At 38.1% G+C, this 130,661-nt stretch overlaps 1 protein-coding gene and 1 pseudogene across 3 annotated transcripts; both read left to right on the top strand.

The window, feature by feature from the left end:
* The first annotated feature begins 4,208 nt into the window (after positions 1 to 4,208).
* Positions 4,209 to 8,355, top strand: LOC124509613 (dual specificity protein phosphatase 5-like; annotated as a pseudogene).
* Positions 8,356 to 38,323: 29,968 nt separating this feature from the next.
* On the top strand, positions 38,324 to 116,088 carry MAP3K1 (mitogen-activated protein kinase kinase kinase 1). 3 transcript variants are annotated; one of them, XM_047086758.1, is made up of 20 exons: positions 38,324 to 38,874; positions 84,407 to 84,557; positions 87,182 to 87,382; positions 91,257 to 91,457; positions 91,822 to 91,938; positions 92,254 to 92,402; positions 96,178 to 96,299; positions 96,905 to 96,986; positions 97,101 to 97,284; positions 99,603 to 99,881; positions 102,850 to 102,971; positions 104,557 to 104,648; positions 104,905 to 105,094; positions 105,401 to 106,685; positions 107,048 to 107,200; positions 107,945 to 108,107; positions 110,234 to 110,365; positions 111,204 to 111,346; positions 112,074 to 112,205; positions 113,438 to 116,088. In XM_047086758.1, the coding sequence occupies exons 2-20, from the start codon at positions 84,414 to 84,416 to the stop codon at positions 113,585 to 113,587; spliced, it is 4,041 nt and encodes a 1,346-aa protein (XP_046942714.1). In that variant the 5' UTR covers positions 38,324 to 38,874; positions 84,407 to 84,413; the 3' UTR covers positions 113,588 to 116,088. The 3 variants fall into 3 exon arrangements, with proteins under 3 accessions (XP_046942714.1, XP_046942696.1, XP_046942705.1); XM_047086740.1 differs by lacking the exon at positions 38,324 to 38,874 and adding an exon at positions 39,195 to 39,712; XM_047086749.1 differs by lacking the exon at positions 38,324 to 38,874 and adding an exon at positions 55,441 to 55,466.
* Positions 116,089 to 130,661: the final 14,573 nt, after the last annotated feature.

Here is a 130,661-nt window from a genome sequence, read left to right on the forward strand (position 1 = left end):
GGTAATTAGACTTGAATCCAGTGTATTTAATTACAAACTTCTGAGCTTAACCACAAGGATAATCTTCCCAACAATTCCACAAAGTAGGCATTACCTCAAGTGTTACCCAAGGTTAACACCTAAGAGTCTTTCCATGCTGGAATTTACAAAATCTTTTCTGGAATAGTCACTCCCTCAAACCCTACGTGTTATTTCCATGATCAGAAGCTGATTTCATGTTTGCACATTAAAATTACCAGGACAGTCTTTTAAATACAGCAAACCTCCCTACAGAGATTCTAATGTACTGCATCTGAGCAGCTTCAAGCCCACCTCAGTCCAATTCAACCAGCATGAGAAGCATTGCACTAAATGGTGCTGGGAGCACCCACTGCTTCTGAAAGGACTCTCAAGTGGTTTCTCCATCCTCTCAGTTCCCCAGAATTTCTACTCCATCCAGCAGCACCTACAGCTCTTTTCCTAGGTTTGCTCTTCTCCCTCTCTCATTCATTCTCTGCTCTGCCACGAAAGACCTTAAGTCACTCCTGGATGATCCACCTCCCCCGCCCTCACCCTTTCAAAGTTTCCTAGAAAGCTTTGGTGAAAGCATGATCTATTCCTTCCTTTCAGTGAGTTTGGGAAACCACTCTTTCTGTGGTTTCAACAAAAAAGGGAGGAGGGGGATAAACAACAACAACAACAAACAAAAAACAAAAACAACAAGTAAAAGGATGCTCACAAACTACCATTCATTGTTCCTGGGAACCAATTCTTTGATTTTTAAGAATTAAGAAATGAGGGGCACCTTGGTGGCTCAGTTGGTTAAGCGACTGACTTCAGCTTAGGTCATGATCTCATAGTCTGTGGGTCTGAGCCCCACATCAGGCTCCACACACTAGCGGTGTGGAGCCTGCTTGGGATTCTCTCTCTTTCCCTCTCTTGCTGCCCATCCCCAACTCACATTTCCTCTCTCTCAAAAATAAATTAAAAAAAAAAAAAAGAATAAAGTAAGGAAGACTTGTCAGACCCCTCCTGCCCCAAAACTGCCTGAGAGGAATTTTGCTGAGTGTGTTCTTCTGAATACAGGGTCATCTGTATCTTGGGGACCAAATGACCACAAGAAGTTGCAGCTTCTGTTTTCTAAAAGTTACATTACATAGTCTGTGGAAGACTTTTATTACATGGATCTTACTGTTCAAAGAGTGCTCAGTTCTTAAAAATCTCAGACCTTCTAACTGCTAAAAGGAAAACCACACTGATTTTGTTCACCAGCAAAAACATATTAACATATGGCCCCAAACAGACATATCTAGGGTTTTTGCTTAAAATGATATACCACTGTTCTTTCTACTGACTACTCCCTTATTCTTGTTGTATACTCACATATGGAATACAATTCTGAAAATACTTCTTTTAAACTATTTAAATCTTTATCTTTCCATGTTAGTTGTTTATCTCCACTGCAAATAGTTCACAGACATGAGTCAATGTAAAACTTGCACTAGTTTTCACTGATAAATCCACAGAAAAGGACTTTTGAGATGAAATGACTGTTCTCTCTCCCCATATTTGAGTTGAACAATTATGTGGCCACAAGAAAAAGCTTTAAGTAGCTCAACCTTCACCTCTGTTTCTGGTGAGAATCAAGAATGAGACTAATGATCTTGTCTGAACTACCTGAAACCAATTCCAACGTCTACTTTTGCAGTTTTACACCCGAAAAGAATCTGAGACTTTAAGCAGAATGTAAGAACTGAAACCATGATATTGCTGTACAGTCTCCTCTTGAAAGGACTTTGGCTTGATTCATGAGCACCTCATTATTAATTTACCTTTTGCTGCAGAGATGGAAAGAAAAATGCACAAGAACCAAATCTAAAAAAAGAGGCCTTACTGAATGAAATGGACATGGTTTACCCTGCTGTTTCTCAAAAGGAATCCCAGAAGAGTACAGAATTAAGAACAAATTGTTTCAGCAACACAAGGCTGCTTCTTATCCAAAGTGGTCTTCAAAAAAAATCAATAAATATACACATAAAAATGAGTTAAACAGTTCACAAAGTTACTAAATTAAACAAAAGCATCTAAACTGGGATAAGTAGTCATTTAGGGATAACTTACTGACTGAGAATTCTGAAATCCTAATTTATAAGTTATATAAATTATTAACTATAAAAAGTCATCAAAATGATGATTAGAATTATTATCACCTTCTGGAAAAGATATAATAAAATGAGTGAGATGTACTCAGTTTTACAGATGAGGTGGAATAAAGTGAAATCAGAATCAGACAATAAAAAGGTAGACAAGGTCTGTTTCAGTATTTTAATACACTTGTTTAAAACTTCTCCATGGGTACAGATATATCTGCATGTGTGTAAGATACATATGCACAACTTTTTCCTGGACTGATTGATAATCATGAACAATTATGCTTAGTTTTAATTTCACGTTCAGTTTAAAGCTGTCCAATAGAGTTTCTAACCATATACTAGTGACAGTTTCTTTTTAAAAATTTTTTTAATGTTTATTTTTGAGAGAGAGAGAGACAGAGAGAGAGAGTGTGAGCAGGGGAGAGGCAGAGAGAGAGGGAGACACAGAATCCAAAGCAGGCTCCAGGCTCTGAGCTGTCAGCACACAGCCCGACATGGGGTCCGAACCCACAGACTGTGAGATCATGGCCTGAGCCCAAGTCAGACTCTCAACCTACTGAGCGACCCAGGCACCCGACGACAGTTTATTTTTAATAAAACAAGTGTCACCTGGGCAGTGAGGATATAGCCCATTCTAATTTTTTTTCTGTTTTCTTATATTAAAAACTGAATATATGCTATTCTAAAAATAAATATCATTACCTGTTCTATTTTTAAAAATTGGGGGGCTCCTGGGCGGCTCAGTCAGTTAAGCATCTGACTTCAGCTCAGGTCATGATCTCGCAGTTCATGGGTTTGAGCCCCACATCAGGCTCTGTGCTGACAGTTCAGAGCCTGGAGCCTGCTTTGGATTCTGTGTCTCCCTTGCTCACTGCCCCTCCCCTGCTCATCCTCTCTCTCTTTCTCTCTCTCTCAACAATAAACATTTAAAAAATTTTTTTTTTAATTGGAGAAGGAGACAAAGTCATCACATTAAAGTTAGAGCTGGTTTTAAAAAGCATTATGCAAGATATTCTCTAGGAATTCAAACAGATTTTTTCCTGTTCACATATTTATTTCACCACTCATTCATGACCAGATTTTAGTTTTGTATTATATTCTATTAAAAAAAATCTGAAAAAAGCACCCCAAGACCCACCAGAATACACAGTTTTTATCTTATTTTCTTTTGTTTCCAATGCTAACAAGTTATTATATGGTCTTATTTTAAGTAGAGCCATGAAAGTGTCAAGGGTTTGGGGGGGGGATCTACATTTTCATGAACTGTACTCAGATTTTGAGTATAGTATGCTGTTCCTCACAACTGTGGGTACTTTTGTACTTCCTTATTCCTCACAAAGTATAATTGTTTCATGTTTTCCATTGTCCAGTCCCCAAGAACCTTGACTGAAGAACCAGCATTCTGTGCTGGGTTTGAATTCATCATTAGCACCCAGGGTAACCTCAGTCCACAGAATGTAAGAAGACAAGTGAGGCAATGTTTGTGGAGTCCAGCGGCTGAACCCGCTCCACAACAGAAGAAATGCCCCAATTGTCCTTCCTAAGCAAAAATTGCCATGATTCTCCATAAATAAGCAGTTGTCCGTTGACTGTTATAAATAGACTTTAATATACAACCAGCTGTCTCAGAAAGTTTATAACTGTTGACCAAAGACACAGTTGGGAAGAGAAATGGGATGTTTCCACATAGCAGGAGAATAGCCTGTCTGCAGTGAGTGAGGTTGCACACAGATTCCCCATTTAAAACATGTTAGCATGCCTGAATTCAAACTAAAATTAGGGGATAGCACAATGGGCTTCATGTGGGAGTCTTTTCAATAGAGACTGTATTCTTTTCTGATGGGCACCCTTGAATTCAGGATTGTGAAATAAGTAGCAGTTACCAGCAGACATCCTACAAAGTGCTGGTCAGAGAAGATATTTTAGAAGATACAGAGCAAGATGCACCAGTTTGGCTATGATAAGAACTAACCTCTGTCCCTGTCTCTTACCCATTTCCTGTACTGTTTTCTTTATCGTTTTCAAAATAATTCTCCTTCCTTGCCTTCTTTCTCAACCTCCCCAGATAACGACTCTATGAGCAAGTGTTTTGAACAGTTTATTTTAACCAGATCCAATCCCTGGGGCAAGATGCAGTCTCAAAAATCTGATGGGGTATGACAGAGAACAAGGCCCAGAGCAGCCAGCCAGGGCACATGCCTCTCTGTACTGCAGAAGGATCCCACCCACGGCTGCTGTGAGTTCTAACCAGCCAGCCAGAGATAATTGGATGTGGCTGAGACTAAAGGTAGATGTGCTACTGTTGCAAAGCTCAGTAAAACAACTCAGGGAAGGACAAACATGCCTCAGAGAAATATGGAAATAGAAGGGTGAGGACAAAAGACAGACAAAGGAAACCAGAATCTAGAAGGAAAGACATATCAGAATGTTTCTCCCTCTACTAAAATAAATAGGGATGAAAAAGAATAGGATATTTTAATACAAAATAGTATACTGTGTACTTTTTTAAATGTACATCTTCCCAAATATCTCTGAAATATGCTCTGAGGATGATTTTCCTTTCCAAATGGGTTCCTAGTTTGATCCCCACCCTCTAAAAAATTTTAAGAGGATTATAATTTTCTAAAATCACTTAGATTAAAAAAAATAATAATAAAGACTACCATGATTGCTTTTGAACTATCCAGAGCTAGCAGATAATCCTATGATCCCAACTCACCCTGAAATTTACATGAGTGAGAAAGTTTATGTTTAGTTTAAATTGGAGATTTTTTTTTCCTTCTGGTTGAGACACATGTAATTTAACACCGAGTCTTATTTAAGAATTACAAGTTCTATTTTAAAGACTGAAACACTTTAAACTGAGTAGGCAAGAAAATGTACCCTTAGAGATGTACACCCAGAAGATTTGAGATATTTGAGATCTCCTACTACAAACTTGTAAATGATTACTTTTTCCTTGGAAACTGCTGTTCCTCAATATCCTTTCATAAAGCAGCACCTCCCTCAGAGTGTTGTAATAGAGCTAAGTGAGTGGGAGTTGCCTTACACATGGCACTCAGTAGTTTACTCTAGCACAAATTAAAGCACTTCATAACTTGACGTTGCTTTCTTTTTCTTCCACGGTAACTTTGCACTGTAGTATACAGACACAAGTGCATGTCAGTATACAGCTTGATGAATTTTCATGAACTGAACATACCAATAGGACCACCACCCAAATTAAGAACATTCCGCACACCTAAAGGAGGTCCCTTCATGCTCCACTGTGGTCACTATTGACCAACCTGCCAGCTCACAGTAACTACTATCCTAACAGTATCAGTTTTGCTTTTTTAAGATATATATTTTTATTTTTGCTAAATAGACAAAGTAAATTTACCATCTTAACCATTTTTAAGTGTACAGTTCTGTGGCACAGAAGTATGTTCACATTATTGTGCTAATACTACCAGCTTCCATCTCCAGAACTCTTCATCATCCCAAACTGAAACTCGAATTCCAATTAAACAGTCTCTCCCCACTCCCTTCCTTGCCCAGGCCCTATCAATGACAATTATATTTTCCATGTCTATGAATCTGACTATTCTAGGTACCTCATATAAGTGGAATAATATATTATTTATGCCAGTTTTGCCTAGGAGATACATATCCAACATAAGGGACTACAACCTTGGTACTATGGTTAAAGAATGTTATTAATGATAATTAAAAATCTTAGTAAATGATGCTGACATGTTTTCCATACCTCATCAGTTTCATTCAACAAATAAAATTAAAATAGCTAATATAAATAATATTAAATAATTACATAGCTAATAATAGAAGTTAAGCAGTCATTAGTCAGAAAGCTCCTTAAATGATGAGAAACTTAACCTTTCTGTGAGACCAAAGGTCCACCCCTCAACCAGTGGTCATTCTCTAGCAATGTCCTCCAAACCTGGGGATTCCCAGGCTCTTACCTGACACTGACCAGTAGCTAAGGCCTTAGTGTCCTATACCCAAGCTAGCCGGTGACAGAATATTCCAAAGAGGCTGGGAATGCTAAGGGTGACGAACTGACATCCCAACGTCCAGGTCAGCTTTGGAGCAGCCCTAAGGCAGATGATACAAAGAAGGTCAACAACAGGGGAATAGGTTGTATCCCAACCAGAGACCTGTTCAACAATACAAGTTTGCCCAAGGGCAAACATACGCCCATTCCAGCTCCCCCTTCCTCACCTAAGTGACCTCGAAGGTGGCACTAATCCTGGCCAACACACAATCTAGGGCACAGCAGTATTCAGACATTCAGACAGAACAAGGCCCAGCTCCCCTCCGTGAGGAGGATGATGAGAATAGCGGTAGAGGGGCCGCCATCATGTGAGACAAGCATCACTCCCATAAACCCATCCTTCTGACTGCTTTGAGAAACAGAAACCAAATTTCACCCTCCCTCCAACGCTCTCTTGTCACTGTCAGAACTAATGCCAATCCCTCACTGGAGTCCTGAGACTTGAGTGGCTGCGGGGCCAGCAGGAGCCTTCAGAGTATTTCCAAAGTAGCCACACTTTTCTATCAGGGATGTATTCACGTGTTACACACACATCTCGAGTTTATCATCCTGGACCATCAAGGAGAAAAGTCTGAGTTAAGGGATGACAGGCCTGGAGGAGCCAGGAGCAGGTAGAAGCAGCCCTTGAAGGAACACAGAACAGGAGGGCGGACACTGATAGCCACAGCCCATACTTAGGGGCATCAGTAGACTTAGGTGCTTGTTTCCACGATTTCCCACCCCCATCCTCACGAAATGCTACCAGAAAGCTTCTGGAACATTCCTTCCCTGACAGGAACCAGAGCACCAGCTACTTACTTGTGCACCTGAGAGGAAAGCCATGTCACCTGACAGAAAAGATCTCATTCACGTGTGAAGGCAGACTCCAGCTGGGATCATCCAACGGCTCTACCCAGCAAAAATGCATAACCAAAAACCCAGAGCCAGTCGCTCACGGTCAACCTCCATTGCGTGGTGCTGCTTCAGACACGGTCAGCGCAGACGCGACACTGCGTGCTGCCTGAGAAGGCGGCTTACGCATGCGCGGCTGCTGCAGCGCCCAACCTTGTGCTAGACCAGGACCTGCTTGAGGAGAGCGACGATGTGGGCGTGCTGCACTCCTCACTTGTCACGTGGCTTCCCGTCGGCCCGCCGGTGTACCTCCTCCTTTGGGAGGCTTTCTTTCTTTTTTTTTTTTTAATTTTTTATTTATTTTTGAGAGACGGAGCATGAATGGGAGAGGGGTAGAGAAAGAGAGGAAGACACTGAATCCAAAACATGCCCCAGGCTTTAAGCTGTCAGCCCACAGGCCGACATGGGGCTGGAACTCAAGAACTGTGAGATCGTGACCTGAGCCAAAGTCGGACGCTTAACCGACTGAGCCACCCAGGTGCCCCAGGATGGGAGGCTTTCTAATGGGAATATCCTGAGTGTTGCATAGGTGTAAAATTCATTTCACTACAGATGTTTGAAACCAAAAAAGCCCTCAAGAGCCAGTGTGGGAAATCAGTGCCAGCTTATGACCAGGACCAGAGCATCCCAGTTGAAATCCTTCAGCTGCTCCACCTTGGAAGTGCCTCCAAGTGGGAGTTCTTGGCCAATCTGCACATCACAGCTCTGCTAAATGCCTCACAGTGGACCTTGGAGTCCTGCATGACCCACCTGCAGTACAAATGGATCCCGTGTAAGACAGCCACGTGGCTGACCTTAGCTCTCACTTCAAGAAGCAAATGGGCTTCAATGACTATGTCAGGGAAAGGGGAGGCAAGGTCCTGGTCTACTGTGAGGCTGGGATCTGTCATTCACCCACCATCTGCATGGTTTACCTCATGAAAAGCAAGCAATTCTGCATGAAGGATGCCTTCAATTACATCAGGCAGAGGAGGAGTGTGGTGGTCACCCCCAGCTTTGGCTTCATGGGCTAGCAGCTCTTGCAATAGGAGTCTGAGATCCTGCCTTCCACACACCCAGACTCCCTCCTTCCAATGAGAGGCAACCAGCTCTTCATTCATAGCCCATTTGCAGACACTGAGACCTGATACGTAGGGTTCCTACCGCACATTTCCTACCTCACTGCTGGCTCCAGTGCCCACCCATTCAACAGTCTCAGACCTCAGTAGAAGCCCCACGGCCATATCTACAGCCTACAAATATGGCTGGGAGAATCAGCCCAACCCCAAAAAACTGTGATTTTAATTTTTTTTATTTTTTTAATCTTTATTTTTGAGAGAGAGAGAGAGACAGAGACACAGTGTGAGCAGGGAAGGGGCACAGGGAGAGGGAGACACAGAATCCAAAGTATGCTCCAGGCTCAGAGCTGTCAGCACAGAGTCCAACGTGGGGCTTGAACTCACGGACTGTGAGATCATGACCTGAGCTGAAGTCGGATGCCCAACCGACTGAGCCACCCAGGCGCCCCTGTGATTTTATTTTTTAAACTCAGATATTTCATACCTGTGCAAGACTAAAAACCTCACTCTTTCCCACTGTAGGTGATAGTAAATGGCCACCGGGATTGCAAATGAACTTCAGACCAACCTTAGGGATAGGTTTTTGGAACTAAAGGAAGTTCAAGCCGTTAAGAAAATAGCATCTGACTACTGTACTTCCAGATCTGGTGACCTCTCAGGACTGCACAGTCTGTACACCTCCTAATTCGCCTTTTCCTTTCAAGCTTAAGGCAATAGATAACCTATAGCAAAATGGAAGAAAGTAGGTGCTAGATCAAGAGAAAAAGCAGTTAAGAAGCCAATTCATTTTGAAGGAAGCACAATTTCCACCTTATTTTAACATTGGCAATCTCAGAATCTCTCTCCGTTCCTTCAGGACATAAGCTTATCATCATCCAGTCAGAAAAATAACCCAACAGGGTTTGTAAGGACATAGTCTATATGCTGATTTGAAACCTCAATTTTTTTTTTTTTTTTGAGATTCTGTCATGAGTCCAATGGAGGCAATTAGTTGAAGTAGTGAGACATCAACCTTTCTGAGTGTCCTGTCCCCTGTGGATTCTTCCCTGACTTTTGACTTTGCATGATTCTTATTCATACTTCAATTTTTCTTATTGCATCTCTCCACAAACTGTCTCTTATGTCATTTGAAAAGAGTTCTGCAGAACTTAGACCAAATCAGGCCTTTGAGGGGGTGGCAGGAGATGGGAGGAGAAAAAGAATACCTACTGTTTAGGTCAGGTGGCATTGAAACAGCCATTTGCCCCAGCTAGTTGTCCTTGTATGTGCTTGTCTCGTCTTTTACAACATGTGTTTTCTTCCCTGCCCCGGAGGTTGTCTTCAAGCTGTTGACTTCTGGAATTTTATAGATTTATTCAAGAGAAAAAAACAGTAGTTCCCTAAAATCCATATGAATATGAAGAAGAGCAATAGGTTACTGGTTATTGTTGTTGTTATTGTTTATAGTGTAAAATCAAAAAAAGTAAAAAGAAAAAAAAAGAGAGCCAAAAGCACAAGAACAAACCAAGGGCCACTGCTTCCTATGGCCACCACTCCACATGAGGCTTGCGCTATGAAGCTGGGCTGCCTTCCTCACAGCCTTCAACTATCTTTCTGCACGGGTGTGGGCACCTGGGTAGCTCTGTCTGTTAAGCATCTGACTTTGGCTCAGGTCATGATCTCGAGGTCTGTGAGTTGGAGCCCCGCATCGGGCTCTGCGCTGACAGCTCAGAGCCTGGAACCTGCTTCGAATTCTCTCTCTCTCTCTCTCTCTCTCTCTCTCTCTCTCTCTCTCAAAAATAAATATTAAAAAAGAAGACAGTACAGTCCTTTTTATGCATCGCAACACTTTTATGAATATCATAAGAAAAGTCTGTCAATTAAACATTCATGGTAAGTCATACTTCATTAACAAATTAACCAGCAGTTCATAAAATTTGTTTTTCTTAAAAGACCAAATCACACTGGCACACCTATACAATCAAAAGAAGAGAAACTTGACGTTTGTTTACTCTCATCAAAAAAAAAAAAATTCAGACTATATATGCAAAATTATATAAATAAATATAACACAAGTAACGATAATAAGCACATTCCATCTTTAGAATGCTTCACCAACGTTAGCTAATGAACTCACACAACAAGCTTGTGAGGTAGGTGTTATTATCCTTGTTTTGCAGATGGAGAAACTGAGGAAGGAGGAGGTAATGACTGGCCCAAGGCAAGCATGAGTCAGCATCAAATGCAGAGTAGACTCTATGTTGAGACAATTGCTTTGGATTTTTGTCTCTTAAAAACCAAGAAAACAGAACAAAACCAAAGGAGAAAATAATTCAGTTTAGAAAAATGAGTTTTAGTAAAGGGAATGGGTTTTTTTAAACTAAGAACAGAATTTCCAAACCTAATAATTTGTATGTCCCAAAGTTTCCCGCTAATTACCACCATCTCCTCTGTTTTATCTTTCTAGTGAGAAGTTGATGATAACTCTCTCTTTTGACCAGAGAAACTTTACCTTTTAATGAACAGGCTCTTATGGAACCGTAGTTAAATATGCAGTGAGCTTATGGAATTTCTATCAAATATAGTTTTTCTTTTTGTTTACATAAATTAATCTTCAAATTATCAGTGAAAGAAAAAGGGGTTAATCCAGTGTAATCCCTACACCTTCTCTAAATGCCTTCAAAAGTTATATCAAGTGTGAATATAGTAAGTGAAATCCTTCATGAATTTGTAAATTGCTTTAAATAAAGACCTTCAATAATAATTTTGTAGGAGAGGCTTGTTTTTGTAATTTATAGCTAAGCAGCTGTTGTTTTGGTGGCATCTTCAGTTTCTTTTACACACAAAAAAAATCTGAAAATGAGTCATGTGGACAGGAAGACCAGATTGCTTTACATGGTAAATGTTTTGGTATGCTTGCCTCTTAGAATTTTTAAAGTCTCAGGAAAGTAAATACCAGAAAAGATCATTCATTAACCATCACACAGGAGAAAATGTTAACCAATGATATGTTCAACTTATACTCCAATCGATTTTTATGTTTCATATAGATTGACATGCAGTAGCTGAGTGTGTGCGATAAGCAAATAGACTAGCAAATACAAGAGAGCTTCTCTGAGGCCCTGCAAAGCCTAGCACATGCCTCATCAAGGGTGTAAGAATTGACTTTTCAAGTGTTTTACTCTGGTATGCCTGTCCTTACCATTCACTTTTGTCCCCTTGGATGTGGCAAGAATCAGAAGCTGATGAAAAGCACATAGTTACTGGGGTGCCAGGGTGGTTCAGTCAATTAAGCATCCAACTAAGGCTCAGGTCATGATCTCAGTTCGTGAGTGGGAGTCCCACATTGGGCTCTGTGCTGACAGCTCAGAGCCTGGAGCCTGCTTTGGATTCTGTGTCTCCATCTCTCTGCCCCTCCCCCCCACACACTGTTTCTCTCCCTCAAAAATAAATAAACATTAAGAAACTTAAAGTTTAAAAAAAAAAGAAAAAATACATAGTTACTAATATACTCAGTATATTCTTGACACTTGAGATGATGTATGTAAAGGTGCTTGGTAAATTACAAATTATAAGTCCCTTCTGTATACAAAAGTGTCATATATTTCGGTAATGTGATCATATCTAAGCTTTTGAATGAATATCAGTTAAAAGAAATTAACATTTACCCCAATATCTGTATATATATTTTATTCATTAATAAACTATATATGTGTACTTCTCTACTAATACAGTATACATATTATAAGACACACAAAAATAGAAATTGAAAATAGTTAAGAAAGATAAATAGAAAATAATTTCTAGTATTTTCTTCCTCCTACCAATAGATTACCTTTAGAGACTATTGCTGTAATGGAATGTAAATCTATTTTCAAAATAAGGAGTGACAATTATAATTAATTTTTAGAATATACGTAAATACTGCTAAATATTACTAATTCTAGTGCTTTACATTTATTAACTTGTTTTATCTTGGTATCAGCCTTATGCAAGAAGCAATAATTATTATCTGCACTTCACAAATGATGAAATCAAGTCACACACTAGTTACCTAACTTGTCTGTGGCCACACAATTACAAAGGAGAAGGGATGGGACTTAAATCCAGGCAACTTAGAGTTAGACTTTAGCTAATCTGAAACTCTGAATGCCTGGCACATTATTATTATACTATACCAGTAAGAAATAGGGGCTTCTATGCATTAGTTTCCATAACACCTTCATAATGGCATGTATCTTACCATATTATAACTGTTGTTTTGAATATTTGTCTCTCCCACAAGAATGAAAACTCCTTGAGCTCGAGGACTGAGTACTTTTATATTTGAATCACAGTGCCTGGTATCTGGAAAGCATCTGTTGAATAAATGGCTAGATGAAGGAGAAAACAGATTTTAAAAATGGGCATATGGATGGATTGACCCAGACTGTCTTCTTCTTTTTTTAATGTTTTTATTTATTTTTGATACAGAGAGAGACAGAGCATGAGCAGGGAAGGGGCAGACAGAGAGGAAGACACAGAATCTGAAGCAGGCTCCAGGTTCTGAGCTATGAGCACAAAGCCCAACACAGGGCTCGAACTCATGGACCATGAGATCATGACCTGAGCTGAAGTCAGATGCCCAACACCCTGAGCCACCCAAGCGCCCCTACCCAGACTTTCTTCTTAATGGGATATTGTTCCATTGCTAAGCAAACACATAGAAAAATAACTTGATGTTATCCGAGCTCTTTCAGGTAGGAATACTGTCCTACCCATGGGCCTTCCAATCTTTTGATCCTAGAGAAACCAAAAAGGTGAAAGTAGAAAGATAGGAATATTGTTTATAGAAATAATGTCTCTTGGGAACCTTATTCATATTTTATCTCATAAAAAAAGAAAAAAAAAAAAAACAGAGGTACCTGGTTGGCTCAGTCAGTTAAGACTCTTGATTTAGGCTCAGGTCATGATCTCACAGTTCGTGGGTTTGAGCCCCATGTCAGGCTCTCTACTGCCAGTGTGGAGCCTGCTTGGGATTCTATTTCTCTCTCTCTCTCTCTCTCTCTCTCTCTCTCTCTCTCTCTCTTGCTCTCTGCCCCTTCCCCACATATGTATACTTTCTCTCCTCCCTCTCTCTCACTCAAATAAGTAAATAAACATTTAAAAAATTTAAAACAAAACAAAAAGAGAATCTGCTCTCATGCTCTGGAGTCAACAGGAAATCTATTTCATTACAACCTTAGCCAGGATACCTACAGGAAAAAAAAAAAAAAAAGATGGATGAATGAATGAATGGTGGACTTGCCTTCCATGAAGTGGAATCCAGATATCCAGGTCTCATTCCAGTCTTAATCAAGCATATGTGGTTACACTTCCATTAGCAATATGGTTCATTACAACACAATTTACCCAGACTGCAAGACTGATATCCCCAAAACATGACATTTCATGTTTCCTTTTCTTCATTTTGAGTGACAGAAACCAGCACCAGGATGTTATCCAAATCTTGAAATATTCCTTCCTGTATTTGAAGCTGGAAAAACTGCAAGGCACTCTGACCCAAACACACACTGTAATAAATGTGTGCTATTTTCACCCCAGTTACTACTGTATGTAGCTTAAAATACAAAAGCCTCTAATAAAACAATGACTGTTTAACAAATGTAATGATGTACTTAATGTAATGTAATGGGCCTCATCTAAATACTATATAATTGTGTCTGTTTTTCATTGCTTTATATTCTTTCAAATAAAAGATGATTTTATAGAAGTTGAATTCTGGACTTTCTTTGCTATAATTACATATGTAATAATATTAACTATATATAATTACATTATATATAATTTTTTTATTTGAGCTGATTAGTGTTGTTCTTTGGTGCTTCTTTTAGCAATCAAATGCAATTACCACTGTTCTGTAATACTGCCTCTCAAAGTTGTTATTTCACTCTGAGAGTTGTGACTGTCTTGTCTTTATTTTTCCTCTTCAGGACAATGTCCACAACAGTGTTGCTAAATCTTTGCTGAATCGGATCACTATTAAACTACTTAGCAAAGGTAACATCTGTCAAAGATATGATTCGTTTTAATGAGTAGAAAGCAAGTAGAGTCCTACTTAAGTGTGGTTTGCTGGACCAGGAGAGCAGCCTCAACATCACCTAATAGCATTGTAAAAAATACCTTCACCAGGGTATCCTGAGTGGCTCAGTCAGTTGAGCATCTGACTTCAGCTCATGTCATGATTTCATGGTCCATGAGTTCAATCCTTATGACAGCTCAGAGCCTGGACTCTGCTTTGGATTCTGTGTCTCCCTCTCTCTCCGCCCCTCCCTCACATGCACTCTGTCTCTCAAAAATAAATAAACATTAAAAAAAAAAAGCCTTCACTAATCTAAAGCAACATTCCCTGACCCATTTCACCTATAGTAAAGGTGATATTTTGATCACCATTTATATCTGCAATAGAGCAATTTGGGAGGGAAAAAGAATTATTTAATTATCTCCTAAAACCCAAGCACTTCAAAATAATTGTGAGTGCTTACTATGTGCTGCACACTATTCTAAGTTACACTTTGTGAATTAACACTCTCAACCCCCCCCCAAAAAAACCTCTGAGGTAAGTATTATTAATCTTCATTTTGCATATGAGGAGAGTCAGTCAAACTAAGTAAATGAAAGGATACATCATCTCATGGATATAAAGACCCAATAAAATAGGTCAATCCTCCCCCAAAATTAATCTATAAATTCAGTGCAAACTCCAATCAAAATCCCCATTGAAAAATCATCGAACTCGTAGCAGATCCTAAAACACATATAGAAGAGGAAAAGCAAGAATAAAAACAAGAATATCTAAAATTTGGGGGGCACCTGGGTGGCTCAGTCGGTTGGGCATCCAACTTCAGCTCAGGTCATGATCTCGTGGTTTGTGAGTTGGAGCCCCGCATCCAGCTCTGTGCTGACAGCTCAGAGCCTGGAGCCTGCTTTGGATTCTGTGTCTCCCTCTCTCTCTGTCTCTCTGCCCCTACCCCACTCGCACTCTGTCTCTCTCTCTCTCAAAAATAAATAAGCATTAAAAAAAAAAAAGAATATCTAAGATTTTGAAGAAGCAAAAAGAGCAAGATGATCCTCTGTGATAATATAAACCACTACGGCAGATAAATACATTAATGGAGCAGATCAACAAGTCGTGTCTATGAGAACTTTATGTAGACAGAGAAAGATTACAAATCTGTGGAGGAAATAGTGTAGTATTCTAATTAGCTCTCCATATGGAACAGTAAATTAGGCCTCAATAAATTAGGAACAATAAATTAGGCCTCACCTCACAAAACCACATATTTAAATCTATGCTGATTAGAGGCATAAGTATGAAAAATAAGACTTTTAAAACTTCAAAAAAATTAAAATTAGGTGTTTAGGCAACAAGGATATCACACACCAAAATTAAATGACAAATCACACACTAAGAGAAGATACATACAATGTATTTAAAATCCAATATCCCTAGAGTAAATTTCTTAGAATCATACAAATCAACTTAAAAAGGGCTATCCAGTTTTTTCAAATGGGCAACGGATAGGAATAGAATTCACACAAGAATGATCAATAAATATGTAAAAAAAAAAAATTATCTTTCTCCATCAGCAAACAGAAAAATATTTTATATACAAAAGATTAGCAGAACATTAAAAGTCTAATAATGTAAATAAGGAGCATGAGGGGACGCAAGCACCCTCAATGCACTCTATAAAATTTGCTACTAAATTTTAGTAAATATCTAGTGAAATTGAAAATGAACATATTATACAAACTAGCAATTCTACTTCTAAGAATTGATCTGGAGTCCCTCTTTCAAGACTTCACTGGAAGTCTATATGAGGATATTTCAGCTAGCATCCTTTATCTCAAGAAAATATTCACTGAAAGATCAATAGGTTAAAAAATTGAAGTATATTTATACAGCAGAATGCTATAGAGTCTTAAAACCTATGAATATTTCCACATGCATCAACATATTTAAATCTCAAAAATAAACCAAATCTCAAAACATTTCAAGACACATGTACGGAAATTTTTACAAACCATGAAACAATATTATATTTTGTTTATGGATACAAACACATGTATTAAGAGCATAAAAAAATAGACCAACTGCAGGATGGTGATTACCTTTGGGGTTCAGGGAAGGGAATAAGAAAAGCAGGCCTTTATCTTTATCTGTTAGGGTTTTTTAACACTTATTTATTTTGAGACAGACAGAGTGTGTGTGCATGCTCGCAAGCGGGGGAGGGACAGAGAGAGAGAGGGAGAGAGAGAGAGAATCCCAAGCAGGCTCCTGTGCTGTCAGTGCAGAGCCCAACTGGCATTCGAACTCACAAACTGTGAGATAATGACCTGAACCAAAATCAAGAGATGCTTAACTGACTGAGCCACCCAGGTGCCCCTATTTGTTAGGTTTTATTACTTCAAAAAGAAATTTTTGAAGCAAAAGTAACAAAATATTAGCATATATTACACAGTATCTAACTCTACTATTGCCACCAATTTTGCAGTCTTATATGGTTTAATAATTTGAGAAATGAAATACTACAAGCTTCATTTATTTGTATTCCTAAAATTTTGTTCCAAATAGTAATCATCAACTAAATTTACAAGCATGTATGAGAAAAGTATTCTTCTCTAAAAAATAATGACAAAAAAGTAGCAAACTTTATTTTTCTCAATTGTCACTATGATATCAGGTATCTATAAAATTGTGAAGAAAAATATTTAAATGTGTAAATAAAATGTTTTTATTTTGTATAAATTTATTTATTATGTATAAATGTATTTATTATGTATAAATAAAATGTTTTTATTGAAGTGGGATGAATGGCAAAGAGAACTTTCTGTGTCCAGAATAAACATGAAGACTATAAGGAAGAAAAGAGGACTGTAATTTATCCTCATGAACCCATCTAGATAGAATGCACTGCTTAAATGAAGCTAGAAATGATTGTTCAGTGCTTCGGGGGTTTTTTTAGAGGACCTGAGTGACTTACTTGGGTATATGAAGCATGATAGCAAACTTGGAGGCACATTTAGACTTCATTCCAATAGATATTTCTTTGCTAGGTAAAGTTGCCATATGCCCAGCTGCTAAAACATTATCTCAATTTCACCTGCAAAAATTAGATTATCTGATTTACATATGAGGTGTTAGAGAATTTTTATTTGACTTTGTACATACAGTGTGTGACTTCTTACAGCCAGTGCCCTTTGGAGATTCTAAACATTGAAAAGATTATGGAGTCCTCCCATCCCACTCCACTGGTAATTCAAAATTTCATTATGGCACAAAACTTCCATGCATGCCAAAATTACAAATTCTTTTCTGGTGAGCACAGCATAATGTATAAACTTGTCAAATCACTGTGTTGTATACCTGAAACTAATGTAACAGTGTGTGTCAACTATACTTCAATAAAAATTTTTTTAAAGATAAAAAATAAATTAAAAAAATTAAGAATTCTTTTCTACATTTTTGAATGTGAAGTTCTGGACAAAAATGTCGAAATTAGCTTGGTTATTTTTAGAAGAGAAGGTGCCCTTGCATTGCTGGTGCCCTGAACACGTCATAATCTGTTGGTTAGTCCTGTACTGTCTCAGTTACCAATAAACTAAAGGGTTCTTTATGGCAACCCATTATTCCAAACCTCCTAAGTAACTAGGAAAACTACTATAGGTTTTAAGTTTTCTCACTGGTTTCAGGACTCAGATTCTAGTCTGACACAGCAAAAGCTCACATAATTGAATGAGTAGTACCATGCGACTGAAGCCTAAGATAGAAATTTCTATTTCTCATTCTCTCCCACAAAACTAGACTGTAAGACATCGGTGGAATTTGGACTTACAACCTTCTGGATATGCTACATGAACACTTTTTGAAGAGACCATGCTCTTCAGCTTCTGGACAGCTTTTGTTGTGTTTGCTACAGTGCAATTACTAAAACAAGATGGCTGAAATGCCTTTCCAGCCAGTGCTACAGATCTCTGGAAATAAAGGTCATTCAGGAATATGCACACCCAAGTTTCAAAAATAAGGTTAATTGTAAGAAGTGGGCATGGCTTTAACCCAATTAATTTTAAGCCCATGCAATCTTGCCAAAGGGCTTTACATTTTTATAAACTTATTTAGCAAACTCAATGAGGTCAGGAACTCTATGATTTTCTATACAATTCCCAATTAGGTGATGGAGGAAGTGTTCATTTGTTACATTGCAAATCATAGTAAGTCACTTGTTTTCCAGTTATCTAAAGACATAAAAAAGTATATATGTTAAAATTCACAAAAATTCTAAACAGGGGTGCTTGGGTGGCTCAGTTGGTTAAGCATCTGACTTTTGGTTTCAGCTCAGGTCATGATCTCAAGGTTTGTGAATTTGAGCCCCACATCAGGCTCTGTGCTGATGACAGTGTGGAGGCTGCTTGGGATTCTCTCTCTGTCCCTTTCTCTCTGCCCCTCCCCTTTCTTGCTCTCTCTCTCTCTCTCAAAATGAATAAATAAACTTAAAAAAATCTAAATAGTCAATATACTGATTTTTAAAAAGAAATTCACCAAAGGAATCATACACAATAGTATAGTAGGAAATACCACTTGGGACCTTTTTTGTCTTTTTCTTTTCTTTTCTTTTCTTTTTTTTAAGACTATGGTTTGGTAAATCCAAGAACACTATCAATCTGTCAATTAATCAGTGTTATTGAGTACCTATTACATGAAAAGAATCATGATATTGTTGTATGAACTATAAAAGAGCATGACGTGTAAGTTTTGCCTTTAAGAGATTTATAATTTGGTCAGGAAGAAAAGATTTAAGTACATTGAAACATAAATTACAATATATGAAAATAACATGAAAGCAGACAGAGGCAGTTTATGGCCAGTGGTCCAATCAGTGGTATAAACTCCAAATAAAAGTAATGCTTTAGTAAATGGAAGAAATCATTATACAACAAAATTTTGTATGTGAACATGTTGTTATTTAGCCAAGAAACACTGAAGGACAGGCAAGTCACAGATCAGTTAGGCAAGAGGGTTGGTTCCCTTGCTCCAATGTTGAAACAAACCATCAGGTCAAAACTATTTGCAGATAAAGGGGAGGGCTAGTGAGTCAATCTCAGGAAGACCAAAAACATCTACCACTTGAAATATTGGAAATACAGTGCCATTAAACTCAATTCTTAAAATTCTCTTTTCTCTTTTTTAAACACAGTTGTAGAGGGCTGAGTTCATCACACACCTTGGTTCATGCCCAATATCGTGCACCAGGCAATGTCCCTTGCTCATTTTGTTTTAGTTTATTTATTTATTCCCTCTTGTCTCCATGTTTCACTCCCTTTTCCCTTTTCCCTTTTCCCTCATAGAAAATATTTGACATATTTGACCTGTTTAACATGTATGGTCACATTTGCTGGTGTTCTTACAAAATGGATATTATTCTTTTGTCTGCATGTATTTGTTACAGCTTTATCAAGATATAATTCACATACCATAGAATTCACCCATTTAAAGTGTACAGCTATATGGTTTTTAGTATCCTCATAGAGTTGTGCAACCATCACTACAATCAATTTTACACCAGTTTTATCGTACTCAAAAGAAACTCTGCACCCATTAAAGAAGTAATCCTCATCCCCTTCTGCCCAGCCCCTGGCATCCAGTCATCAGCTTTCTTTCTCTACAGATTTGCCTCTTCTAGACATTTCATATAAGTGGAATCATAAAAATGTGTAGACATTTCATATAAGTGGAATTAAAATGTGTGGCCATTTGTGTCTGGCTTCTCTCACTAAGCATAATGTTTTCCAGGTTTATCCATGTTGTAACACAAATCAGTACTCCATTCCTTTTTATGGCTGGCTAATATTTCATTGTATGGTCATATTTTGTTTTAGCCATTCATCAGTTGATGAACATTTGGGCTCTTACAAATAATACTGCTATGATCACCCATGTACAAGTCTTTCTGTAGACTATGTTTTTGGTTCTTTCAGATATACAACTGGGAGTGGAATTGCAGGGTCATATGGTAACTCCATGTGTAACATACTGAGGAGTTGCCACACTTTCAGGGTGGCTGCTCCATTTTACATTTGCACAGCAATGTCTCCACAATCTCACCAACACTTGCCATTTTCTGTCATTTTTATTATAACCATCAGTAGGTAATAAGTGGTATTTCATTGTGCTTTTTTTAAAAAAAAAAAAGATTTTATTTTTAAGTAATCTCTACACCCAGCATGGGGCACACACTCACAACCCCGAGGTCAAGAATCGCATGCCCTAATGTCTGAGCCAGACAAACATCTCCTCACTGTGCTTTTGATTTGTCTTTTCCTCATAGTTACTGTTAGGCATCTTTTCATGTGCTCAGTAACCACTTGTATATCTTCCTTGGAGAAATGTTTATTCCAATCCTTAGCCTCTTTCCAAATTGGGTTGTCTTTTTATTATTGTGCTGTAAAAATTCTTTACATATTCTAGATACAAGTTCCTTGTCGGGGCTGTCCCTTCAATTTCTTGATAGTATCCTGTGAAACAAAAAGGTTATTCATTTTTATAAAGTCTAATTTGTCTGTTTCTTCTTTTGCTGCTTGTGCTTTCGGTGTGATATCTAAGAAAACAATTATGAAATACAAGATCACAAAGATTTACTCCTACGGTATCTTCCAAAAGTTTTATAATTCTACCTTTTACACTTGGCCTTTGATCCATTTTTGCGTAATTTTTGTATCTGCTGTGAGCTTTGGATCCAACTTCATTCTTTCACATGTGGCTGTCTGGATTATCTCCACTGACCTATATGTCTGTTCCATATACCAGTACCATAATATCTTGATTATTGTTGCTTTATGGTTAGTTTTGAAACCAGAAGGCAGGAGTCTTTCAATTTTGTTCTTTTTCAAGATTGTTTTGGTGCATATATTTTTAAATTTATAGCATGTTTCATTTTTATCCACATATCCTTTTTATAGCTGATTTTGAAACAAAGTCCTAATGATAATTCCATGTAAAACTGCTTTTTCCTCTTTATGGAGGTGCTCTGCCCTTCCCTTCTCTGGGTTGATTAAAAGTCAAGGCTCCTCTGGCTCAAACTGACTGAGGCAGTTTCCAAACAAAGCCCTTCTGTGAGGTTGGCAATTCTTCCTTCTTCCTCAAAGTTCCTCAGACCAGGTCTCATCTCTTTGTATTGTTGTTGTTGTTTTTAACTCTTGAGACTTTTTGAACAACTGCTCTATCTCTGATGATTCCAGTTGAGCTGCTCAAATTGAAACCGAGTGAATGTCTTAATAATAGGCTTTGGGGGGTATATTTTTTAAAGCACGTGTATATAAAGCATTCACATAGAGATAAGCATAAGTCATAATAGTACAGGAGTGTACATTTATTTTTAATTTATGCAAATGACATTGTGATAGATGTAGAAATATAGAGATATATCTTATTTTTTTCACATAAGTTTCTATACACAACCTTCATAATTGACAAAATGTAAACAAAATGGTTTCACTCCCTCACCAGAATAGAGTATAAATTTTAATTTAAAAGTTTTTTTAATGTTTTATTTATTTTTGAGAGAGAGAGAGAGAGAATGAGTGGGAGAAGGGCAGAGAGAGAAAGAGATAGGGGATCCAAAGCAGGCTTGGTGCTTGAACTCACAAACTGTGAGATCATGACTTGAACGAAAGTCGGAAGATCAACCAACTGTGCCACCCACATGCCCCATAAATTTTAATTTAAAAACAAACAAACAGGGGCACCTGGGTGGCTAAGTCAGTTAAGCATCAGACTCTTGATTTCAGTTCAGGTTATGATCACATGATTCCTGGGATCCAGCCCTGTGTAGGCAGAACCTGCTTGGGATTCTCTCTCTCCTCTCTCTCTGTCCCCCTCCCTGCTCACATTCTCTCTCTCTCTCTCAACATAAATAAACACTTAAAAAAAAAAATACCCTCCCTTACCAGGCATTAAGCCAGCTCTGTTGGCTTTTTTTTTTTTTTTAACTTTTATTTACCTCTGAGAGAGAGAGACAAATCATGAGCAGGGGAGGGGCATAGAAAGAGGCAGACACAGAATCTGAAGCAGTCTCCAAGCTCCAGCACAAAGCCTGAAGCAGGGCTTGAACTCACAGACCATGAGACCATGACCTGAGCTGAAGTTGGATGCTTAACCAACTGAGCCCCACAAATGTGCTGAAATTTATCAGAAAATTCATCGCAGCTATGTCACCATATGAGCCACCCACATGGCCAGGGGCATAAGGGACAGAGGTATCTAAATTGTGAGATGTGTAATAACCAACATTGATAATTTGACAAGTCTAGCAAATCTCTAGCTGCAGGCCTATAGCAAAGCTTTAAGGACACTAGAATGTGGGAAAAGTCCCCAGTAAAGCAATGAAGTAATGGGTCAGTGAATAAATCACTTGTGGAATCGATTTTTGGTGAACTAGCTTGTGGCAAATTCACTCATTATCAATGAATTGACTTTTGCTGCATGGGCCTGATGCAACACGTAGAACTGGAATGTATAAATGTAGGTTAGGTCCTACAGTCTCCACCACAATGATCTTGAATCCTACTTTACTGCAACCTGTGGTAAGGAATACACTTTGCAGCAAGACTACATGCACACACATGCATACACACAACACACACAAAAGATTCACATTGCCTTCACTCCAGGCAATGCACTCTGATATTTTCTATCCTATTTATTTTATTTTTTTTTAAATAATAGTTACAACCCAATAACGTGATTTCTTAATCATTCAATTGGTTTTGACCTGCAGTTTAGAAAACCTTGTAACAGAAAACCTGTTGTAATTTTGAATCTATAGTACAAGGTTAATAGTCCCATAGCACCAAACTAACATGTTTAATACTGTTTTGGAGAAAATAATGGATATGGTTCCAACTGAGTGTTCCAGGATACAATTCCCCACTGCAAAGGAACATTCTATCTACTCTAAATCCTATCGTGGGACCATAGGGAGACCTTGAAGCTCCACATTGCTGTTGTGGCTGCTCTGGCCTGATGGGTCACCGAGGAGCTAATTAAAAGGCTGAGGGGAGAGAAATGCCTTGGTCACCAGATGCCTCACTAATGGAGCCCTTTCTTTTCCTCTACCAAACCTGTTTCACTTTGCACTACCAAAACTGGCTGTCCATAGGAATTGCTCTTTCCCTTGCTCTGCTAAAACAAACACCATCTCAACCTTTTCACTTCTTCTGTCCTGCAATCAAGTCAGCAACCATATGAGGTTTCCTAAAGGGTAGAGTGCTGGCAATGAGAATGCACTTATTGGGTAGAAAAGCCTCATGCCTTTTCTTTCTCCCTTGGGCTGGGTAAGAAAAAACAGAATTGCACATAGATTCTTGTGGTGAGTTTTCAAGTGCAGCAGCGTTGATTTACCATCATTTTAAGAAAAAACAGACTTGGGTTGCTCTGATGGGGCCTTCATGTCATCTGCCTGAAACCAATATTTTATGATACTATTTCTAATTCGGTGACATATGAATATTAGAGGGGAAAATGATAAAAACATACGCCATGTGCTATTGTATAATGTCTCATCATTTAGCCATGAATTTAAACAAATTACATGCTGATTATACTTCAAGTGTAAAATGCTGAGGGCCTCTTCTGCCCTTTTGAGTTCAATTAAATTTTTAATTACTTGGTAAAGGGAAGCACTTCAGGAAAGAGAGGTGACATTTCACCCAAAAGCTTTTGTAAAATTAAGAGTTGAAGAACAATGATATTTTTATCTGCTATTGTTCACTGATGACCAGCCAGTCTATTTGTTTGTCTGTTTTTGTATTTAACCATCTCCATATGTCCATCCCCAATGGAGTTGTATCAGCCATACTGGATGCTGATAGGAAAGATTAGAATCAAAGATGAAGAATAAATAAAACCTCACCTATTTTCAGGTTTTTCAAATTTCTGGGACTCATCCTTTGTCGCTGGAGCTTTCCATATTGAAGTCAACCCAAAACTTAATTTAGGGAGAATGTTTGATTAGCATTCCTTCAGTTATGAGGCCTTTACAAAGCACAGTGTTTTCTTGGCATCTTTGTTAGATTTATTTTCTTCCTTATCCGTGTGAGCATCTTTAGAAGAAGATGATGAAAGAACTGAACTTTGAAATGGACTTACTGAGAAGGTAAATGTGAAGCACTCAATTTGAAAAACTGAGAAAATACAAAACTGAGAGTGTTATATGAGTATTTGAGGATTCTGAAAGCCTAGGGTGTGTGTTGGATAATTCTACCGAAATGCCTAAGAATCTGTTTTGGAATTCCAGGCCTACATTGGAGAGGCTGATAACTCAGTGAGTTAGAACATAATGCTAATGAGCTGAGATGACAATCATGGTCCTTGTTTGAGTTACTGGGAGTCATTAAAAGAAATTTTGTTACTTTTACCCCCCACTAAACTTCTAACCCCAGTGACCTGCTGGAAAATTTTCTGCTACTGCTCAAAATAGGACTGGTTGAGGACCATGAGTGATTATACTATTGTTACTCAGAAAACCTTCAAGTGCCTGGTACCTGATAGGCACTTGATAAACATTTGTTGACTGATTAGAGATGTCTGATTGTTACACAAAGAATACATTTATTCTTCCTGGAAGCAGTGATGTATAATGGGAAGAAGACCAAACTTAGAGTTAGCAGCCTATCCTGCCAATTTTCCAGCTAAGTGATTTGCAGCAGGATTAAAAAAACAAACAAAAAAAACAAAAACAAAAAAACTCCCTATGGCTCCATTTCCAAGTCTGTAGAACGGGGAAACTTTGTCTCCAAAACGACCTGTGGAAGAATTACGTGGGTAACAGTATGCAAGAACACCTGACAGACTGGGGCCCTTATCAAATGTTGGATGAATCAAATCTTAAATTTTCTGTTGTTGTGAATGAGCTTGTCTTCAATTTTAGTCTTTCCACCAATAATTTTAATCTATTTATTTTGTTCTCTGGATTATGTAGTATTCTTCCTCCCTTAAAAATAATCAACTTATTTTTGGCAAAGTACAGATGGAAGCAAAAATAATAGGAATATTAAATATTACAATGCCAATAGAAGGGATTAAGACCAACTTTGAGGTATTAGTAAGACCACAGAGTGCCACCAGGCTCCTGAGTGTATGTGGGTAAAGGAGGCAGGGCATCCAATAGTAACTTCCCTGGGTAAGTACAACTGCAGCATTTCAGAGAGAACTCAGTCGATTATGATTTTATGCCATCCTCTGGTCAATGATGGCCTCTTGGCAGTTACCTAAGCTGATGTTTTTGTTGTTGATTAGACTAATATGAAGAGTTATGACAGCTGCTGGGGTACTTTGCTTCAAATAAAATGAAAATAGAATCCAAGGAAAGAGAAAAAGATACAACTGAAGGAGCCAAAAATCACCTGAGTTAGAAGAGGCCATTTCGAACATATGCTCAGCTTCTAAGGAGGCTGACAACTCCAGTATGAGACAGGCCAGGCTGTTCGGGAGCTGCCCCTTGTCCTCTGCCAGACGTGATGATCAGTAACTGTCACATGAATAGGCAGAGCTGGGCCTGGCCCTGAAACTGCAGTGAGGAGCACTGGCCCAGCCAACAAGGCTGCAAAGCAGTTGGAGAATAGAAAAATGCTAATGTTCTGGGTTTCCTCAACCCTCAATACACAATCTAAGTTCCAACGTATGGTCAACTGTTTTAGAAAGGTAAAGAATTGCTTTTAGGAAAATCTGGCCATTTGAAAATCAGCTTAGGAAAGTTCTTATAGTTCAGAAGCTTTTTAAAGTTTATTTATTTATTTTGAGAGAGAGAGAGAGCTGGGGAGGAGCAGGGAGAGAGAGAGGGAGGGACAGAGAGGATCCCAAGAGGATCCACGCTGTCAGCACAGAGTCCAACATACCGGGAGATCATGACCTGAGGGGAAATCAAGAGTTGGATGCTTAACTGACTGAGCCACCCAGGCACCCCTATTTCAAAAGCTTTTGATCTCAATGATATTTCTGTATAATTTTCATCACTGATCATTTTAATATTTGAAATTTTTTTTAAAAACCTAGCTCTTTGGATTTCTTCAATTCACGTTGCAATATCCTATTTCTAAAGAAGGACATGAACCTTAAAACGTAATTTTGAGACCCTCTGCAATATGAAAAGTGGTTTAAAATAAGATGAAAAAGGGGCACCTGGGTGTCTCAGTCAGTTAAGAATCCAATTCTTGATTTCGGCTCAGGTCATGATCTCACGGTTCATGAGTTCGAGGCCTGAGTCAAGCTCTGTGCTGACAGTGAGGAGCCTGCTTGGGATTCTTACTCTCTTGGGGCACCTGGGTGGCTCAGACAAGGATCTGACTTCGGATCAGGTCATGATCTCACGGCTTGTGAGTTTGAACCGCAGGTAGGGCTCTATACTGACAGCTCAGAGCCTGGAGCCTTCTTTGGATTCTGTGTGTCCCTCTCTATCTCTGCCCCTCCCCCACTCACACTCTCTATCTCTCTGTCTCTCTGTCTCTCTGTCTCTCTGTCTCAAAAGTGAATAAACCTTAAAAATTTTTTTAAAAAAAGATTCTCACTCTCTTTCTTTCTCTGCCCCTCCCTCGCTCTCTCTCTCAAAAATAAACATCTAAAAATTAATAAATAAAACAAAATGAAATGAAATGAAAAGTTTGTTTCCATGGTCTGACCCTGCCTAGTCCAGTGTTTTCTTATCTTAAGTTGGCATTCCAATGTTTTCATATATACTGGTAAGCTATAACAACAATGCCCACCCACTTTACACTGATAAAGAAGATAGTTCTGTGATTTTTGCCACCCTTTGGAGTACTTCTCAAAGAAAAGCCATTGTTAGTTTACCTTTGCCTCTCTCAGACTGGGATATGACCCGACTTGCTTTATAGTCTACAAGTTGAGGAGAGTAAATGCTTCTGCTTAGCTTCCTCATCTTGCCATGTTTTCCTACAGCTTGGCCCAGCAGATTCTCTGCCAAAAATCATCTGAAGCAACAGATGTATACTGCAATTGCCAATAAATATGTGTGAAGGGGAGGGCGCTCTAGAGAGATGGGCTGTGTTTTAGAGTTGTTGATACAATGACACTTACTTTCTCATCTTAGAAATTATTTTTCTTTGTAATTTAATTAAAGCTGGAAGTCAGTGATAGGTGTCCTCTTAAGAAATGCAGAGAGGTACTAAACTTAAGTCCAAAAGTGAAGATTGTTTCCCCCATCATGTGAGTTGTATTTCTTTTTTCCTTTTTTTTAAGCTAGCAAAAAACACTTTATTTAGTTACTTACTGTGCTGAAAAATATGCTGTGTCCACAGCATACACTGAATATATTGCGAGGATTACTCTTCAGTGTTGTAATTTCAGACTGGAGTGCAAAGGCTTCATAACCAACCAACTCAGTTTTAGCACTAAAGTTTGGGGAAAATAAGTCAATAAATTTTATGTTTCCAAAAGAAAACCTGGCATTCTAGCATTTAATTTCACCCTGACTATTCCTCTACCTAAAATTTAAACTTCATAATGTATATAAATTAGTGCCCTTGTTATAGAAACACCTTTATTTTCAAAAGTTAGGAAAGTTATAGGAGTCTAATGAAAACTTAGCCAAAGCAAAATCACTGGTAATAAGGCATACTTTTTTGGGAAAGATTTATTCCTTCATATTTGTATGTATTATTTAAATTTATTATTGAAGAAAGATCCATGTCTGTTATAAGGTGTATAAACAACATAGAAGTAAAAAGTGAAAATTCCTTCACCCAACTCCCAAGAGTTAGTATTAACTATCTTACATGTATTTGAAATATATAAAAATTTGTCACATTAGCATTATATATAACATATATAAAATAAGTATAGACTTTACAAAAATGTAATTGTATTGTAATCTGCTGCTTGCTTTTCCACTTTACTACACTTCAGACATCTTTCTTTGTCAGTACAAGAAATAAGTAGAACAAGCTATTTCACTCTTCCCTGTGACTAAATATTCATTTAAGTAGCATAATTTTTAACAATCTAACCACTACTAATGGGATCAAGTTTACTGTTACTCTTTCATGACTATCAACACTGCTCTGTAGAATAGAAATCAAAGCAAGGGCACCTGGTTGGCTCAGTTGGTTAAGCACCTGACTCTTGATTTTGACTCAGGTCATGATCTCACAGTGCATGAGTTCGAGCCCCACAACAGGCTCTGTGCACTGGCAGTGTGGAGCCTGCTTGGGATTCTCTCTCTCTCTCTCTCTCTCTCTCTCTCTCTCTCTCTCTCTCTCTCCCTTTCTCTCTCTCTGCCCCTCCCCTGCTCACTAGCTCTCTCTCAAAACAAATAAATAAACATAAAAAAAAAAGAAATCAAAGCATAGTTTTGTTTAAATTTTTAAAAGCAATTTCACATTGCCCTCTTTGGTTCTGTATTCGATACCTCTTGTGTCCACCTGCATCTTGCACATCTTTTATTTCCATTATTGCTGCAGCTTTGTGCTGCTGTCTGCAGCACGACAGCATCTCACTCCAGCCTGACCTCATTATCTCTCACTTCTCAGGGTCTATCAGGCTGTCTGACTGATGCCTGGGGACACTAATCAGCTTTCACCAGTGCGTACACCTTGAAATACGAAAGGCTAACACTTCTTGGTGTGACTCTTATCCAATGAGGACAGGAGCTGGTGGGTAAATGCTCCCCTCCCCTCTCCCATTCTTTAGGTGGGCAATTATGAGTCACAATTCACACAACCCTTCAGAAGGTCCCTGAGAGATCCAGCCCTTGACTGCCTACAAGGGTGGTGACTGACTGGAAAAAGCTCCCCGTGGATGGGCTTTACCGTTCCCTTTTCATTCCCCCACTCCTATTCCATGGTCTCAGGCTCTGCTTTTGGGGGGATCTCAGTTAAGACAGGTACAGATTAAACCTGACCAAAGGTGACTGTTTCTTCTCATCCTCAGCCACATCAGGCATTGTCCACCTTTTTAAATGTTGTCAGTCTTATAGGAAATAAATAAATCTCACTGTTTTAATTTGCAAGTCTGAATAATAGTAAGTTACATATTTAAAAAAAAACAAACTTTAAAACATCAGCAAGTAAACCATGATCAAGAGTCTGTCATTTCTTCCAACATTAAAACCCTAAGGAAAAATACTTTGTTGCCTTTTTCCCCCAGATGAAGGTAGTACTTTCTGATTTTCACACAGTAACTGACACGACAAAGATAATAACAAGGATACAACATGACCAGAAGTCTTTTCTTACTGTCTTACAGACCTTGACATATTAAGATAGGACTAGCAAATGATGGCTACATAATTTGAACTGGGTCCTTTGTCCACATGTGTCACACTCTGATAAAATGCTATTTGCGGGGCGCCTGGGTGGCGCAGTCGGTTAAGCGTCCGACTTCAGCCAGGTCACGATCTCGCGGTCCGTGAGTTCGAGCCCCGCGTCGGGCTCTGGGCTGATGGCTCAGAGCCTGGAGCCTGTTTCCGATTCTGTGTCTCCCTCTCTCTCTGCCCCTCGCCCGTTCATGCTCTGTCTCTCTCTGTCCCAAAAATAAATAAACGTTGAAAAAAAAATTTTTTTTAAATGCTATTTGCTAATAATTCCTATGGTGTAAACACACCTATCCATCCATAAAATGTTAGAGCTGAAATAGACATTAAATTCCATCTTGTTCAGTGTCCTTACTTTGAAAATGGGGACACTAAAACCCAGGGAAAGGAAGTGACTGAATGACTCACCCAATATGACACAGATGGAGAGAGCAATAATCTGGGACTCCTGACGCTGGGTTCGGTGTTTTTCTTAATAAATTATGTTCTCCTTTCAGAAACTAATAATTTGGCTTCTCCAAAATGTCCTCAGCCCTTGTGTCTGGTAAGAGCCCATTTACTCTTGAAATATAATAAGGTAAATAATGCTATTCATAATTTCACCATAGAGACATTACAAAGGACTACAGGTTTCCCCTCTAAAAGTAGAGCTTTCCTATGAAAACTTTGTAAGCCAAAATATGCCATTTAGCAAAGAAGCACTTAAAATTAATTTATATGGGTGGGAATGCAAGCTGGTGCAGCGTCTCTGGAAAACAGTATGGAGTTTCCTCAAAAAAACTAAAAATAGGGGCGCCTGGGTGGCTCAGTCGGTTGAGCGCCAACTTCGGCTCAGGTCACGATCTCGCGGTCCGTGAGTTCGAGCCCCGCATCGGGCCCCTGTACTGACAGCTCAGAGCCTGGAGCCTGTTTCAGATTCTGTGTCTCCCTCTCTCTGACCCTCCCCCGTTCATGCTCTGTCTCTCTCTGTCTCAAAAATAACTAAATGTTAAAAAAATAATTAAAACAAACAAACAAAAACTAAAAATAGAACTACCCTACGACCCAGCAATTGCACTACTAGGCATTTATCCAAGGGATACAGGTGTGCTGTTTTGAAGGGACACATGCACCCCAATGTTTATAGCAGCACTATCAACAATAGCCAAAGTATGGAAAAAGCCCAAATGTCCATTAATGGATGAATGGATAAAGAAGATGTGGTATGTGTATGTATATATATATATATATATATATATATCACACACACACACACACACACACACACACACAAACGGAGTATTACTTGGCAATCCAAAAGAATGAAATCTTACCATTTGCAACTATGTGGATGGACCTGGAGGGTATTATGCTAAATGAAATTAGTCAGTCAGAGAAAGGCAAATATCATATGACTTCACTCATAAGAGAACTTTAAGAGACAAAACAGATGAACATGAGGGAAGGGAAACAAAAATAATATAAAAACAGGGAAGGAGACAAAACAGAAGAGACTCATAAATATGGAGAACAAACTGATGGTTACTGGAGGGGTTGTGGGAGTAGGGATGGGCTAAATGGGTAAGGGGCATTAAGGAATCTACTCCTGAAATCATTGTTGCACTATATGTTAAGTAATTTGGATGTAAATTACTAAAAAATTTTTAAATAAAAAAATTATTAAAAAATACAGGAAACAACAATGTTGGCAAGAATATGAAGAAAATGAAAAAAATTTATTTATATAGAAAAGTTTTTGAGCATTCCCAGACCCCCTGCAAAACAAAACAAAACAAAACAAAACAAAAGTCTCAGCCTTTTCTGATACCATAGGACATATCTTGCTAATGGATGCCAAAATAAATCGAGATAAAGCACAGATGCTCACAGACAGAGTTCAAAGCTATGGCAGCTTGATGCTGAGTGTGGTTCCTGAGTTCATATTTCTTTTGGTTAGCAAAAACAGGAACCAATGCAGGTCTTTCATAAAAGCAAAGAGGAAAACTTTCAAAAAGCTGGGGATACCAATGTTTTTAAAGAGAAATATCTAGGGAGGTTATAGCTTTTTAATGGTGACCTCATGAAAGAGCTTTCTAATGGCTCCACAATTACAACTGCAAATCCTAGAATATTCAGATCCTGGCATACATCACTATTCAAAGGTGACATACAATATGAGGTCAAGACAAGAATCTAAAATTAAAACCAAAATAAGACAAAACTGACAGTTGCTAGTGAAAAATCAGTATCAATGAATAAAGGCATTAGAGACTTTAAATTTATTAGAAGGCTACAGCTACTAGCAGTGTGAAGAGAGCCTGGAGATCTACATCTCACAAGACTACATTCCTGAATTAATTTTGTCTCTTTGGTTATGTTACAGATTTACCTTAAGTTTTCATATGTATAGTTTGCATTTTTTATGATAAAAATTTATTTAAAATAATGAAAGTTTTAAAAAGTCCACAGAGGTGATTTATGTATTTAGGACAATTGAGTTTTAAATGCATACTTTTAATTCCTATTATGGCTAATTAACCCTTAAAATCTGCTGAGTTGGGTTTACCCATATATTATTTCAGTACAGGGAACTGCTAATATTTGTGGAGCACCTGCTAAGCTCTATGCACTTTACATAATTTCAACTTTATTTATCGCTAGTCCCTGTCCTAGTTTGAGTTGCCCTAAAACCAGACCTTTAGACAGGATTCTAACGCAAATAGTTGTTTGAGAGGGGAAGGCAGGGGAGTAGAGACCTGGGACAGGAAAGGCAGCTAATAAAGTTTGTATTTCCAAGCTAGCTACCACTATGGGTAACTGGAGATCAGTCCTGCTGGGGAAAAAATCTGGAAATTATTGCCAACCACACTCCTGAATGATCCCACCCTAAGGGTAAGACATTCTGGTATGTTGGTCAGTGTTTAACAAACAGCTCTGGTAGACGATGGGAGAGTTCTTTTTTTTTTTTTTTTAAGTTTAAGAAAGAGAGCATGGTGGGGGTGGGGGGCAGGGAGAGAGGGAGAGTGAGAATTTCAAGCTGTCAGTACAGAACCCATGTGGGATCACGACCTGAGCCAAGATCAAGAGTCAGACGCCCAACCTACTGGACCACCCATGCCCCCCAAGTTCTGATTTGTAGCATTTGGGATGTGCACTATAGGTTCTTACAAATGTGTGCAAAGCATCTGTAGTACACCACTGTAACCCTTGTCATTGGTTAAAGACTGCTCTGAATCAGGGAGCAGGGTCCACTTCCAGCAGGCTATATAGTCAGCAAAGTGAGCGTTAGAGGCCAGAGAGATGTACTTGGTGGCATGGAAATGTGGTAACGGTAGGAAGAGAAGGGGAGGCTCCAACAGAAAATCCCCATGTTAATGATGACTAAAGTATGTACAACTTGTCAAAGGTCATGTCACTAATAATGGAAGAACTGAGATTCCAACACCAACTTAGCTGATACCGAAGCCCTCTTGTATCTGTGTATTGCCGCTTCTCCTAAAGCAAGTGGTATCTACAATGCATTAGTGAACAAAGAAAATTATATTGTATTATTTATGGTAGATTAAATTACCATAGCAACTAAATCTAAATAAGTAATGGCATAAAACGATAAATTGTTATCCCTGGGAATGAATTCAGGTTTTCTAGACGGGCTGTCCTCTACCTAGTCACTTAAAGACCCTTTTTATTCTGTGACTGTGACATCCCATGGGGGTATTGTAGTTATCAGTACCCAGCCAGGGCCATTTCTTTAAAGCCATGGTTCCCATTCTATTGGAGAAACAACTCACATGGCCATATGTAACTGCAGGGATGGCTGGGAAAGAGTCCCTCACTGGGCAGCTGTTTCCCAGCTACAGCTATACAGGGTGATGCGAGGAACAGTTATTTGTCGCTGGAGCTCAGGCCTCAGGATAGAGTAAATGGTGAGACCAAAATAATTAATGGTGGAAAGTATGAAGGAGGAGATAGATTGAGAGTTCCAGGAGGGTAGAAAGCATGTCTACTTTGATCCTATGATATTCTTGGGCCTTGCATGGTATCTAACACATAGGAGTTAATGCACTTAGGGGTGCCTAAGTAGCTCAGTCAGTTAAGCGTTGATCTTGGTTTCACCTCAGGTCATGATCTTGCAGTTTAGTGAACTGAGCCACGCCGTGGGCTCTGCACTGACAGTGTGGAGCCTGCTTGGGATTCTCTCTCTCCTTGTTTCTCTGCCCTCCCCCACTCACGATGTCTCTGTGTCTCTCAAAAATAAATAAAACACTAAAACTACAAATCTTTTTTTTTAAAAAGGAGTTAATGCATTTAACATTTGTTGAATGAATGAAAGAAGGAATTTGGATTCTATGCTCTATGTAATGTGGAACCATTAAAGAGTTTGAGGAGAAGGGACAGAATCAGAACTGTAGTTTATTAAGATAACTGACAATAACACCTGAAATTTATTTGAAAGGTTAACTACTGGAAGTAGAAAATAATTTACTTAGTTATATGTTACTAATTTCCATCTGTTGTGACTTTTTCTTTACAGAACATATAAATGTGGATTTATTTTATTTTTTTATTTTTTAAAATTTACATCCAAATTAGTTAGCATATAGTGAAACAATGATTTCGGGAGTAGATTCCTTAATGTCCCTTACCCATTTAGCCCATCCCCCTCCCACAACCCCTCCAGTAACCCTCAGTTTGTTCTCCATATTTATGAGTCTCTTCTGTTTTCTCCCCCTCCCTGTTTTTATATCATTTTTGTTTCCCTTCCCTTATGTTCCTCTGTTTTGTCTCTTAAAGTCCTCATATGAGTGAAGTCATATGATATTTGTCTTTCTCTGACCAACTAATATCACTTAGCATAATTTTTTTTATTATACACCAATCTGGCCTCACCAGGGATTTAATAATCCATAAAACTCATAAGTGTTAGGTACAATGGCACTGGGACTGTTCAGTGCAATGCACTAGCCGCTAGCTACACGGGCTTTTTGAGCACTTGAATTATAGCTAGTCCAAAATGATGTTTAAGATGCTCTGAAGTATAAAATACACATCAGATTTGAAAAATCTAGTACAAAAACAAATGGTAAAAGTTATCATTAGTAATATTCTATGTATTGGTTAAATATTGAAAGAGTAACACCTTATATATATTATGTAAAATAACACATTATTGTAATTAATTTCACTTGTTTCTTTTAATTTTTTTTTAATGTGGCTACTAGAAAATTTTAAATTACATATATGACTTGGCATTTGTGGCTTGCGTTATATTTTATTAGACCGCACTGCTCTAGTAGATATCAATTTTGTATACCTATTTAGCAGTTTTCGTCCCAAAATAAGGCAAATCAATTGCAAAGTGAAGGTGCAAATGTTGCAAAAGATGCAGAAGTTAACTAACCCATCGGAAGTGGCAGTGAACTTCTTAGCTCACATGTAAAGCCTTACCAGTGTAGGATTCAGCAGAGTTGAACCAGCAGACCACAAAGGAAGAGAAAAGGAACAGGGACAACAATTCAAAGAAAGCAACTGAATATTACAGGAGGACCTTGAGAAAATGTATGAAGTCTTCAAATATTTTTTGCAAAACTAATAGTCATAAATAAACCACAAAGGTCAAATGAAAAAAGAATATCTCATCATACATCAAAAACAATAACCAATAAAGCTCATTCAAAGAATTCAAAGAATCAGTGGTGTTGCAAATGTAGTATAATTTTCCTAACTGTGAGATAGATTAGTTTCATAAGTTGTAGTTTTATTTTTAAATAGGAAAACCCAAATTATCTGTTTTTCATTATTTACTACAAAATTTAGGGTCTGATTTTAAGTACATGCAAATTTATGTAAAATATTTAGATGGCTGGTTAATAAAAAGGAATCATAAAAATGTATATGTTTATCTTTATAAGATACATATATCTTAATATCTTACTGTTTAAAGTTTATTTATTTATTTTGAGAGAGAGAGAGCTGGGGAGAGGCAGAGAGAGAGGGAGAAAGAGAATCCCAAGCAGGCTCCACCCTGCCGGCAGAGAGCTCAATGCCGAACTTGAACTCACAAACCCTAAGATCATGACCTGAAGAGTCAAATGCTTAACTAAGCCACCCAGGCACCCCTTAAATATCTTATTTTAGCTTAAACATAAATAACAGTATTTTGTTTTGTATGATTTGGGATTTCTTAACCAGTACGTGGCTGTGGGGCCCTGGTTTGTTGAGTATGGGTTCACTATTTAGAGTTCCATGTATCTATGTCACTTATCTCACTGCCTACAATTTTCACTTTTACTTTTTTAAAGCCAAGTGAGAACTGATAGATACCTGCTTTTCCAATCTTTTACCGTTAACACATCCACTACTAATTTCATAAAGACTTTTTTCAGGGTCTTACCTTCTTGCATTTTCCAAAGCATTTAACTTAGTTTTCATTGGAACAACGTTCCTTTTGCATTTGCATACCCATGTTTTATTAACAATCAATTTGACAGTATTTAAATTTCATAAGGACACTTATAACAGTATAATCAGGTTTGGGAACAAGTATGACAGATTTTCTTCGGGCCCACAACTCACCTGGAAGGAGAAGCATACAGGTACCATGAGCATTCGTTGTGCTCTGGCATCCCTTTGAAAATGTCCTTTTAGGGGGCCAGTTATCCCATAAATGACAAGATTTCCTCACTTGGAACATCTGGAAACAACTGGGAAGTATGGTATCTGGAAAGAACATGGAGAAACCAAATTCTAGCCCAGCTCTCCTGAAAGTACTCTGTACTAAATATATAAATATATATAAACCTCATAGAACACAAGCTTTTCGTTCTATGCTGCACATTATATTCTTGCTCTTTATGTCTACATAAAAATAGATCTTACAAAAAAAGTATGGAAACACACACACAGATCTGAAAATTCTCTCAGAGTCAGCCTGAAAAATAACTAATAAAAATATTTGCAGATGGGAATTTTTTATTTAATTTTGTAAATAAGAAAAATAACAAACAATATCTCCAGAGAAGAGGAAAACTCCCTGCATATGCATAGTAGATGCTAGGTGCTCAATAAATATGTGATGAATGACATGCAGGCTGAAATATTTCTGCCAGTGCATACTAAATCAGCTCATTCTGATGTCAGTGATATTTATGCACAATCAAGAAACACACCAATATTAAGCTAGATTCTCCAAATGAATGTGTGTAGCAACCAAAGTGTGATAAAGGTTACCAAAGTTGTCATGGGATGAGTGAAATCACTGCAATACTTCTATCTGGGAAAGCATAGAACTAAAGGACTTGGAAATAGTACCTGAAGTTTTCAATGTACAAGCAACCTTCGAAGAGACACAAGACTCCTTTATGTCATTAAAGTAATCAGATTAAGGCACTTCAACATCAGGATCCAACAGTACCAAAACCAGAGCTAGAGTCCTACCATGTTTAAGATTGAGAAACTACAGTAGCAATCCCATGGGTTAAATTGTCCTTAAAGGAGACTTTGTATTAACATATTGCAGACAAAGAACATCCTTTGCAGTCAAGCATGTCCTTTGCTTATTTCTCTCTCCTCCCCTCTCTAAAAAAAAAAAAAAAAAAAAAAAATCCATTTGTCAGTGCATAATGACAACCCAAATATTTACATAAAAGATCAAGGGCAAAATTCCTCAAAGCACCAAAAACTAGGCAAAAGACCAGTACTTGGGTTTCTCGGTGGTGGTGTGTGGTGAATGGACGAGGTCAGAGAAGTGGGGCTAGTTGACAGTGTTGCATTTGCTACAAATAAAGAGTTTTACCGGAATCCTCTTCTACTTTGCTACTATGGCCTAACTTTAAAATTGGAACGATTTTGAAAGGCTAATTACAGGTAACTCTGTGTGTGTGTGTGTGTGTGTGTGTGTGTACACAATTTTAAGGTTTTTCTGTCTAAATAGGAAAGAGGATAGTTTATCCTTTCAATTTGGGATTTGGTGGGTGTGGCAATCTGGGAAGATCTGGGAAACAACTGGTGTTTAGTTTGGATGATACACCTGGCTACCATTAAAAGAGCATATAATTATAGCCTAAATGTAGACTTTAAATTTTAACAGATTTATCTAAACTTTCAAAATTTGTACCGTTGAATGTAACTATCTAAAACCATCCTATGGCAGATGTTGCAGTAGTATTCAAAACTGGGCTAATTTACACTGCCATTTTAAAAATCCCTCCAATATCACCACACTCCTAAGTTAACGTTTATACTCGGGAATGGGGCTTTCATTTTTTCTAGTTTGGAGAAGTCAAATGAATTGTTTTGTAGACAGTTCAGACTTCTAATTCTATGAAGACTGACAAGACAGCGCTCTACTTTGTGTTAGTGAGGAACCCTCTCCCTCCCATCCCCCCACGCTATGTTTTAATTAACGTTTCACAAAAGAAATATAGAGGTGCAGGTCCCGGGTTGTGGGACGTTTCCCCTCACAAACATGCTCGAGGAAAAGAAGGGAGGGGAGAAATAAACGTCACACAGAAGATCTACTCGCCAGAAGAAAGGTCGAAAATCATTAACATGTAAATGGTACTTTTTCCATTCCAAGTCACCTTATCGCCGAGACTGCCCCAGGGACTGGAAGGGTTCGGAACGCCAAGTTAGGCAACTTGGGGACTGCAGGGGTCGGGGCGGAGGGAACCCAGACCGTGGCCAGACCCTCCTTGGAAGGACGTGCTGCTAGAGGCATCGGATTTAGAGGCGAGGCGGGGCGGGGCGGGGCGGGGCAGGGCCGGGGGGGGGGGGGCGGGGGGGAGAAGGAGGGACTGGCCGAGGATGATATTATCGAGCACTTTCCTGCACAGCCTAGCTTCCTTCCCCAAACTCGCTCTATGTGGTCCCGTAAACCGCTGCCCTTCCCCAAAACAGCGGAAGAAAAAATAAAGATGTATAAGGGGACACCCGCCCTCCGTGTCTCTCTCTAGGTGAGAGGGGTATCCCAAATCGGTGATGTCAGGTCGTGAACAAGATATTCCAGGAAACGCTGAAGTTTTATTTGTAGTTCGTGTTGCGGGGGGTGGGGGAGGAGGACAAAGGAAGAGAAAAACGTTAAAAAAAAAAAAAAAACTTATTCTTTTTGGTCCGCGGCTGCACGTCTGCTGAAAATTGAGTTTCTTTCGCTTTCCATCAAGCCGAGAACCCTGGCCGCCACCTGCGCGTCCCGCGCGGGGTGGGGGAGGGGGTTGGTCCTCGCCCGGGTTCCCCGACGACCACTGCAAAGGGCAGCGAGAATGACAAACCGCAAACTGTCTCGCCGGCATTCCCTTCAACGCACCACACACCTAAGTTCGAATTGAAACTCCCGTTGGCCGACCTCCCACCGAGCCAGGCCGAGATTGCGACGGAGAGGAAGCTGCGCGCTGCCGCCACGGAGGCTCCTCCTCTCGCCGGTACAGCCTGGGACTACCTGGCGGCTCGGGCAGGGGCGGGGGTTGGGTGCAGCACGCAAAGCTCAGGGCACCGTCGAGACTGCAACGTTCCAGCCCACTTCGCAGGCCAGCGCGGGACGCCGGGCGCACAGCCTATTCCTTCCACCTGCTCCATGCCGTACCCTCCCCCTTCCCTGGCCGTGCCCGGTGAGCCTGCCAGACCGTCCAGGCCAAGCACCCGGCGGGCCGTGCTCACGCAGTTGGCGCAGGCGGCCCTACGCTAGCGGCGCAGCGCCCGCCGGTCCGCCCGCCCCCTGCACTCTCCCCGCCCCCTCCCTCCCTCGCAGGGGCCGAGCGAATGTAGCCCGCGAGAGAAAATGGCGGCGGCGGCGGGGAATCGCGCCTCGTCGTCGGGATTCCCGGGCGCCCGGGCGGCGAGCCCCGAAGCGGGTGGCGGTGGAGGTGCTCTCAAGGCTAGCAGCGCGCCCGCAGCAGCCGCGGGGCTACTTCGGGAGGCGGGCAGCGGGGGCCGCGAGCGGGCTGACTGGCGGCGGCGGCAGCTGCGCAAAGTGCGGAGTGTGGAGCTGGACCAGCTGCCGGAGCCGCCGCTCTTCCTCGCCGCCTCTCCGCCGTCCTCCTCCACTTCCCCGTCGCCGGAGCCCTCGGACACAGCGGCGGGCGGGAGCGGTTTCCAGCCTGTGGCCGTGCCGCAACCCCACGGAGCCGCGAGCCGTGGCGGCGCCCACCCTCCGGAGCCCGCGGCCGCACCGGACAGCGGCGCTCCGAGCCCCGCGGGGGCCGAGTCCGGGGAGAAGCGGACGACCGCCGCCGAGCCGCCTCCTGCAGCGGCCCCAGCCGGGTGAGCTGCGCGGCCGGGGATGCGGCGGGGACTTGGGGGGCGGGCGAGGGCAATGAATGAACCCCGGACACCGCGCACTGCGTCCCGGCGCTCAGCGCAGCTAAGCTGCGCGCCGCTCGCCGGGATCTGAGCCTTCGGGCACCCCCTTTGACCCCTCCGGCGTCGGGCGGCGCCCCGGACCTGGCCTGCGGGACGAAACGGGGGCCCGGGGCGGGGACGTGCCGGAGAGTTTGTTATTGTTTGTAGACATGTGACAAGCGTGCGAGCCGCGCTGCAGGGACCCGTTGAGATAAGGTGTGGGGCCCCGGGCTGGCTTTGTGGGGCTCCGGAATCGGGACTCTTGGAGGACCCCCGGCGTGGGACCCTGGCGTTGCCCTCGGGGCTGGGCTGGGGGGCGGGCAGGAGCCTGTTGGCGGCGCCCCCAGACGAGAGTCCCGGGATCTCTGGGGTGAGGCCAGAGCCTGCAAACAAGCGGTGGTCAAAAAAAGGGGCGGGGTGGGTGGGAAGCCCAGCCCGAGGCCGGGTGGGGGGCCCGGGACGGAGGAGAACGCGGTGAGGTCCTCCCGGCCTTGACAGGCAGAGACCCTTAGCAGGTACCCGGGGCCCGGCCCGGACGGAGGCAGAACGACCACAGGGGCTCCTGGTGGAAGGCGCTGTAACGCCTGTCAAAGCGTTGTGGGCGGGCAGACTGCACACTCGGGGACTTGTAATATTTTTGGAGTTGGTTTTTCTCATTGCGTCCCTCAAGGGGCTCCACATGTTCTTGGGAATGCGGACAGCGCCACTGAGACTTGAGTGACTTCTGTTTGGAGTTTGAAATTGGCCTTTGAAGTTTGCATTTGGCGGAGTGGTGTAAGAGCCAGGACCGGATGTGTCAGCCATTCAGTTTCAAAGCAGTGGTGATTGCTCCCCGCAGCCTCTCTGGCGTGGCTGGGGACCGCGGCTCGGGTGCGGTGCTTCCTGCTCGGTGCAGCTGCGCGGGCCGCCCGCCTGACTGAGGGATTCCAGGGGTCACAGTGCGGTGGGCTTCGGCTCACATAGTCCTGTAGTGCCAATGCATTACGGTATGTGTAAGGTAACAGACTAGACGTTCTTGGCCTGACCCTTTCTTTGGCTACTGGAAATCTTTATGTTAAAGGAAATTATTTTAAGTGTGACAGCCGTAATCCATGTTTTTAGAAAATCTGACTAGTGTTTGCACAGCACAGTCTTGATGAGTATTTTGAGTTGCTGGAAATGTTTTTGTGATAGTTACCCATTGCCCTGTAGTTTCCTGACCTTTATTCTGAGTATGTTAAAGACTGTTTTAGATTTTTTTCCTTGTGAGACGAATCTGACAGTAGGAATCCTTGGTTTCGGTTATCTAAAGTTCTTTGGCACTTTTTTGAGCTTGATTATTTATTTAAAGCCACAGTTCATTTATTACCAGGAAGTCGCGCCCCCCCCCCCCCAAATTACCCTAAAAATTATGGTCAACACTGTGCCATGGGAATCTTGAAAGGAGATGGCTGTGATAGTTTTCTGCGTGCACTTGTAAATATAACTTAGTTTTACGAGAATTAAGTTCCTCTACACTTTCCTGCTTCCGTGCAGATTGGAGTAAAAACTCAGTAGGATAATTCTTTGAAGGCAGTTGATACTACAAATGAGCTCCAGATAAAAATATTAAACCTTAAATTTGAGAAGTTAATTTTATCTGTTCTGACGAAAGCAACTTTTGAATACAGTAAATAATTTAGTACCAGCATTCTAGTCATTAAAGAGCTATGAATATAGAAGAGCAACCACTGTAAAAAATAATGTGTAGAAGTTGTTTAGTGTTGTCTCCACACAAAATAAGAGGACTAAGATGGAGGCAGGTAGAATTCAGAAACGGTAATTTATGCTTAATTTTTGCATTTCATAACGTAGGTATTTTCCCCCTCTTTGTTTAAGGAGTGGATTATAATTGTGCAATGTGTGAAATAATGGGCTAATCAGCATAATCACTTTTTAAAAATGAATTTCACTAGCCAGAATGCTGTTTGTTCACCCTAAGTCATCCCTGCAAATTTCATTTACACCAAAATGTTGATTCCCTAAACTTTTGAAATATAGTGATTTTTCCTTTCAATTTCCTTCTCAGTGGGATTGAAATTCATTTGCATTTGTTGGTATAAATACTTTGAGTATAAAGAGTTCATTGAAGTCTACATTTTACTTTTTTGACAGTTTCATTTGTACTTTCTGGAGGAAAATTTAGCCTTGAGATTTTGAAATATTTTTATGTTTTAGTAGTAGTAAGGGTCTGGAGACCCCTTCTGTCTAAAGACCTATTGTATGTTTTAAAGAGAATCCTATGATTTTTAATTTCAGAATTTCCTTCAGGTTTTTGACCTTTGGATGTAGAAACTGGAAATGTAGAAAATACATTTGTGCAGTATAAATTATGTAAGTTATACTCATATTAAAAATAGAAAAGTTTACGTTTGACCCTCTCCTTTAGGGTAATAATTGAAACCATGAAAGTTTTGTGCCTGAAAGTGGCACGCAAAGGTTTGGGATTTTAACTAACATTACAGAATTAGGAACTTTTTCTTCCTATTTATTATCTTTGAAGAAAAATTGCAGTGTTATCCTCCATTGAACAGGCTGTTGTGAGTTTGGTAGTTATAATTACTCTATCCTATTTTTGTAGCTGAAAAAACCCTAACTATCAATTTGCTGGCCCCATGAAAGAACAAGATATGCTGTACTTGTTAATGTTAGTTTTTGTTAAAACTAAAGCTATTTCATAGGCTGCTTTTATATCCTCATATAGCCCTCAGCTTTCACTTCCTTTTAGAAGCTACTGGGTTAAAAATATAATTTAGTGATTTTTTTTACTAGAGGAGATACAGGAACATTATTACCTAAAAATAAGTTTTAAAAAATTAAGTTGACGATTTTACAAAACAGTAGAGGGAGTTACATAAGCTAACATATGTGAATTTGTAAGTTTTGTAGTTATGAATTATCTCCAAACTCTCTATTAAATCAAGTAAGAAAATTAATGCATTCTTCAAAGATTATCCTTATTAAATATAATTCTGAAAGAAAAATATCAGTTATAGTTGTTGCCAACTTTTGTTTTCTTTTCATATCTGATTTTGGCAGGGGTAACTGGTTAACCAACATTCCTTAATGTATGATTTCCAATACTCTTTAATAACTCCATTTTGTTAGATACAAAAACCAGGAAGTAGCCCTGTTCATTGGTACTGTTTCACCTCCTCATAGTGCCTCAAGTCTATGTTGCTTGTCTTAGAAAAATGGTCATTGACTTACTGACTTGAAGATTTCAAAATATAGAAAGAAAGGAGTGTTCTTTGTTTTCATCGAGTGCAAAATAACCAGCTACAGCTTGCCTAGGCTGTCTGCTCATCAGTCCTTGACACTGGCTGTGAACATTCCAGAAGAAGAAATAATGGGGTGGCAAGGCAGTTAATGGTGAATGGATTCCCCTGAGGGAAAATATGAGGCATTCAGAAGTGCTCTGAGTTAGAAAGCACGATTTTGCATTTGTAACCCATTTTCTTGGGTTGAGGGGTCTTTCTCTATAAAGGCAGTAGAAAAACGTGGTATGGAAAAGTAATAGTCTCCAGAGGCTGCTTACGAACTATAGTATATTGCGCCTCTAACCTTGGTAATGTTTTGATTATATCAGATACCAAGTATAGTCCTTAGACTTGGTGGTTTTCCTCAATCCTGGCCTCTTTTTATATCCTAAGCCAAAAGTTAGAGCTACTTAAAAATGTGAATGGGTAGAAGATAAATGTAAGCAAATGTTCAGTATTAGGAATAGATCCACATTGTCTCTAACAAATAATTGAAGAACATTTTTAACATGAAAGAAGTAATCAGGAACAGAATTAAAGTAAATGGTTTGTTGCAAAACAGTGAGATTAGCCAGGTGATATGTAAGAGGATTTTAGCTATGGCTAAAACATGTTCATTGAGCATACAGATATGTTTGGATTCATTTTATGTAGTCACCTTTCTTCCCTTCTGTGGGTCAGACAAGTTACAGCCCTCCAAGGCTTTGTAATTTCTGTTTTCAAGAGGTGGAAACTTATAGGTGATGCTAAAGCCCTTTGATCCCATAACTAGAAGACAGAGCTCCGTCAGTCTGACTCCACAGTTCATTTCTTTCCACCATCTATGCTGCTTTTATTTTTTCAAATTAATAATTAAATTAATTGATAATTTTTAAGGAGGAAGTTACTCTGCAGGAGTCATAGTAAACATAATAGGTCTCCACTGAGTGCCATTGCCAATGTATTTGTCTCTTTATATGTATATACTGCATAGTTTTCTGTAACCTGGCCTTGTATATGTAATATAAGTAGACTGTACTAGATCACCTTATTGTGTTAGGCACGAAAAATAATTGATTCATGTTGAGTTTTTCTTAGATTTCTTGATTTATGCTGTATTAAATCGGAAGTGGAGGGAAGTGAAGCTGAAATTAAAATCACTCATTTATCTAAATCATCATACATGGGGAGAAACTTCCTGTCTAGCTGGACCTTGCTCCTTTGTTGTTGTTCTTTTTTTATTTCATTCATCCAACATTTAAGAATCTCTACAAGATGATAGTCTTTGTATTAGAGAAAAAGATCATTAATGCATGGTCTCTGTTTCTCTTGGTGGGTTCTAGTATGCATGTGTTAGCAGTACCATGTTAAGTGCTTTAAGAGAGATGTGAATTCAGAGAGACACCCAGATTAAAAATTAGTGTTCTGTATCTCATCCACAGCATTCCACACTGTATTCATGCAGTGAATATGATGGTACCTCCCTAACTTTCTCAGGAATTAGTTGGCCTTCCAGATTAGTAGTTAAGGGTGGTAGCTTTGTTTTACTTTCTGCAGGGCATTTGGTCTTTTTCCCCTTTCTTAGGACAGGTATATGCTGTAGTTTTTCCATTTCTACAGTAATGGAAAAAGGAAATCTAGATACAGATGAGTTTCAAACTGTTTCTGGCTATACTCTTAAGAGGAATATATACAGAACTACAAGTTCAGATGTGATTTTTTTTTTCTTGAAAGAGAAGATGGAGGTATGGGGAACAAGAAACTCAATATATGCCAATGGTGCTTTTAAAGTTTAGTCTTAATTATTAGTAACAGCAACTCTGCTAGTTAAGAAAACAATATTGGGAAATGTAAATTATGCTCTATGGCATAAGATAATCAAGAAAATATCCTTGTCTTTATATACTCTATGGCATATCACAGTTGGTTTAGGTATGTTTGGTATGGAAGGGAGTTTTATTAGTGACGGAGTCCTTTGGAATACCAGTCTGGTTAGTTTAGTTTAATAGATTGACATGTCATAGAGTGCCAAGAACTGTTAAGTTCTTAATAACCACCAAGCATATATTTCTGAGAGTACAGTCTGTCACCTGGAAATCATTAATGAGGCCATCAGACCTCTTGAAGAATGGAGGAAGTCCCTGGAGCTTCCACAGTGCTGTAGTTAGTGCATTAACTAAGTTTATCACATGAAATATATTGAGTGTATGTGGAGTAAGGAGAGAGTAGACACTGGGTGGAGACTTTACTCTTGACAAATGGACGTGATCATTACTTTTTTGTTGTTGCCTAAATAAGTCATTTAACTGATATATTATCAAATAACCTTCAAACTGGTCTAACAGCATTCTGAATAGTAAATATCAGTTGTTAACAAATGCGGAACTCTGTCTTATTATTTATACCATTGCCCAGTACCTAGACTAGTGTCTGCTACCCATGAATGTTAGGTGCCCATAAATGTTAGGATGGATTAATTTTCTCAAAGTGGTTATTTTTAAATTAGTGTATCTGAAGATTACAATAATTTACTTTGATGTGATTTTAATCATGGTCTAGCTTAAGGCAAGTTTTGAAGTCAAGAACTGTCTCTTAGGCTTGATATTTAGTAGCAATAGTTGGTGTTTAGCAATCACTGACCATATTGATTGATTTCATATTATGTATAACAAAATAATTAGTTTAACAGCTCAGTGTAGTTGCAAAGTAATTAGAGCCATGCTCAAAGTATCAAATAGTGAGAAAATGAGTTTCTGATATTTCAAGTGGCTAGTTATTTGGACTGATGGGTAATCCTCCTGATTATCTTCTTCACCCTGACAGTTCTTGCTTGGTGGCCCATCATCACTCTGTTGAACATTAATATTAGAAGATCTTCAGGTTGATCCTAGGGCTTCTCTCATTTTGTCTTCTCCATCCCTACCCTCATTAATGCCTTGAGATCAATTATTGACTGTTCACAAATGATTGCCGAATTTCCTAACCATGACTTCTCCTGAACTCCAGACTTAACATCTAACTGTCTGTGTAACAGAGCCATACTCAGATATCTAAAATCAAATTCAGGACTTTCCCTGTACCTTGTTCTACTAATACGTTCTCGGCTTATGGAATGGCAGAACCAGAACCTAGGAGTTACCCTTGAGAGCTCCTTGTGTACAGTCCACCATCAGAGGCTGAGGATTTGACTGTTACCACATCCTTAAGCCAGGTTTCCATGATCCATTATTTAGACTAATGTAGTAGCTTCCTGACTTGCCCCTGTATCCTGCTTTCTCCCTTCTAATCTGTTCTCCTTATTGTATGGCCAGAGTGATTATTTTTATTTTATTTTATTTTATTTTATTTTATTCTATTCTATTCTATTCTATTCTATTCTATTCTATTCTATTCTATTTTATTTTATTTTAGTAGGCTCCATGCCCAGTGTGGAGCCCAATGCAGAACTTGAACTCAGGACCTTGAGATCAAGACTGGCTGAGATCAAGACTCACGCCCTTAACTGACTGAGCCACCCAGGTGCCCACAGAGTGATGACTTTAAAATGTTAATCTGATTATAACAATTTTCCTCTAGAAAAGTAAAAAGATTAAATATAAAAACTCTCAGAAGCTTTCTATTTGGTTAAAAACAGAGAATCCTTAACATGCTCTATCCAGTCCCTGCCCTGTCTGGCCCTGCGCCTCTCCAGGGTGTCTCAGATCACACTTGCCCTTGTTCTTTGCTGGCTTGCCTTCTTTCATTTCCTCAAACTCAGCATTCCACCTCTCGCCATAGGGCTTTGGCATGTACTGCATGCTCCCTCTGCCGGGAACACTCTTCCCCAGTCCCAAGTCAGTACTTCCTTGTTCAAACCTTAGCTCACTGATACTTCCTCAGGGAAGCTTTTCTTCCCTGGTCTCTCAGACTGGCTTGTAGCACAGTGTCTCTCTACTGTCAGTGTTGTGATTTTACATTTGTTATCCCATTTGATGAATTGCTGCCTTCTCCGGAAGATTATAAGACCTGTGTGGGCAGTGCCTGTGCCTGGATGGGGACCTGGCACCTAGCAAATGCCTGGCCCAGAGTAGACCCCCAGAGTAAATATTTGTGGAATAAATGAGTAAGGATAATAATGGCAAGTTTAACCTAGTGGATCATCTGTTTGTCGCCTTGGGTCACAGTACCCTTGGACCTAGCTGAGACACGAATAAACAGCAAAAGCCTAGATGATTGTTGTTTCCAAGTTCTCAGTTTGTGATAGATTCATTGGGAGGTATATGGGCTATTAGACATGCCAAGTGCCTTGACTGAGGTAGGACAGCTTAATGTGGCATGGGGGAAATAGCTATATAGTAGTCCCTTACCCCCTTTCCCATGGTTTCACTTTCCGAGGTTTCAGTCGGCCGACCGCAGTCTGATGATCCTCCTTCCATCTTCTGACACTGTCATCACAAGTTCAGTAGTGCTACCCCTTCCCCACTCATGCTCTGTCTCTCTCTCTCTTTCTCTCAAAAATAAAGAAAAACATTAAAAAAATTTTTTTAAAGGGTGGGGGGGGGCCTTGGATGGTTCAGTCAGTGGGTTAAGCATCCAAACTTGGCTCAGGTTATGATCTCACGGTTCATGCGTTCAAGTCCCGCGTTGGGCTCTGTGCTGACAGCTCAGAGCCTGGAGCCTGCTTCACATTCTGTGTCTGTGTGTCTGTCTCTGTCTCTCTTTCTCACTCTCTCTTCCTCCCTCCACCCCCCACTCATGCTCCCTCTCTCAAAACTAAATAAAAACGTTAGAAATTTTTTTAAAAAAAGTTCATTAGTAGCTTAACACTACGTCTCCAAGTCTACATCATTCACCTCACTTCATCTCATCAGATGGGCATTTTATCATGTTACATCATCACAAGAAGGGTGAGTACAGTACAATAAGACTTGGAGAGAAAGTGACCACGTTCACATAACTTTTATAAAATTATATTGTAATAATTGTTCTATCAGTTACTGTTACTCTTACAGTGCCTAATTTATAAATTTATCGTAGGTATGTACATATAGGAAAAAACATAATTTATGTAGGGTTCAGTACTATCTCTGGTTTTAGACATCCACTGGGGGTCTTGGAATGTGTTCCTAGTGGATAAGGGGAGACTGCTTTACTGCATGGTAATCTGTTGTAGGTAAGAAGAGCTTACTGTGTGTATGTAATTCTTTTGCACTTACTAGGGTACTGAAAATGTGTGTGTATGCATATTTATGTATATATGAATAAATATACACATAAAGGTGCCACGCATTAATATAATGATTCCTTTTTTTTCAAGTTCTCAAAATGTTATGTAAACTTAAGATATCGTTTTAAGGTTCTTGTCCCAATGTATTCATATGAATAAATATACTCATAAAGATGTTATTCATTAATGTAATTGTTCCTTTTTCACAAACTAGTAATATAATGTAAACTTAAAATACCATTTCCAGGATTCTTGTCCCAATATAACCCGACTTCATGTAAAATTTATTAAACTGTTTTTGATAGTAATTCAACTTGTAGTAAATAGAAGTTCACATTTGCACTAAAGAGATTTGCTAGGCAAATACTGTATGAGATTTCAGGAACCAAGAGCCCACGTAACAGAAAGAAAACATTTTAAAGTTTACTGATGGTAACTAAACCCAGCAGCCTCCCTTATCTAGAACATGGTTTAGCACTAAGATGTAGGGAAAAAAGGCTCTCAGCCGCCAAAGAGCCTGTAACAAAATCTGTCCTTTGAAGTTCTTTGATTTTACACTTATGAGAGTTCCAAGGGCATTGGCTCAGGATTCACAGACACTTACTTAAGATATTCTTGTTTTCTTGTCCATTTGGTGTCCCTAAAACACAGCAATCAAAAGCAGCCAATTAGAAGGACTAGGAGTATGAGGGACAGGTTCCCTGATGGCAGCAATACTGGCAGAGAGATTTTGACAGCCAGAGAGGAGAGAGGGAGGGAGAGGAGGATGTCACAGCATTGCTGTTGGGGGACACCTGGTGTGGGAACATTCTGTTCCACATACCTGGATAGCTTCTCAGATTATGAATTTTTTGAATGACAAAACTTTCCACATTACTTCTTGAGCACCAATTTCCTTATTTGTAGAATGACTATGAAGAAGATTGTTTTTTATAATGGCGAGTGTGGCTCATCATAACAAAGTTGTGGTGTTTCTTTCTATTCAGCGAATGGAAATTAGAATGTTCATAATATACTGAGTAAGATTTTCATTCAAGATAGTTGTAGCAAGTATTTTGATCCTTAAAGTGGTAAGCTTCTAAATTATCTAGAATAGGTAGTTACATAGCCCTGATGATACTAAATAATTGAATTGTATGCCACTCATTAGAAATGTCGTGTGGATTGTCTCTGTGGGAAAATCTTTTTTGTTCTATTTGTTGGCTTGAATCATATTCTACCCTGCAGTTTCTTTACGATACTTCTTAATCACTACCACTAGGGATATATCCTGACCTTTCTCCTAGTTAGACTGTGAAGAGTGAAGCAGTAAGCTCTGACTTTTTAACACTGATCAAGTTACTTAATAACTGCAAGGTTTTTGGTTTAATTACTTGGAAAAGTCTGTATGCTTTAAGGTGATAAGTGTTTTGAAACAGACATTCACATTTCTTCCTTTTTTCTCCTTCGAGGTTAATTGGCTGCATCTCTTTATCTTCTGGATTTCTATTAATATTCTTAAATTCTGCTTGGGTAGTAAATAAGATAATTTTAATTGAAACTTAGATTTTATAAAAGATGTGACAGACTAATGTAGATATTAATATTCCTGAAAAGTTTTAGGTTTTTTAATCTAAATTTATTTTGAATTATGAAAATATGTTTCAATCTTCTGATACAATGACGTCTCCGTGCTGTTTTATGAGGTCCTAATAATGTTTTTGGGATTCAGGACTTATAGAATTAAACTTCATTACTAAAATGGTTGGACAGCCCTTTTGAAAGCAATAGAACAATTATTTTTTTAATTTGTATCTTTATCATTTAACAAAAAGGACTGTACATTGGAGACTACAAAATTTTCTTTTTTCTTTTTTTTTAGATTTTTTTTTAACATTCATTTTTGAGAGGGTGTGAACAGGGCAGGGGCAGAGAGAGAGGGAGACATAGAATCCAAAGCAGGCTCCAGGCTCTGAGCTGTCACCACAGAGCCTGACGTGAGGCTTGAACTCACGAGCTGTGAGATCATGACCCGAGCGGAAGTTAGACGCTTAACCGACTGAGCCACCCAGGCGCCCCATAAATTTGCCTTTTTCTTGACAGTATTTTGTTAGTTGTGTTGATAAACATGGAGCTATCTTTTTCGTTTTTTTTAATGTTTATTTATTTTTGACAGAAACCAAGTGTAAGCGGGGAAGGGGCAGAGAGAGAGAGGGGGAGACACAGAATCTGAAGCAGGCTGCAGGGTCTAAGCTGTCAGCACAGAGCCCAATGTAGGGCTCAAACCCACTAACTGAGAGATCATGACCTGAGCCGAAGTCAGTCACTTAACTGACTGAGCCACCCAGGCATCCCTGAGCTATCTTTTTAATGACTGAATAATATTCTGTTATATTAATGTCTCATTAGCCAGTTTTCTATTTTTTTCTCAGTTTCCTGTTTTTAGACATTTATATTGTTTGTGTTTGGATTGTTATATTAACCTTTAGTGACTGCCATCGTATATGCATTTTTATGTATTAGAGAATTTATTTCTATAAAAGAAATATTCAGAAGTGGAATTGCTGAGTCAAAGGACATGGATATTTAAAACTTGATTGTATAGCTGAATTGCATCATCAAACATTGTACCAGTTTATATTTATTTCTGTTTATTTCACAGTATGTGAGAGTGCCCGTGGCCCCATATTTTGGCTATCATTGGACATCATCCATCTTTCATTTTTTGCCAGTCTGGATGAAAGATGGTTTCTTATTTTAATTTGCATTTTTTAGCTTTTTAACATCATTGTACAACTTGCCATATTTATTATGGACAAGCTGTCATAATAATTTATTGGACAAGTTGTCATATTTATTAACAGTTTCATATTTCTTTGGTATATTTTCTTTCATACATGGGTAAGAACTGTTTATTTTTTCCTGTTGGTTTGTGATCACCCTTTGTATGTTAGAATAGCTCTGACATGTATTGCATTTGTTTTCCTCCACTTTTGTGTTGTGTTATGAATTTCAGTTAAGAGTGTTTTTCCACAAAGAAAGTTTAATTGTCTTTTCAGATTTCAGTTTTTTCTTTTCATTATTTTTGCATTTAGGTCTTATAGCATGGCCTTCTAGAGATGCAGTGCTGTGTAGTACTGAAGAGTGCAGATGCATGAATTATAGTCAGAGTGTCACCACTGCCAGGTAGTGTAACTGGGCAGTTACTTACCTTCTTTGCATTTCACTTTTCTTAACTGTAAGATGAAGATACCATTTCATAGTTATAATGAGGACTGAGTGTTTATATAGCTCTTCAGACAGTGAGTGCTTGGTGCACAGTAAACACCGTATAAGTAATGGTTCTTACTATTCCCTATTGTAAAGTTATACAAATTCACCAGCATTTTCTAATATTTTTATGTATTTAAAAAAAAAAAACACTTCTGATCCATCTGAAGTTGTAAGGAATGGTACAGGGTCTAACTTCATTGTCTCCAAATGACTAACTAGGTGTCCCAGCACTGTTTACTGATTAAAAGTATTCCCTTTATCACATACTAAATTCTCAGATATTTGGAAGTTCCCAGATACATTTCTTTATTCCAGATCTTTTTCATGCACTAAGGGCCTAAACTCCTAAATAGCCACATTTCAAGATTAAAAGAAAGACATTAACTAGAGAGAAAGGATATATCAGGAGATTATTAACTATATCTTTGCTGACTCATTCTTATTGATTTTGGTCCCTGAAATGTCTTGGCTTCATTGACAGAACCCTGCATCCTACTGCCTCTGGGATAGCTTCTCTAGAAGGTGCAGCTCCGGCAGGTGCTGTAGCCCTGTGTCCACACTGAATCCCTGTCACCCTGCCCCCCAGCTTCTCTATCCTCTCCCTCAGTTCTCCTGCTTGTTTTGGGTGCCTGTTGGTAACTCCTGCCATCGTCTCCCTCATTGCTGTGCTCTTATTCTTCTGGCTTTCTTATCCTCAGCATCCAAGCAGGCTCCAGTTGTACTGTTGCCAGTTCCCTGCTAGCCTTGGAATTCACCCTACGGCTGCTAATCCAGGGTCACATTATTGTCACCTCATCCCGATCTTGCAAAGCCTCCTTCCTAACCAGCCTCCTGCTTTTAGACATGTCTTCCTGTCTTTTCCCTACACTGTAGTTAGAGTGAGGCTTCTACAGTGAGGGTATGACCCTGACACTTCTGTCCACGGAACTTTCCTTCATCCTCAGAATAAAGTCCAGACTCCTTAATCTAGCTCAGAAGCCCCTGGTGACCAGGTCTGCTCCCCTCTTAGCTCCCCCTTTCAGGATACCGTCTTTATTTTCAATGTGCTGTTTCCTCCATCTGGAATACTCCTCATCTCCACTGTGAAATGGTTTTCAATATGTTTTTACTCCCTTTGCAATAATGAATTACTGGTATTCTACTAAATATAAGTGTGGCTTTTTGCAGAAGTCAATACTGTATTGTGAATTCTGCTGAACTCTGATTTAAAGTTCCTCAGTATCTGAATTAGATTTGCCGCTTTTAAACCTCTTCAGTTTTTCCTCTGTGATTGCGTATGTAGTCATGTCTTAACTGAACAACGGTGTTTACGAAGAGTTGTTTGTAAAGTGTACGTTATTATAAAGTGAGTCGGATTTTTCAGGTTATGTGAAAATTTCATAGGTGCAATGTTGGGAGAATATTTTGGTGCCACACAATGTATTGCTGTCTTTGGGAATAATCCAAGACCATCTCCCATAGGAGAACAAACATGCTGAAATGCTGCAATCACAGGGCTTGACTGTGTCCTGGGCACATCATCACAAGGTTTATATCAGCTGCCTGGCCTCCTCAGGCAAGGTCCCAGGAAGCCGATGGGCTGTAGGAAGACAGGCCTGTCAGATGTGGGGTCATTTCAAATATCTTTTTGTCTAGTCTTTGCATACTCTTTCCAGAAAAACCAAAGGCTAGAGTAGTAAACATGCCAGGGTGAATGTCCATTACCAGTGCTGTCATCCCCCCTTACACCGCCACCATCCGTGCCTTTAAGAGCACTCTGAGTGACTTCTGTGAACCAGGCTCCAAGGTGCTAGGGACCCAAGAGGGATGATGCGTGTAAAGGAGTTTAACAAGGTAACAGTCTACTGATGACAAGGGTTGTGCAGCTCTTAGTCATCTGGGAGTGAGACTGGTGTAGGGAGGGTTTTCAGGGAAATGGGAGGTCCATGCCAAGTTCTGAAGAATGCAGAGTTGTGAAACAGGTGAAAGGAGCTTACAGGGAGACTTCATGAGGTGCAGGGGGAACAGACACAGGCCCTCTGCTGATAAGTGAACTGCAAGTATAGTTCAAATAGCTCTAAATGGGTGGAGAGTAGAGTGTACATGGGGCTCAGGAACCAACCTGTGGACAAGATTTCTGTCTCTGCCCAGAGAGCCGTGCAGAGCTCTCTGCTTCATTATTGCTCCCACTGGTCAATCCTTAGATCTCTGTGCTTAGGGCAAAATAAAAAGCTTTTGTAGTTTTACAGGTAACCACAGTGTGCTAGGAAGTGGAACAGGAGGCCCAAAGAAGGAGTTACATCAGAGCTGGTGCAAGGTAGTCTGCAGCCACAAGTCTTTCTGGAAGCTACGACTCTTGCATGGCCAGCAGCTCCCACAGTTGCAGAGGTCCACAGATTGGAAGGTGTTTACCTGCAAAACAAATTCCATCCACTTTGAACCTGAATGTGGTTTTGGAACTGTACTACACTGGGCTGTAGTGATTAGGAACCTGGGCCCTAGGAGTCAGACTTGCTAGCCACTTAATACCGTTGGACTCAGGGAAAGTCACTTAACTTCTCTGACCCTCATATTTCTCCCCTCAAAAATGGTGTGAGTGGGGTGATGAGATGAAATAATAAAGCATGATTCTTGACCCAGTAAAGTACTCAGTAGGGGCGCCTGGGTGGCTCAGTCAGTTAAGAATCCGACTTTGGCTCAGGTCATGATCTCACAGCCTGTGAGCTCAAGGCCCACGTCAGGCTTAATTCTGACCGCTCAGAGCGTAGAGCCTGCTTTGGATTGTGTCTGTCTGTCTTGTCTCTCTTTCGGCCCCTTCCCCATTTGTGCTCTTTCTCAAAATAAATAAAAGTAAACATTAAAAAAAATTTTTTAAGTACTCATTAACTGTCAGTAATATCACTGCAAATAACTATGAAGACCAGTTAAAACTTTGTACAAATGAAGATGAGGTTAAGACACTCAAGGTTACCTTACTAATTACCATTAGTTTAGGAAAGGTAATGTATATAGATTATGTGTCATCTTGAGAGGAATTTATTTTTTATTATTTTGAAATTATTTACTAGAATAATGGAAAACACAACTTTCAGAATTATGTGATATGGGATAAAGCATATCACTGATAGTACATAGATCAAGGTTCTCATCACTTTGTGAGGACATAGGGCTGGTTTTCTGGGTTTGGTTTTCTCATCTGTGAAAAGAAGAGGTGACTTACATAATCTCTTGGTTCCCTTAAAGATCTAACAACTTTACAAAAATTTAATTTGAAAATTACCGCTTGTGGCTGTATTTAGTTCTAATTACTGAAATGATTACTTTTGTGAACTTACATACTCTTGAAATTTTAAACCTGGATATCAGCCCTAACAAGAAATACAAATGAAAATAAATGAAGGCCTAGAAAAGTGGAATCATGTTTATTAACTGACATTAAATGATGAGAAAATCCTTACTTTTTTTTAAAGCCTGTAACTGTACTGGGAGTATAGTATTTTGCAAAGTGGAGAAAAATTAGGACTGAGTAATTAGCATGTTCGTGTTTAACAGCTATGGTTAGAGAAGAGTTTTGAAAGTAACTTTGAATCTAATTTTTGGTAACTATACTGTTAAAAGCTGTTTTGTTTTTTGGGGTTTTTTTTGGTTTAGCTTTAATTGTATAAGGAAAGGATATCCCCAGGGATATCTTCTAACGAACAAAGCCCTCTTTTGTCTTTTTCCTAAATTTGTAAAGTTTTTCCATAAATGCCCATATGTATACATTCTTTTTTACTTAAAACTTTAAAATGCATTGTTCAGTGACACTTAGTTGTATTGCTTCCTGATATTGAAAATTCAGATTTAACTGTATTGCGGGGGTTCTTTTCACATAATTTGGACAGAGTTGGCAATTCCTAGAAAGTATGAATTTCATTATGAATTTTTTTTCTTTTTAATCTAATAGCTTGGTGCTCAAGTTCTAGAAGAATATGACTTTCAGGTAGGTTTGGAATAAGGCTTTTTAACTGACTTAATCACTGTGATTGTACCAACTTGAAGCATAGCCACAGAAAATCTCTTGCCCATTGCTATTCTTCATGTACAGAACTGAAGCTGCTTCTAATTCATTGCTGAGCACATCCAGTACTAATCACTGTTTGTCTTTGGATTCCTGGTACTGAAGAATACTTGACCTTTTCTGCTTCCATCACAACCCATACAGTTCCTGGATTTTGAATGTTGGGATCAGCTATTCAGATATTTGGGAGCACTTACTACATGCTGCTAGCACCTGATTTATCCACAGACACAGCTGTGATGAGAAATAGAGCAAAGTTCCTTTGAGTCTCAGTTGCAATTAGCACTATTCCTTTAGCTTATTGTGACTGATAACTAGCAAAAGTTTTTGTTACCACTGAATAAGGCAGGTAGACTGTCAGTTTGCACAATGCAAACTGAAATCATCCTGCAGTTTTATAAATGCATGGTAGAACATTTCCTCCACTGCAAGAGGATTCTCTAGGAGTTTTAAATAATGCCAGAGATGTGTGAGAACAGAGCCTTCCGTTTTGGGGATTAGATCCATAAAGACACTTTGGGCATCCAAGAGAAAAGGTTTATGTTGCAAACTTCTTGATTTCTCTTCTCGCTCTTACTTCCTGGGCCAAGTTTTGGTGATAAAATCTAAAACCATCAGTGTCTGAAAGTCATCTTATCTCTAAATACAACAACTTGCTAAGAATTAAATTGTGTAATATAATGCTTTATTCTGATTGAAGGTTCCCCAAAATACTGAATGTCACAGATTTTAATTACTAAAAGCAAATGAGTAGAAATTTCTTATAGGAGTAGAGAATATGGTTGGCCATATACCGAGCCAAGATGAAATTTGTGTTTCTGAGTTCTTTCTCTGTTTAATATTCCCTGCCTACAACACATACACATGTCATGTCCCCTGCCCCCTGACCCCCCAAAACACAGACAGGTCTTGACTTTTCACTTGTGCTGGACAGTAGCTCTAAGACTTGCTGTTAGTAAGCCACCTGCACTGAATTCTTTGCCTTAGCAAGTTTCCTATAATGCCATTGCAATCACATTTTTTCTCTATTTCTTAGTCCTTTATTAAAAATAAATATTACTTTATAAATTATTTATTAAGCATTGGTAGGGTTTGCCCTTGTGATCAATTTGCTGTACGCTTTGGATAGTTATACCATCCTTCTCTTCATAGGCTGATTTCTGTCCTCATGCTTTGGGTTACTTTTGCCCCAATATATTATTTCATGGGAATACAGAGCACAGGAGCTACATTTTATATTGGCTGAAGCCGTATTGTTTTTAAATCTGTCACAAAAATTAGCCCAAAGACCTAGAAAAATAATACACTATCAATTATTGATTTTTTAAATAGCTAATCTGGGACTGATTTTAAGTGTACTGTGAGAAATTGCATTAAAAACATTGATAAAACATTAAAAACATTAAAAACAATTGATATTTACATTTCGTAAAAAGTTTCTGCTTAAGGGATATATTTTAAGTGTTCATTTTTCCCCCATATGCTTAGTTAGCCGTGTGCATCAAATCTTTCTAAATACAGTGTTTTTTTCCATAAACCGTTAAAATATCCTGGAAATGTTATAATTTCAGAATTTCAGCCCTTTATTCCACAGCTCTTTTACCTGTGAAAATGGGATAAAATCTTGTTTTCTTAAGATGATGTGTAAGAATTTGGGGTTTGGACACTGTGGTCACTGTGAAGACATGACAGCCATCACAACCTCCCCTCCAGGATTATGTCACCTGTGATTGTTGTGAGGAAATGGTGAAGTTAGCGCTCTTGGCTGCTGTGGCTTTCAGTTTCTGCCCTGCTGCCTAGTAGTTATTTTGGGGTCTCCCCTGTATAAGTCTGAGAAGCAAAATATCACTGGGTCTCACCCTGGATCCTGGACATCAGAGGGGTCCGCTGCTATGCTGCAGCTGAAGCCGGGGTGGAATCCCTGGCTTATATCAGTTCAGGTACCAGAGAACTGCTTCTGGATAAGACTTGCTCAGGATATTGACCTGTTCTCCCTTGCTGGAGCACAGAAGCAGCCATTGAGACTTTTAGAGGCGACTAGATCAGGAATGGGATGGAGAACAGAGGGGCTGCTGGTGGTGGCAGTGATGGCAGTGGCAGGAGCAACTGAAATCGATCTTTACGGCCAGTGAACTGCAAAACCTGATCAGCTTCTTACGGGATAGCTAGACTCTGACAGAGGCAGATGGACCACAAAACACCTAGGCCTAAATTTTTTTTAGCCCCTGATTTGTAACTTGATGTGTTTCTAATTATTCATTTTGTGATTCAAGTTTAATCAGACTAACTACAAGTGGGGCCTTTAGACTGCCCTTTCAAAAAATTGGTAGCATGTTCACTTCACTTATTAAATGATATTTTGAATCATTACCTGTTACTTTCTCTTAGAACTTTAAACATTCTTTAAAAACGTGAATATTTTAGTCTATTTCAAGATGTTTATTATTGCTTATGTAGGACTAATGAAAAAAATTAGGAACAAATGAATTCCACAAGAATTTTTCTTTGACCTCTGAAGAGTCAAGTAGCCCAACTTAAAGGTGAGAAAATGTGGATAATACTTTGAAAATGAAAACTATTCTGATAGAAAATTGAAGTTTTCTTTCCTGTTTCATTTAAAATGAAAAGCCTAATCAAATTTCATTTCAAATTCAAGAGTTCTTTATGGACACATCTAATTCCTTCTTTCCCCTTTCAGCTATTGTATAGGGAATTTTCTGTGTCTTTAGTTGAAAAACATCAAACCTGCTCTCCAGGAGCTGATTGTGGTAGACGGCGTGTTAGCATCAGCTCACACCAACAGGCCTGTACCCAGTACTGTCTTCCCACCTGTGCAGACCATTGAGTAAAGTACTTGAACCACTTTGAGTTTGTCCTCATCTATGAATGGGAAATAATGTCTTTCATACTTCAAGCATTTGAGAAAATTGAATGAAATGATGGCTATGAAAGTGCTTTCAAAGGGTAACAATACAGCACTAGGATTTATGGTCCCAGCACTTCAGAATTCCAAAGTGCAAGCACCTGCCTCTCTAAGTATCACAGTGGCATTAGAGATCTGGAGCAGTGGAGTCCTGGGCTGAGGCGGCTGGGGCTGGCCAGTGCTGAGTTCCCATCAGGTCATCCTAGTTCAGCAGCGTACTCCTGCTGTGCTGCTCTTATTGGAAAGAGCAGTAATAGCTCACTTCCTCCGTGCCTGGTCCACTGGGTGCATCCTATAGCTTCTCTCATTTAAGACTTAGACCATCCTTGTGAAGTTTTATTCCCATTTTACAACTGAGAAAGCAGACACTCTGAGAGTTGAGGTAACTTGGCAGCTAGTTGACCTTGAAGCCTGGATGTGAACCCTGGTAGTCTGACTCCAAGACTGTGTGCTCTTAACCTTTTTGATAATCTTTTATATATATATATATATATATATATATATATATATATATATATACACACACACACATACATATATATACACAATATATATATAAATATGTGTTTTATATATATATACACACACACATATACATATATATACACTATATATATATATATAAATATATGTTTTATATACGTTATACATATATTTTAAATCAGGAGATAGGTTTGAGTTACATCAGCACATTTTTTTAAAGTTTATTTATTTTTAGAGAGCATGAGTGGAGGACAGGCAGAGCCAACGTGGGTCTCAATGTCATAAACCATGAGATCGTGATCTGAAGTGAAAGCAAGATTTGGACACTTAACCAACTGAGCCACCCAGGCACCCCAGCACATACATTTTATTATCTTTTATTTATTTCCTTTTCTTGCCTTTTATTGGAGTAAAAATCATATCTGATTATGACTTTTTAAATTATGGTTAAGTCTTCCAGAATACACAGGAAGCATCACTGAACCATGTTAACATTTTTCATTGTGATGTGAAGTTGGTATAAAATAAAGCCAATTGTAAACACAAATAAATTTAGACTTCATTGTGTTTACTGTGCCAGAGAAGAGAGTAGGCTCTAGGGTGCAAATATGGTTGGATTCTTTTTTTTTTTTTAATTTTTTTATATTTACATCCAAATTAGTATATAGTGCAACAATGATTTCAGGAGATTACTTAGTGCCCCTTACCCATTTAGCCCATCCGCCCTCCCACAATCCCTCCAGTAGCCCTCAGTTTGTTCTCCATATTTATGAGTCTCTTCTGTTTTGTCCCCCTCCCTGTTTTTATATTATTTTTGTTTCCCTTCTCTTATGTTCATCTGTTTTGTCTCTTAAAGTCCTCGGGGCGCCTGGGTGGCGCAGTCGGTTGAGCGTCCGACTTCAGCCAGGTCACGATCTCGCGGTCCGGGAGTTCGAGCCCCGCGTCGGGCTCTGGGCTGATGGCTCGGAGCCTGGAGCCTGTTTCCGACTCTGTGTCTCCCTCTCTCTCTGCCCCTTCCCCGTTCATGCTCTGTCTCTCTCTGTCCCAAAAATAAATAAACGTTGAAAAAAAAAATTAAAAAAAAAAAAAGTCCTCATAGGAGTGAAGTCATAGGATTTTTTTCTTTCTCTGACTAATTTCACTTAGCATAATACCCTCCAATTCCATCCATGTAGTTGCACACGGCAAGATTTCATTCTTTTGGATTGCCGAGGAATACTCCAGTGTGTGTGTGTGTGTGTATACACCCTACATCTTCTTTATATATATATATATATATATATATATATATATATATATATATATATAACATGTATGTATATATGTATACACATACACCCCACATCATCTTTATATATATACATACACCCCACATCATCTTTATATATACACACACACCCCACATCTTCTTTATCCATGCATCCATCGGTGGACGTTTGGGCTCTTTCCATACTTTGGCTATTGTTGATAGTGCTGCTATAAACATGGGGGTGCATGTGTCCCTTCAAAACAGCACACCTGTATCCCTTGGATAAATACCTAGTAGTGCAATTGCTGGGTCTTAGGGTAGTTCTATTTTAGTTTTTTGAGGAACCTCCATACTGTTTTCCAGAGTGGCTGCACCAGTTTGCATTCCCAAAATATGGTTGGATTCTTAATGCACAGACCTTTGCCAACAGAATGGGAGATGTGCTTGGAGTGCACGTGCATTAGAAGTAGTCATTGTTAACACCGTGGAGCCTTCACCCTTCACAGAGTGCACGCACAGACTTGGTCTCCCCTGCACCCTGTGACACTGCCATTATTCCCATTATATAGTTGGTGGAGATACCTCACAAGAGTTAGGCAGCCTCTCCAGGCAAATGAAGTAGTAAGAGACAGAGTAGTAATCCTCTGTTCTGTATTTACACCCACTCCCTCCTGTGCCGCCTCTCCTCAGCTTGCACCTGAGTGTCCTAGTGCATGCTCCAAGGTAGCTGCCTTGGGTATTTCACGCATTTTGAAATTTATTTCTTTACACCTAAATGTAGTTATTAGAACTCTTTGTGTAAGTGGGTCTTAAAAAAATATTTTTCATGTCCAGTGGTTTTAAATAAAGATTCAATTCAGACTTCAGCATTTTTTTTGGTTGGTGTAATTTAATTGTTGGTTATGCCTGTTTACTAATTTGAGTAAAGATATTAACATCTAAGGCTAACATCCAATATAGAAGTATGCCTAAGTGAATTCTAGTCCATTTATTCTCTTATTGATGTTTGTTCTCTACTAGTAATGTAAGTTAACAAATGCCTGCCTCCCAAATGTGGAATCTTTATTTTGTGTTCAGCAGACATCTTCTTTGATAATTAGAAGAGCTTAGTGGCTTTGAGAAAATTCAGTAATCTCCCTGACCCTATGCCTCCCTAACAAACAAAGGCGATTATCTTTAACTATAGAAACTCCACTCAGGTAAAGATGAAATCTCCTTCAGGGCAAGATAAATATCTTTGCCCTTAACTGTCTTTTATTCCCTTATTTTGTTTTCTTAAAAATCATAGTAATGTTTTTGCTGTCCTGTAAAACTTACATACGTGCTCCTTGTAGAAACTTAAACTGTCACCTCAACTCAGGCCATGTTTACTGGCATACTGTGTGCATACTACTGTGCTAGGAACTCATTTGGGGAGGTAAAAAGATGATTGACTTCTTGTGTCCTCTGACTGGTTATAGCACTACTGGTAGCTAGGTTCAGGAGAAACTCTTGGAGAAAATAGGGGTAGTTGTCCATTCTGCCTGGATTTGACAGTATTCATGTATATACTGGATATGAGGACAACTTCATAAATGCTGCCTACTGATTATCTTTTTAGGGTACAGATGATGTAGGCATTGAAGAAAAAAGATGAAGAAAGAAATACCGTTGTGCTGTAAGAAAGGCCTCTTAATAAAAAATGTAAGCTGACACACACACACTCTCCTAAGAAAACAATCAAAAATGATGCAGTGCCAAACTCCTGAAAATGATTTTATTATGTGTATTTTACTTATATACATCTTTTAAGAAAATAACTTGTGGAAAGTAAGATATGCTTAATCTTACATATCTTATTACAGTGATAATAATTCCTCCTTTGGGATTGAAGTTTCATGGCTTCTTATAAATGTTTGTAAGGATACCTTTGCTCATTTGAACCCTGGGTTGCTCAGAATCTTTCACAATTGCTGAAGATTGAAGAATGAATGGGGAGTTGCTGTGGGCAATTTTAATTCCTTGATAGATCAGCCCTGGTTCATTTCCGGACCTCTGAAAGAGTAGTGGGGAAATCCTAGCTCAGATTCCTCCTTCTGAGGAGTGCCAGGATTTCACAGAAGAGAGCAGAGGAGAACCTGCAAAGGAGATGTTACAGGACAGATGACACCCAAAAGGCAGGGGAGAGGACATTGTCCATGGAGAAAATGGTCAGCAGTGGCAGTGCCATTGGGCAAGGAATGTGAAGGTGGTAGTGACTGTCTTCTGACCAGCAGTTTTAGTGGGGTGGTGGGCATCGGAGCACCTGTGCTTCGTTAAGGAGTAACAGGGCAGTGAGGAAGCACAGGCTCCTCTTGAGAAGCTGGCAGAAGATGGAAGGGGAGAGAGGAGAAAGCCTAAGGGTTAGCAAAGGCAAAGAAGCATTTAGGATTGATGTGATTGGTCTTTATTTTAAGGCTAGGAGAGGGGAGAATGCTTATAGACTGAAAAGATGGAGCAAAGAGAGGAGGTTTTGTTCAAGTAGTGAGCGTGCTTTTCTGAAACAGACGTTTCTTGAGGAGGAGGCTGGGAGGGCACTTGACTGAATGGTGAATAGGAAGCCAGTCTGTGATTAAAAGTTTGCCATGGTTATGAAATATGTAGATAGGCATTTTTTTCTGTGTTTAAATTATTGTAGTTCATGGTGTAACAAAACATTCGCTCACTCAACAAATTTATTAAGAACTGGCTATGTGCCAGGTGCTAGGAATACAGCAGTGAGGGAACAGACAAAAATTCCTGCTCTTACAGACATTATGTTCTAACAAAACACGGTTGTGATTGTACTTGGAACCCATTTCATGGTTTCTACATGCACAGTTTGTTCATGTCTTACAGACTTCCCTGAGGGTGACAAGGAACACTTTTTTTTTTTTTTAAGTGACTTTCCCTGCCCCAAGTGTTCAGAAGATTGCTTTCTGTCCAAGCCATCTTGGTGGCTCTGATAGTTCTCTACCCTCTTCCTAATTGTCACTTACAGTTGCCTCTTAGAAATAGTAACCTGGAGGGGCGCCTGGGTGGCGCAGTCGGTTAAGCGTCCGACTTCAGCCAGGTCACGATCTCGCGGTCCGTGAGTTCGAGCCCCGCGTCAGGCTCTGGGCTGATGGCTCAGAGCCTGGAGCCTGTTTCCGATTCTGTGTCTCCCTCTCTCTCTGCCCCTCCCCCGTTCATGCTCTGTCTCTCTCTGTCCCAAAAATAAATATAAAAAAAAAAAAAAAAAAAAAAAAGTAACCTGGTCCTGTTTTAACTTGGTCAGCATGCATACCTAACTGGTAGCCAGTCACATTTTGATGCTGAAGGTGTGGTGTGGTGATGCATGTAGGGGTATGATCCCATAGTACTTTCTTGGTAATAAAGTATCAAAGATTTAAAATATTTTTAGAAAAATAGTTTAGGACATATTTAGAAATATCCCTATAAATATTACTTACTCTGTTGTATAACAGATATAACTGATAGGCTTTCTTGGGTGGAAAGTGGTAGAGATCTGGTGTATGCTTGGCAGTTATGCAATTTATCTTCTCTCTGCCTCAGGTAGAGGGTGACTTATTGCTTATATATGGCTAGTTGCTGTGGCCTTGATGAATTATGCTCTCTGAACAGTTTTTTGAAGTTTTGTCATATCTTTATGTAAACATCAAACTGATGGGAACACGGTTGAGAACAGCTGCTTTAGCTTATTTGTGAACACTTTGGACATCCATTCAGTTCTGCTGAAGGACCCAGGAGTGTCCCATGCAGTCTGCCATCCTGAGAATGCTTGTTTGGAACAATGAACATCTTTGTGTCATTGGCTAACATTGAATTCATTTGAATTTTATTTTTTAGTCATATTTGTATTTTTTTTAATTAAATTTTTTTTTGATCTTTATTTTTGAGAGAGAGAGAGACAGAAACAGAGACAGAGCATGAGTGGGGGAGGGGCAGAGAGAGAGGGAGACAGAATCCGAAGCAGGCTCCAGGCTCTGAGCCATCAGCACGGAGCCCGACATGGGACTCAAACTCACGGACCGTGAGATCATGACCTGAGCCAAAGTTGGATGCTTCACCGACAGAGACACTCAGGAGCCCCTAGTCACATTTGTATATTCATTGAAAGACTTTCATTGCAACTCACTCCCAAATCTTAGAATAAAATTGGTCTTTTAGAAATTGATGGTCTATTTTTCATGCTTATGCTATGGCTTCTAATGCATCCCACCAGCTGTTTTCCCCTAAACTAGGAGAGTCCATGTTTGAGGAGTCTAGATTTGGGCTTCCAACACTGCCGCTTCCCTGGACATACCCCCATTCATCAACCCCCTTGGCTAATTCCCTCTGAGGTTCCTTCCTAGTAAGATAGTAGTCTCATGACTTCTGCCTCTCCCCTCCCATGCACAAATCCTGTTGGGTTTTCCTTCAAGACTTTTTATTCTTACTAACCACAGGAAAATCATCAGGCATTAACAAAATGAGAGTCATGCTCAAGTTCCCAAACTTTGGGAAAGTTTTTTTCACTGAAATACAGATGTCTAAATTTGTGGTTCTTGGCTTCTTTTACCGGCCATCTCTTAGTGTTCTACTGGGATGAAATCTTCCACTTTTCATTCTTTCCACAAAGCGTGGTCATAGAGATATGGTCTGGAGGCTCATATTGGAAAGGCATTCCTTCCTCCCAGCCTGCCGTGTATAGGTACCAAGCATTTGAAGGTCCATGGAAAATGAATGGACCTGGAATGGAATGGAAATGGAAATTAGAATGGAAAATGAGTAAGACCTGGTCTTACCCTCAAGTAAAATATAGCACAAGGGGAAAGATCAGTCTTTTCCTTTATTCAGCGTGTATTTATTAAGTATCTCCCATATGCCAAGCTTTTTGCTAGGGTGAGGGACATAATGTTGAGACACCCCCCCCCCCACTTTCTGCCCTCAAGGATTGCACAGTCAAGTGTTGGAGACAGATAAGTGTCCATTTTAATAGTGCAATTTGCTGAGAGGGGATGGAAGAATCTATCCCTCACTCCAAACTCAGACTGAAAGCCAGCCTTTGGGACAGTTTCTCTAAGGTAGAGATGACCCTAGAACTTGAGTGGTAAGGTGACAACTACAGGGCATTGAGACCAAGAGATAGGCCAAGGAAAACTGGACAAATTTTATTTTTATTTTTTCCTTCTTCTGTGTACTAGATAAACTCACATTTTATTGTCAGCTTTGTTTCCATTTTTCAACCTAAAAGTTTCGAGGTTGCATATCAGCCAGAATGGTAATGAATTGAGTCAAAGTTATTCCAGGTAAAAAGAATATTCATATACATGCTTAGGAAAAAGAGTTGGTGCCTGCCATGATTTAAAACAGGAATAACAGCACCTGGGTGGCTCAGTCGGTTGAGCGTCAGGCTTCAACTCAGGTCATGATCTCACAGTCCGTGGGTTCGAGCCCCACATTGGGCTCTGGGCTGACGGCTCAGCGCCTGGAGCCTGTTTCGGATTCTGTGTCTCCCTCTCTCTCTGTCCCTCCCTCACTCACGCTCTGTCTCTCTCTGTCTCTCAAAGATAAATAAACATTTTAAAAAAATAAATAAATAATAAAAAAATAATAAAACAGGAATAACACAATAATACAATTTATATATGTATAATCTTTTGCCCCATTTTCATTCAGATCATTCTTTTATAACAGTTAATTAAAATTAGAGATGGTTAAAATGACTGTCTTTTGAAGAATGTACTAGGCTGTCATAAGTCAAAACCTGCCATTTTAAAATTAATGCAATTATTGGATTCTACTAAATTGTACCTTTTGCTACAGTGAAAAGAAATTGGCATATTCAGGAACACCTCCAGAATTCTATTGAAATAAGGAAGACGTTATTTAGGTAGACAGTAATGATTCAGACTATATTTGGGACCGGATATCAGAATTAATGTACTTTCTCTTTAAAGTGATTAGTGGGGCAGATGACATCTTTGATAGTAATAATCACTTAGGTTACATTTTTAAGGAAAGAGTGCCACCTGCTGAATGAAGTTTTTTTCTTCTCATTCCATTCTAGAATGTTCTCTTTCACTTTGAATTCTTAGTTTTTTCAACTATATATAGATAGCTTATGCCAGCCAAAGAACAAAGAAGTTAGGTTCACTCCTGATCTCATCTTCCAGTGGATTAAATAAGGTGTGCCTAGTATTCTTAGAGGAGGTTTGTGCCATCAAAACCAGTTGCAGAAAATAAAACCTTAACCTAAACACGATTCAGCACTTTGCAAGTTTCAAAACCTTCCCATGATTGTAATGTACTCACTGGCCCAAAGTTTTTGTTTTGTTTCAAGATGGGTATGTGGACACTCATTGAGTAGGAATAGGTGAGCAAATGTCTGGGAAGAAATTATGCCAAGAAATAACTGAAGGGGAATAAGGAACATACGAAATTGGTCAACATCTACTGGGGGAGACCTCAGTCACCTAGAATGTTAGTACAGAAGTAGTTTGATCACAACTTGGCTGTAGGTCATTTGAGGAGATTCCTGAAGTCAAGTTGGAAATCTAAATACCTATTTCACAATAATCCATAAGGTACTTTTATAGTTATTAACAAGATGTCATCTCATCAGTGAAAGGTTGAGAACGTGAACACTAGCAAACACAGCAGTAATAGAATTAAAATATTTTATTTGAGAATTTTACATGGCCATTACTTGTAGTTTATTGACACATTTGTGGTGTTTTGGCTTAATTTATTGTTAGGCGTCAGTCATTTGCAGCTTTTTCCACTTGTTTATTGGACTATATAAGTAGAGAATTTTTTTTCTTACCAGAAGAGCTAGACAGTACACTAGATTGATTTATACTTGCTGATATAGACAGAGTAATTGTACAGCCCACAGAGGAATGACATTTTGTATTAAAATCTGGAACTAAAAAATCATATATACATTGTGTAAGGTATTAGAATTTATTCCATATAAAATGTTTATGTTTTTTATTCAAATATGTCAAGTTTGTGTCCTAAATACCAGATGTAATTAACCAAAGGTTAGTCACTTTTTCAGTTTGAGGAATGAATTGTATCTAAGACAGCAGATCTTAAAAAAAAAGTTGCAGTGATACCTACTTTTATTACTTAAATAAGCAGTAATAATTGGCTGAATGAATGATAAGCATTCTAAATATAAAAAGCATAATATTTAATAATACAAAATCAAAAAGATTTTACAGTAATTGTGTTTTCAGGTTAGCACTCAAAATGACACATTAAATATTAACATCTCAGCTTTTCTTCATTTACAAAAAGCAAACCATCACTTCTGTGACACAGATTAAGCATTTCTTTTTTTTTTTTTTTAAACGTTTATTTTGGAGGAGAGCACAAGTTGGGGAGGGGCAGAGAGAGAAGAGGCAGAGCATCTGAAGCAGGCTCTGTGGTAACAGGCTGACAGTAGTGAGCCTGATGTGGGGCTCAAACTCATCAACCACGAGATCATGACCTGAGCCGAATGGACACTCAACTGACTGAGCCACCCAAATGCCTCCATATTAAGCATTTCTGAAATGATGACACCAGATTAGGATAAAAGCAGGCTGTATGTCTGCAGAGAGCTCTGGACCAGGGGAGTCAGAATTCAAATTGGACCATTGTCACCATTGCAGCCAAGACTTGACCAGAAACCAGCCATGCTTCATTTCTCATTTCAGGGTAGGTACTACTTTACATCTTTTTGACTTGTAGCACTTAAATATGCAAAAATGGCTGTTCTTTTAAGAAAGAGAAATTTGTGTTTAATTAAAAAAAAAAACTAGAAGAGTTTTTAATGTAAAACAACTGAAAGTCCATGTTTTGTGGTCTCTCCTTTCTTGAATGTTCTTCCTAATAGGTGTTTGACATTTCCGAGAGAGCTTTGATAGACTCTTAAATATAATATTCACCTCTTTTCGTAATGAGGTTAAATTGCTTTTATGTAATGACTATCAAGTGTACAGAGTCTGTAAGTTTAGTATTTCCTAGCCTGAGTTTTCATAGGGTCTATGGATTCACATGTGTAGCTTGCTGATGGTAAGAAAGGCTTCTCAGATTTTAAAATACTGGGAGCCACAGGATTATAGGAGTAGCAAAGAATATTTTACACAAATAAACTATTAGAAGGTACTCTCCAGATTTAACAAATAAGGGAGTTTATGGGTCATGTTGAGCTTTATATTTTTGTTTATATTATATCTCCCTTGTAGGACTAAAGCATTTATATAGTGGCATTAATAAACAAATCAGGGGTTCCTGGGTGGCTCAGTCAGTTAAGCATATGACTCTTGGTTTCGGCTCAGGTCATGGTCTCGCACAAATCGAGCCCCTTATTGGGCTCCATGCTGAGCATGGAGCCTGCTTGGGATTCTCTCTCTCCCTCGCTCTCTGCCCCTCCCCTACTCACACGCATGTGCTCTCTCTGTATGTATGTATATGTGTGTGTGTGTGTGTGTGTGTGTGTATATATATATATAATTAAACAGACAATCCTCTTAATAGATGCAGAAAAAACATTTGACAAATACAGCATCGTTTCTTGATAAAAACCCTCAAGAAAGTAGGGATAGAAGGAACATACCTCAAGATCATAAAGACCATTTATGAAAGACCTATAGCTAATATCATCCTCAGTGGGGAAAAACAGAGAGCTTTCTCCCTGAGATCAGGAACACAACAGGGATGTCCACTCACCACTGTTGTTCAGCATAGTGTTGGAAGCTCTAGCCTCAGCAATCAGACAACACAAAGAAATAAAAGACATCTAAATCAGCCTGGAAAAAGTCAGATTTTCACTCTTCGCAGATGACATGATATTCTACATGGAAAACCCGAAATACTCCACCAAAAAACTGCTAGAAATGATACATGAATTCAGCAAGTTGCAGGATATAAAATCAATGTACAGAAATTGGTTGCATTTCTGTACACCAATAATGAAGCAGCAGAAAGAGAAATAAAGGAATCTATTGCATTTATAATTGCACCCAAAACCATAAAATACCTAGGAATAAACCTAACCAAAGAGGTAAGAGATTCGTACACTGAAAGTTATAGAAAGCTTTTGAAATAAATTGAACAAACACAAAGAAATGGAAAAACATTCCATGCCCATGGGTTGGAAGAACAAATACTGTTAAAATGTCGATACTACCCAAATCTACACATTTGATGCAATCCCTATCAAAACACAGAACTAGAACATTCTTCACAGAGCTAGAACAAACAATTCTAAAATTTGTATGGAACCAGAAAAGACCCCAAATAGCCAAAGCAGTCCTGAAAAAGCAAACCGAAGCTGGAGGCATCACAATTCCAGACTTCAAGCTGTATTACCAAGCTGTAATCATCAACACTGTATGGTACTGACACAAAAACAGACACATAGGTCAATGGAACAGAATAGAGAACCCAGTAATGGGCTCACAGATGTATGGCCAACTAATCTTTGACAAAGCAGGAAAGAGCATCCAGTGGAAAAAGACAATCTCTTCAGCAAATGGTGCTGGGAAAACTGGACAGTGACATGCAGAAGAATGAACCTGGATCACTTTCTTACACCATACACAAATGCAAAACGGGTAAAAGACCTAAATGTAAGACAGGAAAACATCAAAAATTCTAGAGGAGAACACAGGCAGCAACCTCTTTGACCTCAGTCATAGCAACTTCTTACTAGACGTGTCTCCAGAGGCAAGGGAAACAAAAGCAAAAACGAACAACTGGGACTTGGTCAAGATAAAAACCAGGAATGTGGCCATCAGTGCCAAAAACATGAGAGTGCTACCACTGGGCCAGAGCTTTGGGTGTTTGCAGTAAAGTGAAGACTGTGCCCCAGGAGCCTTTTTTATTTCATATTCTGGGGCTTTCCTTAGGCATATAGAGATTAGAGAAAATGGCTTGTCCAGGTTTTGTTTTTGTTTTTTTTTTGTTTTTTGTTTTTTGTTTTTTTTTTTCCCCCTTTGGCTGGTGTCTTATGTTTACCCAAGACCTGAGTCCTTGGCAGAGAGTGAGTAGACAGGGGCAAATCTTGGTGACAAACTCTGGCCTCTGCTAGTAGTTAGATTAGTCCAAGTTTGCATGTCTGACACCCACTTCTCTTAGGATGGGTTCACATCAGGTGATTTTACCCATCTCTCTAGCTGGCTGTCAAATAATTTTTCCCCATATTTTGAAATCTTAGAGCCTTAGTTGCTCTAAAGACATGCTGAATTTTATGATAGCTTGAGAAGTCTTACATTAAGATAGTAAGACAGCTAGTTTTAGTTTCTTCTCTAGATTTTTCTTCTTAGATATATTGACTTATTTGAGCCAAAAGGGACTATGTAGATGATTCAGTACAGATTTCTCACAATATATACCAAGAACCACTACTCTACCAAAGGTGTTCTGCTAAAAGGGGCTTCTGTGCCAATGTGAGGAATGCTGTGTATCTTCTTTTTTCACCCCTCTTGGAAAATTAAGATGCACATAGGTCTTTAAATAAACTCATTTAATTTCATTTTATCTAATATTTCCTAACAGTAGGGTTATAAACTGTTTAGTATTTTATAGAACATTTTCACCAAAGTTAGATCTTTTGTCTAGAAAATCTTTCAGCCTTTATCAACTCCATGCCAGTCCTTCTCTTTCCTTTAAAATTATTCAGGTGTTACCTTCTCTGTGGATCTTTCCAGGATTCCCCTAGATAAATTTAAGGGATGGAGATCCACTCCATCCTTGCAACTATTTATGGTATGTTAAAATACTTCTATTGTTGCAGAGATGGCCTCATATTTTCTTTACCATAGAGAAAGTGCTAGACTAAGCACCTGGAGGGATAGAGGTCCTGTCTTATTTATCTTTTGTTTCTTTATCCCACTTTGTATATCTGATGCTTAGACCAGAGCTTACATGTAGTAGACATGCCAACATTCATTGAACAGAGTGGGTTTCTAGCATTAAAAGCATAAAGAAGAAAAGCAACATTTATTAGGAAGTCATTCTTCCTCATTTTGAGCATCCCAGTTAACATGCCTTTCCACCAGCTAGAAGGAAGTAGTACTATAGAAATAGTATCAGCTGTTCTGCGGCATTTGAAAGAAATCATTCTCCTAGCAAAGGATGCAAGAGGGCTTTGTGCTCTAATTTGGTGCTATATCATACTCTCCTCCATTAATCTGGGAACAGTGAAAATAGCCCAAGGGTTTTTTATCAACATAGATGGTATTCACTCAAATTGTTACATTTTTAACTGTAAACCAACTTTTCTTAAAAGAGAGGAATATATACAGTAACAGTCCAGTCTTCCAATTACTAGCCGTACTCATTTGATCTCTTAAAAGAATACTCAAACTGAACTGCCATGCTTTTTGAAAAATAATTGACTTAGTAAAAATGTAGTTAACACACTCATTGGAGAAAGTTCCAAAGAAAAGCATACACCAGAGCCTCCATATAACATTGATTTGGGATCTTTTTGATGAAAAGCAAAATGGTTAAGGAACAGCCATCCCTCCCCCCACCCCCCAATACCTGCTTTGTGCCATGGACTATGTACTAGTGCTCTTAGACTGAGGACAGGAGACAGTGCTTTGTGGGAAGCTGTCCCCAGTAGTGGTGTAGGGAGTTCCAGTCTACTTCTGTAACGTATTGTAAAAGCCCCCTATACTTATCCATTGGTTGTCATTTAGACACAACCCTAGATTTGTCGTGTAGCACAAAGGGGAATTCTTAAAAGGAAATAGACATTTACCCGATACTATAAAGTATTAGTATCCTTTTCCTTGCTTACTAATCTGTGATCAACAGTTCAGGAAGAGGATGCTCATATGTCCCATTTTTCTCAAAGGTTTCTAAAGGTTCTTCATCAGGTATCAAGGACACAAGAAAGTGGGGGATAAACTGGAATTTTTAGCAGTGACTATCAAAAGAATACAAGCCTCAGGATTAAAAGTTTTTGAAGCTTCCGTGGGTTTTTTTTGGAGAGGAAGAAATGAGAAATGGGACCCTATTGGTCTTAAACTCCCTCTGTAAACAGTGGTTCTCAGAAACTAGTTTACATTAGGCCTGGTAGATCTCCCAAGTTCGTGGGTGTGAAGAAAAGAATAGTATGAATCTTCTCCCTGGAAAGATGGGTGGAAGAATGGTAGTATTTAGAAATATTGTTACAAAGGTCATTACTGTGATGAGTAAAACAAGTATTTTTGAAAAATACTTAGTTTAAGTAATAAACATTCCCTTGGCAGCAACTTATCAGTCCATTTGTCTGTCATTGTTAGCAGAATAGCATTGTTTTTCTGTCACAAGGATTTTCATGTATTTTGTGAGTTGATCAATCTTACAAAATCATGAAACTGAGGGTGCCTGGGTGGCTCAGTCAGTTAAGCATCTAACTGTTTTGGCTCAGGTTATGATCTCACAGTTTGTGAGTTCGAGCCCTATGTCAGACTTTCTCTCCCTCCCTCCCTTTCTGTCTCAAAAAATAAATAAACAGTAAAAAAATTTTTTTAAATCACAAAACTCATTTCTATTCAATTCTGACAGTTTTTATAGTTTTCACTCATCTACCATAAATATTGCCATTTAATTTTAGTTCATAATTTGTGACAAGTCCATGAATTTCACTGAACTTGAATTATTGTTGGTTCACTTTAGTCTGATTTGTTTTCTTTTATGCACATACATGAGGGGTGTGACCTTGAAAAGATGTCTGCCTTCACCGTCTCGTTTTTCTCTGAGTGCCTTTTTAAAAACGTTTTCGATTTCAAATCGCTAATCTTCTTCTAGGATTTTTATTTCCTTACTAACCTAACTTGATTACTACCTTGATTCATCTTACTTCCTTTAATTTTCTTTAAATTCTGAGCCTGCGTGGCTCAGTCGTTTGTGTCCAATTCTTCATCTCAGCTTCAGGTCATGATCTCACAGTTAGTGAAATCAAGCCCTGCATCGGGCTTTGCGCTGATAGCACAGAGCCGGCTTGGGATTCCCTCTCTCCTCTCTTTCTGTACCTCCTTTGCTTGTATTCTGTCTTTCTCTCTCTAAAAATAAACAACAAAAATAAATAAATTCTTATTGCCTCCTGGCAAGTTTTAACTTCTGTTGTAGACATTTTCTTGACTGGTCCGTCACATACTTGTCATTACATATGACTGTTATATGTCCTCTGGCTTGATAAAGTATATATAATTATTCTCATTTGATACAAATTTATTGATTTTCAAATTCATCTATTAGCACATTTAGAAGGCAGAGTGATTTTTTTTACCCCAGATTTGGATAGCACATCATAGTTCCATTACTGTGTGATGTTACCAGTAATGCATTTAGACTGATCTGTTTGTGGTAAATTAATTAACTTAAACATAGTAGTTCTTAATGGAATGTGTCAGCTGAGAGATAGGGATGTACCAAGGAAACTTACTAATCAAGTAAGTTTAGTACCTACTTGCATTGCTGCTTTATATTCTTCCTGGGACTAAGAGGTATTTTTGAACATTCATTTTTCATTGTATCTTTTTCTTGATTTATGTAGGCACAGGAAAAACAGCCCCTTTAGTTTGATATTTACTCATGTATAAGTGTGTCTACCTGAAAGACTAGCCTTGGTGTTTTACCTTCATTGTGTCAGTAACTTTGGAAGCTCCTGAAGTCCATCCATTAGCCTCATGTGTTAATTATACAATATTTACTTTTCCTGCAAAGTAGTTTTATCAGACTCATATTTGAATATTGGTATGAATATGTGACCAAGAAAGGTGCCTTTTAATCATAAAATAGTGTTGAGTAGAGTTAAATACAAATGCAGCTCATAAAACAATCTAGAATCTTTTCTTTCTTCACTTGGGGCACCTGGGTGGCTCAGTCGTTTGAGCGTCCAACTCTTGGTCTCAGCTCAGGTTATGATCTCACAGTTTGTGAATTCAAGTCCTGCATCAGGCTCTGCACTGACAGCATGGAGCCTGCTTGGGATTCTGTCTCCTCTCTCTACCCCTACCCCCACTTGCTCTCTGTACCTTTCTCAAAATAAATAAAAATTAAAAGAATAATGTATTCTCCATTCATCATAATATTGTCCTAGTTGGTAGTTATCAATATGTTATTTACATTTAAAAACATTTTAATGGTGTTTGAATTTGTAACAGTTACAACTACCAGTAATTCACTTATCAATCTGTTAGTGTTTATTCATTATTCTGTAGTTTTGCTTTAAATATATTTATATATTTTTACTACATATCTAAGAACATATGGTACAGAACAATGTAGCTAAAATACACTTTTTAAATTTTATTTATTTGTTTTTGAGAGAGAATCTTAAGCAGGCTCCACGCCCAGCACAGAGCCCTGTGTGAGATTTGATCTCACAACCATGAGATCATGACCTGAGCCAAAATCAGGAATCAGGTGCTCAACTGACTGAGCCATCCAGGCACCCCTAAGATTTTATTTTAAGTAAATCTGTACTCCCAACATGGGGTTCAAACTTACAGCCCCAAGATCAAGAGTCCCATGCTCCACTGACTGAGACAGTCAGATGCCCACAGTACGCTTTTCTTTTTGATTCACTTGAATTCTCTAAAAGGAGACCTTCAGGCATATAGTTTACTCCATAGACTCGGTCATGGGTAATTGACTGCCAAAAAAATTCCATATTGAGTTGCTACCTTGAAGAATGCTTTGATACTGTCTAGTGGCTCTCTGCCTTTTGTAAACTCCGTTGTTATATTTGCACAATGATTGTTCATTCAGTATTTTAAAAATATTTTTTTTTCAACGTTTACTTATTTTTGGGACAGAGAGAGACAGAGCATGAACGGGGGAGGGGCAGAGAGAGAGGGAGACACAGAATTGAAACAGGCTCCAGGCTCTGAGCCATCAGCCCAGAGCCCGACGCGGGGCTCGAACTCACGGACCGCGAGATCGTGACCTGGCTGAAGTCGGACGCTTAACTGACTGCGCCACCCAGGCGCCCCATAAAAAAATTACTGATTTAGAAGTCAGAAAACCTTTTGATCAAAACCACAATGAGATACTACCTCACACCTCGCTAACATTATTGGTGAGGACGTAGAGAAAGAGGATCTCTTTTGCCTGCTGGTAGTAATGAAAACTGATGCAGTCGCTCTGGAAAACAGTATGGACGTTCCTCAAAAAATTAAAAATAGAGCTACCCTACAACCCAGCAATCACACTACTAGGTATTTATCCAAGGGATACAGGTGTGCTGTTTCGAAGGGACACATGCACCCCAAGGTTTATAGCAGCGCTATTGACAGTAGCCAAAGTATGGAAAGAGCCCAAATGTCCATGGATGGATGAATGGATAAAGAAGATGTGGTATACACACACACACACACACACACACACACACACACAATGGAGTATTACTTGGCAATCAAAAAGAATGAAATCTTGCCATTTGCAACTATATGGATGGAACTGGAGGGCATTCAGCTAAGTGAAATTAGTCAAAGGAAGACAAATATCGGGGCGCCTGGGTGGCTCAGTCAGTTAAGCGTCCGACTTCAGCTCAGGTCACGATCTCGCGGCCCATGAGTTCGAGCCCCGCGTCGGGCTCTGGGTTGATGGCTCAGAGCCTGGAGCCTGCTTCCGATTCTGTGTCTCCCTCTCTCTCTGCCCGTCCCCCGTTCATGCTCTGTCTCTGTCTCAAAAATAAATAAGCGTTTAAAAAAAAATTAAAAAAAAAAAGACAAATATCATATGACTTCACTCATGAGGAATTTAAGATACAAAACAGATGAACATAAGGGAAGGGAAGCAAAAATAATATAAAAACAGGGAGGGGGACAAAACATAAAATACTCTTAAATATAGAGAACAAACAGAGGGTTACTGGAAGGGTTGTGGGAGGGGGGATGATCTAAATGGGTAAGGGGCATTAAGGAATCTACTCCTGAAATCATTGTTGCAAAATATGCTAACTAACTTGGATGGAAATTAAACAGTAAATAAGTTTTTTAAAAAAGCTTTTGAATATTCTTCTTGTTCTCTTTGAAATTGTTTTTATGTCCCAGAGGCACTAATTTATGCTAGAAGTTATGAGTTAAATAGGCTGTGTGTATCTGCTGGGTACAATATCTGCACAGTGTTATTTCCTAGGTATTTGTTTATTAGAAGTGATAACCAGCTACTCTGACTCTGAATCAGCAATTGTTTATGGAGCCCATGACATACGTTGCTCTGAGCGTTCTGTTCGTAGCTATAGGAGGTGCCAGAGAAAGGCCCTGCCATCAAAGCACTTGCACTTTTCTTGTCTAGGTTGGCCTAAGTTAGCTAGTGAACAAATGACTGCAGTATGATTACCCATTAATATATTCTATTGGTTTAATTTTGGTTAATTTCATACATACTCTTCATGTGTCTATACCACTTTCAACTTTTCCAAATCTCGTCAATTTTGCTTAATTAAATTTAATCTTAAAATTCAAATGAGTGACAGTTTGGTTGAAACTAATCCATGAGGTCAGATAAACTGATTTTTGTTTATTTTTAGCATATATTTAGCATATATTTTTAGCATTTTTGGAATAATTTATAAATATGAATCCATCAGAATCACTAAGGTGGTATTAAACTGCTTATAATCATTGTTGACAATAAGTTGTATTACTGTCTTTGATCTTTGGCCTCCATATTATTTAACTCTTGATGTTATTGACCAGAATACGGGCTTTTTGAAAGTGAGATTCTGTGCCTGTATCACTCAAAGGACTAAATAAGATTTGTACAATACTAGAAATAGCTGTCTCCCCCCATAAAGACTTTCTTTTTTAATATTTATTTATTTATTTTGAGAGAAAGAGCACAAGCAGGGGAGGGGCAGAGAGAGAAGGAGAGAATCCCAAGCAGGCTTCATGCTATCAGCACAGAACCTGTTGTGGGACTTGAACCCACGAACAGTGAGATCATGACCTGAGCTGAAATCAGAGTCAGATGCTTAACTGAGCCCCCCTCCCCCACAAAGACTTCTGATAGAAAGTCTATATAATATAAAACTGGTTATATCATGGCCATACCCACATTAACAAATCAGTAGGGGGGGTTGGTGCCTGGGTGGCTCAGTTGGTTAAGCATCCAACTCTTTTTTTTTTAATGTTTACTTATTTTTGAGAGAGAGAGTGAGCGAGTGCATGCAACTGAGTAGGGAAGGGTCACAGAGAGATGGAGACACAGAATCCGAAGCAGGCTCCAGGCTCTGAGCTGTGAGCCCGACATGGAGCTCGAACTCACGAATCATGAGGTCATGACTGGAGCCAAAGTCAGACACTTAACTGACTGAGCCACCCAAGTGCCCCAAGCATCCAACTCTTGATTTTGGCTCAGGTCATGATCTTGTGGTTCGTGAGTTCGAGCCCCACGTTGGCCTCTGCATTGACCGTGCAGAGCCTATTTAGGATTCTCTCTCTCCCCCTCTCCCTGCTTCTCTCCTGCTCCCTCTCTCTCTCAAAATAAATAAACCAAAAGAAAAATAAATAAATCAGTAGACCTTTGTTGTGACAAAGGTTTACTCTGTATAGAAAAAAAAAAAGCAATTGCCTATTTCTTGTTGTAAATCAGTAGGACTTGTGCCATCATTCTCAGGTTCATATATTACTGAACATAACTTGAGTAAAATCTTTTGGGGACTAATTTTCATAACATGAGCCATTTTTATATATTATTTCTTATGTAAAATTAGATATGTTATAAATGCTGGAAGATGGAAAAAAAAAAAAAGACGGAAAGGTTGGAATGGCCATTGATTTTGATCTTTCCTGCTCAGTAGCAGCCCACATCTCTCGAGAAATTATCTCATGGGAAAATAGAGCTGTTACAGATATTTTGGCCTCATATCTTGGTCAACAAATTTTAAGCACTTGTAATCATTTTCTTTTTGCCCTATAGGAGGATATAAGAGACTGTGGAACCATTCATATGTGGCTTTAAATCCTGTATTCTTCACATATAGACTTTATCACCTTGGAGATGTTACTTAACCTCCTTGGCTTTTTATTTTTGTTTTTGTTTTTTTGCCAATGGGATAATAAAAGTTCCATGTCTTGGGAATTGACTGAGGTGACCCATGTGGAACTGTTAGCGCAGTGCCCTGTCGATGTTAAGGGATTGTTAGCCTCTTTTGTTAGCCATATGCTTCACCAGACTCTCTCCCCAGTCTTACCTAAGTCATTCCTTCTCCTGACCTTTACTTGGAAACTTAAATTTTAAGGGTCCCACAACAGACTAGTTTTGTTTTGGAAGGGGGTTCTTCCCTTACTCTCCTCTCCCCTTGGTAACAAAATCTGTGGGTTTTAGCATAAGAATTCCTACTCTTATGGGAACTTCCCAAGCGGACCTCAGTTGTGTGGCTCTTAATTGTGCCTGTCCCAAATAATTCAGTGTATTTCCAGGGTTCTGTGAGATTCCTTGGATACTGAAAGAATGAAGATTCTTTCTATATAAAGTTATCCATAATGTGAACTGTTTGACAATCTTCATATATACTAAAGTTAAACCTCTTAATTTCCAGAAAGGTTTCGTATGATCATTATACACTCCTATTACAGTGAAATGCTCTATTAATGAAGAGAATTAATGAGCTTTTAAATTCTTAGTCACCATTGTAAAAACTTGTTTAAACTTCTTTGTATTCTTATCAAATAGATAAATAGCACAGATACCTGGCGTTGACTCATTGTAAAAACAAAATCAGAATTGACAGTGACCTGCCATAGCAGTCAGAGTCAGATTGACCAAGGTCTGAATCCTGGTCCTGCTCCTTATATATTGTCTGACCCCAGGCTTGTAAGCCTGCCTCTCCAAGCCTCAGATGGTAATGACCTCATGTGGTTATTGGGAGGGTGAAGTACCTGTAAATATATATAAAGCACCTAACACCTTGCCTGTCATGTAACATTTACTTTTTCTATTATGATGTAAGTCTGTCCATTACTTCTCCATATTACTAGTTGACTAACATATTTCCATGCTAAAAATGAACTATTTAAGAAATAGCTTTTAAAAAATTATAGTTAACTTGGTAGGATTCTATTTTTGAGTGTTTTTTGAATATCCTCTGTGTGCCAGAGCAATGAGCTGTATTAGTGCTGTAGTCAGACTCTTTGGGGATGCAGGGAAGAGAGAGATTATGGGGTTTATTTCAGTACAATGTAAAAAGGACCCATGAAGTTTCCTCCATTGCAGCGAACACATGCAGTCTCTGGAGAACTTGGTTATTCACCACCCAGGGAAGTGTAAAAGTAGCTCTTATCGGGTAACAACGTATCAGGGGACCCAGGTACAACTCTCATGTTTATTTTCATTGCTTCTTTCCGTCCTTCCATCGCTGACCTCATCTTCCTTATAATTTCTCTTTGCTCTCCCTTATTTTGTCTCACTGTTCCTAGTTACTGCTTTTTTCTCTATTTTGGTGCCATTCTTCCTACAGTGACACATCCATGTATCTTGCAAACTCCCACAGTGGGCAGATCTGGTTAAAATATAACAATACCATCTAGTATAGAGGGTCTTTGGACGAGGGCAAATTATTGCACTGGCCAACTGTGACTGCTGGAGGGATTCACGTTTATAAACCATAGTGCCCCTGAGCATCAGACACTACCTTCAGAAGGGGAGGTGGCTATGACTAGATAGGTGCCCTGGCTTCGAGTTGGGTGCCTTTTGTGGCTTGTCCAGGACATTTGCCTGGATACAAAAATGAGTATGATGTTGCGGTCTGTCCCAGAAGAGCTCCTAGTGTGGTGAGGGAAGCGGATACTTAAACCAATACTGGACTTTATGCTGTATAATTAATATTAACATGGTGGGAGGGAGTGGCAACTGCTGTAGAGTGGGAGTAGGAAGTTCTTGATGAAGGCATGTAAGATGATAGGGTGGTTCTGTCAGGAGAAAAAAACCATCTGCAGTAGCAGAGAGGTATGAAATATCTTGGTGTACTTAAGAGAGTATTGAGAAGAGGGCAGTGACTAATATTTAAGGGGCTGATGGAAGAGGGTCTATATATGATACCAGTGAGGTCAGAGAGTCAGAAGCAGAAATAGGAAAAAATCATCTAGAAGTTAAGGGAGAGGACATCTATAAGAGTGACAGTCCATTTAATAATAGCTGGTACCGTGGGAGGTCAGATAAAGAAAGGACCAAATGGCTTCATTAAGAAGGGGCCACTGAACCATTTCATTTATTAGCAGATAAATTCTGTCTCTAGAAGGAGACTAGAACAAGAAGCCTAACCTCAGAAGAGAAAGGTTCTCTGACACTCTAGATTGATCACAAATTTATTCTGAGGAATGTTTAGAACCAAAAAAAGCAAGAAACCTCATGTTTTCTAAATAAACAGGAAAGGAAGATAAAGCTTAATCTGTAACAGTGTTTAAGTTTCTCATATTTGTCTGGCTAAAATTTCATTTATTTTTAAAGTCTTCAAAATACTTTCCCAAAATACATAATGTTTGTTTTGTCAAAGAGTCAGAAATATACAAGCTATTACTTTAGATAAAATAACAGGTATTGGTTGTAGGTACTAGGTCAAAAATAACTCTCCAGAACACTCTTGTTTAACCAAAATGAATTAGAGGCCCTCTAATCTCCTGGTGATTTAGCAACTATCTGTTTAGATTAGTTTGTGGGTTTAAGATTAAGATTTAATATTAATATTATTATAGCTATAATGTTAATTGGATAAGATGACACATGACTTCTCTATCCATACACACATGATTTTTTTCCTAGTCAGTAGAATTAGGATTTACTGTATATTTCAGTGAAGCTAAGATCCCATTGGTTGTAAATGGAACCATTATTTTATATAAACCCTGCCATAAATTACAACATTTGATTGTAAGAGGCATTCAGATTTCAGAGATACTAAAATGTGAAAAATACACATTTTATAATTAATGATATATAATTATTATTTATGAAGATATTAGAATATTTTGGTTTATATTTACAGATTTAGGAACAAAAAAAATGCTCTACTAAATAACATCTAAACTGCAACTGTAGTCTTAATTAAAAACAGAACTATAAAAAGAATAACATGAGTAGTCATTAAATTTTAAAACTAGGAAGGTTCTTAGGGCTGTCAAAGATGTTAATACATGATTATTCATTTAATATATGCTTTGATACCTATCATAAGCCAGACATTGTTAGATGTTGTATATATAATGATGGATAAAACACTGGTCCCTGCCTTCATAGAGTTTATAGTTCTTGATGGGGGGTCGGGAAATAGGTTTGCAAATTGCAATGAGTACTTTAAAGGTAAAGTACAGTGCTGTCAAAGAATGGAACAAGGTGGGGGCGGTGCCTGGGTGGCCTAGTCAGTTGAGCATCCAGCTTCGGCTTAGGTCATGATCTCCTGATTGGTGAGTTTGAGCCCCACATCGGGCTTTCTGCTGTCAGCACAGACCCAGCTTCAGATCTTCTGTCCCCCTCTCTTTTTGCCCTTTCCCCACTCACACTCTCTTGTCTCAAAGTTAAATAAACATTAAGGGGCACCTGGGTGGCTCAGTGGGTTAAGTGTCCAACTTTGGCTCAGGTCATGATCTCGGATTCATGGGTTCAAGCCCTGCATCAGCCTTTGTGCTAACAGCTCTGCAAAAGTCTGTCTGTGCAAAAGTCTTGGGCAGGAAAGATGTTGGAATTTTTTAGACAGTGAAAGAAACACAAGGGTAGGGTAGAGGTCTAGGTGATTTTCAGTTGAGATAAGACCACATGGTGCATAGCCACAGTGGACCTTTTAAACATTTTAGTCTAAGCCCAGGGGCAAACCACTGGAGGGTTTTAATAGAGGAAGTGACCCTGGCTGCTCTGTGAAACCTGGACTGGAGTAAGATTCAAAGTGAAGAAGCCCCCTTAGGAGTCTGTTAGTACAGACCAGCTAAGATGGCAACTTGACCTGAGGGATTGTGAATGGAAGATACATTTTCTTGAAGATAATTTGCCAGTATTATCAGGAATCTTAAATTTGTGTACGGTCTGACCCAGCACTTCCATTTTACTCCCTTGTTCTGAAGAAACAGATGTATGTAAAAGTTGAACTACTAGTTTGCTCATTCCCTATTATTTATTGAGAAATTGGTTTAAATAATTACAGTATTTTCAAACAAGCAAAAAGGAAAGAGGCAACTCATGCCAACTTTAAGGAGGCCACATCTTCCAGGAAGAGGTGTTTAGACAGGGAGAGTCTTCTGGTGGGTTCCTGGGAGATAGACACTGAAAATACAGAATGGAGAAGAGATACTCCTAAAACAAATGTGGGGGAGGAGAGACATTTAGGACCAAAGGGAAGATAAGCTCTCTTGTCTGGGAGTGCAGGAGCTTCTGGTGTAAAATGTACTGTTCTGCCATGTGACTTATTTTTTGAGAACTAGCCTGGGAACCTAGCCACGCCTTGCAACGTTGTTACTGGAGGGGAAAGTGTTTGCTTTTCAAACTAGAGAATTGTTAAGTGAATTTTTGGTATGCAGTCAGCCCATAAATTCAGTTGCCTGTAAATCTGAGCTTCCCTGGGTAAGTAGTAACTGAACAGGATGAAATTTTGTGAAAACGTTTCTCTATCCCTGCCTTTTCCTTCCCTTAGCCCTCCCCACCCCCTACTCTCTCACTCTCCTCTCCTTTTCTTCTTTCTTGTTCCTTCCCTTTCTTTCCTCTCTTCCTTTCCCTCTCCTCCCTCCTTCTCTAGTCTTCTCTTCTATACCCCAAAAGTTATATTTTATACTATAATCAGAGCAGGAAAAACAGCCAGGCACTTCTAAGTAAATAAAAGAATCTCCTTCTTTCCTTCCTTCCTTCCTTTACCTTTTTTCTTCTCAGGTAGCCTCTTTTTTTTTTTTTTTTTGACAGCTTTTTTATACCATGTGATGGAAATACTCTACTACATGCTCTTAATGCCGATTTGCAAGTTTTCAAATGTTTTGTACTCTTTGCATTCCTAAAACTCTCTAGACCAATCTCTGCACAGGGATGTTTAACTTGTTGATTTTCACTCCCCTCCAGAATTGATGCTTTAGGAAAACCAGTTAACCATTTACTTCCTAGTGCATATTTAGTTTTAAGTTTTGGTGGTTTTCTGAAGATACTGCTGCTCTGTGGTTGTAATTATCTGGAAAATTCCTAGAGGAGTTTGCATTTCACTTTTTAGTAAGCTTGCAGTTATCATCTCTGGTATTTCCTTGAGTATTTCCTTTTCCTATCTATGTAAAAAAATCAGTTCTGTAGCTTTATAGAATTTCCAAAATAGTTATTGAACTTAGCTTATTAGTATTTTTTAAATTGTTACTTCTCCCAGAGTGCAAATGCTTTAACTGTTTCCTTATGAATCAGGTTTTAAAATCCATGCATATGTATATTATATCTGTTGTGTATATCTGCATGTGGATATAAGTGTATTTGAAATTAGTGGATGCTTTACCTATTAAAGGCTAAATAATTTTAGGAGCCTTTTAGGATTAATTTTCAAAAATTACTAGCTTACAGATTATTTTATTCTGATAACTCCACAGTATATTATGGAGTAAAGGTCACATGTTTCTACCAATTTTTACATTTTATATATGGAGTGTCCCCAATACTTTGATGTGGAAATAATGTTACAAGAATACAAATCTAATCATTTAGGCTTGGAACAAATATTGTGAGATCATAGAAGATGTGGTTAGGTTTCACTTAGCTTATTAAATATTGATTTAGCTTTTTTTGGAAAATGAGAATATCCACCAGATTCTATCTATATTTACTTAAATTATTGGAAATCCTTAAGTTATTGGAAATCCTAGAGTAGTAAAATGCTCTTCTAAATATTTGTCTATTAAATACTTCAAGTATGTGAGAGTGGTATAAATGGAAGCAGTGCAGTCTTCATGAATGTGTTTCTTAATGCAGTTACTTAATGTCTTGGGATCCATTTTGTTAACTACCTGTAAACAAAGGTCTGTGTTAGTAGTATTAGTAAGCCTGCACCTTCTAAATAGAACTTTTCTTTTTAAAGGCATTATTACACTCACATTACCATACAACATTGAAAAACAGAGTATGTACGATTCACAGTGACACTTTCTTTCATACTTGGCTTAAATCGTTTGAGGTTTTAGGAGTTACCTTTTTAGTTACATGTCCACTGAAAATATAAAATACTGTTTATTCTTGGAAATTTTTTATATACTAATCTCCTTCTTATTGCTCCCTCCATTTTAGTCGCGAGATGGAGAATAAAGAAACTCTCAAGGGGTTGCATAAGATGGATGATCGCCCAGAAGAACGAATGATCAGGGAGAAACTGAAGGCAACCTGTATGCCAGCCTGGAAACACGAGTGGCTGGAGAGAAGAAATAGGAGGGGCCCTGTGGTAAGTGTCTGTTTACCTGCCATAAGGAAGAAAGCATAGGAAGAGATGGGAAATTAAGCATAAGTAGATCCTCTTGTAAGCTTTTTTTTTCTCCTTGATTTTAAGTGCAGTTATTTGATTTGCTTACCATTCTAGCCACTTGGAATAAAACATAGCTAAAACTATGCTCATTAAGCACCTTAAATTGTTCTAGAAACTGAACTGGTTGGATTGGGTAGCTAATGCTTAAAGCAACACTGCCCCCTACTGTCAGTGTCTAAAATCCTTTTGGTAGAGATTTATACTGTATTTTAAGAAAGAAAAGCAATTTTTCTAATGTTCTCTCTCTAAGATAGGATCCAAAGATCTGAGTTCCAGAAATCATCCAGGAAACCAAAAACTGAATAGCCTCATAGAGTTTGAGGTAAATTTAAAAGATGCCCAGGGTTTGAGGAAAGAAACCCAGATTACTAGGATTAGGAGAGAACGTCATACTCCATCTTTTGCCATGGTTATTCTCTTTTAAGGTATACAAGTACTATGAAATGTGCTTCTCATTCTTACAAAGGAGGTAGACCTCAATTGTTAAGTGATCCCGTATCAGCCTGTATCGGCAAGTTTTTGTCCTTTATAAACAAAGATAAGTTAAGATTGATTAGGTTTGGGGTAGGCAAAGGGATGGTGGGCATAATCATAAAAGTTATTGGGCAAGCTACTCACCTGACATTTGAAACCCTTGACCTTTACCCTTGCCAAATGACCAGCTAGCTCTCCATTCATCCCACTTGCCTATTTAAGTTCAAATTGAAATTAATTAAATGTAAATAAAGTAAAAATTTAGTTCCTCAGCCACATAGCCATATTTCAAGTGCTTGATAGCCACATAGACATCCCTCATCATTGTGTTGTCTTGCACGTTCTACCTACTGGTGTTTACCCATGGAGCCAATATAGAATATATTGTTCCTTTATCTACCAGCTTTTTAAGCTGTGTTACTCATGAGTCCTTTCCTTTCCAGCTGAGCTTCCACATTTCTTCCATTTGTTTTTCATAGGAAGTAGTATGGCGAGAACCCCTCACTGTTTTAGCAATCATGTCAGAGGATAAAGATGAAGAAATCAGGAATTTATCTTAGAAAAGCGAAAGTTCTATTGAAATAACTTATAGAAGGGAGTAAATTTCTACCCAGTTACTACAAAGAACTTTTGAGTAGGTAAAGCCATTTGAATGTGTTGCTTTCTGGAGCTCCTTGTGCTAGTGGAGAGTCTAAATCTTTTGAGAATACCATAAAGCAGAAATTACAACTTTTTAAAAAGAAGCCAATAAAGCCAATCCTTTATTACATATAAACTAAGGACATTCCATTTTCTAAGACGAAATTTTGGTTTTTCTCACTGTCCCCTTTCTGGCAAATCCTTAAATACAAGACAGAGCTAAAGAGGGAAGAGATATGTGGAATAAGACATGTGACACGTAGTCCTTAGCTCAGTTATACTACCCTGTATGTTACAGTTTACAGATTTCATATTACCCTTAAGAAGTTTATAGTCTACCTGGGAAATCTGATTGTGTTTGTGTCTTATATAAATTACATCAGATCCTTCTTGAAATGTAAGTGAGGTATAAATATCTCCAGTTGTGAAAATGCAACTTATAAATAAAAATAAAGGCATGAAATACCACAGAACAGTTTGTGAGTATACACCAAATGTGTGGAGTGGGCAGAAAGCAATGATGACTTAGAAGAAAAATGTCAGGCTGACAGAGTTAAGGGCACTTTTGTTAAAGGTAGGATTTTAACCGAGCCTTAAAAGATGGGTGTTTTCACCAGGTGAAGGTATGCTACCTGGTATGCTGCAGGCTAGAGATGTGGATTAGAAGGGAGAGTGGGAGTGAGAGTGCAGGACAAGGCCAGGTTAGGCGTGTGTGGTAGGCACAGCAGCTGGCTAGTAGAACAGTAGAAGAGTAGTGGAAGGAAGGCGGGGATGGTTGGCTAAGGCTACAGTGTATGGCCTTTTGGTCATAGCTAGATTAGGTCTGTTGAGAAATAGCAGGTTTTATAGCCTGCATTTGTGCTTGAGAGATTGATCTTTTAAATATCTAGCTTCTTTTGGTGATTCTGAAATATATGTCAAAACTATTGTAACATAACATTGCAAAAAAAAAAAAAAGGCAAAATGGCTTTGTATCGATTAGACTATTTGGGCACATAAATTACTCCCATTATTGTTTTCAAGATCCTGCATTTTCTCAATAGAAATGAAAAAACATCTACTTTAATCTAGTTGAATAAGTTAACTGTAGAAGGTATAAGTGCTTATTTTTCACATTTGTTTACTAACCTGTGATTGTTGATTTTTAATGTTAAGTGATTTAGGGCACATAATAACAGATAATGCTAAATTTCTAAAATTACATAATAACATTTTAACTAGTGATAAAGCCTACGTTAATGAAATCTGTGGGTAAAAAGTCTTACATTTATATCATTTGAAGTAAGACTAAACAAAAGTTGATATGTTGTCTGTTATATTTGTATAATATTGTGTGATGAAAAACTTGAGTTCATCTCTTAGTCTGTTGTGTTCAAATTTACTTATTTTTTATATTTTTAAGTAATGAGAATATTGGAATTTTAATTTAGGTGGTAAAACCAATCCCTATTAAAGGAGACGGTTCTGAAACTCACAGCTTGGCAGCTGAGTCTCCAGGAGAAAGCCAGGCAAGCACCGCTTCACCAGCTCCCAAGGGCCGCCGCAGTCCTTCTCCCGGCAGCTCCCCGGCGGGCCGCACAGTGAAATCTGAATCTCCAGGAGTGAGGAGAAAGAGAGTCTCCCCCGTACCTGTAAGTTAATGTTTCAACAAGCATGTTAAGTTTCTACAATTTTTAGATTCATCTGTAACACAGAAAATATTGCTAGACATCTGTTAAAGCAGCACTTCTCAAAGTGTGGTCCACAAGCCCTACGTTGGGGGAAGAGGGAAGGTCCTGGGACCTTTTCTGTGGATCCGTTAATTCAAAGCAAATTTGGTAATAAAACTGAGATGTTATTTGCCCCTTTCACTGCATTAACATTTAAATTGGTGGGTAAAGCTGCTGGTGCATTCACCTGAATTAAAGCTGTGACAATAGAAGATGTATTCTTCACTTGGGTATTTGGCATTTTCCTTAAGACTAGTTAAGTGAAGGAAGGAACTTGAAGGAAGGCAACGGAAATGTTTTTTCACCAGTGGTAATAAAATTTGAGATTTCACGCAAAAATTAGAATTTTGGAAAACTATCTACCACTGTCAGCTTGACAGTTTCCCAATCCTTAAAAGAATTTTCTAATGAGATCAGTGATTTTATCAACTGTGATTTTTTTTTCCATATATATCACACAGTGAAATGTGTGAACATTTGAGAGATCTGCATAACTTAGTGAACCAGTATTTTCCCGATGACCAGTGCATGATGAAACAAAACCATCCTTAGGTAAATGATCCATTCAAATTGTGTGAGATATACCATCTGGATTTTAATGTGTAACAGTAGGAAAAGTTTGTTGGTGTGGTTTCAGATTCCATATCAGTCTCTTTTAAGAAACCACTTCTTTGGAGTAGTATCAAAAGAGTGTTCATAATTATTGTCTTTTACAATACCTTTCCCAGCTACATATATTTGTAAAGCCACATTTTCTTCATGTACTTTAACCAGAACATAGTATCACAGCAGACTGAATGCAGAAGCATCAATGAGAATCCAGCTGTCTTCTATTTTAAATCAGACATCAAAGAGATTTACAAAATGATAGGCGCTAACTTCCAGAGAGAAAATGAAAGAATGAGACCTCTAGTGGCAAAATGCAAGTTAAAATTGACTTTCTAAACTTGAAGAGCAAATGAGTGAATGGTAGAATGATTAAGGTCATGCCTACCAAGGGGAGATTTGCATATAAGTCCTTCCAGAAGTAAAATTAAGTGAATCTTTTCACATTAAAGCCCAAGATACCTACCAGTATTTATTGGCTTTATGTTGACACACCTTTAAATGAGCTATTAAAAAAAAACAAAACTTAAAATAAGAACAATCATGAATCTGCAAATTAGGTGGAGCTCAGCAAGAGTGACTTCTGTCTGTTCCTCATGGCATCTGTGGAAGTTAGAATATCCAAATGCTTCCTTACTCCCATATCTGGTGTTTCAGCTGGGATGCTAGAACAGTTGGGGGCTGCTGACATCTCTTTCGTTCTCACAGCACAACACCAAGTGTTGCAAGGTAAGAGAGAACATGAAACATATTTTCTCTCACAGTCCTAAGAGGGAATCCACCCTGCTGACATCTGCTCTTGGACTTCTAACCTCAGAAACTGTGAAACAAATTTCTGTTAAGCCAAAAAAAAAGTGTATCAGGAGGGCAAGTCCAGTGTGGAAGTTCTTATAAAGCTGCCTTATTTCCTAATGCCTTATTGCCCAAAAGTAGTTACATGCCAGTTGCAAACCCAGAATCAGTGTGGTGGGGGACTCCACAAGGGTGCAAGTACTGGGCAGTGTGGTTCATAGGAGCCATCAAAGTAAAAGTCTACCACGAGTACATACAAATTACATTTTCCCTGCCCTCTCCCACTTTAGGATAGATGTCAAAGTTACCCCTCATTTAACAGCAACTTAGCATTTCATTATCTGGATAAATCATAGTTTAATGAACTTCATACTAATGGACATTTATATTCCTTCTTCACTTTCATTACTAAAAAAAAGTAAGCAAACATACTTTTTAGGCATACATCATTTTGCACATCTGTGAGCAAATCCATAATATGAATACTTAGGTCATATAACATGTACACGTGTACTTGTTTTTTTTTTTTAATAACTGCCTATTAAAAAATAATGGCTGTATTGAGATATAATTCCTATACAGTACAGTTTACCTGTTTAAGTTATATAGTTCCTTGGTTTTGGTCTACTCAGAGTTACAGCCATCATAGCAGTCAACTTTAAAACATTTTCATCACCCCAGAAACCCCAGACCAATGAGCAGTCTATCCTCAGCCCTAGGCAACCATTAATGTACTTTCTGACTATATATAATTGGCCTTTTCTGGTCATTACATATACAGTAAGTGGAGTCATGCAGTATATGTGGTCTTTTGTGACTGGCTTCTTTCACACAGCATCATATAAGTTGTATCCATACTCTCTTTTAGTTTTGTTTTCCCCCACAAACTGTGTTTACTTATCAGTGTGTGCATTGGGCACCTGGGTGGCTCAGTCAGTTAAGCATCCGACTTCAGCTCAGGCCATGATCTCACTATTCATGAGTTCAAGCCCCACATTGGTCTCTCTGCTGTCAGCAGCCTGGAGCCTGCTTCAGATCCTCTATTCCCAACTCACTCTTGCCCTCCCCTGCTCCCACTCTCAAAAATAAATAAACATTAAAAAAATTTTTTTAAATTATCAGTGTGTGAATTTTTGCCATGTGCATTCATATTTTAACACAAAGTATTAGTTGTGCCATATCATTCTTCCTCTTTTTTGTTGTTTAACATTCAAAACTAATTTCTGATACACCCACTTCTCTTTATGTTTAAAAGTACTCCATTTTTTTTAAGTTTATTTATTTTGAGAAAGAGCAAGAAAGAGCTGGGAAAGGGCGGAGAGAGAAGGAGAGAGAACCCCAAGCAGGCTCCACACTGTCACTGTGGTTACAGGGCTCAAATTCACGAACTGCAAGATGATGACCTGAGCTGAAATGAAGAGTCAGACGCTTAACTGAGCCACCAGGCACCCCAGAAGTACTATACTTTTAAGTTATAGAAGATAACATTCTTTTGTGTGGATATACACATTTGGCTTAACCATTCTTCATTTGATGGACATTTGGGTTATTTCCACTCTTTGGTTATTATATGTAATGCTGTTGTGAACATATGTATATGAATCTTTGGGTGGACATAACTTTTCACTTCTCTTGGGTTTATACCTAGAAGTGGAATTGCCGGGTCATGTTTTCCATAGGAGCTGTACCATTTTATTTCCCTACCAGCACGGTTCTAATGCTTCGTGTTCTCACCAACATTTATTATCTTTAACGATTAAATTAGGTGTCAAAAAGAATTAGAATTCCCACTGACCACTGATGGAAAGACCAAGTTCTAGGGGAATCAGTGAGGTAGAATGAGAGTGGTATATGTCACCCTCACCACAGAAGTTTTATCAGCCTTTGGTGAGATGTCTTAATCTGGGGAAAGTCACTTGCCATTAGTTCTCTACAGACTGCACCATGGGAGGAATTGCATGGCAGCATTTATATGCTCTTGCAAAAGAGCATTTGGTAACACCTTAAGTGGAAGTGAGGAAACTGGATATTTAATTTTTATCACTAGAAACAAGTCATTGTGCTTGCTTCTAAGTGAATTTTTATGCTTTCCATCTTGGTTTACATAATACTCTTCAAAGAACTCAAATATTTACAGTTTGTAAAATTATCACATGGTTGTCTCACTTGGCCAGATATTTATCATTATTTATAGGGATGACTGTGATTTTAGAAGTTTCTTTGTGATGAGTATGTCAAATAAAAGCATTTGCAATATGCATTTTGTCCCATTATATTTGGGGGCATTTTTTCAGAATATAAAATGCCACATGGCCATCTGATACGACCTTTTTTTTAAGGTAAGTGTTTCTTATCAAGAAGTAAGCAATTTACCTAATACAAAAACAATGTTGTGAAGTTTCAGAGCGGGAGAATCACACCACCTAGAAGAGCCCCTTCCCCGGATGGCTTCTCACCATACAGCCCTGAGGAGACAAACCGCCGTGTAAACAAAGTCATGCGGGCCAGGCTGTACTTACTGCAACAAATAGGACCCAACTCTTTCCTGATTGGAGGAGACAGCCCAGACAATAAATACCGGGTGTTTATTGGGCCTCAGGTAGGATCTTTCACCATTCTACAGTTTATTAGTATCTGTTCTTCTTAAGTTTAGATGACTTATTTCTCTTCAGTAAACTAAAGTGAGTTTAAAAAATATTTTGGGCTGATAAACATTTTTATTTAATGTATTTGTGAAGGTTGCTACTTGAGAATACAGATTTGATCTATTTAATAAATTAACCAAAAATAAGAGATTAGTTCATACATAGATTTTTCTTGCATATCCTTATATATCTTACATAAGAATAATGAAGCAAATAGAAACTTTGTTAAACTTGGAAATATAAAAAAAAGTGATCATCTTAGGAATTCTAATAGAGCTAGAGATTTGTTAACCCATAAGTTCTCTTTTAACTCTCTAGAACTGCAGCTGTGGACGTGGAACATTTTGTATCCATCTGTTATTTGTTATGCTCCGGGTGTTTCAACTAGAACCTTCAGACCCAATGTTATGGAGAAAAACTTTAAAGAATTTTGAGGTAATTTTTAATAAGTACCTTAGAGTAAAATTGTTAATAAATTTTTACGGCTCATTCCTGACACTTCTCCATGAGGAGTCATTTTGAAGTTATAAAGACACAGAAGAATTATTTGAGCCTTATCTCTTATAATCTATTGACTTTTTCCTCCAGACTGAAAAGAATGTGAACACTGACCTGCTGTTATTTTGAAGCTCTTAAATTGGCTTTGTGAAAAACTTATGAAATAAAAGACAAATAATTCAACCTCTATAGAATTCTTTATATGTTATTATGGCATGAATATCATTGTTACTGTTTTTTTTTCAATGTTAGGTTGAAAGTTTGTTCCAGAAATATCACAGTAGGCGTAGCTCAAGGATCAAAGCTCCATCTCGTAACACCATCCAGAAGTTTGTTTCACGCATGTCAAATTCTCATACATTGTCATCATCTAGTACTTCTACATCTAGTTCAGAAAACAGGTTAGTACTATTTAAGGAATTAAAAGCATTAATCTAGTGTTACTTTTTAATTTTAGAGGTAATTTTTTATACCTACTTGTTAAGTTGCTCTAAAGTAATTGACCTATTGAACCTTGGCTTTGAAGTTAAAATCAAGGGTAAACAACATAGATCATCTGAGCATGTGTGTGTATACACACATATATATGCATATATATATGTGGACTTCTCGTCCTGAAAAACCACACTGTTGAAAAATGGCACCTTAAATATCAGAATATAGTAGAGTCATTTGACAAGAAAAATCAAGTGGCAAGTATAAATGTAAGTGGCTACTGTTTATCAGTCATTACTTTGTGCCAAGCATCTAATACGTTGTCTTATTCTGTTCATAGGCCAACCTCATTAGGTAGGTTTTATCACTCTTTTGCAGATAATGAAGGTGCAGCACTGTGTAAAAAATATGTCTATAGTTTTATTAACAAATTATATACAAGGCAAATGGTTTTCCAAAATCACTTTGAAATGCAGGATCTCTAAATTGTATGACATCACTACTTCTTTCATAGATCTTTTCAGGGAATCCTCATTACAGGCTGTTTTACTTGTGAGAGCCCAAGGATACTCTTGGAAACAGACTAATCAATTGTAATTAAGAGATACAGTAGCCATTAATCACAATTATTATTTAAAATCTACGGCACTTCTCAAACTTTTTCATTGCCTAGCTGATAAGAATGAACATACAATACTGAAGGATATAGCCTAAAATGACCAGTGTGAAAAATTTTTCAAGTCTCTAGTATTATAAAAATTCTTGTCAGTTATCTTTCTTTTCCAAGTTCCTTATTGGGCTTAATGTAAAAATGAGTTTTTTAAATCACTCCAGAAAAGAGTGCTGCTTTTCTTAAAAGGGCACCTCCTATGTGTTCCTGAGGCACCTGTTTGAGAAGCACGGGTCTAAGTGATTAAATCCCATCTTCATCCATCAGTTTTTTACGTATTGTAACTACTTCAGAATTCACAAATAGAAAGTAATCAGATCAAGGGATTTGTGAAAAATGGAGAGACCATTTTTTTCACCTATAGGAAAAGTAAATGTTTGAATTTCCTTATTTTTGGTTAAATGAATTTGTTTTAGAATCATAGAGTTTTACAAGCTTTTTGGGAATTAGAGATTTCTAGTTTATGTGGTTCCATGATAAGTGAAGCCAAAAGAGGTCATGCCACTCAGGTGAGCAAAGGCAGAACCAGAACCTCAGCATCTTGACTTTTAGTTCAGAACTCTTTCTCTTACTACTTATCTCTTCTAAATAGATGAAAAGAATGAATTTTATTTCTCAAGCTTCCTGACCCAAACTTATTCTGGACCCTTTCTCCTTTTGGTTGACATTCCTGTAGCTTTTTATTTTGGAAAAAATAAAAAATTTTAAAACCAGGTAGCCAAAGTTAAGTTAGAAAGTTTCTCTCTAAAATAAACAAAGGTACCTTCCAAATATGGGCTGGCTATACTATGGATATTAATTCATTTGGATTAATGTATCCATGCAGAGAAACCACAGAAGCTATAATCTAGATTTTACTGAGATTATACTGTGTTGCTAAGTAGGTTATGTTTCACGTAATCACAAATTTTTATATCTAAAGACTAAAATAAAAAGAAACTTATCTGGAAACCTGATTGCATTGTATTAATTTTAAATTATATAAGAAACAGTAAAAAAAACAATTAGGACAATTGGAATATACTTTAAAAACTTTACCAAAAAAATTAAAGCTGCAAACAGGAACCTAAGGTCCCAGTACATAAGTGGGCAAAGGGCATGAAGACAGTATTGACACAAGAATTCCATAGGGCGCCTGGGTGGCTCAGTTGGTTAAACGTCCTGACTCTTGATTTCAGCTCAGTTCATGATCTCATAGTTCTTGAGGTCAGGCCCCATGTTGGGATCTGCACTGACAGTGTGGAGCATGCTTGGGATTCTCTCTCTTTTTTCAAAATAAGTAAATAAACTTAAAAAAAAAAATGGAAACAAACATGAAAATGGTTTAGTTAACCTGATAACTAAGAAAATGGTCATTAAAAAAAAAAAGGTATCAAATTTATTTAGAGACTTTGTAATGAAGACCATTCAGTTCTTGTGTAAGGATTTGCTTCACTGTATGTTAAGTGCTATATAGCCTTTCTGGGAAAAAAAAAAAAAAAACAATGTGATTTTTTAAATGTTTGTATTTGTTGATCCAGTAAATGTACCTTTTTTTAAGAAAAAAATTTTAATCTGAGAAATGCACAAGATTTATATATATGACTGTCACAGTATTGTGAAAAATTGGGAATAGCTTAAACATGGAGCAAGGGAGTGGTTAAAGTATACCCATATTAGGAATAGTTCATGCAGCCGTTAAAATTATGCTTCTGAAGAATACTGAATGGCATGAAACAAAATCTAGGTTGTAATGCTGTATGTCATGCATGAACCCAATTTTTATATATATAAAGGGTATTATGGGTACATACATACTATAATGACCAAAAATTTTAATGGTTATCAATAAGTGGCATTATTACACTTTTTTATACTTTAAATACTTTGGGCTTTAAGGTTCACTGGGTCTCTGTCACAACTACTCATCTCTGCCCTTGTAGCTGAAAAACCCATAGAAGATATGTGAATGAATGGGGATGGCTGTGTTAAAAAAAAAAAAAACTTTGTTTACAAAAGCTGGCACAGGCTAATTTGATCCCCTTGTAGTATGCTAATATCTGCTCTCTACTCACATGACTTGACTCCTGAAAAAACTGCTAAAGAAAAGAAAATCAGAAATGTAGAAGTGGGCACAAAGAGGTTTCTACTTATTTCTTAAAATGTGAAAATACAGAAACAACTTTTGTCCAACAATAAATAAATGCTTATGTAGTTAGATCTATCTACTCAGTGGAAAATGATGCCACCATTAAATTTTTACTATGTATATGAAGAGTTTAGTAACAAGTAGAATATGAAATTGTACATCTCTATAGATAAATGATCTAAATAATGTTTACAAAATATATACTGTAAAAAGATGAGCAGAAAAATTCCAGGATGGAATTTTTTTTTAAGTCAGAAAAGCATTTCAGTAGTAAGTTATACTTGCAGTGGGACTGAATTGTGGAATTTTTTTTTTCTAAATCTTTTGAGTAAGCTAATTTTGGTGTAATTTGAAAAGTTGCTTGAGCGGGGATCATCTTTGCCATTAATACTTTTATTATAGATTGTTCTATAAATAATTTCTCCAGTATTTGTTAACTTTTGTCATTGCTGCATGCATATTTTGACAGCATTTCCCCACTCCATGTAGCTCCATAATTATGAAAAGAGATAAAGAAAAGGGGCAGATAGTCAGGAGGGAGAGAGACTAGTAAGTATGCCTTCACCTGAGGAATCATGCATCCTGACTTTGCTAGACCTGTTTAGCTTTCAGGTTTAGTTTTTAGAAAACTGTTACTTTACTATCACTCATTCAGACCAGTTTTTCAGGAACAGCAGAATCTGGGGGCTACATGGGTCTCTTAAGATTATAGTTTATATACTGAATTGTACTCATAGCAAGGAAAGCTTAACTCAAAATCTTATTTAAAGTTACTCTACTAATTAATAGGAAAAATAAATTTCTCAAATAGTTGTATGTAAGATTTCCTAACAAGAATTTCTATTTTTTCATATTGTAAAGAATCCAAAACTGTTTTTGCTATGCCATTAATTCTGTATTATATTCTTTTCTGTTTAATGCTTTCATTTCCCCTTCCTTACAGTATCAAAGATGAGGAGGAACAGATGTGTCCTATTTGCTTGTTGGGCATGCTTGATGAAGAAAGTCTTACTGTGTGTGAAGACGGCTGCAGGAACAAGCTGCATCACCACTGCATGTCAATCTGTATGTGGCTCTTTCCTCCCCCTGCTCACTCAGAATAGTTGCTCTATGATCCAACTATATTATTTAGGATTTTAACATGACTTTTGTGGAGACTAGGGAGAGAAGAAAAGAAGTATATCTAGGCCCTTAGGTAAAGTTTTCAATGAATTGGAGTTTAGGATCCTTTAAGAGATGAGCTGTGTGAGCAAAGAAATGTAACATAGTGTGATACATGTAGTAATGGAAGGAGTGCACAGAATTAGAAACATGATTCTGGTCTTGAAGTGTACATGGAGGTGAAGAGGTAGAAGACCTGGGCAGGCATGACAGGCTAACATCAAAGCAAGTTTGAAATAACATTACCAGGTAATCAAGTGGGCAGAATGTTTTGAAAAATAGTTAGCAAAATACATGTTGTAACTAAAAAAACAGCATTTGCAAGAGGTATGTGCATCAGAATAAAATTTAACCTACTGTGTTTGCCTGCTTCTAGGTAAATAGATCAGGTTGTTTTTTGAGGTTCTTTCAATATAAACCTGTACTAGCCACTAGCAACAATTATTATATATAACTACTTAATGTTAAGCATTTATATTTTTGTAAAGTTCTTCCCTTTAATTTTTCAGGGGCAGAAGAATGTAGAAGAAATAGAGAACCTTTAATATGTCCCCTTTGTAGGTCTAAATGGAGATCTCACGATTTCTACAGGTAATAGTTTTGAATTAATGATTTGGACGTATCTAATAAAAAGTTAAAATGTTCCCTAAATGTTATTTAAATCTGTTAATTATTTTTAACAAGATTTTGTTAATTTTCAATTAGCCATGAGTTGTCAAGCCCTGTGGATTCCCCTTCTTCCCTGCGAGCTGCACAGCAGCAAACCATACAGCAGCAGCCTTTGGCTGGATCACAACGAAGGAGTCAGGAGAGCAATTTTAACCTTACTCATTATGGAACTCAGCAGATTCCTCCTGCTTACAAAGATTTAGCTGAGCCATGGATTCAGGTAAATGGTTCTTGTTCTTCATTTCTCAAATAAACCTTTATAGACCACTTAATATAGTTGTCTCCCAGTTGTTTATAGTTTAAGAAAATACTTTTACTTTGCCTCCATCATGACTCTTACTCGATGGAAATTTCTACCTTTGGTGTTAATACTATGCTGCTTATTATAAAGCTTAAATTTCAAAAATTTTTGGAGCCTCACCACCCATCTCTAGAACCATCAGACATTAAGGATTATCCAAGGATAGACACTAGACCCCTTCAGTGCTAACTTATTCAAATGTTTAATCCCATTCCTACTATTTCTCATTTCTGTATCTTCATGGCATATATATAATAGCTGCTTAATAATTGCTGAGTGGTTGAAAAAAATGTATGATATTTGCCTTATATTAGTCATTTTTATTTGTAAGGGCAGTTCCTATTCCTTTATTTTCTCTTTGGATGAAATATTTTTTTCTTCCTTAATCAGAATTTCTACTGGTTGTTTGCTTGGATTCTAGTGATTTTTCTTTGTTATTTTAGTCCATGATATTTAAAAATGTAGAATCCCAGGGATGCCTGGGTGGCTCAGTCAGGTAAGTGTCCAACTCTTAATTTTGGCTCAGGTCATTACCTCATGGTTCATGGGATCCGGCCCTGTGTTGAATTCCACGCAAAGCATGGAGCCTGCTTAAGATTGTCTTTCCCTCTGCCCCTCTCCCCACCTCGTTCACTCTCTGTAAAATATGAATGAATGAATGAATGAATGAATGAATGAATGAACGAATGAATCCCAAACCAATATCTCCAGTAGATAAGTGAAGTAAAATATTTTCAATAATCTGTTAAGTTCTGTTTAACTGTTAAATTTGTCAATGGACACACTAACTCATTCAGTTTATATGTCATTAGGATTTATTTCCTTTTTCTTTTTATGACCACTATAGTCCTGCAGCTTTTGAAACTCTTCTCAGCATGTAATCAACCTATCATGAATCTAATAAAATTTCCAAACTTAATAAACATACCTTATTTTAACTGGTTCATTAATGATATTTAACATAGGCCCTCACCTATAAATCCTCAGGAGAACTCTCAAATTGATACTGAGCTATTGGATGCTATTCTTTCAAGGCAGTGGTCTAGTGTGTTTTGTTTAAGCTTTAGGTTGCACTTAATGTTATCTATTCCTAGTTTTTTACTAAGAATATAAGACAGAATTAAGACTTTGATCATAGTATGCTTTTTAACAGTGAGTGCCAGGCATATAATAATTTAACTATATTCTAGTTAATTTATTCTCCTTTATTAACTTAAAACATCTATAAATAAGTCATTTGTTTTCCCCAAAATGGTGTTTATTCATCTCTAAAATTTCAAAAATTTTCATATGATAAATTTTCTTAGGTATTAAGTTTACTTTTAGTTAATTGTCCCATAATGTCAAGACCATGTACTCTTTCCATTATTTAGGGACTCTGGCTTTGCACACATGGTAATGATGTGTTGGTTTTTTTTTTTTTTTGTTTTGTTTTTTGAGCGAGAGAGAGAGCAAGAGTGCAAGCAGGGAAGGGGCAGAGGAAGAAGGACAGAGAATCCTAAGCGAGCTCCACGCCCAGTGCAGAGCCTGACATGGGGCTCTATCTCACAACCGTGAGATCATGACCTGAGCCAATATCAAGAGTCAGCAGCTTAATTGACTGAGCCACCCATGCGCCCCAACATGCACTTTAATTATAGGCATATCATTATCCTTTGCTGATTTGAACACAAGAGTTTTTTTTTTTCTTTTAGCTTTAGATTTTTCCACTCCATTCATTATAGTTCCATCTAATTTTGCTGAGTGTTTTTTTTCTTTTACCTTTTTCTACAAGACAGAAATCACATTAAAAGCTTTTGACTTACCACTGTCATCTGTAGGAGAAATACTCTGTATCCCTTGGACAGTCCAGTGCCTGTTTTGATTTGGCTATATCTTCAGTTTTTTCTCTGTAACTACCATAATATGAATTCAGAGTTGGTGTTCTTCACAGGTTTTTTTTCTTTGGTAAGCATAAGAGTACAGAAATGTATAAATATCCATCTAATTACTTAATGGAGTTCACTCTTAATTTTATTTGAGCTAATAAATGTTAAGGGCTTTTGATAATTACCAGTTAAACTTGAGTATTAAATTCCTCCTTAGGATTTTTAAGTGGCTAGACATATTTGAACCTGCGTAGATTGATAGAGACTTAAGAAATGTCCGCAATTTTTCAAAAATCATGCTTATTTCCAAATACTTTAGGTTTATTGGTTTTTCTTCACATTAAATTCATTGTGTTTTTTTGATTATAGGTATTTGGAATGGAACTCGTTGGCTGCTTATTTTCTAGAAACTGGAATGTAAGAGAGATGGCTCTCAGGCGTCTTTCCCATGATGTTAGTGGGGCTCTGCTATTGGCAAATGGGGAGAGCACTGGAAATTCTGGGAGCAATGGTAGAAGCAGCCCGAGTGCTGGAGCCACCAGTGGGTCTTCCCAGACCAGTATCTCAGGAGACGTGGTAGAGGCATGCTGCAACGTTTTATCAATGGTCTGTGCTGACCCTGTCTACAAAGTGTACGTTGCTGCTTTAGTAAGTAGCTTTATTATATAACCAAAGCATTATGGTTGTAGTGTTTTTTTTTTAAGCTAATAGATATCATCCTTAAAATCCAGTAAAACTACTTTACCTGATTTAATTTTGGAAAATTCAAGTTTTTATTCCATAATCCCAAGAATTACAATTTTCCATTTAATCTCTTCATTTGGATTTTACTTGTTTTAATCTATTCGAGTTTTATTATATACTATTGCCTTTTCTCCCCTAAGACAACAGTGTCTTGCTCTTCATATCTTTACATTTTCCTTACACCTTACATATGATCAGATTAAAAATGTTCTTAATGGATAGCAAGTGATCAAAGCTACTTAGATTTTTTTGAAAATTTGCCATTAGTTACACGTTAAGGAGAACTGATTGTTAATATTGTTGTATGTAAATTCAGGATTCTTTTCACAGAGGAAGGTTCTAGGACACAGATGATTAAGTTTTTCTAATTTAACCTATTGGAAGTTGTGTTTCATAAATGAGATGGAATAAAGAGCTTGTTTCATTTGTAATTTTGGAGGCTATTTGACTTTTTTCATTCTGAGTATACATAACTTTAGAACAGTTTCTCAACCTCAGCAGTATTGACACTGAGCCAGATAATTATTTGTTGGGGGCAAGGGTGCTGTCTTGTGCTCTGTAGGAGGTGTAGGAGCAACCCTGACCTCTCTCTACTGGATACCCATAACACACCTCTCTTACCCCTCCTCCCCATCATGACAACCCAGAATGTCTCCAGGCATTGCTGAGTGTCCCCGGAGGGATGCAGTTGCCCCAATTCACAACCACTGCTTCAGAATAATTCTTACCTAGCCAGTTTCAAAACTCATTAATCCCTCTGCTTCCACTTTTTTTCTAATCATCCTATAACACCTATGCCTAATAAATCTTCTTTTTGAGAGGTAGTATAGCCTGATGGTTATGAACATGAATTTGGAGTCAGAACTGAGTGACCTCATAATTTATCATCCTAACTAGGATACTTAAATAATCTGCTAGTTCAACTGGGACTAGCATAGGTAATCTGGACATAAGGTTAAGATTATAGAGACCTTGATTCAAATTCTGGTTCTTCCACTGGCTAGCATTGTGATTTTAGGACTCTTTAATTTCAGGTTTCTCACCTATAAGGAAAATACTATCTCTTAGGTTTGAAATGAGATTATGTAAAACCTCTAATCATAATGTCTGGAACATTGAACATTGACTATACAGTAGCCATCAGTATTCCTTAAAGACCACTTTGATTATTCCCCAGCTTAGAAACCTTTAGGTGTTTCTGTTGCTTTAGCAGCATTTCCAAAAGTATATTCCATGGAAGTTTGGCAGGATTGTGAAAACTTCCCTTGAAGACAGAGTTCTTTGTTCAGTTAAAATTGATAAGCAATGAATTACACAAATTAAATGAGTTGTTCACTGAAGGCTTCTAGGAACCTTCAGTAAGCTAATGTACATTGGAAATCTATGAGATCAAGGAATAGGATGCATTATTTCCCAAATATTTCTTACCTTGGTCTATTTTTTCAAGTAGAATATTCAGGGACCAGCATAACATAAAGACCAATGTTCTTGGCCCAACTTTTAACCTCCTTCTTCTTACTGTTATCTAACACAAACCTTCAGACATACTTGACTATTCAATAGACTGCCTGTCTGGTTGTTGCTTAAGTTCAGATGGTTTCCCCTCTAGTTAGTGAGCTGTAGAGGGAAGGGACTCAGAATCATACTATATTCTGATTCCTCTATAATTACTTAGTGCGCCAAGCATAAGGCAGGCAGAAGTGGTTCCTTCCCTTAAAGCTCTCCCTCCCCTCTGTCCTCCTTTTTCTTCCTCTCCCTCGCCATACCTAATTCTTTGCTGAACCTTTGGAGAGTTAATTTGTAGGCATCATGACATGGTATTTCACCTCATATACTTTAGCATATATCTCTTGAAAACAAATACATTCTTCTGTTCCAGCAATGTTCTTTACAGCTAAGCTGCAGACTTTCTTCAGTTTTCACCAGTTTTTCCATAATGTCTTTTTTTCTGTTTTAGGATCCAGTCCAGAAACTCACATAGCATTTAGTTATCATGCTCCCTTAATCTCTTCCCATCTGTGACAGCTCCTCAGTCTTTCCTTGTCTCGCATAGATCTTGACACTTTGAAAGTGTGCTGACCACTTATTTTGAACAATGTCCCTCATTTTGGGTTTATGATATTTCCTCATGATTAGGTTCAGTTTATGCATTTTTCACAAGAATATCAGAGATTTATGTGCATTCTTAATGCACTGTATCAAGGGGTACATGATGTGCCAAGTACTGGTGATGCTGTCCTTCATCACTTGGTAAAGGTGATGTTTATGGGGTTCCTTGCTATAAAATGACAATAAATGTTTTGAGGCAGATACTTTGAAACTATGCAAAGACCCTGTTTCTCTTCAGAATTTCGCTCACTGGTTTTAGCATTTTTCAGTGGATCTTGTCTACAGCAGTTATTATTGTGGTATTCTAATGGTGACTTCCTATTTCTCTCATTCCTTCTACATTAATAGGAATTCTTCTATAAAGAGGAGCTGTCTCTTCTGCCTCATTGTGTATTTATTCAGTTTTTAAATTTTATCAATACAGGCTGATGAGTATTTTAGTCTGTGGGTTATAATGCAATCCTGTCATCATTTAAGTTGTTGCTCATATTATTCCAGTTTTGGCCACTGGAAACTCTTTTCATTTTGAAATACATACTTTAAAAATTATAGAAATAGTTCAGAGCATTTCTTTCTACCCCATCTATTTATTTATTGTTTTTTATTTGTATCAATATGGATTCATGGATTATTTTATTTATGGGTTATAAATCTATTCCTATCATTATGTATTGTTTATTAAATTGTCTCAGATTATACCAGAGTCTCTGATGCTTTTCAAATGCAGTTAAACTGACCTTCAGGTTTCCCCTCCCTCCCCCAGAAAACATTGAGAGCCATGCTGGTATATACTCCTTGCCATAGTTTGGCAGAAAGAATCAAACTGCAGAGACTTCTCCGGCCAGTTGTAGACACCATCCTAGTCAAGTGTGCAGATGCCAATAGGTAAGGCCCTATTGATGAACTGCTTCAAACCCTCTTATATTAAAAGCCTAGCAACAAGCCTCATACCTGGTGAGTATTTGATACATATTTATTAAATGAGGCTTTGAATATTGTTTTCTAAAATGAGATTTGAAATTAAAATGTAACACTGAAAGATTTTCAGCACTAGGGAGAAGGGCTAATGGCAAGTAAAAACCAGGCTAACAAACTGCATGGATAACCACATTATTGTGTTGTGATTTTCTTTTATTATAAAGCAATGTCCTTAATCTCAAGGCCAGTTGGTAAGAATAGTAGCTGATATAAATATAATCTCATTTTAGAGAATGAGTTACACAGGATAGGAACCTATAAAATCATTATACCTGGTTGAAAAAACCCAACCATTCCATATTTGCTGTGTAATGGAATTTTACTCTGACAGTTTATGTTTAAAACAACAATAACAAATTGCATATATCGTTGCAATATCCATAAAAACTGACAAGGAGCAAGAGTATTGCTAACTGGGAGAGTAGAGATAGTAAGGTAGAGAAGTGAGGCATGATCATAGTAAAATAAGCTCAGGCTGTGCCTTTATGAGACCACTGGTTCTCTTTTATTTTCCCGTTCTGTGAAGTGGGAGGAAAAGATGACTTTTCACTTAGTGAGCATAGCTGGGAACAGTTGTTTGGTGGTTCTCACCTCTTCACATCCAGCCGGTCTCAGGTGGTAAGGAAGCATGGACTCACCCTTGTGCCTCTGCCATTACACCCATTTGGAGCTCTCTCAGCCCAGCCTTTGTCTTCCTCCTTCCATCGCATGCTGTCATTTGTAACTGGTCTCAAAAATTAGGTGCTTAGATTTGATTTGCTTCACATTTCATTACGTCTTTTTCCTCCATTGTTTTCTCTACCCAAGCCTATGGATTGAAAGTATTAGAGATTTTCTTATTAAGGAGAGTCCTATAATATCTCAAGAACATTAACAGGCAAATTAACAAATCATTAGCAAAATGCACAGAAAAATCACATGGGTTTTCAGTATGAGAATCAGTATTTTTCTGAAAACTTCATTGCTTTTGTGGCAGTTGTGTGCTTTCCAGAATTCTAAAGTTAGATTGTTTACCTGGTTGCTTCGATGATGGGCATTATAAAAAATACAGTAGAGGTTTTAAGATACTTGGAACTCACTCTGGCTATATAAGAGAACATGAAGGTTTTGGAGGGGAAGGTTTTGTTTTTAATTCAAGAGATTCTTAGTGAAAATTCAGAAATCAAAATGAGTCTTCTGTCTTTTTTAATGAAGTAATCAAAATATGCCTTTTATCTGATTTGCTATTTAAATCAACATTTGCTAAGAGCCACTAGTAAAGATTCTGTGCTTAACATAGATGAGGTAAAGCTTATGAAATTAGACCTTAAATAATGAATATTATCTGTAGCAACACTGTAAATTGATTTTAGTGGTGGAAAAGCAAACACTTGTGAAACTATTTTTTGCCACCTTTTCATATGGCATTACATTACTATTGTCCTTTTGTCCTTTTAATGTGTATTTTATCCAGGATAAGATCCAAGTCTGATGTTGCTTCTTTCATTTTTAGTCGCACAAGTCAGCTGTCTATATCAACCCTGTTGGAATTGTGCAAAGGCCAAGCAGGAGAGTTGGCAGTTGGCAGAGAAATACTTAAAGCTGGTAAAATCTTTTTACTTAAAATAAATGTAGCAGGTCTTATCATAATCCCATAATCTCTGATAGGGCAGCTGTATATAGGATTTTGAAGTAATTGTGTAAATTGATTCAGTCAGCTAACATTAGAAATAGGAATTAATCTAAACAATACTTAAAATGAATATAATTAGAGTATTTTTCTTGGTCTTTATGCTATTTTGATCATGTTTTAGATTTTAGTATCACTATTTTTCAGTTATTTGTTATTTCCTTTTTGTAGGATCCATTGGTATTGGTGGTGTTGATTATGTCTTAAGTTGTATTCTTGGAAACCAAACTGAATCAAACAACTGGCAAGAACTTCTGGGCCGCCTTTGTCTTATGGACAGACTGCTGTTGGAATTTCCTGCTGAATTTTACCCTCATATCGCCAGTACTGATGTTTCACAAGCTGAGCCTGTTGAAGTCAGGTAATTTTTCTTCTGCAAATATATTACTTTGTTCTTCCCTCCTACCCCATCCCTACCTTACCCCGCCCCCCCCCTCCCCAAAGAAGGACACATTTTAGAAAGACTTAGAAACTACAGAACATACACAGGTTACTACTAATACCTTAACATTTGATTGACATAAAAACCTCAAGCCTGGGCTATTTAATTGAAAATATATAGATCCTTTGTACTGAAAGGACTGTTTTTAAATGTATAAGCTTCTTTTTATTTGTGTATATTTTGCAGTAGTTTTAACTTGTAATTGAATGTGTTTTTTTCTTTCAGGTATAAAAAGCTGCTGTCCCTCTTAACCTTTGCTTTGCAGTCCATTGATAATTCCCACTCAATGGTTGGCAAACTCTCCCGAAGGATCTATTTGAGTTCTGCAAGAATGGTTACTGCAGTACCCCATGTATTTTCAAAACTGTTAGAAATGCTGAATGTTTCCAGTTCCACTCATTTTACCAGGATGCGTCGTCGTCTGATGGCTATTGCAGATGAGGTGGAAATCGCTGAGGCCATCCAGCTGGGCATAGAAGACAATTTGGATGGTCAACATGACAGCTTTTTGCAGGCATCTGTCTCTAACAGCTTTCCTGAAACCACAGAGAACAGCTCCCTTGAGCACACAGACCATTTAGAGAAAACTGGAAAAGTACTGTGTGCCACAAAACTGAGTGCCAATTCAGAAGACATTACTGACAGACTGGGCAGCATTTCAGTAGGACTTCCTAGTTCAACAACAATGGAGCAACCAAAGCCAGTGGTTCAAACTAAAGGCAGACCCCACAGTCAGTGTTTGAACTCCTCTCCTTTATCTCATCATTCCCAATTAGTGTTTCCATCCTTGTCAACTCCTTCTTCATCTGCCCCATCTGCACCAGTTGGTACCGGAACAGATATCGCTAAGCATAGACCTCAGGGATTCATTCCCTGCAAAATACCTTCTGCATCTCCTCAAACACAGCGTAAGTTTTCTCTACAGTTCCAGAGAAACTGTTCTGAAAACAGAGACTCAGATAAACTTTCCCCCATCTTTACTCAGTCAAGACCCCTGCCTTCTAGTACTATACACAGGCCAAAGCCGTCTCGACCTACCCCAGGTAATACAAGTAAACAAGGAGATGTCTCAAAGAATAGCATGACACTTGATCTGAAAAGTAGTACTTCCAAATGTGATGACAGCTTTGGTGGCAGCAGCAATAGCAGTAGTGCTGTTATACCCAGTGATGAGACAGTATTCACCCCAGTAGAAGAGAAATGCAGATTAGACGTCAATACAGAACTCAATTCCAGCATTGAGGACCTTCTTGAAGCATCTATGCCTTCAAGTGACACAACAGTAACTTTTAAGTCAGAAGTTGCTGTCCTGTCTCCTGAAAAGGATGAAAATGATGATACCTACAAAGATGATGTGAATCATAATCAGAAGTGCAAAGAAAAGATGGAAGCTGAAGAAGAAGAAGCTTTAGCAATTGCCATGGCAATGTCAGCGTCTCAGGATGCCCTCCCCATAGTTCCTCAACTACAGGTTGAAAATGGAGAGGATATCATCATTATTCAACAGGATGTAAGTACAAGTCTTAAAGAGATTAGAGTTTCTTTGTACCGCTAAAATCTAATTCAGAAATGATGTTTTTTACACAAGTTAATTAGAAGCAATTTTTCACATAGAATTACACATTGTATATAATATCGTGTCATTGCTTAAACACACACTCCTTGACTATTTCAAAGGCATTTCTGGTTGGTTCTATAATGGTGATCACTTCTGCATTTGACATTGGTCACCAACACTGCCCATTCAGAGGTCAACTTTATAGGTAGTTTGGGAAGCCAGACTGAACAAGAATAATATTTTGCGAGGCTAATTTCACAGATCCTTCCTCTTTTAACTTAATAGTAAAAATATTGCTTTCATTTAATATGTAGACACCCGAAACTCTACCAGGACATACCAAAGCAAAGCAACCTTACAGAGAAGACACTGAATGGCTAAAAGGTCAGCAGATAGGCCTTGGAGCATTTTCTTCTTGTTATCAGGCTCAAGATGTGGGAACTGGAACTTTAATGGCTGTTAAACAGGTAAATATCTGGTGAGCACATAAATGATTTAAATTATAAAAATGAAGCATGAGCAAATAAGTAAAGGCTAGGTCCCTTTGTGTATATGCTTTTGTTCTTTGATTATCACAAACCTAAATTTCAAAGTAAATACTGCCAAAGCACCAAAAGCATCATGAATTCTATTGAAAAGCTGAAGCATGATTATTTTAACAAATTATAGAAACGATCCCTCAAAGTACAGTCTTCAAGTGTGACTATGCATGACGATTCTAAGATGCAACATCAAGGTGGGCCTCATAGTGGCTGTTTTTGGTTTTTGGTTGTGCTTTTTATAAACAGAGGTATGGTTTCATTACTCCTTTTAGCAATGTTACCAATGTACCATCATCTCGGGGGCTCTGGTAGTTTACTTTTTATGATGAGCATGCTTATCAAGATAAGAAAATAATGAAGTTTTCATTTTTAAATCACATTGGTTCTTCCATGAATTGGCTTTTCTCATTCTGTCTTCGGTTTGGGAGGATTGGCTATGTCCCATCTTTTTGTCACTTTTCTGATATTTCACTGCTTAAGCCACACCCTGTCTAAAAGCGTGTGAATTGGCTTTTCATGAAGTATCTACATTGCATCCATGAGCATAAATGCCAATTCCTATTATATAAGCTAATATGAATTTGCCCATTTTAGATCAGATTGTCAGTGAAAACTGTAAATAGAAATTCATCAGAATTAAAAACCTTGTAAACGTGGTTATTGAAACAGGTGACATATGTCAGAAATACATCTTCTGAGCAAGAAGAAGTAGTGGAAGCATTAAGAGAAGAGATCAGAATGATGAGCCATTTGAATCATCCCAACATCATTAGGATGTTGGGAGCCACATGTGAGAAGAGCAATTATAATCTCTTCATTGAATGGATGGCAGGTATGTTCATGTTTTAAATTACCAATAGTAGTACATGAATTTAACTTTCTGGTTGACGTTAAATTTAGGAAAAACATTTTGATGAATACATATTTTTATTAAGTAGCTTGAATTTCTAAAAGCAAATCACCCTAATAATATAAACTATAAATAACTTGTCTTTATTTTTTTTTTTTAATTTTTTTTAAACGTTTATTTATTTTTGGGACAGAGAGAGACAGAGCATGAACGGGGGAGGGGCAGAGAGAGAGGGAGACACAGAATCGGAAACAGGCTTCAGGCTCTGAGCCATCAGCCCAGAGCCCGACGCGGGGCTCGAACTCCCGGACCGCGAGATCGTGACCTGGCTGAAGTCGGATGCTTAACCGACTGCGCCACCTAGGCGCCCCTAAATAACTTGTCTTTAAATACAAATAAAATATTGTCTCTAACTTTTAAACTTTTTCACTGGTTTATTTTTGAGAGAGACAGAGTGTGAGCAGGGGAGGGGCAGAGAAAGAGGCAAACACAGAATCCGAAGCAGGCTCCAGGCTCTGAGCTGTCAGCACAGAGCCCTACACGGGGCTGAACCTTACAAACCTCGAGATCATGACCTGAGCGGAAGTCGGACGCTTAACCAACTGAGCCACCCAGGCGCCCCTCTGTGTTTCTTTTTAAATGATTATATAGCATTCTTTTATAAGAATAATTTTTTTTTAAACTGCTATGTATAAGACCCATATTTTTCCAGGTGGCTGTCATTAGTTGGACAGATTTGAGATGTTTTAACATGACAATATAAAAGTGAAATTAAGATATAACTTGGAGGGGCACCTGGGTGGCTCAGTTGGTTAGGCATCCGACTTGGGCTCAGGTCACGATCTCATGGTTCTTGAGTTCAAGCCCCACATTGGGCCCTGTGCTGACAGCTCAGAGCCTGGAGTCTGCTTCAGATGCTGTGTCTCCCTCTCTCTCTGCCCCTCCCCAGCTCGTGCTCTCTCTCAAAAATGAATAAATGTTAAAAATAAATAAATAAATAAAAAAGAAAAAAGATACAACTTGGAAAAATTAAGCAATGAAGCATAAAATTGAACCTTATCTATGTGAATAAATAATGACAAAATATACCATATATACAGTAAAACAAGTAACTTGGGATGTAACAAATGAATAAGTGGTTTAACTTTTTAGATTTTTTGTGTTTGAAGAGTTGATTTTTAATATGTTCTCTGATGTTGGTCATAGCTAGGTTGATGGTTGTTTTCAGGTTGACTATTACAAATACTTCTCAGTGAGGTTTACTGAGTTTGTGACTTGTACCAGGTCACAACTAGTAGATAATAGAACATGAAGCCTAATGCTCGATCTTCTGGCTCCTCCTATTCTCTTTACCTTCTGCTAAGTAACATGTTAGCACTGTTTATTTAAGTCTTATTATTAAGAAAGGTATTTTGGGGGTGCCTGGGTGGCTCATTCGGTTAAGTGTCTGACTTTGGACATGATGTCGCAATTTGTGAGTTGAGCCCCACCTCGGGCTCTGTGCTGACAGCTCAGAGCCTGGAGCTGCTTCAGATTCTCTATCTCCCTCTCTGCCCCTCCCCTGCTCACGTACTCTCTCTCAAAAACAAACAAACATTAAAAAAGTTTTTTTAAAGGTATTTTGGGGGTACCTGGATGGCTCAGTTGATTGAGCATTAGATTCTTGATTTTGGCTTATCTCACGGTCATGAGATCAGGCCCCACATTGGGCTCCACACTGGGGGGTGAAGCCTGCTTAAGAATCTCTCTCCCTCTCCCCCCTAATGCTCTCTCTCAAAAAAAAAAAAAAAAAAGTGTTTTATGTATCTATCAAAAAGAGAGGTGAATGGTACATTTCAGAAATGGCTCCATGTAAAACTATTAAGTTTTAAAGCTTTCTGAAATCTTGACCTCCCAAAACACTAGTTCATGAAAGTTTGATGAAAATGTCTAATTGTTAGGAATGTGTTAGTTTTTAAATCAGTTTCACTTCTGATGCAGTGTATAAATATAACATTCCATACATGAATGTGAGTTCATGTGGTGCAAGCTAATGTAACCAAAATGTAATCAATGGTTTTAATTTGGCTTAAATTTATGATAACTATCATTACATGTTTGTCTTAAAGGGGGATCTGTGGCTCATTTGCTCAGTAAATATGGAGCCTTCAAAGAATCAGTAGTTATTAACTATACTGAACAATTACTTCGTGGCCTTTCATATCTCCATGAAAACCAGATCATTCACAGAGATGTCAAAGGTAAGAATTCTTTTCATTACTACCTATTAGCAAGAGGTAGAAATCAAATGTAGTTTTAAAACTCAGACCTTTGTTGATAATTTCTAACTTGAGATTATCTATGGGACTGTTTCCCCTGAGTAACTCAAATCACTAGAATCATTCTAAGCGAAAGGAACCTTTGGAATCATATAATCTGCCTTCCTTAGGCTGTGACTTTTCCATTCTTACTGCTGATTTTTTTTTTTTTTTTCAGTCTGATAACTAATGGCAAACCAAGTATAAAATTCAGGTCTCTGATTACCTTTCTTGGTCTCCTGATTTCTACTGCCTCCCCAAAAGTTCCCATTCCTGGTTTTATTTAAAATAACTGGGATATTATGAACTTTTTTGAGAAAAAGCCTTTCAAATCTTTTGCAGTTTATTTTGTTTAAGAGCAGCTTTGGTTTCCTGACATGAAAGTCTTTGGCTAGTATTTGACAGTGTGTATTTTGAATTGGTCTTAGGTATATTTCAACAAATTTTGTCTTAAAATGTAAGCTACACTAAAACTTTAATGTTGAAGGAAGGTTTTTGTTGGGATTCATTATATTAAAGATTTTCAACACTTAGTGACATTTCACTAAATGTCTGCCTTTGTATCTCTTTATGCCTTCTTACTTTCATCTTCCCTTTGAGGATTTGGGATCTTATTTGTTTTACATGTCGATACCTGTGTGCCTTCGAATTGAGAGGGGAGAGTTCTCTGAACCTCTGACATACCCACTTCTTCTGTGATTGTCCTATTAGTAGTATTTTACTGAGATTTGAATCCTTTTGTTTTTTAACATACAAGGTCATTTGCTGTTTTTGTTGACAGGTGCCAATTTGCTAATTGACAGCACAGGTCAGAGACTGAGAATTGCAGATTTTGGAGCTGCAGCCAGGTTGGCATCAAAAGGAACTGGTGCAGGAGAGTTTCAGGGACAGTTATTGGGGACAATTGCATTTATGGCACCTGAGGTGAGAAGCAGCTTTGAGTGTGCTGAAAGAAAATATCTGGAGTTCTATGTGACAGAATTATAGCAAATTAGTTTGCGGTGTTATTCAGTATATGCTTACCACTTAGAAGTCCATGAGTCTAAAAATAAGGTTTTAATGGTATCCTTGATTTCAGACTCTTAATCCCTGCCTTTCTATCTTGGTCTTGATAAAATTTTAAAAGATGGGTTTTTGTAGATTTGCTTAAAAGCTATTTCTAACAAAGAATTTTGGGGTAATTTATACTACTTGTTTTGTAGTAAGCCCAAAGTGCACATAATTAGAAATCTTAACAACTGTTCTCTCTCTATTCAAAAGGGAGATGACACAGAAGCAGGACTTAGTAGAAGTTTAAGTAAACATTACAATTCTGAATTAGGCTTCTTTTGTGTTCAGAACTCTTTGTGTTCATATGTAATGATAACTGGTTGTCCTTTGGCCCCATAGTTAACTTTTAAGTGCACTGGGGCTGCTTTGAAATTCTGTGAGGTGATCCTTCTTCAGAATCTCCCAGTTCTCCAAAATATTTTTTGTACCACACAGATTAAGTTTGTTGATGAAATAAATGAGACATCAGACTAGTCCATGGAATTGCTGTTTGTACCATTGTTCTGGTTTGAAATAAAAAAACTAGAATCCATAACTACAGAATGTCTTTGTCTTTTTTTAATGGATCCTATTTCCAAATTAACTCTCTTTTTTATTTTAGGTACTAAGAGGTCAGCAATATGGTAGGAGCTGTGATGTATGGAGTGTTGGCTGTGCTATTATAGAAATGGCTTGTGCTAAACCACCCTGGAATGCAGAAAAACACTCCAATCATCTTGCTTTGATATTTAAGGTATTTATGATATAAAAATTACTTCTTTCCACTAAAATTGGCAGGAGGAAGATTTTCATGGGTTCTCCTTAACTCTCAATCTAATGTCCAGGTAGATCTTCCTTGAAATAAATATGTATGTATACATATGCAGGAATTCATATGGTGCGGTGAATGCTGGCAGCATGTACAGTTGGTTCTCATTTTTCACAGTAGTTAGGCTCCATAAAGTCATTGTGAACAATGAGTTAGCAAATAATGAGTCATTGTTCCTAGGTGAAATACGTGTATATCTCAGACTTTCAAGTGTAAAAATGTAAAGCTCTTCCTTCCTGTATATAATCCACAAATTTTTACAATCTGATTTACTATTTTCTGTATTTAAAAAATGTACACCCAAGTCAGGTGCCAAATCCTGTCTGTCCATTTCCATCAAAGAATAGAATAGTTGAGATTTTTAGCTTTTGATCCAGACATGTGCTAGGTAAAAGCTAGGGCTTTGCAGCCATACAGACCTGGTTTCAAACCCTGGTTCCATAAAGCCGTGTGACTAGGGAAATGATTTCTGTCTACCCTCTGTTTTCTTGGTTATAAAATAGGTATAATAACAGCACCTACTTCATGGGATTATTATGGGAACAAACAAAATTACTTCTGGGTCTTAGTGAAGCCCTTAGCACACAGCTGTCTGTGTGCACAGTGACTAGTATCAGTCCTGTGCACTGGCTCCCCAGCACCTCACACCTGCCATAACTTCTTCCAGCCCTTTTCACACTCCTAGAACTTCCTCATTCAGTGCAGGTGTGTTTCTAATGTACTGGCCAGGTTTGGTCTTGCTCACTTGGAATTGCTCGCTGTGCTGAATATTAGAAAATGCATGATGAAGCAAAGATCACAAAAGCCATACTGGAGAGTGAATATGAGTAAAGCATATAGTAAACTGAATACTCTTCCTGTCTGACCATTTTGATGCACTTAGTCTTGTTCATTTGAGACAGTAAGGAAAACCATAGATCGACCTGATCCGGATGTAGTTGATCAATCTAAAATCCTAAAATTTGAAGGTTCTTAAAGGAAGCCTCCCATCCAGCGGGTGACTTTTTGCACAGATTGTCAGAAGGAAGTCCATCCACTGTAGCCTCAGTGCCTGTGTACAGGATGCACGTACAGAGGCTTTGAAATCTATGCACATGTACTAATACATCAGAAGTTCCAATCGTGGCAAGTTTCAACACAGGTGGTTTTCTTAACAGATTGCAAGTGCAACTACTGCTCCATCGATCCCTTCACATTTGTCTCCTGGTTTACGGGATGTGGCTCTTCGGTGTTTGGAACTTCAACCTCAGGATAGACCTCCATCAAGAGAGCTACTGAAGCATCCAGTCTTCCGTACTACATGGTAGCCATTTACACAAACTATAATGGGGACAGGATGCTCATCAAGAGAAAAAAACTTTTGTGGGGAACCACGTTGATAATCTGCTGGCCTTCATGCCAACGAACAGCTATGAATAAGACCAGTGGGAACCCTTACCTAAGTATGTGATTGACAAATCATGATCTGTACCTAAGCTTAGTATGCAAAAGTCCACAGTTTGTGCAGACACTATAAACTGTGCCTTTCAAAGAACTGGCCATAGGTAAACAGAAAAGCAATGAAGTTTGCATGACTAATGAACAGCAGCATATTTTGGGGTTTTTTGGAGCACTTTTTCAGCAATATTAGCAGCTGAGGGGCTCAGGATCTATTTTAATGTTTCAATTATTCTTCCATTTCATATCATGATCACAGGCAGGGGGTTCTGCAATTCCGTTCAGTTTTTTGTCACTGGCTATAAATCAGTATCTGCCTCTTTTAGATCAGAATATGCTATAAGTAGCAGTAAATAAATATATTTTTAAAAGTTGATGACTTCTTTATGAACCACAGTTGACCTTTATTTTTTAAATGCCTGGGCAGTTGTGGTTCACTGTGCATTTTACTGTTGGCCCATTCATTTCGTTTTTGGAAATTATGGTTCTATATTTTCATTTCACCTTCACTTTTGTTTAATATTCAGGGAAAGGTGATCTTTTCAAACCAGAAAAAAAAAATAGAACTAGATGTGAACTAGAGTTTATTAAATATCTTGCTATTGCAAGTGTTTTTTTTTTTTAATACAGATTAATTTTGTTTTTTTAAATTGGAATATAATAAAATACTACCTTCATTGAGTCAGTCACTGCTCTTTTCATGCAGGTTAAATATAAATTCAGTGAAAATCAACTATTCTTTGTGATGCAGCTCACAACCAAGATCAAGATTACCTTGAAATTTATTTGAGTTCTTTTAATGTATTGGTTTCTTTCGTAGGAAACTTCACACCATTGAAGTCTTACTTTGTATGTAACAATCCATCATTCGTCATCACCACTAATAATAACATGAAACTGCTATTTTCCTTCTACCATGCATCATCTCTTTCCACTAGGCCTGGCTGACCATTAAAGAAAAATTAACTAATGGCCCAACTATTAATAATAGCATTTGTACAAAATAAATCTGCTTGGGACTTTGAAAATGTGTTCAGAAAGAAAAGTCAAATGGATTCCACTTACTAATCCTTGAATTTTGCACAATTATCTAATGGTTTTCATCTGAGTGGAATTCAGATACATGGAATCTAGAAGGAAAATGGCAGCTCTTTTATCCTTTTTTTGTGAGTCTTTTAAAATCAAGTACTGATTAAATATTTAATACAGCTTTTTGAGATGTTAAATTTTAACTCTTCAGACGCCAGTTGAATTGTTGCAGAATGAAACAGAATTGGTTATTCTCAAAGACTCAGGATAAACTAAATAAGCTATATAGAGTACATTTTAAATGTACAACACAAATTGGAAGTAAAATAAGTTACAAGTTAAGTTTACAGGGATATATTGCATATAATTTTTAAAAGACAGTTTTGGTTTTTTGGGTTTTTGTTTTTTTGGTTTTTTTTCTATGTGAATGTGTCTCTTAGTGAAATTTTACATTCCTTTGTTTTGGAAGATTGGCAATATTTGAAGAGTTAAAAATAGTACCGAAATGTGAAGTTTGGTAGCTCTACATGTGTTGTACTTGACTTTCTTTTTTATTTTCTATCTTTTGTGTGTGACTACTTAGAATTTTCACAACTCTAATAAGATTGTTTCCAAGTTTCTCATGTGCAAGCTTTAACGGATGCACTCTTGCCATTTGATGTACTGGAAGATCACTGGTCAGATCAATACTGTGTCTGACAGAAATGTAAACTGTATAAACTGAGGAACCTCAGCTAATCAGTATTACTTTGTAGATCACATGCCCACCACATTTCAAACTCAAACTGCCTCTAGATGTCCAAATCCATTGTTTGAGTTTGTTTGCAGTTCCCTCAGCTTGCTGGTAATTGTGGTGTTTTGTTTTTTGTTTTGTTTTCAATGCAAATGTGATATAATATTCTTATTTTCTTTGGATCAAAGCTGGACTGAAAATTGTATTGTGTAATTATTTTTGTGTTCTTAATGTTATTTGGTACTCAAGTTGTAAATAATGTCTACTGCTGTTTATTCCAGGTTCTACTACCTCAGGTGTCCTATAGATTTTTCTTCTACCAAAGTTCACTTTCACAATGAAATTATATTTGCTGTGTGACTATGATTCCTAAGACTTCCAGGGCTTAAGGGCTAACTTCTATTAGCACCTTACTATGTAAGCAAATGTTACAAAAAAAAAAAAAAAAAAAATCTCTGGGTTAAGAAAATTTGGCTTAAATGTATCCTTTGTTATTTTAAATATATCAAGATATTTTAATTAAAATTTTTACCCCATTGAACCAATTTTATAGTATTTGTACCTATTTTGGTGTTTTGTCTTTATAGTAAATAAAAGTTTTTGAACAAAGGTTGGTAATTTTATTTATTTTGCCAGCTGCCCCATTATGTCTTTTATGGTTGAAGTATTCAAACCACCATCACATGTTCCTAGTAGTTGTCAAGACTCATTCAAATCCAGAACAAGGTGACTGTTTTATAGAGGTTCCTCCATTGGGAGTTTCATGCTTCTTCATGACTGGATTCAGAGTATGCCTTTGTGACAGGAATATCAGGTGATGCTATGCTCTTCTTAGTGTGTCTTACCAGGAGGCGCTTACGAAGTCAGTCTGTCCAGATGCTGGTGATATTAATTAACTGATCATCTGAGTAGGCTTCACCAATACAAAGTTATCCTTTCCCTTTATAATTAATATGTAGCTTTATGTTAAGTATTTTGCAGAGGTAATATTTTGAGCCTACATAGTTTGTTCTTCATTCACCATTAACTCTCTGCTCTTTGCTTTCTTGAATTCTGAATTATTACTCTTTTAGTTGCCAGATGGTGATTTTCTAGTTCCTGCATTCCTTCTGTATTTTATTAATGGGCATTTTGCTATAATGACTTATTATTTATAACAAAATGGATTTGCAGATTCCTATTCAGTGAGAGCAAATCCATTATTGTCATCATGTATTTGTTCAAATTGTCATCCTTAGCCACTGGGTGCCTCTGAAAGCTAGCTTCTCTGTCCACTGGCAAGCCACCATTCTTCTCTGAACACTTCCATACTTTCAGACCTATCTTGTGTGTCTTCCACTTCAGCCTGGAGATAAGCCATTTTCCAAAGATTTCTTTGATGGAAACTGGTATTTAAAAACAGGATGGTACTCTCTCTCTCTCTTTCTGCCTCTCTCTCTCAAAATACACTTTATTTAAAAAGTGGGGGGTGCCTGGGTGGCTCAGTTGTTTAAGCGTCTGACTCTTGATTTTGGCTCAGGTCATGATCTTGCAGGTCATGAGTTCAAGCCCCATGTCGGGTTCTGCACTGGCAGTACAGAGCCAGCTTGGGAATCTCTCTTTCTCCCTCTCTCTCTCAAAATAAATGGATAAACTTTAAATAAATCAATAAATAAAAACAGGGTCCCTCTTTACATATTTTTAACTCCTTTCCTGGACAGTAAAAACTCTGACTCCCATTTACCTCAATATATCTTGTTCAAGTCCTCCACCCATGTAACCAATCTCCAATCTTCCTAATCCCCTTCAGGCTGCCTTCTCTCCCTGGGGCCCAACCCCTGCTGGACTGCCTTTGTTCCAGCTTACCTATGGGCTTTAGTATATATGTTTTATATATATATATATATATATATATATATATATATATATATATTTTTTTTTTTTTTTAAAGCTATCTTACATGTATACATAAAAGTCACATATATTATAGCGTGTGTGTGTGTGTGTGTGTATGAGATTTCCAATATTCCTCCTGGCCCCATTTATTCACAGCCCCCCCCCCCCCCCACTATCAACATCTAAGGGTTTTTTGACAAGAAGAGGAACTCTTTAAAAAAAAATTTTTTTTAATATATTTTAAGTGAAAATTCTAACTCTTTTTAACATAATCTACCTTATGTGGCTTTACAAGTTATGTACTTTCACATAAATACTACTACTGTTCCCAGGCAGCATAGATGAAACTTAATTGATTCTGTTAATTAATTCTGTTCACACAACTGTTTAAATCGTATGGTGTTTAAAAAAAACAAAAACTGTCCTCTTACATTAACCTGCTGAGAATGGGAATGAAGATTTACTCACCAGCTAGTATTTGTCAGTCACACCCTGGAACACAGTGATTATACTCCATTTCACAAATGCAGAAAGGGGGCAATTTCAATCATTCTGCAATTCAAGCTACACCAGCCAGTGAGCTCACGTGGCCTGCCCCACAGTTTTAGTCTTAGATTGTACCTGTGGTTATGTACTCATTTCCACTTTTATCCTTCATTTTTCTGCCAGTAGTCATTTCTCACAGGACCAAACTTAACAGAAACAAGATGAATCAACCCTGCAAAACAGGTAATGTCACTGAGTAAGTGTGGGTTCAGAGGGCATTTTGTGTCTACATCTGTTTTAAAGCTTCTGTATTTGAAAATGTGTGTCTTTTATATAGCCTCTAGATATTACTGCTGAAGGGTACACTTGTGTCATTTTCAGAAAACATTACTTTTGAGAACAGGTTTTTGCCTCAGGAATTAAAATAAATTCTATTGTGGGGCACCTGGGTGGCTCAGTCGGTTAAGCGTCCGACTTCAGCTCAGGTCATGACCTCACAGTCTGTGAGTTCGAGCCCCGCGTCGGGCTCTGTGCTGACAGCTCAAAGCCTAGAGCCAGCTTTGGATTCTGTGTCTTTCCTCTCTCTCTCTGCCCCTCCCATACTCATGCTCTGTCTCTCAAAAAATGAATAAATGTTAAAAAAAAAATTTTTTTAATTCTATTGTTCTTTGATTCTATTTAAGTGATGTTAATAATTGTGTAAAAGGATGATACTGTCAGGTTAGAGATAATCTAGAAAAATGTTGGTGTATCATGCTTACACAGAAAAGCCAATGAATGCATACGTGAACTAATACAGTAATACACTTGTTACAGAATAAAATGCAGGAAATACTGAAGCCACTGGGGAAAACAGTGACTAACAGAAACTTTTGCAAACTATCTTTATGTGTCATGACAATTTTTAGGTTTGTCCTTTATTTTATTTTTTTTAACGTTTATTCATTTTTGAGAGACAGAGACAGAGAATGAGTGAGGGAGGGGCAGAGAGAGAGGGAGACACAATCCAAAACAGGCTCCAGGCTCTAAGCTGTCAGCACAGAGCCTGACTCGGGCTTGAACTCATAAACCACAAGATCATGACCAGAGCCGAAATTGGATGCTTAACCGACTAAGCTACCCCTAGGTTTGTCCTCTCTTAATTTTAAGCTGTAAGCAAAAATCTCAGGTTAAAATGACATAAGGGAGGAAAGGATGGGCCTTTTAAAGTAGGTCATTAGGATGGACCTAGAAACCAGAGAGCATGAAACATAACCTAGATCACATCTGGCTCTGCCAATTGCCATTTGACTCTCTGAACCTCCATTTCTGCTTCTATGAAATCAAAGTGACAATGTTATGTGAAGGAGAAGAACCTATGTAAGTGACCAAGAATTGCCAGGTACATTGGATACACAATATATGTTTGTATGAATGAATGAGTGACCCCAAGGGCATAGACTCAAATACTTCTTTGTGGCTAGAAGGGTCTTTAGCAGGGCTAAATTTATGCCAAATTTATGAGAGTTTATGCCAAATTCACATCCAAGAAAGGGGTCAGAGCTCACCACACTGAAATGGGGGAAAAAAAACAGAACAAAACAAAAAGTACTGCCAAAGCCTTTAAATTTTCAAAAGAAGCTGGAAATCTGGATTTTATCTGTAATTTCCTGGTTTTTAAACATTAGAAACTAATTTAAAATTTGGATTAGGAACTGTAGGCTAACCAAAATTCATATGCTAGATTTGACCTGTGGCTAGCCACTTATTAATCTCTGATTTTGGTCCAGGCTTATAAAACAAAAGAAGGTAGAAAACAGTAGAATCGCCACTTTGGAAAAGTGGGTCTAGGAGTTTTGTCTTCAAAGAGCTATGAGATGGGGAGAAAGTGGAGATGCTGATTATAGATGCTAGAAAACTAACCTCTGAAGAGAAAATCAATGTCTAATTATATGCGCTGATGTGAAATGTTTACCACTGAAGTGTGATTAGCAGGTAGCAAATTCTGCATATGGAGCATTCAAATATACCATTACTGTGATCTAGATAACTTTGTGAATTTATTTGACAATAGATAGGCATTATCCGTGACTAAAGGACTCCATCCATGACTGAAGCCAGTCTTACCACTTTGTAATTAACCCAGAATCACCATAGCCCAGGCCTCATGGCCCTCCTACTTTGCCAGCCATGTAGAGATAAACTTGGGCTAACCTGATGATGTAAGAGGCAAAGGCATCATGCACCAAGTTCCTTTTCCCACAGTACTGAAATTCCTGTCAGAGTTTATTTTTGAGATTACTAAATGCTATTTCCCCTTGAAGTTAATTTGCTGAAGGAGATTTCTCAACGTGTATAAAGACATACTGAGGATGAGGGTGTGACTAGGGTGAAAGGGGAAGAAAGAGAAGAGGGAGAAAAAACATGGTATGAGAGATACTGAAAAATCCTTGGCACCAAGTGGCATGACTGCATTTGTATTTTGTAAAGATCACTCTAGTAGCATCTTAAAGAATCAAACCAGTTAGTAGCAGAGGCAGGTACAAAGTCAGAAGATAACTGCAGTGTCCAGATAAGAAATTAAGAAGGGAGAGTGACATCACGGCAGCATAAAAAGGTCCCTATCAAAACTGAATCATGAGGAGGGGAGCCTGGGTGGCTCAGTTGGTTTAGCGTCCCACTTCAGCTCAGGTCACGATCTCATGGTTTGTGAGTTCAAGCCCCGCATCGGGCTTTGTGCTGACAGCTCAGAGCCTGGAACCTGCTTCGGATTCTGTGTCTCCCTCTCTCTCTGCCCCTAACCCATTCTCATTCTGTCTCTGTCTCTCTCAAAAATAAATAAAAACATTTTAAAAAATTAAAAAAAAAACTGAATCATGAGGAAAAAGCAAAAGTGAACAGACTGATAAAAGTAAGGGGACTGAATCAGTAATCAACTCCCCAAAAAGAAAAGCCCAGGACTAGATTTTTGCACAGGTGAATTCTATCAAACATTTAAAGAGTTAATATCCTTCTCAAACTTTTCCCAAAAAATGAAGACAAAGGAACAGTCCCAAACTCATTTCATGAGGCCACCATTACCCTGATAACATAGCCCTAAGGACTCTATAAAAAAACTATAGGCCAAAATCCCTGATAAATAGAGATAGAAAAAATCAAAACATTATCAAACCAATTCAACAGCACAGGAAAGGGATCATATACCATGAACAAGAGGAATTATTTCTTGGGATACAAGCACGGTTCAACATCTACAAATCAATAAATGTGATACACCAGATAGATGCAGAAAGCTTTTGACAAAATGACAACATCATTTTATGATACAAATGCTCAATAATTTGGGTACAGAAGGAACATATGTCAACATAATAAAGGCTATATATGACAAGCACACTAACATACTCAACTAAGTTTTCATATCTGTAACTTAAAGTCAATTTATTCAAGGAGATTTCTCAACATTTACATAATATGCTGACAGAATGAGGGTTGTACATAACTTTGTTATGGAGATGAAAAGTAGAAAGCTCTCCCTCCAAGATCAGATCCCTCCCCCCAGAACAATCAGGGGTGCCTTCTCTCACCAATCTTATTCAACAAAGTACTGGAATTTCCTGGCCAGAACAATTAGATAAGAAAAAGAACTGGGGTACCTGGGTGGCTCAGTCGGTTGAGCATCTAACTCTTGATTTCAACTCAAGACATAATCCCAGGGTTGTGGAACAAGTCCCACATTGGGCTTGGTGCTAAGCATGGAACCTGCTTAATATTCTTTCTTTCTCTCTCACCCTCCCTCCCTCTCTTTCCCTCTGCCCCTCTCCCCTGCTCGCATGCTCTCTCTCTAAAATAATTAATTAATTAATAAGAAAAAGAACTAAAAGGCATCTAAATCAGAAAGGAGGAAGTAAAATGTCTTTGTCTGCAGATGATATCATCTTACATATAGAAAATACCAAAGACTCCACCAAAAACTGTTAGAACTAATAAATTAATTCAGTGAAGCTGCAGGATACAAAAATCAATATATAGAAATATGTTGCATTTCTATTCACTGAGAACAAACCAGCAGAAAGAGAAAAATAAGAAAATCATTCCATTTACAACTGCATCAAAAAGAATAAAATACCTGGGAGTAAATTTGACCAAGGAGGTGAAAGACCTGGACTCTGTCAACTGTAAAACACTAATGAAAGAAACAGACGATGACACAAGTAAATGAAAAGATAAACCGTGCTCCTGCTCTGGAAAAATTAATATTGTTAAGATGTCCATACTATCCAAAGCAGTCTGTAGATTCAAGGCAATCCCTATCAAAATGCCAACAGCCTATTTCACAGAACAAGAACAAAGAATCCTAACCTTTGTCTGAAACCACAAAAGATTCCAGGTAGCCAAAGCAATCCTGAGAAAGAATAACAAAGCTGGAGGTATCACAATCCCAGATTTTAAACTATACTACAAAGCTGTAATAATCAAAACATTATGGTACTGGCCTAAACACAGAAACATCAATGTAAGAGAATAGAGAGCCCAGAAATAGGCCAACACGTATATGGTCAATTAATCTATGACAAACGAAGCAAGGATATACAATGGGGAAAAGACAGTGTCTCCAATAAATGGTGTTAGAAAAACTGGACAGCTATAAGTAAAAAACTAAAACAACCATTTTCTTTTTTTTTTTTTTTTTTTTTTTTAATTTTTTTTTCAACGTTTATTTATTTTTGGGACAGAGAGAGACAGAGCATGAACGGGGGAGGGGCAGAGAGAGAGGGAGACACAGAATCGGAAACAGGCTCCAGGCTCTGAGCCATCAGCCCAGAGCCTGACGCGGGGCTCGAACTCACAGAGCGCGAGATCGTGACCTGGTTGAAGTCAGACGCTTAACCGACTGCGCCACCCAGGCGCCCCTAAAACAACCATTTTCTTATACCACTTACCAAAATAAGCTCAAAATGGATTAAAGACCTAAACACAGGAGACAAAACCATGAAAATCTTAAAAGAAAACATAGGAAATAAACTCTTAGCCATCATTCTTATCAATATTTTTTGGCTCTCTCTCCTTTGGCAAGGGCAACAAGAGCAAAAATAAACTACTGAGACTACATCAAACAAAAAAAACCCTTTTGCACAGAGAAAGAAGCCATCAAAAAACAATAAGGCAGCCTACTGAATAGGAGACGATAACTGCAAATGATATATCCAATGAGGGGTTAATATCCAAATATATAAAGAACTCATACAACTGAACACTGAAAAGCAAACAATGTGATTAAAAAACTATTCAGAGGACCTGAATAGTTATTTTTCCAAATGACATCTACAGAAAGCCAACATACACATGAAAAGATGTTCAACATCACCAATCATCAGGGAAATGCAAATCAAAACCACAGTGAAGAATCACTTCACACTGATCAGAATGGCTACTATTAAAAAGATAAGAAATGACAAATGTTGGCAAAGATGTGGAGAAAAGAGAACCCTTATGCACTACTGGAGGGAATGCAAAATGGCACAGCCATTATGAAAAACAGTATGGAGGTTCCTCAAAAAATTAAAATTAGAATTACCATATGATCCAGTGATTCCACTCCTCAGTATTTATCCAGAGAAAACAAAAACACTAAATCACAAATATATATGCTTCCCCCTATGTCTACTGCAGCATTATTTTCAAAAGCTAAAATATAGAAACAACCCAAGTGTCCATCAATAGATGAATGGAAATAGAAGATGTGGTGTGTGTGGGGTATGTGTATGTGTATATATACATCCATAATGAAATATTATTCAGCCATAAAAAAATAAAGAATGAAATCTTAACCACTTGTCATAACATGGATAGACGTAGCAGGTACATTATGCTAAGTGAAAAAAGTCAGAGAAAGACAAATACCACATGATTCCACTTATATGTAGAATGTAAAAAACAAAACATGTGAACAAATGGACTCATAAATACAGAGAACCTGTGATTGCCAGAGGGGAGTAGAATGGCAAGAGAGTGAGAGGGGTGATGAGGAAAAAGCTGAAGCGGACTAAGAGGTACAAACTTCCAGTTATAAAGTAAGTAATGGGATCAAAAGTACAGCATAAGGAATACAGTCAATACCAAAACAGGGGTGCACGGATGTCTCAGTCAGTTAAGCGTCTGACTTCAGCTCAGGTCATAATCTCACCATTTGTGGGTTCGAGCTCCACATCAGGCTCTGTGCTGACAGCTCAGAGCCTGGAGCCTGCTTCAGATTCTGTGCCTCCCTCTCTATCTCTCTCTCTGCCCTTCCCCTGCTCATGCTCTGTCTCTCTCTCTCTCTCAAAAATAAATAAACATTTTAAAAAATTAAAAACAAAATAATACCAAGTAACTGTTTGGTTGACCATTTCATAATATATTTAAATATTGAATCATTACTTAGTACACTTCAAACTAATACAAGATTGCATGTCAACTATATTTCAATTTAAAAAAAGTTTTTAAGTTGCAGATACAAAACTAACAACAAAAGAACAGAAATCAGCTGTTTCTCTACACTAACAATGAAATATCTAAAAAATGAATAAAGAGGGGAGCCTGGGTGGCTCAATCAGTTGGGCTTCCGACTCTTGGTTTCAGCTCGGGTCATGACCTCAGGGTTCATGAGTTCAAGCCCCACATCAGGCTCTGGGCTGATAGCACAGAGCCTGCTTGGGATTCTTTGTCTCTCTCTCTCTCTCTGCCCCTCCCCCACTTGCTCTCTATCTCTATCAAAATAAATTTTAAAAGCTTAAAAATATTACAAAAAATTTTTAAAAAAGAAAACAATCTCATTTACAAGTGCATCAAAACCAACAAAAGACAAAGGAATAACTGTAACCATGGAGGTGTAAGATCTAGACACTGAAAACTATAAAACTATGATGAAAGAAACTTAATTAAACACAAATGAATCAAAAGATAATCTGTGTTCAAAGACTGGAAGAATTAATACTGTCAAAATGTCCATACTACCCAAAGCCATAGAGTCAATGCAATCTCTATCAGAATTCCAGCGATAATTATCACAGAAAAAGAAAAGGCAATTCTAAAATTTGTATGGAACCACTAAAGACACCTAAAAGCCAAAGCAAACCTGACAAAGACAAAGCTAGAGAGTTCCCACTTCCTGATTTCAAACTATACTACAGAGCGATAGTAACCAAAATGGGATGGTACTGGCATGAAAATAGACACATTGACAAATGGAACTAAATGAAGAGTCTAGGCATACACCTCGCATATAGAGGCAACTAATATTTGACAAGGGAGTCAAGAATATTCAGTAAGGGGAAAAAAGTCTCTTCAAAATGGTGCTGGGAAAACCTGGATAACTGTATTCAGAATAATGAAACTGACCCTGATCTTACATTACTCATAAAAATTAACTCAAAATGGATTAAAGACTTAAACATATGACTTGAAAATGTAAAAGTCCTAGAAGAAAACACAGGGATAAAAATTCTTGGCAACAATCTTCTGGATAGGACACCAAAGTGGAAGCAACAAAAGCAAAAATTAGTAAGTGGAATACGAAACTAAAACCTTCTATACAGAAAAAAAAATCAACAAAATGAAAAGTCAACCTACTAAATGGTAGAAAATATTTGCAAATCATGTGTCTCATAAGGGGTTAATACCCCAAATATGCAAAGAACTCACAACTCAGTAGCAAAAACCAATCTGATTAAAAGATGCACAGAGGATCTGAATAGTTTTCTAAAGGTAACATACAAATGGCTAAACATATGAACAGGTGCTCAACATCACTAATCAGGAAAATGCAAATCAAGATCACAATGAGACATCACCTCAGGGAATGTAAAATGGGGCAGCCACTATGGAAAACAGTATGAAGTTTCCTCAAAAAAATAGAAACAAAACTTCCACATGATCCATCAATTCCACTGCTGGGTATTTATCCAAAGGAAATGAAATTAGTTTCTCAACAAGATATCTGCATCCCTATGTTCACTGCAGCATTATTTTCAGTAGCCAAGACATGAAAAAAACCTAACCGTCCATCAAATGGATGAATGGTTAAAGATGCGTGTGTGTCAGTGTGTGTGTGTGTATAAATATTATTCAGCTGTAAAAAAGAAAGAAATCCTACCATTTTTAACAACATGGATGGACCTTGAAGATGTTAAGCTAAGTGAAATAATTACATCAGAAATAGACAAAGACCGTATGATCCACAAATATGTAGAACTTAAAAAAAAAACAAAACCTAGATACAGAGAACAGATTGGTGGTTGCCAGTTTGCAGGGCAGGGGGGTTAGTAGGAGGTCAAAATGGGTAAAGGTGGTTAAAGGGTACAAACTTCCAGCTGTAAGTCCTAGGGACGTACAGTAATGAGCACAACATGGTGACAGCTATATTGTATATTCGAGAGAGTATCTTACAAATTATCATCACAAGAAAAAAATTATAACCATGTGGTGATGGATGTTGACTTCTTGTGGTGATCATTTTGCAAAATACACATATATCATTGTTGTACCTGTAAAACTAATACAATACTGTATGTCATTAAAAAAAAAAAACTTATGTAGGAGTAAAAGCAAAGCAAAGTAGTCTAGATGCTTAAGAGGTTCTTTTCATGGTCTGACCTCTGCTTTACTCCATCACCTTCTAAACTATCACCTTCTCATGACCAAGATACCTTCCCTGCTATTGCTATTTCCCAACATATGATATGGTCTCTCTTGTCATCACACTCTTCTACCCCTGCCCCTCTCTTCACTTGATTCACTCCAACTTGTCCTTCAAGACTTACTCTTAATTCCTCTAAAGGTCACCCCTACCCATGCTGAGTCAGATGATTCTCTTCTGTAATGCTTTGGCATCCCTAACTTAACTTTTTGGTCCTCTCACTACTTGCCTATACTCTTTGAATTACCTTTCTTCTGTATGAGACTGTGAGTTTTGCAGCTGTAAGAACAGTATCTCATTTCTGTGCCTTCACTGACTAATACAGAGACTGAAACAGACTCAGGTTTGTTGAACTAAATGGCAAGGAGAAATTATTGACTAAAAAAATACAGTTGATTTCTAACTTAATTAAAACATTTATAGCTGAATGGGGCACGTGGGTGGCACAGTCGGTTAAGCATCTGATACTTGATCTTGGTTCAGGTCATGATCTCACAGTTAGCGAGTTGGAGCCCCATTATCAGGCTCTGCCCTGATGGTGTGGAGCCTACTTGGGATTCTATCTCCTTCCCTCTGCCCCTCCCCTGCTTATGCATGCGCTCTCTTCTCTCTCTCTCTCTCTCTCTCTCTCTCTCTCTCATAATAAATAAACTTAAATTTTTTAAAATATATTTATAGTTTAACGAGACCAGTTTTCTGACTGTATATTCCTGTGGGATATATTGAAGAACAAAGGAAAGCAAATACATATTTGGTTTCAGTAGTGATGTTCTAATTCTCAAAGCATTTTGCATTTTATAGGATACAGTGAATAAGAAATATTGGGGCACCTGGGTGACTCAGTTGGTTAAGTGTCCCGCTTCGGCTCAGGTCATGATCTCGCGGTTTCTGAGTTCAAGACCTGCATCGGGCTCTGTGCTGACAGCTCGGGGCCTGGAGCCTGATTCAGATTCTGTGTCTCCCTCTCTCTCTGCCCCTCCCCTGTTCACGCTCTGTCTCTCTCTGTCTCTCAATAATAAATAAATGTTAAAAAAAAAAAAAAAAAGAAATATATTGATGCCACCAAGGAAGAGGGTTTTCAGTGTGCGAGAAGGAAGATACAAATGTGAATGGAGGAGGTGGGGAAAAATCAAATGTTAGTAAATTTCAACTGGATATGAACGCATGGTTTTTAAAATATACTTTTTAGTAACACTGAGCACACCTAGCTTCTCAATCTTGGTTTCTAAGGCTGAAAACCTAAATGAAAAACAAAACAAAACAGAGATCCTCATATAAACAGCTACTTTCAGATCTGGCACAATAAAATAAAAAGTGAGCCTAGTATATAAGCCTAATGGGACATGTCAAAAGGATGCAGCTCAGGTGCCAGGGTGGCTCAGTCAGTTAAGCATCTGACTCTTGATTTCGGCTCAGGTCATGATCTCACAGTTGATGATATTGAGTCCAGCTTTGGGTTCTGAGATGACAGCACAGAGCCTGCTTGGGATTCTCTCTCTCTGCTCTCTCTGCTCCTCCCCCACTCGTGCTCTCTCCCCAAATAAATAAGTAAACTTTTTTTTTTTTTAAAGGATGCAACTTATGGGAATGCAAGCTGGTGCAGCCACTCTGGAAAACAGTAGGGAGGTTACTCAAAAAACTAAAAACAGAACTACCCTACAACCCAGAAATTGCACTACTAGGTATTTATCCAAGGGATACAGGTATGCTGTTTCGAAGGGACACATGCACCCCCATGTTTATAGCATCACTATCAACAATAGCCAAAGTATGGAAAGGGCCCAACTGTCCATCAATGGATGAATGGATAAAGAAGATGTGGTGTATATATACAATGGAGTATTACTCAGCAATCAAAAAGAATGAAGTCTTGCCATTTGCAACTACATGGATGGAACTGGAGGGTATTATGCTAAGTGAAATTAGTCAGTCAGAGAAAGACAAATATCATATGACTTTACTCATATGAGGACTTCAAGAGACAAAACACATGAACACAAGGGAAGGGAAACAAAAATAATATAAAAACAGGGAGGAGGACAGAACATAAGAGACTCTTAAATATGGAGAACAAACAGAGGGTTACTGGAAGCGGTGTGGGAGGGGGGATGGGCTAAAAGGGTAAGGGCACTAAGAAATCTACTCCTGAAATCATTGTTGCACTATATGCTAATTTTGATGTAAATTTAGAAAAATTACATTAAAAAGATAAAATAAATAATAAAATAAAACAAAACAAAATAAAATAAATTAATTAAATAAAGGATGCAGCTTAACAGGGCTCCTACAGAATAAATTTGGGGCAATTTGATCAGTAAGTGGGATAACGACGTTATCAAGCTGAATAAAAAAAGACCCATGAATCCACAGTGATTACAAGAGGGCAGAGAATGAGAAAAGGAAAGCTGTTTTTTACAAACGAATATCAGCTAATAAACTAATAAATATAGAAATGGGGATCAATTAAAACACATCATTTTGGGACACCTGGGTGGTTCAGTTGGTTGAGGGTCCAACTTGAGCTCAGCTCATGATCTCACAATTCATGAGTTCAAGCCCTGCATCGGGCTCTGTGCTGGCATTTCAGAACCTGGAGCCTGCTTCAGATTCTGTGTCTCCCTCTTTCTCTGCCCCTCCCCCACTCATGCTCTCTCCCTCTCTCTCAAAAATCAGTAAACATTAAAAAAAAATTAAAAACACATCACTTCATGAACCCCAGTGTAATAACAGACCAGGCAAAAAATCCTCATTGATGCTGAAACCACTGTGAAATGTTGGGGAAAAGGATACTCTCATGGTCACAGAGCATCACTCTAGAGATTACTCATAAATACAAAGGGAAACCATTATCTTCCAGTGAAGGTCTGTTGTCATTTTTAAAAAAGTGATCACATGTAGTATCAACAATACTAGGACAGCCTGAAATGATGTCCCTCCTGATGTGATGCAGTAAGAAGCACACATTATATATAATATACATCATAAATATCCCTCTCACCAAATGGTGAACATAAAAGTTATGTAAGACAGCAGGTTTGATCTCTTCGTAAAAGTTTTAGGTCATGAAAAACAAAAGCAGGGGTAGACTAAATTAGACCAGATTAAAACAGACTAAAAGCAATACGTAAACTCTGATCCAATTTAAAAAACAAATAACAAAAGAAAAAATAGCTAGCAAAGTCATTTTTGAGATGAGAGAAATTTGAGTATGGACTATATAGTCATGATACTGAATTAATGTTCATTTTAGAAGACAGGATATTGGGATTACTTAGAAAAATGTTGTTCTTGTAAAGCCGATATGGAGAATTCGTGTTCAAATGGAAAGGAAAAAAAAAAGAGAAAGGGAGGCAATATTGCAAAATATTAACAATTGGTGAAACTACAAAAAAGATAGATGGCTGTTCATTGTACTTTTCCACAGATTAGAAATTTTCAAATATAAGTTGGTAAAATATTTCTAAATTTGTATATTTTTTGGTTTGGCTTCATTTCTTTTTTATATTTTACCTTGATTTCCTTCTTTTGCAGTTCGTTCCAGCCTTTCAATGGCAATTCAGCCCACACTAATTGACCAACAGTGTTAAGAATTATTTAAGCAATTATATAATTTCCAGAAGAGGGCAGCAAAGTAAAAATTTTCTTTAATAAAGGATGATCTTGGTGTTAACTTTACCAATTATTTGAACATTTGCCTCTAGGTCACCTCTCTCTCATGAATAAAGCAGTTGTGTCAGTGTGCCTCTGAGAAAATTAAAAAGCTCAAAAGGCAATCACTGAGACTTCTATTTTTTCAATCTAAAATCTAGACTCAATGTTTATTGTCTGACAGGACATTCCTATTTTCCCATTCTGACAGACAGCTACAACCAAGGAGAAGGTGTATCAAGACACTTGGTAACTTCTTTGCTGACTCCTGTTCTGAAGACCACCCAGCTCCTAGCTGGCCATTCAAGCTCCCACCCATCCATCCACCATCTATTTACCCACCGATCTAGCTTCCTAAACTACTTCTACATGCTAATGCTCTGAACCTTCAATGACCACCAACCACCTAATGCCTCAAACCTCAACATTTCCAATGATCTTAGTCTGCCTAAAAACTTTACTTCCTACCATTTCTAATGCAATTGTTTGCTGTACTCAGATCACTGTAGTCTTGCTC

Source organism: Lynx rufus, unplaced genomic scaffold, assembly GCF_022079265.1.
Source record: "Lynx rufus isolate CCGP_SWC_20201006 ecotype Redwood Valley unplaced genomic scaffold, mLynRuf1.p SCAF_1, whole genome shotgun sequence".
NCBI classification, from domain to species: Eukaryota; Metazoa; Chordata; class Mammalia; order Carnivora; family Felidae; genus Lynx; species Lynx rufus.

What these genes read in the sequence shown, in the direction of transcription:
- MAP3K1 (XM_047086740.1), top strand. Translation starts at nt 39,231, where the DNA reads ATGGCGGCGGCGGCGGGGAATCGCGCCTCGTCGTCGGGATTCCCGGGC. An exon ending in CCTGCAGCGGCCCCAGCCGG is followed by an intron (nt 39,713 to 84,406) that starts GTGAGCTGCGCG and finishes CCTCCATTTTAG; the next exon opens with TCGCGAGATGGAGAATAAAG. An exon ending in AAACTTTAAAGAATTTTGAG is followed by an intron (nt 91,939 to 92,253) that starts GTAATTTTTAAT and finishes TTTCAATGTTAG; the next exon opens with GTTGAAAGTTTGTTCCAGAA.